The sequence below is a fragment of the Mobula hypostoma genome, chromosome 15, assembly GCF_963921235.1.
Source record: "Mobula hypostoma chromosome 15, sMobHyp1.1, whole genome shotgun sequence".
Lineage (NCBI taxonomy): Eukaryota > Metazoa > Chordata > Chondrichthyes > Myliobatiformes > Myliobatidae > Mobula > Mobula hypostoma.
The window spans coordinates 21,302,261-21,438,671 of record NC_086111.1 but is presented as its reverse complement, the minus strand read 5'-3'; the positions used below and the strand labels follow the sequence as shown (position 1 = coordinate 21,438,671).

The window sequence follows — 136,411 nt, the reverse complement described above, 5'->3', positions numbered from 1 at the left end:
CCTCAGTACCACACACTGACAGTGTATCACTCCCTCAGTACCACACACTGACAGTGTATCACTCCCTCGGTACCACACACTGACAGTGTATCACTCCCTCCGTACCACACACTGACAGTGTATCACTCCCTCAGTACCACACACTGACAGTGTATCACTCCCTCGGTACCACACACTGACAGTGTATCACTCCCTCGGTACCTCACACTGACAGTGTATCACTCCCTCGGTACCACACACTGACAGTGTATCACTCCCTCGGTACCACACACTGACAGTGTATCACTCCCTCGGTACCACACACTGACAGTGTATCACTCCCTCAGTACCACACACTGACAGTGTATCACTCCCTCAGTACCACACACTGACAGTGTATCACTCCCTCGGTACCACACACTGACAGTGTATCACTCCCTCGGTACCACAAACTGACAGTGTATCACTCCCTTGGTACCACACACTGCCAGTGTATCACTCCCTCAGTAACATACACTGACAGTGTATCACTCCCTCGGTACCACACACTGACAGTGTATCACTCCCTCGGTACCACACACTGACAGTGTATCACTCCCTCGGTACCACACACTGACGGTGTTGCACTCCCTCAGTACCACACAGTGACAGTGTATCACTCCCTCAGTACCACACACTGACAGTGTATCACTCCCTCGGTATCACACACTGACGGTGTTGCACTCCCTCGGTACCGCACACTGACGGTGTATCACTCCCTCGATACCACACACTGATAGTATACCACTCCCTCCGTACCACACACTGACAGGGTATCACTCCCTCAATACCACACACTGACAGTGTATCATTCCCTCGGTACCACAAACTGACAGTGTATCACTCCCTCGGTACCACACACTGACAGGCTTGTACTTGGGTGGTGCATTTGACCTTGGCCTCATGTTCGGGGTTACTGGGTCCAGGTTGGATTAATTGTTATTAGCAGTTCAAGGTTTGGCCATGCATTTGGTATGGGGGAGCAGGGACTACCAGCTTTGTGAGGTACCACACATGCTTTTGTGTGTTGGGATTCCGCATGAGCTCCCCTTCTGGTAGGGGTGTGTGTGTGAGAGAGGGATAAGTGGGCCCAATTAGGCAGGTGTCCTGGACAGGCCTTCCCACACTGTAAAGGCATGACAAGTGTCCAGCGTTTACTGTGGTTCAGACAGTGGGTATCATCTGGGCCTTCCTTTGCCCAAATCTTCGGCAGGCTGCACAACTGTGATCGATATCCAGCCATTTGCCAAGTGTCACTGGAGGCAACTGCTCTGAGTTATTAACATAAGGCCCAGAAGGAGGAAGGCAGCCCCTCACTGTCTCAGTTGTCCTTGCATGGCTCTTTATTAAATTATGCAATGCTTGAGAAACAGAGTTCTCATGTACTGTGTGGTGAGAGCTGCCAACACTGATGGGTGAATTTTTACAAGTTTCATCTCATGTCTTCTGGTTGAACAGCCTTTTCTCTCCCTCACATATTTGGGTATTTTTCACTTGCTGTTTATACAGAAAATAAAAATCGCATGATTTGCAGTGTCCTGAAGCCTGCCAGGAGATGAACCTTTAATCCCAGGGAGACTCAGGAGGATCCTGGAGAGTTAAGAACCCCCGTCAGGTCTTTCTGAGAATGGGACTCTTGCAGAAGCCATTCAGACATGGATAGTACCACTAGATGGCGCCATAGCCATATCGTTCCTTCCTACTCGCCACACACCCTGCAGTGCTCATTTCCCCATGGGGCGAGAATTTCATTAATATTCTGGGCAGCTTTCCAATCATGGATTATATAAAAAAATTAAGAAGCTGGAAAGTATCAAAATATTTCACAGTTTTACAAAATGTTGTCTGTGTGTGTATGTATGAAGGTTTGAAATAAAGGTGACAGAGTCTGCATAAGGTACCCTGCCCCATCACCTCATTTTCAACACAGCCCTTGGACTGAAAGTTGAATTATACAATTTCAGTTAACTACTCTTTCCAGTTTGTCTCAGAATTGGCCTGTTTTGATGTAAGCTGTTCCAAATAGAATATAAACTCAGATTCTTGCTTCTGCAGAGATGCTGATGAGTATTTTTGGCATTTTGATACTGAGTTCCAACAACTGGCATACTCTGCTTCTATCAGTCCCAGCCAGTTATTTTTGTCTCTGTCTCTAACTACTCCCATTCATCCCTCGCTACTTACGCCTCCATCAGCCATGTCAGCATCTGTTTCCCCAACACTGAGAACAAATAGACTGACTGGACATGCATGGTCTCTGCCCTACAACCAATAAACCCTCTGCACTCTCCACATTACTCCTTCTCTTGCAATTTAACAACTTCTCTCCTTTCCCATTCAGATATGGAGTTAGACAATAGACAATACACAATAGACAACAGGTGCAGGAGTAGGCCCTTCGGCCCTTCGAGCCAGCACCGCCATTCACTGTGATCATGGCTGATCATCTACAATCAGTACCCTTTTCCTGCCTTCTCCCCTTGATTCATATCCCTTGATTCTGCTCTCTTTAAGAGCTCCAGCTAACTCTTTCTTGAAAGAATCCAGAGAATTGGCCTCCACTGCCTTCTGAGGCAGAGCATTCCACAGATCCACAACCCTCTGTGTGAAAAAGTTTTTCCTCAACTCCGTTCTAAATGGTCTACCCCTTATTCTTAAACTGTGGCCTCTGGTTCTGGACTCCCCCAACATCGGGAACATGTTTCCTGCCTCTAGTGTGTCCAATCCCTTAATAATCTTATATGTTTCAATCAGATTCCTTCTCATCCTTCTAAATTCCAGTGTATACAGCCCCAGTCGCTCCAATCTTCCAACATATGACAGTCCCGCCATCTCTGGAATTAACCCAGTGAACCTACGCTGCACCCTGAAACATTCGTATTTGTCCCTCCATCCGCTGAGTGTCTCCATCACTTTCTGCTTATCTTGCAGAAAGGAGCCATCTGCCCCTTCAGAGGGAGCCTGGTCTCTTCAATGGAAAGACTGTCCTTCCCACCTCTCGGGAGCTGGCAGGGAAGGAGAGCTGGACACAGGTGTGTTGAAGGGATCCTGACCCTGGTGTAGCAATCCCAATGCACAGGAAGGCAGGAGACAATAGGGAGGGGTGGATAGAGCCCAATCCATCATAGACACAGCCCTCCCCACTACTGACAGCATCTACACGAGGCACTGCGGCAGCTACCACCCAGGACCCCCACCATCTGGGTCATGCCCTCTTCCCGCTGATACCAACAGGCAGAGGTGACAGAAGCCTGAAGTCACACATCCACAGCCACTTTTTGACAATCACTGACCTGCGCAACGCTAAATCCACCTCAGCGACAGAGCGGCGCAGACCTCTTGTGCCATGGTGGACTTGTCTCTATTGTGTCCTGTCTTTTTTTTTCTGCACTCATGTGCCTTCAGTCTGAGATTTTAAACTCAAGTTGGAATAAAATCTGTAAATAAAAAGCAGTCATTGGTTAATGTGAACATGAGAGTAGTAGAGCTACTAGGACTTGATGTTTCAATCCCTATGGTAAGTTGGTACTCTGGATGTTGGCAGTGGGCTTGGAGTGGTGACAAGGAGGGAGGGTAGGTATGTCATTGGGGTCATCAGGTGGGCACCCTCCTTCTTTGACGTTTCTTTGACAAGCCCACGACGTCTCCAGAGGGCTCAATGGTGCTGCCTGGTGTCCCAGATACACCCCCCTCAGTTCCATACCCTCTTGCAGCCCAGTTGTTGTCTTCCCTTTTAATCCAAATCCAGTTGCTGCTTTCTTCTGCTGCATTTGACAAGGACTTGATTGCTTGTTGGAGGGAGTGACCTCTCACCCCCATCTTCTTCAATAGACTGGTCGTAGATGTAGCAACGAATCCCCTGCATCCCACTTCTACAGGGAAAATCTTGGTCTTCCAGCCATTCTGGGCAGCTTCAGTTGCCAGCTCAGAGTACTTGGTCTTTTTCCTCTCATAAGCTTCTTCGACACCATCTTCCCATGGTACTGTCAATTCCACAACATATGCCAGCTTGGCTGTTGTGGACCATAGGACCATGTCTGGCCGGAGTGTTGTAGCTGCAATGTCTGGGGGAAACACAAGTTTTTTTTCCAAGTCCACGTCCATTTTCCAATCCTGAGCAACCTGCAGAATGCTTACATCTTTTGATGTTATATGGTGCTCTGGAGGTTGGCCTGCTGGTACAAATCGTGTAACGTGGACATTTCCTGCCGATGTTTGTGGGAGAGTGTTTGTGGTGATTCTCCTCTGTTCCAAGATTGATGCCAGCTGTTTGAGAACTTGGTTGTGCCGCCAACTGTACCGCCCCTGGGTGAGACTCGTGGTGCATCCTGTTAAAATGTGCCTTAGTGATCCGGGTGCTTGACAAAGAAAGCAAGCAACATCACTCCGACATCAGTTCCCAAAGCTGCAGCTTCAGCCGCAAAGGCAGGTGCAGGGGAATATCACCTGGTCAATCACCGTCTTTACTTTGAGGCGAGCCGGGGTTCATTCGCTAATGTTTGGTCTGTTTGCTACGTTCAGTTCATCTACATTCATCAGAAGGACTGCAATAATTCAAGAAGGAAGCCCAGCATCACCTTCTTAGAGGCTGTGAGGGACGGTGACACAGTGTTATTCCTGATCCTGGGTGTTGTCTGTGTGGAGTTTGCATGATCTCCCAATGAATGCTTGGCTCTCCTCTGGATGCTCCAGTTCTCTTCCATATTGAAAGGATGTATTTGTAGTTCAATTAGCAGCTTTAAAGTACGGCTAATATGGGTGAACATACTGCAGAACCTAAAACAAGAAACATTCCCTCCTGCCCAACATGTCTGTGCCAACCATGATGCCAATCTAACTAGTCCCATCTACCTGCACTGGGTCTATATTCCTCCATTCCCTGCCTGTCAACATGCCTGTCTAAATTCTTCTTTAAAATGAAGAATTAATTTCAAATTTGCTTTCAGTGCAACCCTTTCAAGTACCTATCACTGTGTTAATAAAAACTTGCCTTATAACTCTCTTTAAACTTTCCCCCCTCCCAGTTTAAAACTGTGCCCTCTGCCATTTGTCATTTTTGCCCTGTGAGAAAGACTGATACACTGGACAACAAAATTTTTCAAAAGTGTCGCTTCCTCAGAATTTTTATTTGTTTATGATAGACTGCTTGAAGATGAACACAAATATAAATTCAGACTACTTGTGTCACGTAGGAATTTGGGGAAACAACAAATTAACTTTTATTGAATATAATGTGTTTAGTTGCATAATGGTGCTGATGCTTTGCAATAGTTCAATTAAGTTTAAAATATTTTGTTAATGATTTTTATTTGTACTCAGTGTCTGAGGCTTCTTGCTTAAATGTCCAACAATAATTTGTCAGTATTGATGGACTCCAGTTGCCCTGGTATCTTTTCTCCATGGCCGCAATGTCCTGATGAAACCTTTCACTATGCTTGTCACTAACAGCACCAACTTTTGCAGGGAAGAAGTCTAACTGGGAGTGCAGAAAATGAATCTTTAGTGACATGTTGCATTTCATGGTTTTATGCTTTCAACCAGCTTGGTGCTCTGTAGATGCCGAGAAAAATTTCAACAACTTCCTTGAATGCCTTCCATATGATTTTCTCTGGTCCCACTAGAAATTCTTTGAATTGCCTGTCATTGATGACCTGTTTGATTTGTGGACCAACAAAAATGCTTTCCTTAATCTTGGCATCAGTTATTATGGAAGCATCTGTCTCAAATATCAAAATCCCTCATAGAAATTTTTGTGCCTGGTGATAGCAAATTCCATCCTTACCGTCCTGAACCCAATAATTATTACTAAAACCTGTCCTGCCATGCAGCAGCCGTGACGCCTAAGCATGCCCAAGCATGCCTGGACAAGATAGGAAACTTTCCAGCTTACATTGTAGGCAACATTTTAATTGACTTGAATTATGAATTGAAATAATAAACATAAGTTTATTAAAAAAAGGTGCTTGATAGGGAAATTTCATCGTGATTTTCATGATCAGTAGCCCAAAATTCATAAGCTACACCTAAAAGTATTCAGGAAGCAAAATCTTTGTTGTCCAATGTAATCTATGTATACCACTCATAATTTTAAAAACTTCTATCAGGTCACCTCTTAGCCTACAGCACTCCAGGGAAAACAATCCAAGCTCGTCCAATCCCCCCTTTTAGTTAACAATCTCCAGTCCAGGCAACATCCTGGTAGCCTTCACATCCTTCCTGCAGTGTGGTGACTAGAACTGTAAGGAAGGCTCCAAATGTGGCCTCACTAAAGTTTTATACAGTTCCAATGAATCTAGCCAATTTTTATACTGATGAAAGGATCAAGGATCAAGGATCAATTTTATTCTCTATATATATTTACATGCATTGGGAATTTATTGTGGTATGTTGGTTAAGGTGTGACATTTGACAAAAATAAACAACATTCAACTATTATAAAGAACTATATAAAGTTAGAGGTTAAAGGGGAGATCTAGAATATACTGTGCATGAATAATAAATACCAGCTTGTATTTACAAAGTAAAAGGTGTTATAAAAACTGGTTTAAAGTGTCTACGTTGCAGTGACGGGCTAATAAGAATGGTCGATCAGATTAACTGCCTGGGAGATGAAACTTTTAAGATGGCACGTTTAAATAGCCTGAATAAGCTAGAAAACCAGCATGGGTGGGCAATGGAATTGATGAGCAGGCAAGAATTAATAGGTTACTGGAAATAATTGGAAAAATAGGACTGATGGGAATATTTTGAGAGCCATTCTGGATCCAATGGGCTGAATGCTCCCCTTCAGAAACGTCCATATTATATACACAAGAGATGCTGGAAATCCAGAGCAACAAACACAAAATGCTGCAGGAATTCAGCAGGTCAGGCAGCATCTATGGAGGGGAATGAACAGTCGATGTTTTGGACCAAGGCCTTTCATTAGGACTGGAAAGGAAGGAGGAAGATACCAGAATATTCTGTCCACATTTTACAGTGTAATTGCTCCTACACCCGACAACACAATCAAGGAAAATTCTTCCAAATCAAGTGAGAGGAAGCTACAATCAGTAGCACTTAGCTAACATTTTAACTATGGCGATATTAAAGTGACAGATGTAGGAAGTTCTAATGCTGTAAATTCTTGGGAAAGAATGGGTTAGATTTTCAACAAAGAAACAAAGGAAATGAAAATCATTTGGTTTTTGTCAAGTCTGCCTGAGATCAAGCACCAGTACCGTGCTTGGATATTAATTTGAAAATCCTCCCGGGTGAACTGGAGTATGTGGCAGCGTGAATGAGAATAGGGAGAAGATCAGGCAGAGGGCTGAAATAATGAGAACGGCAGAAAATAAGGGATGGGCAGAGTGGATATAATTTATGCTCCTCAGGCAGATAGTGCCAGGCTTCCAGAGTACTGGACAGGGAGAGGACTGTGCAAATGGGACAGCTACAAGGCCTGGTTGTAGAGTGTGTGCTGCTGTTATACCTCAAATCTAACAAAAACCAGGGTTACTTATGTGATACTGTTGCCATAAGAAAAAATCTCTAGTGCCACAAAACAAAAACAGAATTTCCTTTACTTGTTTGCAGATCGTGAGTGCGACTGATAAGGCTAGAATCTACTCCAAAGAATATAATTGCATTAGAGAGGGTGCAGAGGAGATTCACCTGGATACTGTCTGGATTGGAATATTACACATAAGGAGAAATTGGATAGACTGGCTTGTTTTCCCTGGACCGGAGGAGGCTAAGGAGTGACCTGAAAGATGGATATAAAGTTATGAGGGGGTAGTTAAGACGGACAGTACAAATGTTTCCCCCATGGTGGAGATGTCTAAGACAAGAAGACTTAAGCTTGGGAGGCTGATTCAAGATTCAAGTTTATTTTCATGTATACGTTGAAACATACAGTGAAATGTGCCATTTCTATTAACAACCAACACACCAGCCCGCAAGTGTCGCCACACATTCTGCTGTCAACATAGAATGCCCACAATACTCAGCAGAACAACACAGAGCTCAACAAGCAATAAACATTAGCAAAACCATGCCCTGTTCCTCCCTCCCAGTCCTTCAAACCCAGGACAGGGCTCTCAGCCTCCGGCTGACTCAAGAGGATTAGAAGGGAACTGATAGGGCGGATTTTCACACAGAGGGTGGCTGGACTCTTGAAGAGATGGTTACTGCAGAAAGTCTCACAACATTTATGAAGCATTTAAATGAGAACTTAAATCACAAAGGCAGAGGCCAGAGCCCTAATGGAAGTCAATAGAATTTGTGTCAATGTACAATGGGTGGTTAATGCCTACATTCAGTTGCACAATGGATGTGCAGTGGGATCGGTATCATGTACAATAGTTTGGTACAAAGGGCAGCATGGATCTGATGGGCTGAAGGGCCTGTTTCGGTGCTGAGTTTATGACATTTATTGTCCATTCCTTGTTTCCCTTTAGAAAGGGCTGAATCAGCGTCATGAACTGTTGCATTCCATCTGGTGAGGGAGTCCCACAGGGAGATGAGATCCAGAGAACTTGGACACAACAGTGATGAAGGAACAACATGTGGTGGAGTCTAGGACCAGAGGGCACAGCCTCAATACAATGGCATCCCTTCGGAACATGGTTGAGGAGGGATTTACTTAACCAGAGGGTGATGAACCTGTGAAATTCTTTGTCACAGATGGCTGTAAAGGCCAAGTCTTTGGGTATATTTAAAGAGGAAGTTATTGATTATTAAGAGCATCAAAGCTTAAGATGAAAAGACAAACAAAGGGGTTTAAGAGGGATAATGAATCAGCCATGATAGAATGGCGGAGAAGACTCGATATACTAAATGTGCTAATTCTGCTCTTATGTCCTATGGTCGTACGATCTCTGGTCATGATGTTGTGGGGTTTGAAGGGGAATCTGCAGAAGGTGATGTTTACCAGCTCTGTCCTCATGTGGTGCAGTTCACAGTTCTGTGATGGTGAAGATTCACTTGGCAAAACATCCAGTTCAACTTGTTGATGATACACACTGTAACCACAGTGGCAGAGGAGGCCTCAAGCTGGCTCAGGGTGCTACGCTTGAAGAAATTTCAAAGAATGATGATGGTTGTGGAGTGGGGCAGCTGATAAAGGTGCTGCCTTACAGGTCCAGGGAACTAGGTTCATTCCTAACCTCAGATACTGTCTGCGTGGAGTTTGCACATAAGCCAATTTTCTTAGAGCTTAGACAGCTGACAGCATGCAATAAATCCATAAGCTCAGTGCAGTCCAGTTTTCCATCAAAATCTTCGTTAAATGTTTTCAGTGAAGAAGGCTCTTCATTGACATACACCGGATTACCATGCTAGTGCGGACACAGGTGTGATTAGCGTGGACGAGCAAAAACATTAGCATGAATGTGATGGGCCAAGCAGCTCAACTCCCTGATTCCATGACACCTGAAGGTTTCAGATACTTCCTTCTGTCTTGTCGCTTCAGGAGATTGATACGATTGAACCAAAAGAACAGAAAAGAGAGACAAGGCTCTGGCAAGAAAGGAAGAAAGAATTCACATTTAGTGAGTGATTTTGGTTAATAATGGCAAGTTTCTGAGGTATGCAACCAATGACCAACAAGAAAAAATCTGCAGATGTTGGACAACACATGCAAAATGCTGGAGGAACTCAGCTGGTCAGCAGCATCTATGCAAAAGAGTAAACAGTCACCATTTCGAGCTGGGGCCCTTCTTCAGGCTCAGTGATTGTGACCAATGAATCTATTTTGATATAATTCGTTGAGGATGAATGTTGAGCAGCACAATGGGAGCACCTTGTTCTCCACTCACGAGTGCTGTGTGAACACACTCCAGAGTGGAGAGCGAAGACACACATAAAAAACGAGAATGATAACTTACGTTTCAGACCATATCTGAAATACAACATCAGCCACGCAGCAATCATCAGTAAATCTGACTCACATCTAAGGAATGAATCCTGGAACTTGAGAGCTGATCTTCTAACATTGAAGCAATTCTGCTCCTAACTGCATCACAGATGTCAATTGCACAGCTGAGAGCCAAGTGGGACAGTCCACCAACCATTAAACTGTTAAAATCTCAATTACAACATTGAATTGAATCACGTGCAGAGTGTAATAATTATGCAAATTTTAGAGAGCTAATTGGCCTTTGCAGAGTGAGTAGTTGAATAGACTTCCAGTTAATGCGTTTGCACATTTAATGAATGGCACTACTTTTGTTTATCAATGAGGATGCTGCTTGCGAGGGTCGATAATCCTGATGGGTTCAGTTTCAAAGTGATTACTACGGTGTCTTCAAATGAGGAACCAATTGCTATACTGCCCTCTCCAAATTCCAGCCTTGTCAGTCGAGGTCATTGAAGTTCCTAACAGCAGTGTAGCAGTTAGGGTAACGCTATTACAGTGCCATCAACCCAGGTTCAGTTTCCACCACTGTCTGTAAGGAGTTTGTACGTTCTTCCTGTGACTGCGTAGGTGTCCTCTCACAGTCCATAGACCAATGGGTTAGTAGGTAAACTGCTCACATGGGTGGAATTTGGCGGCTCAGGCTCAGAAGGGCCTGTTACCTTGCTGTGTATCTAATTTGAAGATTAATATTCATTTAAAGTGAGTAACTGGGAGCCATGTGACTATGTTTATTCCTGATAATGTTCACAGTTAAAATGTGATACAGGGCCACTTGAAGAAAAATTGGACCAGGTGACTGGAGGCGTGGTCAGGGCCAGGTATTAAAGAGGATCTTAAATGGAAGGGGGAAACAAATGGGATATAGAGACAAAGTTTCAGGAATTAGACAGCAGAGTGAATTAAATTGCTCTGTTTATTATTTTCAACCAATTTAAAGACCTCTCCAGGGTAGCAATTAAACAAGAGCAGTAAACACTCAGCTGGAGGAACTCAACATATCCAGTAGCGTTAATGGGAGGGGGGAGTGGTAAAGGAATTGTTGACGATTCAGGTTGAAGCCCTGCATTGGGACTGAGGGTGCAGAGGGGAAATGGTCAGTACAAAGGGTGGAGAGGAATGGTGAGGCAGGCGGCCTCCAGCAGGTTGATGCTGATAATTAAGATGTAGCAATGGGGAACTGGGTAAGATGTGAATTAGTGGGTGGGGAGGAGAGGTTCGTGATTGAGGGCTTACTACAGTATGTGAGTATATACATTTGTGAGGTTTGAGACCTGCAGTCATCTTTCACATCCCATCTCTGGTGTTAGCATAGAACATAGAACAGTACAACCCAGGAACAGGTCCTTCAGCCACAATGTTGTGCCAAACCAATTAAGTTAGTCATTAGTTGCTGCTACATTCTTGTACTCTTACTTCTATCTCTCTTGGTTGTTCCATTATTGTTACTTCAGCATTTCTTCAAGGATCAACGTCCAACTTTATTTGCCATATATATTTACGTGGATTAGGAATTTGCTGTGGTGTGTTGGTCAGGGTGCGACATACAAGAACAGCAACAACATCTAACAATTCTAAAGAATGAAGTACTAAATCAAAACAAAGTTAGAAGTTAAAGTACAGATATGGAATAAAATGTGCATAAATACATAAATGCCAGCATGTAGAGGCATTATAAAAAGTGGTTCTGTGTGTTTGCTGTGCAGTGCAGGGATGGGGGTAGTACATACAAGGGGGTGGAGTTGTAACTAGAATGGTTGATCAGATTAACTGCCTGGGGGGCAGAAACTTTTAAAATAGTGTGCAGTTTTTCTTTATAGCGCTTTCCACAGGGAGATTTTGGAAAAGACAGTTTGCTGGGTGGGCAGTGTCCTCAATGATTTAACCAGCCCACTTCTTTGTCCTGAATACATACAAGTCCTGCAGTAATGGTAGGCTGCAGTCAATGACCTTTTCTGCTGACCTGACAGTTCACTGTGAGGGGGAGCTGCACCAAACCGACAGTGACGGCTGATGTGAGGAGAATTTTTGCACTACAATCTTTACGAAATTTCTGTGTTTTTTCTTACTATTGTTATTGTTGTATTTATTATCAGCACTGTTTTATCTGTGGGCTACGAGCAAGGATTTTCATTCCATCTTGGTGTATATGACAATAAATCTGACTGGAGGGGCAAGAGGCTAGAGAAGTACACAGAGCATAGTATATACAACAGTACAGTGTTGAAACAGGCCCTCCATCAGAATCAGATTTGATCTCTGGCACATGTCGTGAAATTTGTTAACTTTATGGCAGCAGTACAATGAAATACATGAAAAATAAATATAGAGAACAAAAAAAAAACTTGAGTTACATTAAGCTTAAATATGTTTATTAAATAATTAAGTTAAAATAAGTACTGAAAAAAAAACAAATAAAAAAGTAGTGAGGTAGTGTTCATGGGTTCAATGTCCATTTAGCTATCAGATGGCAGAGGGGAAGAAGCTGTTACTGAATCACGGAGTGTGTACCTTCTGGCTCCTGTACCTCCTTCGCGATGGTAACAATGTCGTGGGTGGTGGGGTCCTTAATGATGGGCACTGCCTTCCGAAGGCACCAATCCTTGAAGATGTCTTGGATACAATGGAGGACATGATATTGTGCCAAGCTGATTAATTTAGTAATTAAACACCTAAATAAGCTAAATCCTTGGTCTACCTAATATCCATATCCCTGTCTGCACATCCATGTGCCTATCTATCAGCCTCTTACATAACTCTACCATATTTGCCTCCTCTATACCCTTGTAAGCTCAATCCAGACACCCCCACCCTCTGTGTATAAACCCTGCCTCGCACATCTTCTTTGAAGTTACTCCCTCTCACTTTAAATCAGGAGTTTCCAACCTGGGGTCCATAGATCCCTTGTTTAATGGCATTGGTCCAGGGCATAAAGAAGGTTGGGAAACCCTGCTGTAAATTCTTGCCTCTAGTTCAAGGTTTCCCAAACTTTTTTGTGCCATGGATCCCTACCATTAACCGAGGGGTCAATGGGCCTCGGGTTGGGGTCCCCTGCTGTTTCAATCTTTGGAAAAAGAAATCAGCTTTCTGCCCCTCATTAACTTCTATCACATCTCCCCCCAGCCTCTGCCACTTGAGAAAAAATTACCCAAGTTTGTCCAACTTTTCTGTACATCACATGACCTCTAATCCAGACATCATCCTGGTAAACCCCTTCTGCATCCTCTCCAAAGCCTCCACATCCTTCCTTTAGTGGGACAATGAGAATTGAATACAACTTCCAAGTGCAGCCTAAGCAGAGTTTTATAAAGGTTCGATTATAGTGAGTCTGATTCTTCACTATAAATGCAAGCTTGTCCTGTGCCTTCTTCACCATTCTATCAACCTGTGCAGCCACGCCCATCTTCAACTGCCAAAGAGTGGGAATCCTGTCAGGCTCAGCTGTTGAGACCAAGGTTCTGACATTTCGGACCGCACGAGAACTGAATACGGTATTATTTCTGCCGCCTTTCCATTCACACATCCCAGTATCTTCACATTCCCAAATGGTCAAAAGTGCTTGTTCTGTTTGGAAAAATGGAGGATGAAAGGGTTAAATTGATCTTAGACATCTACAGTGAGCACTGCCAGAGCATCCATCATTAAGGATCCCCAACATCCAGGCCATGCTCTCTTCTTGGCAAGGAGGTACATCAACCTTAGTTCCCACATATCAGGTTCAGGAACAGTTATTACCCTTCAGCCATCAAGCTCCTGTGCTGGCATGGATAACTTCACTCATCACTCATTTTCGTGGGCACTACAACTCATGTTCCCTATAACATATATAAATATATAGTATGTGTATATGTGTGTATTTATTTATTTATAAATTGCATTTAATTAATTTATTTGTTTCTTCATTTATTTATCCATTTATCCATCTATCTATCTATTTATTTATTTTTATTGATTGATTGGCATTCTCTTCTTGTGTATAGTTTTTCATTGACTCTATTGTAGTTCTATGATCTAAGGTCAATGCCTGAAAGAAAACGAATCTTAGGGTAGCATATAGCTACATAGATGCACTTCAATAATTAATTTACTTTTGAACTTCTGAACTCTTTTTAGAAAAGTTTAAAAAGTCGGCACAATATTGTGGGCCGAAGGGGCTGTACCGTGCTACGTTCTATTTCATTAGAAATCCACATTGCTTCTGTTGATAATAAAAAGCAGGAATATTGGAAGAACATAGCAGGTCAGACAGCATCTATGGAGAGGGGTACAAGCAGAAATCCCATAGGTGGCCTGAGGAGAATATCTTCGTGGTTGGCATTCCTGGAAGAGAAGTGGCAATGAATCAGATAGTATATGAAAATTTAAAAAATGCAAATACTGCATCTGACAATTTTTTTATGATTGTACTTCTATTGATATTGTACGGATCTTGCCAAATATCCATCCTAATTGCAGCTCCTTGCATTGACCTGAAACAAAGCACACATGAACCTGTCTGTTCTGTAGCATCATTCAGAGTGCGAGCACATTCCCTGCAATGAAATGCTTTTGGAATGAAGGGTCTCAGCCCAAAATGTCGGCTGTTTATTCCTATCCATTGATGCTGTGCGACCTCTTGAGTTTCTCCAGTATTTTGCTTTTGTTGCTCAGAGCTTCCAGCATCCGCAAAATCTCTTGTGTTTAAGGTTTTGAATTGTTGTAATTAGAAAGAATGGAAGAAACTACTTCTGCAGTAACCTCCCTCTGGTAAAAATGCAAATGATCAGAAGGTTTTATTGTACAAATTTCTACTTTAAGTAGTTTTGCTAAATCTAACATGCACACTTTCATGCATTTAGCTGGCTGGTATTAATAGCTATAATTCCTTTTCCATATGTTCCTCCTTATTTTCCTTCCTTTTATGACCTTCTTGAATACGTGGTTCCAACCAGATTTCTGTTGCCTTGTCTAACATTTCTTCAAGTGGCTTGCCGTTCTATTTTGTCTAAGAATATAAGGACAGATTTGACAGCTGTACATTAAGGAAGCACCCTGTGTTCACTTAATTAGTTAGTGTGAAGGGGATTACTGTGAATAGCTACTAGTTGCTACACATACCCAACTACCCCACCTTCTTAAATAAAGATATCCCATTTCTCTCTCTTGCTAAATTAATTTTCAGTCCAGTTAGCTAATTTGCGATTAATTTCTCAGGCTGTTATCTTTTTCATGTGCAGAACTGTATCAAATGCTTACTGAAATACCATTTGGATTTCTTCCACAGGATTATATTCCCTGTCCATGAAACCTGCTGATCACAAATTATTGGCTGAGTTTCCTTTACCACAACACTAACAGTGAATGTATTTTAGAAGAATTTCATCCACTGTAGATTGTTTCAGGATCTACATATTCGGAAGTCATGCACCTTTCACATCTCATTTGGGTAAGGATGCTCGTGTTTTCAGATAGCAATCATCTTATGTTATCATACACTGGTCTTTAGGAGTCAGTTGGATTAGTTCCAACAATTGGGACCCAGCCCAGTAAAACATAGTAAGAGAGGAAATTCCATTCTTTTAGTGGTACATATACTGCCCGAAAGCCATTCATGAACCAAATGCCCTCTTCAGTTATCAGTAACTCATTGACTTGTGATTCAGTTTGACATTGATTTTCTGACCAATCTCCCATCGCCTTCAGGCTGACCCCAAAGAACACTAGTTTATCCTGCTCTCCAAAATATTGGGATACTCTTCACTTGGTTCCTTAGTCAAACTTTCAACTTTCCTGCCTTACTTTGGTCCTGTACCTGTCCATTTATGTCAAGCATAATACAAAACAGATTGAATCCTGTGCTATAAGCCTTCCAAGGCCCAGGAGTATAGCAGCAAAAATCCAGATACACTACAGGAGTGCAGACTACCAAATACAATGATGTATTTTTGCCTTAAAGCATTATGATTGGTTGGTATTGCTTAATATAGAACATAGAACATAGAATAGTACAGCACAGTGCAGGCCCTTTGGCCCGCAATGTTGTGTCGACCCTCAAACCCTGCCTCCCATATAACTCCCCCCCCCCCACTTTAAGTTCCTCCATATACCTGCCTAGTAGTCTCTTAAACTTCACCAGTGCACCTGCCTCCACCACTGACTCAGGCAGTACATTCCACGCACCAACCACTCTCTGAGTAAAAAACCTTCCTCTAATATTCCCCCTTGAACTTCCCACCCCTTACCTTAAACCCGTGTCCTCTTGTATTGAGCAGTGGTGCCCTGGGGAAGATGCGCTGGCTATCCACTCTATTTATTCCTCTTATTATCTTGTACACCTCTATCATGTCTCCTCTCATCCTCCTTCTCTCCAAAGAGTAAAGCCCAAGCTCCCTTAATCTCTGATCATAATGCATACTCTTTAAACAGGGCAGCATCCTGGTAAATCTCCTCTGTACCCTTTCCAATGCTTCCACATCCTTCCTATAGTGAGGCGACCAGAACTGGACACAGTACTTACTCCAAGCTTGGCCTAACCAGAGTTTTACAGAGCTGAATCATTATATCGCGACTCTTAAACACTATCCCTCGACTTATGAAAGCTAACACCCTATAAGCTTTCTTAACTACCCTAACCACCTGTGAGGCAACTTTCAGGGATCTGTGAACATGTACCCCCAGATCCCTCTGCTCCTCCACACTGCCAAGTATCCTGCCATTTACTTTGTACTCTGCTTTGGAATTTGTCCTTCCAAAGTGTACCACCTCACACTTCTCCGGGTTGAACTCCATCTGCCACTTCTCAGCCCACTTCTGCATCCTATCAATGTCTCTCTGAAATCTTTGACAATCCTCTACACTATCCACAACACCACCAACCTTTCTGTCATCTGCAAACTTGCCAACCCATCCTTCTACCCCAACATCCAGGTCGTTAATAAAAATCACGAAAAGTAGAGGTCCCAGAACAGATCCTTGTGGGCACCACTAGTCACAATCCTCCAATCTGAATGTACTCCCTCCATCACGACCCTCTGCCTTCTGCAGGCAAGCCAATTCTGAAACCACCTGGCCAAACTTTCCTGGATCCCATGCCTTCTAACTTTCTGAATAAGCCTACCGTGTGGAACCTTGTCAAATGCCTTAGTAAAATCCATATAGATCACATCCACCGCACTACCCTCATCTGTATGCCTGTTCACCTCCTCAAAGAACTCTATCAGGCTTGTCAGTCACGATCTGCCCTTCACAAAGCCATGCTGACTGTCCCTGATCAGACCATGATTCTCTAAATGTCCGTAGATCCTATCTCTAAGAATCTTTTCCAACAGCTTTCCCACCACAGACATAAGGCTCACTGGTCTATAATTACCCAGACTATCCCTACTACCTTTTTTGAACAAGGGGACAACATTCGCCTTCCTCCAATCCTCCGGTACCATTCCCATGGACAACGAGGACATAAAGATCCTAGTCAGAGGCTCAGCAATCTCTTCCCTCGCCTCGTGGAGCAGCCTGGGGAATATTCCGTCAGGACCCGGGGACTTATCTGTCCTAATGTATTTTAACAACTCCAACACCTCCTCTCCCTTAATATCAACATGCTCCAGAACATCAACCTCACTCATATTGTCCTCACCATCATCAAGTTCCCTCTCATTGGTGAATACCGAAGAGAAGTATTCATTGAGGACCTCGCTCACTTCCACAGCCTCCAGGCACATCTTCCCACCTTTATCTCTAATCGGTCCTACCTTCACTCCTGTCATCCTTTTGTTCTTCACATAATTGAAGAATGCCTTGGGGTTTTCCTTTACCCTACTTGCCAAGGCCTTCTCATGCCCCCTTCTTGCTCTTCTCAGCCCCTTCTTAAGCTCCTTTCTTGCTTCCCTATATTCCTCAATAGACCCATCTGATCCTTGCTTCCTAAACCTCATGTATGCTGCTTTCTTCCACCTGACTAGATTTTCCACCTCACTTGTCACCCATGGTTCCTTCACCCTACCATTCTCTATCTTCCTCAGCGGGACAAATTTATCCCTAACATCCTGCAAGAGATCTCTAAACATCGACCACATGTCCATAGTACATTTCCCTGTAAAAACATCATCCTAATTCACACCCGCAAGTTCTAGCCTTATAGCCTCATAATTTGCCCTTCCCCAATTGAAACTTTTCCTGTCCTCTTTGATTCTATCCTTTTCCATGATAATTATAAAGGCCAGGGAACGGTAGTCACTGTCCCCCAGATGCTCACCTGCTGAGAGATCTGTGACCTGACCCGGTTCATTACCTAGTACTAGATCTAGTATGCCATTCCCCCTGGTCGGCCTGTCCACATACTGTGACAGGAATCTGTCCTGGACACACTTAACAAACTCTGCCCCATCTAAACCCTTGGAACTAATCAGGTGCCAATCAATATTAGGGAAGTTAAAGTCACCCATGATAACAACCCTGTTATTTTTGCACCTTTCCAAAATCTGCCTCCCAATCTGCTCCCCTGTATCTCTGCTGCTACCAGGGGCCCTATAGAATACCCCCAGTAGAGTAACTGCTCCCTTCCTGTTCCTGACTTCCACCCATACTGACTCAAAAGAGGATCCTGCTACATTACCCACCCTTTCTGTAGCTGTAATAGTATCCCTGACCAGTAATGCCACCCCTCCTCCCCTTTTTCCACCCTCTCTATCTGTTTTAAAGCACTGAAATCCAGGAATATTGAGAATCCATTCCTGCCCTGGTGCCAGCCAAGTCTCTGTAATGGCCACTACATCATAATTCCATGTATGCATCCAGGCTCTCAGTTCATCACCTTTGTTCCTGATGCTTCTTGCATTGAGGTACACACATTTCAGCCTCTCTACCTTACTGTCTTTACACCGTTTATTCTGCTTCTCTTTCCTCAAAGCCTCTCTGTATGTTAGATCTGGCTTTACTCCATGCACTTCTTTCACTGCTCTATCGCTTTGGGTCCCATCCCCCTTGCAAATTAGTTTAAACTCTCCCGAACCATGCTAGCAAACCCACCTGCAAGGATATTGCTCCCCCTCGAGTTCAGGTGCAACCCATCCAATCTGTACAGGTCCCACCTTCCCCAGAAGAGATCCCAATGATCCAAAAATCTAAATCCCTGCTCCCTGCACCAACTCCTCAGCCATGCATTCAACTGCCATCTCCTCCAATTCTTACCATTGCTGTCACGTAGCACTGGCAGCAATCCTGAGAACGCCACCCTTGAGGTCCTGTTCTTCAGCCTTCTACCTAGTTCCTGAAACTCACACTTCAGGACTTCATCCCTCTTCCTGCCTATGTTGTTGATACCAACATGTATCACGACTTCTGGTTGCTTTCCCTCTCATACCAGAATGTTGTACACCCGGTCAGAGGCAACAAACTATGCAGGTGTCCTTCTCACATCCACAAAATCTCCTGCCTGCTCCCCTGACTATAGAGTCTCCAATGACGACAGCTCTCCTCTTCTCCATCCCACCCTTCTGCACCACCGGGTCAGACCCAGTGCCGGAGGCCCAGCCACCGTGGCTCACACCTGGTCGGTCATCCCCGCCAACAGTATCCAGGACAGTAAACTTATTATTCAGGGGAATGGCTACAGGGGTGCTCTGCACTACCTGTCTGCTCACCTTCGCTTTTCCCCCTCTGACTGTCACCCAACGACCTGCTTCCGACAGCCTAGGTGTGACTACCTCCCTGTAGCTCTCATCTATGACTGCCTCATTCTCCCTTATGAGTCGAAGGTCATCCAGCTGCTGCTCCAGATTCCTTACACGGTCTTCCAGATCGCCCAGCCGTATGCCCTTCTGGCAGATGTGACTCCATGGGAGAGGGGCGTTCCCCCAAGACTGCCACATCTCACATGAGAGGCACATCACCGTCTCTGGAGACATTGTAAAGACTAACTGGGAGCAAGCTTGTCCTCCGCCTCTTCTCGTTGAAGCCTCTCGAGTCAAAGCCTCAAAGCTCCACTCCTTCACTGCCCCACTCACTCACTGGCCGCTTTCCATATCTGGTCTTATTTTGCAGATCATTCACTTTATTACCTATCATGACATGGAACACAGGCCTTCATTCAGCTCATATCCGAAGACATACTTATTGGTAGGTTAGTTGGTTATTGTAAATTGTCCTGTGATTAGGCTAAGATTAAATTGGAGGATTGCTGGATGGTGCAGCTTGAGGGCCAGAAGGACCTACGGTCTGCTGTATCTCAATAAATAAATAAATATTCGTTTGTTAAAGCACCACGGTCCAAATCAGAATCAGGTTTATTATCACTGACGTATGTTATGAATTTTTTTTGTTTTATGGCAGCAATACAGCACTATACATAAAACATACAATAAATTATAATGAAAATATATTAAAAATAAACAGCTAGTGCACAAAGAAAGCAAATTCAGGGGTTCATTGTTTGTTGGCAGAGGGGGAAGAGCTGTTCCCAAAACACTGGGTGTGTGCCTTCAGGTTCCTGCACCTCCTCACTGATGGTAGCAATGAGAAGGGGGCTTGTGGTTAGTGGAGGTTCCTTAATGATAGATGCGATCATTTTGAGGCATCGAGCTCATTGATTAACTCAGACTTGGGTAACATTTGACAAGAGAAGGACCTCCAGCCCTTTGTACCCGCCCAGCATTCAGTCAGATCTCTGTATCTCCACCATGATGCAAGACATGCGATTGGTGTCAGTGGGTGACTGATGATGATCGGCAAGGGCTGAGTGCGTCGAAGGCCCTGTTTCTGTGCTGCGTATCCTTGCATCTCCAGAAGTTGGGAGGGGATGGATAGGACAAAGGGAATTCCTGTTAGGCCAGGGTCGCTGGGATTCTTGTTAATGTTAGGAGGTGACAAAAAAAGATGAGATGTAGCAAATCGAAGGTCACAGGATGGTAAGTAAGAGCAAAATAATCTGATCCAATATCCAATTTCCTTGAACATAATGTTCCTCATTGGTCTATAGCTTTGAAATAGTAATTACCATTAAGAAATGAGGGTGAGGTAGGTGTACAATCCTGGTTGCCCCATTATATGACGAATATGGAGGCTTTGGAAAGAGGTTCACCAGGATGCTGTCTGCATTAGAGGTACTGTATGTGCTATAAGGAGAGACTGGACAAAGTTGAATTGTTTTCTCCAGAGCTCTGGAGGCTGAGAGGAGACCTGATAGAAGGTTATGACATGATGAGAGGCATGGATACAGTAGACGGCCAGAATCTTTATCCCAGGGTAGAAATGGCAGATATTGGAGGACGTGCCCTTAGGCTGAGAGGGGGAAGTTTAAAGGAGATGTGTAGAGGAAATTTTTTACACAGAGAGTGGCAGGTGAAGGAGATACAAAACTGACAATGAAGAGGCTGTGAAACAGGTAGGTGAATGTATGGGAAAGGAGATAAGGAACATGTGCATATAGAAAAGACTTAGTTAAATTTGGCACTCTGTTCAGCACAGACATTTTGGGATGAAGGACCTGTTCCCGTGTTTACTGTGGGCCTCCACGGAGAAGGTCAGAATCAAAAAACTGGGATATCTTTCACAGTTCCCCTCAAGATAGATATAAAACACATTGGTCCAATGCCTGTCCCTTTATGCCGAGCATATTTTATTATGGTTATGACACCATGTCCTTCCCGAATACATTGTTCTTTGAAATATGGCCCACTATAGTGGTGTCATCTGCAGTCTTGTCGACAGAGTTAGAGTAGAACCTGGCCACAGAATTGAGTTGTATAGGATCTACCAGTGGACTGAGGATGCAGCCTTAAGATGAGTTTCCTTGGAGCAGAGAGAGCTTAGAGGAGACTTGATAGCGGTGGTCAAACTCTTTGATAGGAAGCAAATGTTTCCCATGGTGCTGAGGGTGAGGGTCTGTAGAAGCCCTGCACGAGAGTGGTGAGCATTTCATTTAGGATGGGATTGTGTTGCCTGAACAGTGAGATTCAACAGGGTGTTCGAAATGCCTGGGAAATGTCATGGGGTTGATGGGCCCTTGACTTCACAATCAACCTCATTATGATTTTGCATCTTATTATCTACCTGCTGCCACCTTCCCTGTAGCTGTTACACTTCATTCTGCATTCTGTTGTTGTTTTACCGTGTACTACCTCAATGCGCTGTGTAGTGAATTAATCTGTGTGAGCAGCATTGAAGACACGTTTTTCACTGTACCTGGGGAACCTGTGGCAATAATATACCAATTCCAATCTCATCATGACTTTGGCAGAGATGTCAGTCCATTTATAACAAATAGAGTTAAATTAAGAAACAGAACACTATCAAGCATATTTTAATTTATCTGTTCTTTTGCAGCTAGCTGCTGGAATTATTTCCTGGCTGAATTTGATCTCCAGCCACACTGTCATACAGGAAGGACAGTTGGTAGTGATTGATTGTTTGAACAGGGTTGAGTTACACACGATGAGGAAAGTGCCTCGGTGGAAGAAGGGACGGAACAGGCTTGGCTGCAGCGAATGTGTAATTGTGCACCAGAGATTGGGAAGGATGAAGGGAAGAGCTTGCCTTTGTGGTTGGGCGATAAGTCAGAGTATCTGAGTGCTGATCATCAGGCGTGACGGACTGGCACCCGATGAAAGGCATTTGTCTTTATTAATCAAGCGGCCTGGTCTGCGATGGCTGCAGCTTGACCGTAATTGAATGCAAGTTGAACAACTGTAAGCTGTAGATGACAGGGAGCTAAAGCGATCCATTCATTATTTCTCAGGAACCATAAATTATGCTTGTCTTCTGTGGAGTTTGGTTCTGCTTTTACACTCTGACATATTTGAGAATGTAAGGACTTTTATCTTACCTTGAGGTGTTCTGTTAGAACAGACCCTGGAAAATTACGCTGATGGTTCTGTTTAGCAGCACGGTTCCCAGCTCAGTTTCAGAATTTCTCACAAATGTCTGTTTAAAAGTTCAGAGTTCAAAGCAAATTATGTACATAATCAAATTATGTATGTCACCATGCACTACCTTGAAATTCATTTTCTTGCCAGCATTCACAAGAGAACAGAGAAGTGGAATAGAATCGATGAGAAATTGCAAGGTTGTAAAACTTTAAATTAAGCTAATTAAAAACATTTAAAATTAAAATGACAAACAACCAATGTGCAAAAAGAAGACAAACTGTGCAGAAAAAGCATTAAAAGTAAATAAACAAATAATAAATAAATAACGCTGAGAACATGAGTTGTAAAGTCCTCGGAAGTGATTCCCTAGCCTAAGGAATCAGTTCAGTGTCGAGGTGAGTGAAGTTATCCACGCCGGTTCAAGAGCCTGATGGTTAACGGGTAATAATGGTTACTGAACCGATGGTATGGGACCTGAGGCTCCCCTATCTCCTTCTTGATGGAGGCAAGAGAAGAGAGCATGTCCTGGATGGCAGGTATCCTTGATGATAGATGCTTCTTTCCTGTGGGAGTGCTCTTTATAGATGTGCTCAATGGTGGGAAGGACTTTCCTGCGGCAAACTGAGCTGTATCCACCAGTTTCTGTAGACTTCCCATTCCTCGGCATTAGTGTTTCCATACCAGCTGTGATGCAACCTGTCAGGATACTCCCCGCTGTGAATCTATAGAAGTTTGACAGTCTTTTCCCCCTCATTATTAGTTCATTCTTCCTTAAACTTACAAGTCCTGACAGGAACATGTATTCATGTCGTTTGAGGTGGCGGTAGTGGTGGTGGGGGGGCTGGTTGTTGTGAGAAAAATATTTCATATTCTGAAGGCTGCTTCTGATTTGATAAAAATTTGACATTGCATCTTGCTCACAGTTAATTGGGAGGCATCTGTGTTATAAGACACTGTGCTGCTTCATATCGAACTGAAGAATGGTTAATATGACATTCCTATGTTGAAAATCTTTTCATGATCCCTGTAGTATGGTGCCAGCATTTCACATGTACAGTATTCTGCATGTTAATGTTATGAAATGTAGTATTAACATATGGACCTGGTTAGGCAAGAACAGCAGGTTATCTTTAACATCCCTCAGAGGTGTTAGGGAACAATATCGAAACCTTGTAGGTTTCAAATTTCGACCTTCTAGTAATTTCAAATTAGTAAATCTAATTTTTGCTCTAATGTATTTAATTAGCTGAATTTAAAGTTCCTGATGCTTTTGTGGGATTTGAACTCCTCCACGTCAGCAGCTCTGGCTGCTAATCCAGTGACTTCACCCTCATGTTACCACACTCCCCACTTTAATGACAAATAGTATCTCACTTTTAAGGACTCTACAACTCATGTTCCCCGTATTATTTATTTGTTTTTTAAAATTATTTGCACGATTTGACTTTGCACATTGGGTGTTGGTCAGTATTTGTTATGTACAGCTTTTCATAAATACTATTATATTTCTTTTGTGTTGGCGCGTGGCCAAGTGGTTAAGGCATTTGTCTAGTGATTTGAAGGTCGCCAGATCGAGCCTTGGCTGAGGGAGCGTGTGTGTCCTTGAGCAAGGCACTTAACCACACATTGCTCTGTGATGACACCGGAGCCAAGCTGTATGGGTCCTAATGCCCTTCCCTTGCACAACATCGGTGGCGTGGAGAGGGGAGACTTGCAGCATGGGCAGCTGCTGGTCTTCCATACAACCTTGCCCAGGCCTGCGCCCTGGAAACCTTCCAAGGCACAAATCCATGATCTCATGAGACTAACGGATGCCTATATATTATATTTCTTTGTTTTCCTGTAAATGCCTGCAAGAAAATGAATCTCAAGGTAGTAGATGGTGATACTTTGATTTTAAAAAATTGCTTTGAACTTTGAACCTTGAACTTAAAGGAAATGGGGATGTGTTGCATTGCCAATGTTAGACCACTCTCGCTGATGTTTAATCGCCAAAAGGCCTGATTAGTTGTCAGCATTAGGGAAATCCAGTTCTTCCACGTTCACAGTGCCTAACTTCATTTGTTCGGAGCTGTGTTGTGATTGCAGTAAGCAGCCTGCGATGCAGTAATGACCTACATCCCCTCACGCCTCCGTTTCCATGCAATCAGCATGATTTCATGTCTCAGTGGTACAGTAATTCTAAAATGAAATATACATGAAGCTGTCACAGTTCAAAGGAAGTTGGCTCCCGAGGAGCTCTCTCCACCCACCCTACACCCCACCCCCCCCATCCCAACCACAAAGCACCAAATTTGCATTCGCTGCTTCCTCTCTCTTCTTCTGCTATCTGCGCTCCCCCCCCCCCCCACCCCACCAACTCTGGGGAAATTGCTGAGGGGTTGTCCTTGCAAGTATTTCAGTATCTGGTACAAGGAAAGTCTTGATTCAGGTCAATTCTGCTTAATGGGTGAGACAGGGTGTTGAGTCAGTAAAATAACGTAAGAAAACAAACAAGTTGCCTCGAAGGTAACATTTCCTGCTTATTATGTCAGGATCTATGCATAGAATTCAGAGAGTTGCATATTATTGGCATTAATGACTATTCTTTAAATCAAAAATCATAATCTCACTACCTCATAGTCATAGTCATAGTCATACTTTATTGATCCTGGGGGAAATTGGTTTTCGTTACAGTTGTACCATAAATAATTAAATAGTAATAGAATGATAAATAGTTAAATAATAACATGTAAATTATGCCAGTAAATTATGAAATAAGTCCAGGACCAGCCTATTGGCTCAGGGTGTCTGACCCTCCAAGGGAGGAGTTGTAAAGTTTGATGGCCACAGGCAGGAATGACTTCCTATGACGCTCTGTGCTGCATCTCGGTGGAATGAGTCTCTGGCTGAATGTACTCCTGTGCCTACCCAGTACATTATGTAGTGGATGGGAGACATTGACCAAGATGGCATACAACTTAGACAGCATCCTCTTTTCAGTCACCACCGTCAGAGAGTCCAGTTCCATCTCCACAACATCACTGGCCTTACGAATGAGTTTGTTGATTCTGTTGGTGTCTGCTACCCTCAGCATGCTGCCCCAGCACACAACAGCAAACATGATCGCACTGGCCACCACAGACTCGTAGAACATCCTCAGTATTGTCCGGCAGATGTTAAAGGACCTCAGTCTCCTCAGGAAATAGAGACGGCTCTGACCCTTCTTGCAGACAGCCTCAGTGTTCCTTAACCAGTCCAGTTTATTGTCAATTCGTATCCCCAGGTATTTGTAATCCTCCACCATGTCCACACTGACCCCCTGGATGGAAACAGGGGTCACCGGTACCTCAGCTCTCCTCAGGTCTACCACCAGCTCCTTAGTCTTTTTCACATTAAGCTGCAGATAATTCTGCTCACACCATGTGACAAAGTTTCTTACCGTAGCCCTGTACTCGACCTCATCTCCCTTGCTGATGCATCCAACTATGGCAGAGTCATCCGAAAACTTCTGAAGATGACAAGACTCTGTGCAGTAGTTGAAGTCCGAGGTGTAAATGGTGAAGAAAAAGGGAGACAAGGCAGTCCCCTGTGGAGCCCCAGTGCTGCTGATCACTCTGTCGGACACACAGTGTTGCAAGCACACGTACTGTGGTCTGCCTGACACCAGAATTTCATGCTCCCGTTAACTGAGACTCAGGGAGGACGCAAACTGCCTTTCCACTCTTACTCATTCATTTTGCTCACCTTTCTCTGTTCCCCTCTCCACAATTGTATTTTCTGATTGCAGCGTTTGCTGTATTTTGCTTTTGAGAGGATGATTAGCCTGCCTCTCCTTCAAGCCTTGCACCAGGGATGGAGCCATTGGAAAAATCAGACTGTGAATCAGGTTTAACATCACTGACATATGTCGTGAAATGTGCTGTTCTGAGGCAGCATTAAGTAAAGCTTCTAAATCACAACAAGAAATATATTTTAAAAATTAAATTAAACCAGCAGTGCAAAATAGTGAGGTAGAGTTCACTGGGTTCATGGTCCATTAAGAAATCTGATGGCGGAGGGAAAGAAGCTTTTCCTAAAGCATTGAGTGGGTGCCTTCAGTACCTCCTCTCTGATGGTAGTAATGTAAGAGGACATGTCCTGAGGGGTGGCGCTCCTTAATGAGGGATGCCATCATTTTGAGGCCTCGCCTTTTCAAGATGTCCTCAATGCTGGGGAGACCTGTGATGGAGCTGACTGAGTCTGCAGCTTTTTCCAGTCCTGTGCAGTGGCCCCTCTCCGTACCCGACGGTGATGCAACCAGTTAGAATGCTCTGCACAAGACAGTTATAGAAGTCTGCTAGAGACTTCGGTGACATGCCAAATCTCCTCAAACTCTTAATGTAATATAGCCACTGATATGCCGAGGATAGTTCTTCAGAGATGTTGACCCCAAGGAACTGGGTCATCCAGACCCTGCTTAGTACTTGCCAGTCATGCATTTAGTCATGGTGTGATAGAGTCATACAGCACAGAAACAGGCTCTTCAGTCCCACTGCTCCATGCCAACCAAGCTTCTCATCTAAGCCGGTCTCATTTGCCCACGTTAGGCCCGTGATCCTCTAAACCTTCCTATCCATGTACATGCCCAAGTGCCTTTTCAACGTGGTTCATGTACTTGTCTCAACCTCTGGCAGTTTATTCTATGCACTGACCACTTCCTGGGTGAAAAAAATGCTCTTTAGGTTCCTATTAAATCTCAGCCCTTTCACCTTAAACCTATGCCTCCCATTCCCTGATTCACCAACCCTGAGAAGAAGACTGCGTGCATTCACCCTGTCTATGCTTCTTGCAGCACATACGCCTCTATAAGAGCAATCGTCTTTCTGTTGTGCTCCAGTGAGAAATGTCCCATCCTGCTGAGCCTCTCTCCATAGATCAGTCCCTCGAACCTCAGCAGCATCCTCACAAATCTCCTCTGAACTCTCTCTAGATTAATGGCATCTTCCTTGTAGGTGGGCAACTAAACCAGCCCACAATATTCCAAATGCCCTCACTATGTCATCTTCTTGTGGGTCAGGAGGCTTAGAGGGTCGGGCATATTAAAGCTTGTAAGGACTGGATACCTGACCTAAGCATGACAGGCATCAGCTCTATGTGTTGGGTTTGAAGACTTCATGAGTTAGGTTTCATGAAGTCTCCTCAGGACAGACCGTTTTTTTATTATCAAGTTTATTAAGGCTCAGTACTGTGGGATGTGGTACGGATAACTTTCCAATAGCAGCTGATTATTCTTGGTGTTGGTGAGGTCACACCTGGAGTACTATGCACAGCTTTGGTCTCCTTAGTTAAGAAAGAAAACGCGAGCATTGGAGATAGTCCAGAAGAAAGAGGGATGAGAGGGTTGTCTTATCAAATATAGCAAACAAGATAGATTTATATGCGGTTACAATTACAACATTGAGATGACTTTCGGACAGGGGTATGGACTGCAAAGGATCCAAGCGATATTGACCAAAGCAAACAAGTGGGACTAGTTCAAGAAGGCAACATGGTCACCATGGATCAGTAGGGCTGAATAGCCTGTTTCGGTGCTGGATGGCTCTACGACCTCGCTGAGTTCAGAAGAATATAAGATCCCAAGTGGGACTCTTGAGGGCAGATGTTGTGATGCTTCCACGGGTGAGAGTCTCAAAAGAATGACATATTTACAAGATAAGTGGATAGTTGTATAAGACTGAGAGATTTAAGAATTTCTTTATGTGGATGGTGTTGATTCTCTCCCAAAGGATCATGAGAGCTAGATCTCTGGAGGAGACAGGTAAGTTTTGGAAAGATCGAGGGATTGAGGGCTACTGGAATCTGACACAGAGGAACTGAGGTCTGGGGCAGACCTGTACGATTGTATGGAATGGCAGTACAAGCAGGCTTGAGGGGCCTGCTGACCTACTCTGTGTCCTATTTTCTAGTGTTGGGAGAATGCAGGAAGCATTCTCAAAGCATTGGGTCACTGAAGATCATATGTCAGTTAATGATAACCTATTTATCAGCTTCTTACAGCAACACCACCCTACACCCGTTGTTAACCCAGAGGGAGAGAGAGAGAGAGCAAACACACAATTGTTGAAGTATGGTTGAAAGCTGCTCAGAGCATGATGACCAAAAATGAGGCATTGATTTGTGAAACAAAAAATAGACAGTACCTGACATCCACAGATATAACAGGCTGGCATTGAGAAGGGTTTCTGAAACATGGATGTTCTTCAGTAGTTCCAGACAGACCTTAACTTCAGGCAAATGTGCGGCTTCGATAAAATGACTGTGAGTAATTTCAGGAGGGATTTGAGAGAGGTATTTAGTTATATACATCAGCAGAGCGTGGATGATAGGAAACAATGCTCATCCATTTTTCCTGAAACAAATGAACTATTCAGCCCAAGGCCATTTTTGTACTGGGATGGAATGTGAAGAGGCTCTGGATTTCAAACTGAGTCTGTGTGTCAAGATCAAGTTGGTTGTCTTTGGTTTTGAATTTGGATTAGAGTCACTGAGATGCACAGTATGGGAACGGGCCCTTTGGCCCATCTCGTCCGTGACTATAATGCCAATCCATGTTGATCCCATTTGCCTGCATCAGGCCCATATTCCTCTACTCCTTTCCCACTCAAATGCCCTTGAAAAATTGTAATTCTGTCCTCTTGTAGCTTGTTCCAGGTAACTATCATCCTCTGTTGTTACAACACACGCCTGATTGCGCCAGCCGCCGGGGTTTAGATGCTTTAACTCTCTGGAATATGAATAGATGGCATGGCTCCTTTAAAGAATCAGGCTGGCCCCCACTAATTGGCAATCATGTTTTGGCGCCAGAATTGTAGTATTTAAAGCACACCTGAACTGAGGTTTGGTGCTCAGTCGTCAGCTCAATGTTGGATTCTCGCCTAATGTCCAGTTTAGAATTCTGTCTTTGTTTCCGTCTCATATCCTGTCTCGATTCTAATCTCGCATACTCTGGCATTTGGGTCCTAATCATCCTCGCCCAGGTCTCTTGTCATGGTACGGTGGAGGGGACCCAACAGGGGATCAGAGCCTCTCGTCAGCCGTGACCAGCCGCAGCGAGAAAATGTCCAGACAGAGCCTGGAGGTACGTCACCTCCAGGCGCCAACTATCGCATGGAGGAAGGCAGAGTCACTCAGGTGAGGTTGTCGGTTGCATAGTGGGGTCTGTCCATCTGCCGACCCCAGAGAGATTCGGTGGGGACCTGGGCTCTTGCCGTGGTTTTCTCACTCAGATTTCCCTGGTGTTTGAACTCCAGCCGTTCCAGTTTCTCACAGAGCACGGAAAGGTGGCCTTCATGATCTCTGTCCTGACTGGGAGAGCCTTGGTCTGAGCCACTGCCCATTGGGAGTGGAGGCTGGGGATTTGCTCGGATTTGGAGGAATTCATGGATGCCATGAAGAGGGTGTTCCGTCATCCGGCTGGAGCAAATAGAGCCTCGGACTGTTTAGTGAATGTGCACCAGGGTAGTCAGTCAGCAGCTGACTACACTATTGAATTTCGGTCTTTGGCCGAGGAGTGTGGCTGAAATGGGAATGTCTTGGTCACTTTGTAAGGCCATGCACTCCAAAGCAAACTAAAGAATGCCCTTGCCTTGGGATAGCCGGTAGAGAACTTAGAGGCTGTAATCAGCTCGTCCATCCAAGTCGATGATCGCCCGGCGGAGCGAGAGTGGGATTACCTCAAGAGAGCTAGCCCAAGCCTGGCCTCCACTCATTGCAGTTCCACTTCCTGACCTTGGACAATGACCAGCCCATCTCCTGCTCAGGATCCTATCAAGCCCATGCAAACAGGCTGCATGAGACTATCCACTGATGAGGGGTCCCAGTGTCGGAGTCGGAGTCGAGGTTGCTGCTAATACTGCGGGGAAGCAGGTCACCTTTGGGTCAAATGTCCGAAGCTAAAACCAACACTGCTAAGATTGTCCAGTGTCGGGAGGACTGTGATGGTAGCAGACGCTATTTCTAATCCTACCGATTCTGGTGTCACGCTGAAGGCGGAGATCTCCTAGGGCAGAGGTCCCCAACCTCTTTTGCACTGCGGACCGGTTTAATATTGACAATATTATTGACCGGGGGGGGGGGGTGGGGGGGGAAAAGTAGCAGTCAAATCCCGGGACACTTTACCCCAGGAAAGACTACCATGACCATGAAGCCTCACGCGGGCACCTGTTTGCGCATGCACGTACGTGCCGATTTTTTTCCACAAATCGGCTTTGCCTTCATCTTCCCGACTATACTGTACAGGCATTATTTCTACTTTATATAGGCTGTGTATTTATCATATCATTCCCGCTTTCACTATATGTGAGTGTTGCTTTCGGTTTTATGTGTTATTTGGTATGATTTGGTAGGTTATTTTTTGGGTCTGGGAACGCTTAAAAATTTTTCCCATATAAATTAATGGTAATTGCTTCTTCGCTTCACGCCATTTCGGCACGAAAGGTTTCATAGGAACCTTAGTGGGGGAAATATGGGACAAGGGCGGTCCCGTATAGGACAAACCAATTTAGCCCGATATACGGGATGTCCTGGCAAATACGGGACAGTTGGCAACTCTATGTTCAAATTCAACAGTGCGTGACAGGGAATGAGGAAAGATGCAGCTGACTCGTATCGTTTCCTCGCGGCCCAGTAGCACTTGCTCTGTGGCCCGGTGGTTGGGGACCGCTGCCCCAGGGTAAGTACCAACGAGAGGTGAATGCCTGTGTGGACTCTGGGGCAGCCAGTAATTTCCTGGACTTAGAGACCACTCACTGGCTCAACGTACCTCTGCAGGAGTTGCGCTGTCCCATGCCCATAACAGCTCTGGACGGCTGTCCTCCTGGTTCCGAGCAGATCCTGCAGCAGACATCAGATTTGCGGATTGAGGACAGAGGATCATGCAAAGGACATTTGTTCCTATATCATCAATTCTCCTCACATGCCCCTGATTCTTGAACACCCTTGGCTGTCCCAGCATAACCCTTCCATGAACTGGAAGGAATGGAAGATCATTGCATGGTTCTGTCATTGCAAGAGGGTAGGTTTTCGGCTTGGTGTTCTGACCTTCAGACTCTCTGGATTCCCAGGCTGATGAGGAGGCAGACTTGTTCGGGGCAACCTGGAGCCTTGGGGAGACCCAATCCTGCACCCAAGGGAAGACAAGCCAGTTCCAGCCAACAGGGCTGTGCGAGTCCCGGCCCTGTCTAGTCGAGGATGTGCTGGAACTAAAGAGAGGGGGTTTCTAGTTCAGGAACAAGCCAAGGAGGTGCCCAAGCAATCTAGAGTTCTAGTAGCCAGGCCTAAGGGATCCAGTCACCAGGTCCCATCTGAGGAGAAGGCTCCTAAACGTAGACACTTTGAGCCTAGTCCCAGAGCACAATGACCATTTTTAGCACCTCATTGCCGTTGTCTGAGAATACAGACGAGGATTTGGATTCTGATTTGGTCCCTGTTTCAACTAAAGACTCTAGTGAACCTATGGAGGAGACTGTAGGGTCTGCTGAATCACCCCACTACCCAAGGAACCTCAGGAGTCATCCTCGAAGGGAGGTTTGGGGGTAGTTACAACACCCAAGCTGGTTGAAATCTCTTCCATCTACATGGATTTAGAAGAGGTCTTCAGCAAGGGAAAGGTTTCAGCTCCTCCAGCACACCGTCCCTATGACCGAGCTGTAGATCTACTGCCTGGTACTCATCTTCTGTGGGGCCAATTATGCACACTCTCAGGCCTGGAAAGAACTGCTATAGAGGCTCTTGCCATGAAATTCATTCAGCCCTCCACCTCACCAGCCTGTGCAGGTTTCTTCTTCATACAGAAGAAGGATGGGAGCCTATGACCATGCATTGACTATAGAGGGCTGAATCACATAATGGGCAAAAATCGTTACCCCCCCCTTCCACTCGTGAACACTTCCTTGAAGACTTTCTCCAGGGGCAAGAGTATTCTGAAAGCTAGACTTGCGGAGGGCTACAATCTGGCCTGAATAAAGGAGGGCAACAAGCAGAAGACTGCATTCAACACACCGAAAGGGCAGTATGAGTACCTGGACATACCCTTAGGCCTTGTGAATGAGGCAGGAGCTTTCCAGGCATTTATAGATGCGCTGAGATGCTCTCCTTAATTACACAATAATCCATATGGATGATATATTGATCTTCTTGAAATCCAGTGAAGAGCATGTTGCTCACATCAGAGATATCCTAAAGAGGCTTCTAGTTAATGGACTTTATATCAAGCTGGAGAAATCTGAATTTCATATAAACACCGTTTCATTTTTGGGCTTTATCCTCTCTAATGGCAATCTCAAGATGAATCCTACTAAGATAGAGATTGGTCACGATCAAGTCCAACAATTCCTGGGATTTGACAACTTTTACAGAAAGTTCATCAGGAACCTCAGCTCAGTAGCAGCTACGCTATCCACAGTAACTAAGAAATTGATGGGCCTTTTTGTTTGGACTACCAAAATGGGGTTCATGACAGCTCCCATTTTGATTTCACCTAACCCAGACCTTCCCTTCACTGTGGAAGTGGATGCCTCAGACATCAGAGTGGGTGCAGTGTTGTCTCAATGGTCACCTTCGGACAGTGGATTGCACCCGTGTACATTTTTCCAGGTCGCTATCTCCAGCAGAGGTGAGCTGAGACATCAGAAACCCAGTTGCTTTTGATCAAGTTGGCTTTGGAGGAATGGCAGCACCACTTGAAGAGGCCAAGAACCATGTTATTGCATGGACAGGCCACAAGAACCTGGCTTATATTCAGGAGACCAAAAGACTGAATCCCAGGCAGGTCAGGTAGTCTTTTTCCTTTTAACAGCTTCAATTTCGTCCTGACCTATCCAGAGATTAAGGGAGCTAGGGCTTTACTCTTTGGAGAGAAGGAGGATGAGAGGAGACATGATAGAGGTGTACAAGATAATAAGAGGAATAGATAGAGTGGATAGCCAGTGCCTCTTCCCCAGGGCACCACTGCTCAATACAAGAGGACATGGCTTTAAGGTAAGGGGTGGGAAGTTCAAGGGGGATATTAGAAGAAGTTTTTTTACTCAGAGAGTGGTTGGTGCGTGGAATGCACTGCCTGAATCAGTGGTGGAGGCAGATACACTAGTGAAGTTTAAGAGACTACTAGACAGGTATATGGAGGAATCTAAGGTGGGGGCTTATATGGGAGGCAGGGTTTGAGGGTCGGTACAACATTGTGGGCCGAAGGGCCTGTACTGTGCTGTACTATTGTATGTTCTATGTATCGACCAAGGTCAAAGAATCAGAAACCGAATGCCTTCTCTTGTAAGTTCGATGAACTAGAAAGAGAGGAGAAGCCTACCAGCATTTTGCCACCAGCTAAGATGATAGCGCCAATTTGTTGGGGAATTGACACACTTGTTTGTGAGGCCCAGGCGCAAGGGGAAGTTCCCAAGAGCAGTCGACCAGGTCATTCGTTCGTCTCAAGTCTCAGGTACTTCAACGGGGACATGCATCAAGAATGGCTGCACATCCAGGGATTGCCAGGACCTTCGAGTTCATTAAGAGAAGATACAGGTGGCCTGGAATGGTGAGGGAGGTCCGACAACATGTGCAATCATATGTGATGTGTGCGCCTGGAATAAGGAGCCCCGTTTCAACCCCAAGGGCTGCTTTACCCTCTACTTGTTCTAGACAGACCATGGGTTAACATCTCCATGGACTTTGTCACAGTTCTTCTGCCTTCCAAGGGGAAGACCATCATTATAGTAATCGTAGATCATTTTTTGAAGGCCTGCAAATTTATTGCCTTGGAAAAACCACCATATGCAGTGGAGATTGTTGGAATTATCCTGTACCAGGTCTTCAGGATTCACGAATTTCTGATGGACATTGTGTCTGTTTGCTGTCCTCAATTTATTTCACATTTTTGGAGGGTGTTCTTTACGCTGATTGGGGCTACAGCGAGTCTGTCCTCTAGTTTCAACCGCAGTCTAATGACTGCCAGATGGAGCGGGTGAACCAGGGTATGGAAAATGCCCGGCCTCAGAAAAACCAGATGAGTCATGCGACCATTTGATGTGGACAAAGTTCGCCCACAACACTTTACAGAATTCTGTGCATGGGATGTCCATGTTCAAATGCCAGTTTGGGTATCTCCACCACTCTTCCCTGAGGAGCAGGCCGAGGTTGGTGTTCCTGCCGCTGAAGATCTCGTCCGAAGCTGCAAGGAAAAGTGAACTAGGGCAAGGCCTCTGCCTGGAAGGCATAAATAAAGGACAACTACAGGAGAAGGCAGGGACCAGCTTTGCAGCCTGGGTAACAGGTCTGGGTATTAGCCTCTCTGGGTGAAGTCTAGGAAGTTGATACCCAAGTTCATTGAACCCTTCAAGGTTCTTGTAATGTTGAGTCAGGTTTATGGGTCTGGCAAGTGATTCAGGAAGCACTCTCTGCGAATAGGTATATTAATCATTTATTTACAAACAGTAAAAATTCGACCAAACATTCATGTTCACAAGTTACAGACACCACAAAGCTGAATACTCAAAAAACATGCCTACATTCAATAAATATACTTAGTTAAAAGTGCACACAGAGCATACCTTCCCAATCATCATGTGCATCCTTGGCTTAAGTAAAGGAAGAGAGCAAGCCCCTTCCAGTGCTATTTCATCTACCCAGGATATCTGAAACTGGACACCACGCATCTATCCAATGGGAAACAGCAGCTGCAGCATCTGAACTAACCAGTCACAATGGAAGCGACTTTCGACAATCTGAATAAGGCACAGGACGGTTCTCAAGAAAGTAAACCTGGGTGCTTGCAAAGATCCTCAAGATCCCACGTTCCACATTTCCAAATTAAAACCTGCAAACACCAGTCCTTCAGCCCCACCATCATTGGTCCTGCCGCCACCCAGGCTTGTCGATGGGGAACGGGTCTTCACCATGAAAAGAACTCTGGGTTGATGAACTGTTCGAGGTGTTTGGTAACGGTGCTGGGTTCCTGAAATGGACGCCTTGGATTGGCTCTTACCATCTTCGTCTCTCCGAGCAGTTGGGCCATCAGGAGCCAGCCGTAGGGGAGGGTGCCCTGTTACAACACGTATCCGGCTGCACCAGCCGCCGAGGTTTAGACCCTCTAACTCTCTGGAATATGGATAGCTGCTGTGGCCCTTTAGAGATTCAGGCCTGCCCTCACGAATTGGTGGCCATGTTTTGGTGCCAGGATTTCAATATTTAAAGAGCACCTGAGCTGAGGTTTGGTGCTCAAGCATCAGCTCAACTTTGGATCCTCGTCTAGCGTCCAGTTTAGAAACATGTCTTTATTTCAGTCTCATATCCAGACTCGATTCTAGTCTCAGATACCCCAGCACTTAAGACCTAACCATCCTTACCTTGGTTTCTTGTCACTTCTGTGTGAAAAAGCTTGCCCCTGCTTTAAACTTCTCCCTTCACATGTTAAGCCTGTGCCTTCCTGTTCTAGACTGCTTGCCCTGGGAAAAAGACTTGGACCACTTATCCTGTCAATGCCCCCCATAATTTTATAAAACTCTTTAAGGTTGCCCCTCAGGCTCCTGAATTCCAGTGAGATAAAAGCCAGCATATTCGGTCTATCTTTATAAGTACTACCTTGTTATCACTTTTGGTGCGCTCTTTATTTACATATCCTCCGCTGCCTTGCGGCCATACCCGCCATGGGAAAGGCTTCGGCAGTAAACCCCGAGGAAGAAATCCAGAGCCAGGGTCCCTAAGGCAGTTTGATGTTGTTTACGACTTCACTCTGGCAACCTCTGCGACGACACTGGTGCCAAGCTGTATCGGCGCTTGCCCTTCCCTTGGACTACATCAGTGACGTCTAACCCTTCCACTTTACATCAGCCTCCATTTTTCTATCAAGAGTTTCTGAAATTCCCCTAAAATGTGGAACGTGGAGAGCCTGCCTCTACCACCACCCCTAGGAGGATGTTCCATTTACTCACTAGTCTCTTTCTAAATCCTCCCTCTGACATCCTCCCAATACTTTCTTCCAATCACCTTAAAATCATACCCCTCGTATTAGTCATTTCCGTCCAGGGAAATATATAAACATCATATGTTGGTGATAATAAATGTGATTCTGATTGTCTGATAAACATTGAGTTTATTGGCACGGGATGGCACAGGGGCACAGTTGGTGTAGCCACTTCCTCAGTGCACCAGAGGTCAGGATTGAACCTGTGTCACTGGTGCTGTGATGCTGCGGGAAGACAAGATGTGCAGATCTGCAGCCTATTCCTTGGATTATTGCTTTGCTGCTGGTGATTCCACTTCTGCTTCTCCCTAATTGAGAGAATCCCTAGCTGGGATGTTATGTTGAAGTTGGTGAGGCCTCATTTGGAGTACTGTGGGCAGTTCTGGTCTCCTACCTGCAGGAAAGATATCAATGCAATTGAAACAGTACAGAGAAAATTTACAACGATGTTGCTGGGTCCTGAGGACCTGAGTGATAGGGAAAGGCGGAACAGGTTTGGATTTTATTCCATAGACATTGAAGATTGAGAGATTTGATAGAGGTATACAAAATTATGGGGGGTACAGATCGGGTAATTGCAAGCAGGCTTTTTCCATTGAGGTTGGTGAAACTACAACTAGAGGTCATGAGTTAAGGGTGAAAGCTGAAATGTTTAAGAGGAACATGAGGAACAACTTCTTCACTCTGAGGGTGGTGAGAGTGTGGAACAAACTGCCAGCACAAATGGTGGATGGGGGTTTGATTTGAGCATTTAAGAGAAATTTGGACAAGTGCACGAGTGAGAGAGGTATGAAGGGCTATGGTCCAGGTGAGGGTTGATGGGGCTCGTGGGAATGATGGTTTGCAAGGACAATGAGGGCATGTTTCTGTGCTTCAGTGCTCTAGCACTCTAACGTAGGCTGCACGAGATTGACAATTGTGGCAGAGAGTTACGACTGTCAGTCCCAGTGGTGGCAGGATGATGAGAATATATTATCACACAGGGCACGTTCCTGCCAGCATTCAGTGGGAAATTGCTCACAGGGGCATTTCCAGAATCATCAGAAGAATGAAATACAGTTCACCTTGTTACGCTTAGTGAGAATTGAGAATGTTGGTAGATTATTTACGTTTCAGGAGATAGTAAGTTACACAGATATCAAAAAACAGGCAAAAAGACACTGGAACACTTTTTGTAGGCTGGAGCCTCCACACAGGACTGAGGGAAAGTTGGCATTTCCACACAGGACTGAAGGAGGGCTGGCACCTCCACACTGGACTGAGGGAAAGCTGGCACCCTCATACGGGACCAAAGGAGAGCTGGTACCTTCACACAGGACTGAGGGAGAGCTACACTTTCAGAGAATGATCTTTTTCAAATGTGTTACTAAACCAGTGCCCAGTTCACCATTTAGATTCCATGCCATTCCTCAAAGAAGAGATTAGGAATGTTTGTCAGTGCTCTTCCTGCACTGAGAACTCCTCAGTCAAGCTGCAAAATAGATAGTCAGTAGATGTATATAACCGTATAACCATATAGTAATTACAACATGGAAATAAGCCATCTTGGCCCTTCTAGTCCGTGCCGAATGCTTACTCTCACCTAGTCCCTCCGACCTGCACTCAGCCCATAATCCTCCATTCCTTTCCTGTCCATATACCTATCCAAAGGTCACCTTTAAATAACCTCCATTTCTCTATCACATCCTTCCCATAAAACAGATTGTCCCAATCCACTCCTTCTAAATCCTTTCGCATCTTCTCAAAGTTAGCCTTTTGCCAATCAAAAATCTCAACCCTGGGTCCAGACCTATCCTTCTCCATAATTATATTGAAACTAATGGTATTGTGATCACTGGACCCGAAGTGCTCCCCAACACATACCTCCGTCACCTGACCTATCTCATTCCCTAACAGGAGATCCAACACTGCCCCTTCTCCAGTTGGTACCTCTATGTATTGCTGCAAAAAACTATCCTGCACACATTTTCCAAACTCCAAACCATCCAGCCCTTTTACAGAATGGGCTTCCCAGTCCATATGTGGAAAATTAAAATCTCCCATAATCACAACCTTGTGCTTGCTACAAATATCTGCTATCTCCTTACAAATTTGCTCTTCCAATTCTCGCTCCCCATTAGGTGGTCTATAATACACCCCTATAAGTGTTACTACACCTTTCCCATTCCTCAATTCCACCCAAATAGTCTCCCTAGATGAGCCCTCTAATCTATCCTGACATAGCACTGCTGTAATATTTTCTCTGACAAGCAATGCAACACCTCCCCCCTTGTCCCTCCAATTCTATCACACCTGAAGCAACGAAATCCGGGAATATTTAATTGCCAATCACATCCCTCCTGCAACCATGTTTCACTAATAGCTACAACATCATACTTCCAGGAATCAATCCATGCTCTAAGCTCATCCACCTTTCTTATAATGCTCCTAGCATTAAAATGTACTTTCCTAAGCATTTGAAAATCAGTTTGTTCACAGTGATGCTCCCAAGCCCGTATAGATGCACTTTAGAAAGTAATCTGATGATTTGCATCACTGCCTCATATGGCGACTTGTCTGTTTGAACTGATGGAACCTGCAGAGATTCCTAAACACTGCCAGTGACCAACTAGCTAGAGTGTTCAAGGACATCTTCAATACAGTAGGTTGGCTGGTTAAGTGGGTGAATTAATAACAACCTTGACCTCAGGGAATTGATTGCAGACTTAAGGAATTGGAAGCTGGGAGAACTGGTTAATCATTTTGTAGTTGGTTCTGCACACATTCCCACATTATTCCACCTAGTGAGTGTCACTATAGCCAAAGGAGTCCATTGTGTGTTAACTCCTGTGAGGTGTTACTAAGTGTTCGGAAAGGACACTATTTGACTGCATGATGCCATTCACTGATCATTACCATCCTCAAAATGAGTGACAAATCCAAAACATCAACTCTTTATTCCTCTCCATAGATGCTACTCTGACCTGCATTTTCAGTTTGTTCCATGTGACGAGTGGCCCCCTTCTCTCGAAATACGTCTGAGACCATTCATGAATTATACACCTTCCCTTTCTGTGCCCTGGTCTTGATCTGTACTCTATTACCTCGAAATCTCTCTCTAATAGCAAAGCATAAGAAACTCTTAGCTAAGCATATGGATGATAGAAAAGTGGAGGACTATGTAGGAGGGAAAGATTAGACAGCTGTTAGAGTAGGTTAAAATGTTATCACAACAATGGAGGCTGAGGGGCCTGTACTGTGCTGTAAGGTTCTATGTTCTAAGCCTTCAGCATGCCTTGGGTATATTGGTTGTTAATGCAAAGAACACATTTCACTGTACAGTATGTTTCAATGTACACACGACAAATAAACTTGAATCTTTAAGTTCCTCCAGCATTTTGTGTGTAAAACAAATCTTGAACTTGAACTAGGACAAACAACACATCAAGTCAAATGTAACTGGGTTTACTGATAGCCGTGGTCCATATACTCAGCTGGATCACTTTGCCGTTATTGGCTCTGGACTTCGCCTGTCCCTATCAAGAGCCAATGTAGTAGTGAAGTGGGTAGAACATGGAGGCAGGGTTGGGGCTTGCTGTAATATGTTATGAGGAGGACTCAAAAACTAGCTGGTCACTTGTGCATGTTTCTACAAAAAAATGACAGCAGCTTCACCTCTCGAACATCCCTGCACTGAGAATTTATCCCGAACAATGAGCGATGAGATGGTGAAACTGCTCAAGACAGCAGGCAAGTGAGAAGACAGAGAATATGTTGGTTATCCCTCTCCCACCACGGTTTGGCCATATGCCCCTAATACAGCAGCTTCATACAGTAGCCCCCCCACTCTTTTGACAGGCAATAGTCTAACCTCAGGACCACCCACTGCTTGATTCTCAGTCTGGTTTTCTCATCTCTGCTTGTGAAGTGTGGTCTTGCAGCTAATTTGGGTACAGCAGGAACCCTGAAATACAAGTCAGCCCATCCTTTTCAAATGTGGCTTGAGGACTAATGATTGAATAGGTGCAGGGGCCAAATGTCCTGCTCTTTGAAAGACATCCAGGGCATTTGCTTTCCCTGCATATGAGGGAACAAATGGGTTTAATTTCTCATCTGAAACACAGTGGCTCTGGATATTAAAAATTAAACTGCTGTAGGTACTCAGCAGGTCGAGCAGCTCCCGTGGAGCCAAAGGGATGTTCAGTTTTGAAATGGTAATTCGGCCTTCTCTCAGCCCCGCTCTTCATCATCCATACCAGCATATGGTTAAGACTCCCAAGTGATTCAGAACTGACTCATTCAAATGAAAGACCAGAATTCTACCAAAGGCTAGCACTCGATGTAAATAATGAAGTGGCTGCAGGAGTACAGTATATCCTGAGGGACATATTGAAGCTTGGTGTGGCCACCACAAGGGCTCGGTGGGGTCTACCACAGAGTAGGGTTCTTCCGCTACTGGAAAGGGAGAGGCCAGGTTGGGTGAGAAAGTCCCTCAATTACTGTAGTAGTGTACCAACCCAGGGGACCATATGATTGGTTTTAAGGAATGTAATAGAACAGTACTGAAAATATTGACTATGAATATAAGAATGAAACAACATTGCACAATTTATTCTTATAAAGAATTATTATTATGAAAAAAGTTTATTTTGATATAATAAATATAATGAGCTGTGACTTGATTTGAGGAAAGGAAATACCTGACCTATCAATATCAACCAAGCAAGGAAATCTGCCATTCTTACTCAGTCCGGTTACTCTTACTGCAGGGCAGACAGTTCCGCTAGCAAGTGGGATGGGCAATAAATGTAATTGAATGTTTTGAGGAGGTGACCATGATGAATGATGCGGGTAAGGCAGTGGATCTTGTCCACGTGGACTTTAGTAAGACATTTCTCAAGGTCCCTGATGGTAGGTTGATCCAAACGATTAAGATGCATGGCATCCATGGTGACTTGACAGTGTGGATTCAGATCTGGCCTGTAATTAGAAAACAGGGGGTGTTATTCTGGCTGGAGTTCCGTGGCCAGTGTGTTCTGCAGAGATCGGTACTGGAGCTTCTGCTGTGGTGATATATGTATGTAAACGACTTGCATGAATTGGACAGGTGGATGGGCTCATAAGTTTGTAGACTACACTAAGATTAGTGGAGTTGTGGATCGGATAGAGAGCTATCAATGATATAACCATATAACCATATAACAATTACAGAACGGAAACAGGCCATCTCGGCCCTTCTAGTCCATGCCGAACTCTTACCCTATCCTATTCCCACCGACCTGCACTCAGCCCATAACCCTCCATTCCGTTCCTGTCCATATATCTATCCAATTTAACTTTAAATGACAACATCGAACCTGCCTCAACCACTTCTGCTGGAAGCTCGTTCCACACAGCTACCACTCTCTGAGTAAATAAGTTCCCCCTCATGTTACCCCTAAATTTTTGTCCTCTAATTCTCAGCCCATGCCCTCTTGTTTGAATCTTCCCCATTCTCAATGGAAAAAGTCCAACCACGTCAACTCTATCAATCCCCCTCATAATTCTAAACACCTCTATCAATTCTCCCATCAACCTTCTACGCTCCAAAGAATAAAGACCTAACTTGTTCAACCTTTCTCTGTAGCTTAGGAGATGAAACCCAGGCAACATTTTAGTAAACCTCCTCTGTACTCTCTCAATTTTATTGACATCCTTCCTATAATTCAGTGACCAGAACTGTACACAATACTCCAGATTTGGCCTTACCAATGCCTTATACAAATTCAACATTACATCCCAACTCCTATACTCCATGCTCTGATTAATAAAGGCCAGCAAACCAAAAGCTTTCTTCACCACCCTATCCACATGAGATTCCATCTTCAGGGAACTATGCACCATTATTCCTAGATCCCTCTGTTCTAAAGCATTCTTTAATGCCCTACCATTTACCATGTATGTCCTATTTTGATTAGTTCTACCAAAATGTAGCACCTCACATTTTTCAGCATTAAACTCCATCTGCCATCTTTCAGCCCACTCTTCGAACTGTCCTAAATCTCTCTGCAAGTTTTGAAAACCTACCTCATCATCCACAGCACCACCTATCTTAGTATCATCTGCATAATTACTAATCCAATTTACTACCCCATCATCCAGATCATTAATAGATATGACAAACAACATTGGACCCAGTACAGATCCTTGAGGCACACCACTACACACTGTCCTCCAATCTGACACACAGTTATCCATCACTACTCTCTGGCGTCTCCCATCTAGCCACTGCTCAATCCATTTACTACTTCCATATTAATGCCTAACGATTGAACCTTCCTAACTAACCTTCCGTGTGGAACCTTGTCAAAGGCCTTACTGAAGTCTGTATAGACAACATCCACCGTTTTACCCTCATCAACTTTCTTAGTAACCTCATCAAAAAATTCAATAAGATTTGTCAAACATGACCTTCCACGCACAAATCCATGTTGACTGTTCCTAATCAGACTCTGTCTATCCAGAAAATTATATATACCATCTCTAAGAATACTTGCCATCAATTTGCCGATAATTGCCAGGTTTACTCTTAGAACCCTTTTTAAACAATGGAACCACATGAGCAATACACCAATCCTCCGGCACCATTCCTGTTTCTAATGACATTTGAAATATTTCTGTCAGAGTCCCTGTTATTTCTACACTAACTTCCCTCAAAGTCCTAGGGAATATCTTGTCTGGACCCGGAGACTTATCCACTTTTATATTCCTTAAAAGTGTCAGTAAATTCCTCTTCTTTAATTGTCATACTTTCCATAACTACCCTACTTGTTTCCTTTACCTTACACAATTCAATATCCTTCTCCTTAGTGAATACCGAAGAAAAGAAATTGTTCAAAATCTTCCCCATCTCTTTTGGCTCCGCACATAACCGTCCACTCTGATTCTCCAAGGGACCAATTTTATCCCTCTCTATCCTTTTGCCACTAACGTAACTGTAGAAACCCTTTGGATTTATTTTCACCTTACTTTCCAAAGCAGCCTCGTATCTTCTTTTAGCTTTTCTAATTTCTTTCTTAAGATTCCTTTTACATTCTTTATATTCCTCGAGTACCTCATTAACTCCAAGCTGCCTGTATTTATTGAAGATTCCTCTCTTTTTCTGAACCAAGTTTCCAATATCCCTTGAAAACCATGGGTCTCTCAAACTTTTAACCTTTCCTTTCAACCTAACAGGAACATAAGATTCTGAACCCTCAAAATTTCACCTTTAAATGACCTCCATTTCTCTGTTACATCCTTCCCAAAAAACAAATTTTCCCAATCCACTCCTTCTAAATCCTTTTGCATCTCCTCAAAATTAGCCTTTCTCCAATCAAAAATCTCAGTCCTAGGTCCAGTCCTATCCTTCTCCATAATTACACTGAAACTAATTGTATTGTGATCACTGGACCCAAAGTGCTCCCCAACGAATACCTCCATCACCTGCCCTATCTCATTCCCTAACAGGAGATCCAACGCTGCCCCTTCTCTAGTTGGTACCTCTATGCATTGCTTCAAAAAACTATCCTGCACACATTTTACAAACTCCAAACCATCCAGCCCTTTTACAGAATGGGCTTCCCAGTCTATGTGTGGAAAAATATGATTACCACAGGCCATGCAGTAGATCCGTGCAGATATTAGGAGTTTGATCCGAGCTACTGTGCGGTGGTGCACTTTGGGAGGTCAATGTAAGGGGAGAGTATACAGTAAATGGCATGACCTTTAGCAGCAGTGATGTACAAGGGATCTTGGGATCAAATGCCATAGCTCTCTGACAGTGGCTGCGCGGATAAATGGGCTGGTGAAAAAAGGTGTATGGTATGCTTGTCTTCATTGGCCTCGGCAAGCAGAAGAAGGACAGGAAGACATGTTGCAGCAAGGTAAAACTTCACTAAGGTCAGACTTGGGGTATTGTATTTTGTGCAATTCTGGTTGCCCTCATTACAGGAAGAATGTGGAGGTTTTGGAAATAGTGCAGAAGAGGTTTATTAGGATGCTGCCTGGACTAGAGGGGGTGAGCTATAGGGAGAAGTTGGAGGTCACACAGAGTTTGTGTTTGAAATAACGGGCGATTTACTAGAAACTTGTGTGCACAAGGAGCCCAGCCAAAGCTAATCCACCTGAGTGCGAATTTGGTACAGCTTTTTTACATTCTCAGTTGATGAGATTCCTAGTAAAACTACATTTTGATAACTACCTTTTGGTGTCTACAGGAAGACTTAATTAAGTAACAGACTAGGTCTTGATTACAGATTAAAATTATTATCCACAGGTCTAACAGCAAATCCAATTTTCTATTACAACAATGTGTACATTCTGTAACATAATTGGTGAAGTTTCTCAAACGTGGGTGTCATCACTGCTACATTCCACGTCTCTGCTTTTGTCTGTGGTTTCCTGTTACTACATTAGCACAACACCCATCCCTATTTACTGCTTATTAGCTCTCACTATTCCTTCTCCTAGAACGGGAGGGGGAAAGTTTAAAGGAGATGTTTGGGGCAAATATTTTATGCAGGAAGTGGATCGGGCTGCCACGGTAGTGATGGAAACAGATGCAATTGCAGCCTGTAAGAGGCTTTTAGAGGGACAAATGAATATGCAGGACAAGGAGGGATGTGGGTTTTCAGATTCAGATTTACTTATCACATGGACATCAAAGCATACAGTGAAATGCATCATTTGTATTAACAACCAGCACACCCAAGGAAGTGCTGGGGGCAGCCCACAAGTGTCAGACAGAATAGAGTTAGCACGTGACAACATGCAGCATCATTCATGCATGATGTGTCATCAACTTTGGTGCAAATGTTGTGGGCTAAAGGCCCCGTCCCTGTGTTGTACTCTTCCATGTTTGTGCTTGCTTTTTTTATTCTCTCCAGTTCTTACTGTGGAAACATTTTGCTGAGTGTTAAAGATGTATTTCTCTGTTCCTCACATTCAGAATTTTTTACCTATCAGTTTAAAGATCATGGTACTAGAGATTCAGTTTTGCTGGTCACAAAGGAGTGCTTGGTTAGGGGTAACAGAAACAAGATAGTGTAGAAGATACACTAAAGGTTACTGCTTACCACAAGAAAAAGAGAGCACAAGTTAAAACTGATAAGTAGATTGACAAGGGGCAGATTTCAGCAAAACATTTAAGATTGTTTAATGTCATTTGCAGTCACAAGTGCAAAGGAGAAGTAATTGATACTCTTGGTCTGATGCAACATTAAAAAAGCACACAAGATAAAAACTACAATAAATACAAATATGTAAGATACTGTAGCTTATATACATACATGGATTGTATGTACATAAATTGACTCTAGGTACAGGAGCGTCTGTACATAAGGTGACTCTGACAGTAAAGGATAAGGTAGTTGTGGTGGGTGTGTGGAAGGGTGTATTAATGGGTGGAGGTGTTGATCAGCCTTACTGCTTGGACAAAGTAAATGTCTTTGAGTCTGGTGATCCTGGCGTGGATGCTACATAGCCTTCTTCCTGATGGGAGTGGGACAAACTGTCCATGAGCAGGTATTCTTCATCATAATATTGGCCTTCTTCCAGCTGCTTTCTGTATACATGTTCTTGATGGTGGCTAGGGTGATGCTGGTGATGTATTGGGGAGATTTGTCTACCCTTTGTAGAACCTCCCCATTTGCCACAGTGCATTTTCGTACTATGCAGTGATGCAACCTGTTAGGGTCCTCGCTACTGCTGATCTGTAGACATCCATAGAAGGTCATGAGCATTGACGTGCATAGTCCAGATCTTTTCAGTCTCCTCAGAAAGAAGAGGCATTAGTGTGCTTTCATTGTGAAAGATGTGACCTGAGAGCATGAGAGGTTGTGTGAGATGTGCACTCCCAGGAGTTTGAAACTGCTTGCAGTTTCCACTGCTGTGCCACCGATGTAGAGAGGGGTGTGAGTGGTGCGAGCTCCCCTGAAGTCGACAGCCATCTCCTTTGTTTTGTTGACACCGAGGAAATGGCTACGTGCCTGACACCAGGCTTGGGCTCTTTTACCTCCTCTCTGTAAGCCATTCCATTGTTGTTGGTGATGAGCCCACCACTGTCGTGTCATCTGTGAGCTTAACAGCGTGATTACTCAGGTGTTGGGCCATGCTGTCACATGTGAGCAGAGTGTAAGGTAGTGGGCTGAGCACACAGGCCTGGGAGTACCTAATGGTGCTGGGGAGGGAGGAGCGGTCGTGCATCCTGCCTCTCTGAGGTCTGTTGGTTAGGGAGTCTAACACCCAGTGGCACCGAGGTGTAGGAGTTTCTTCAGCAATGTCTGTGGAACAATAGTTTTGAATGCTGAACGAGAATCCAGAAACAGCATTCCACCAAAAATGCCCTTGTTTTCCAGGTGTATCAGAGCCAGGTGCATGACTGAGGCTATGGCATCTGCTGTAGAACGGTTCTGTTGGTAATAAATTGCTGAATGCCCAGTGCGTCACGAATGGAGTTTTTGATGTGTACCATTTCCAGCCATTCAGAACACTTCAGGATGATTGGCATCAGTAGTTGTTTGGTTCAGAGTTCTTTGGTACAGAGATGATGGCAGCTGATTTAAAGCATTTGAGCAGAGCTGCCTGGATAAGTGGAGATGTCAGTGAGCTGGTGAGTGTACTCAGCCTGGGATGTTTTCTGGCCCAGCAGCCTTACGAGGGTTGACTATTTGCAGAGTCCTTCTCGTGTCTGCTGATGTTACAGACAGCCGCTGCTCACCTGGGAGGGGGTGGCTTTCATGGCTGGCATTGCGTTGCATGCCTTGAACTGTGCATAAATGTTGCTTAGAGCCTCAAGGAGGGAAGTGTCACAGGTACAGTCGACACTGCTTGTCCTTGTGTGGTCAAAGTAATGCCCTTGATGTCCAGCCACATATGCTGGAGATCATTATCGGACAGGTATTCCTGTATTTTTTTGTTTAAGCAGTCTTTGCCTTCTTGATATCTGAAATGAGGTTTCTTCTGGCTGCTCTGAGAGATGTTCTGGCTCCAAACTTGATGGCAGCAACCCAGGCTTTTAGTAGGGAGCACTCTCTGCGTTCAGCCCAGGCTTCTAATTGGACCATGAGATGACCATCCTCGAGACACCGACGCTGACTACACACTTACAGATGTAGCTGGTGACAAATGAGGCATATTCCTTGATGTCTGTGCTTCTCCATTTGTGATGGCCACCTTTAACATCTATCATTTCGTCTGTTCAATATAGTCTTGAAGCATAGGGATTGACTCTTTAGGCCATACATTGATGGTCCTTTTGACAGGTCTCTCCATTTTCAGCAGCGGTTGGTACAGATTAACATTATGGAGATGTGGTCAGAGAGGCCAAAATGAGGGCATGGGGTGGCTTTGTAAGTATAAACATGGTCCAGTCTGTTTGGTTTCCGAGTGGCATTTGGTCACAATGTCTCGCAAGTTAACATGATTGAAGTCTCCTGCAATTATGAAGAGACTTGTTTTGTAGAGAGCTGATGATCCTGTAAAGCTCTCCCAGTGCGTCCTTGTTGTTAATGCTCAGGGGATGTAGACAGCGGTGATGAACACAACAGCAAACTCCCTGAGCAGGTACTGTGGCCAGAGACATTCGAATCTGGAGATCAAGAACACTACAGGAGGTGCAGGTATGATCTCCGGAAAGCCATCTCTCGAGCGTAGTGGAGATTCTGGACTAGACTGGAATCAACGAAGGATGTTCGACAGCTGTGGCAGCGTTCGAATGCCATAACCTCCTACAAAGTTAAATATTATGACAGAGGAGCCAGCAGAGCTCAATGACTTCCACACTTGATCACCAAAACAGGAAAGAACCATTGCGCACCCCTGTGTCTCCTGATAATCCTTTGGTCTCAGTAACTGAAGATGAAGTGCCGGCTGCCTTCAAGAGACTGAATCCAAGGAAAGCATCCGGTCTGGATAGAGTACTTGTCCGAGTACTGACGACCTGTGCTGAACAACTGGCTGGTGTATTCATGGATAGCGTCAACCTCTCGCTCTGGCAGTGTGTGGTACCCACCTGCTTCAAGCAGGCTGCTCAAGAAGAGTGTGGTAACCTGTCTAAATGAGTATCACCCAGTGGCACTTATATCCACAGTGATGATGGTGATGATGATGATAACAATAATAATAATAATAATAATTACTTTATTGCTCCTGAGTGGGAAATTTTGTTACAGCAGCAACATTTGAAAACACACAGCAACAATAATAAATAATATTAATAAATATAATAATGATATTAACTAATAATAAAGTACAGAATAATAATATACACAATAATAATTCGCCAATGTGCAATGCTGTACAATAATAATGTATGAAATAACAACAAGCAGAGACTATTATAGCATGATGTGTGTTTTCCTGATGTTATGTTTTGAGAGGCTGGTGTTGAAGCATATCATCTCCTGTCTGAGAGGTGACTTGGATCCGCTCCACTTCACCGATCGAAGCAACAGGTCTACAGTAGATGCTATCTCTTTGGCTTGTCACACAACCCTGGAACATCTAGGCAGCAAAAGTGCATATATCAGGATGTTCTTTAATGATTACAGCTCAGCATTTATCGTTATCATCCTCTCAAAACTAATCAGTAAACTCCAAGACCTGGGCCTCAATACCCCCTTGTGCAATTGGATCCTGAATTTCTCACTTGTAGACCCCAGTCAGTTTGGATTGGCAAAAACATCTCCTCCACAATCTCCACCAGCACAGGAGCACTGCAGAGATGTGTACTACTGCTCTACTCACTTTACGCCTATGTCTGTGTGGCTAAGTACAGCTCCAACACCATATACAAGTTTGGTGATGACACCACTGTTGTGAGCTGTATCAAAGGCGGTGATGAATCAGCGTACAGGAGGGAGATTGAAAACTTGGCTGAGTGGTGTAATAACAACAACCTCTCACTCAATGTCAGTAAGACCAAGGAACTGATCGTAGACTTCAGGAGAGGGAAACTACAGGTCCATGAGCCAGTTTTCATTGGAGGATCAGAGGTGGAAAGGGTCAGTAACTTTAAATTCCTGGGTGTCATTATCTGAGAGGTTGTGTCCTGGGCCATCATATAAATATAATTGTGAAGAAAGCACGACAGTGCCTATACTTTCTTCGGACTCTCCGTATATTCGGCATTTCATCAAAAACCTTGGCAAACTTCTCTAGGTGTGTGGTGGAAAGTGTGCTTGTTGGCTGCATTACGGCCTGGTCTGGGAACACCAGTGCCTTTCAGCAGAAAATCCTACAAGAGATAGTGGATTCAGCCCAGAACATTACAGGTAAAACCACCCAACCATTGAGGACACCTACATGAAATGTTGCTGTAGAAAAGTAGCATCCATCATCAAAGATCCTCACCACCCAGGCCATGCTCTTTTCTTGCTGCTGCCATCAGGTAGAGGGTACAAATACACCAGGGCTCACCCCACCAGGTTCAAGGACAATTACTACCCCTCAGCCGTCAGGCTCTTGAACAAAAGGGGGTAGCTGCACTCATTTAAGGACTCTTTTATCTTGTTATTTCATGCTCGTTATTTATTGCTATTTGTTTATTATCTGCATGTGCACAGATTGTTTAAAGTTTTCAGTTCCTGACGTTTACAGTTTACAGTTACTGTTCTGTAAATTTGCTAAGTATGCTAGCAGAAAAAAGAATCTTAGGGTTGTATGTAGTGACATGTATGTACTCTGAGAGTAAAGTTTACTTTGAACTTTGAACTTTGATTTAACTGTAAGATGTTCAATTGCCCCAGAACAGTGACTGCCAACTACAGATGAGTTTCTAGACACAGATGCCACCTCCTTTGGATTTCCTTGACAGGAAGTTTCTATTCGCACGGAACAGAGTCATCCCGTCGAATTGAAATGCCAGGTCAGGCAGATTGCTGTTTAGCCACGTTTCAGTGAAAACCAGAATGCAGCAATTTCTCATCTCTTCCTGTGTGTTCACTCTCAGTCTCAGTGAGTTTATTTTCTAGTGAGCGGACGCTGGCCAGGAAGAGTGATGGTACTGCCAGCCTAGTCAGATTAGTTCTCATCCCAGTTAGTGCCTCAGCTGTCTTGCCTTGTCTCTGCATCCTCTCACACTGTACATGTCTGCCATTCTGTTGGCTGAGCCACCTAGGTCAGGTTGCTGTTGCCAGGCCTGGTGTCTGTAGAGTGCCTGGTCTGTTGAGCACCGCTGCCAGCCAATGAAAAGCAATTTTGTCTCCGAGTTCAGACCTGCTGTGTTCGCAAAACTTCTCTGACTAGAAACTTTGAAACACTGTCTAAGAATTTAAAATGACAAGGTATACGATCTGAAATCAATTCACATTTACACACAACGGCCACTTTATGAGGTACCTCCTGGACATTACAGGTGCTGGCATAAATAATGTGTACTGGCTGGTAGCAGGGTGTTCTGAAGTCTCACTGCCAAGAGGATAAAGCTGTTACCCAGCTGAACAATCCTTGCTGTTATACTGTGGCACCTTCTGCCTGACAGTAGGAGGTGAAAGAGATTATGGGATGGATCAGGGGTCCTTGAAAATGCTGAGGGCTCTGTGACTCTGGTGTACGTCCTGGATGGAGGGGGGTGAGTGGAAAGACCTTGATGATTCTCTCAGCAGTCCTCACAATCTCTTCACAGGGTCCTCTGGTCTGATGCCTTGTGATTCCCGTACCAGACTGTGACATAGCTGATCAGGAGACTTGCGATTGTGGTCTGGCAGAATATGGTTAGAATGGGGGAGGGGAGACTCGCTCACCTCCATCACCTCAGGAAGTGGAGGCGCTGCTGTGCTCTCTTCACTGAAGAGGTGGTGTTGAGAGATCATCTGTGAAATACTCCAAGAAACTTGGTGCTCCTGAGTGGTCAGCCTGCACCTTCTTGAAGTCCACAATCATCTCGCTGTGTTTGCACCAGTCCACAAGCCACTAGCCCTCCTCTCTGTATGCCGACTCATCATTGCTGCTGACCATCCACTGTTGTGTCATCGATGAACTTCCCGATGTGCTTAGAGCTGGATGTAGCAGCACAGTTATGTGTCAGCAGAGTGGAAAGCAGCGGCTGAACACTCAGCCCTAAGGGGCACTGGCGCTCAGCATGACAATGATGTTGTCAATATAGACATTCTGAGGTCTCTCCACGAAGAAGTCCAAGATCCACTTGCAGAGGGAGGGGTTGAGACCAACAAGGGTTTACCCATTAGCTTCTGAGGAAAGATGGTGTTGAACTCCGAAATGAAATCATTAAACAGCATTCCAGTTCTGTACCATTTTCCAGAGTTAGAGGACTGAATAGAGCACAGAGGTATTGCATGATCGGTGCAGTGTTTTGGGTGATATCCAAACTGGTAGGGGTTCAATGTAATGAGAGAGCAGCATTTATTGCAGTTTGAACAGGTCCACGGACCGTGCTAATGCCTGATCTCATTGGATGCTTAGTATTCTATATAAGCAGCTAAAATTATCTGTTATTTTATGAGTGGATAGCCAGAGACTTTTTCCAGGGAAGAAATACCTATTATGAGGGGACTTAATTTTAAGGTAATTGCAGGAAATTATAGTGGGTATGTCAGAGGTAAGTATTTTACCAGCCAGGGTGGTGGTAAAGGCAGATGCATTAAGGAAACACTTACAACATGCTGGAGGAACTCAGCAGGTCGGGCAGCATCCGTGGAAAAGATCAGTCAATGTTTCGGACTGGAACCCTTCGTCAGGACTGAAGAGGGAGGGGGCAGAGGCCCTATAAGGAAGGTGGGGGGAGGGTGGGAAGGAGAAGGCTGGTAGACTCCAGGTGAAAAACCAGTAAGGGGAAAGATAAAGGGGTGGGGGAGGGGAAGCAGGGAGGTGATAGGCAGGAAAGGTGAAGAAGGAATAGGGGAAAACACAATGGGTAGTAGAAGGAAGTGGAACTATGAGGGAGGTGATAGGCAGCTGGGGGAGGGGCAGAGTGAAATAGGGATAGGGGAAGAGAGGGGGAGGGAATTACCGGAAGTTGGAGAATTCTATGTTCATACCAAGGTCCTGGAGACTACCTAGACGGTATATGAGGTGTTGCGCCTCCAACCTGAGTTTAGCCTCATCATGGCAGTAGAGGAGGCCATGTATGGACATATCCGAATAGGAATGGGAAGCAGAGTTGAAGTGGATGGCAACCAGGAGATCCTGTCTGTTGTGACGGACGGAGCGGAGGTGCTCGACGAAGCGGTCCCCCAATCTGCGTCGGGTTTCACCGATGTAGAGTAGGCCACACAGGGAGCACCGGATGCAATAGGTGACCCCAACAGACTCACAAGTGAAACGTTGTCTCACCTGGAAGGACTGTTTGGGGCCCTGAATGGTGGCAAGAGAGGAGGTATAGGGACAGGTGTAGCACTTGTGCTTACAGGGATAAGTGCCGGGTGGGAGATCCATAGGGAGGGACGTGTGGATCAGGGAGTCACAGAGGGACCGATCCCTGCGGAAAGCGGAGAGGGGTGGAGAGGGAAAGATGTGCTTAGTGGTGGGGTCCTGTTGAAGATGGCGGAAGTTTTCCACCCTCCCCCCACCTTCTTTATAGGGCCTCTGCCCCTTCCCTCTTCAATCCTGACAAAGGGTTCCGGCCCGAAACGTTGACTGATCATTTCCACGGATGCTGCCCGACCTCCTGAGTTCCTCCAGCATGTTTTGAGTGTTGCTTTGACCCCAGCATCTGCAGAGTATTTTGTGTTTAAGATACATTAAGGACATTTAAGAAACTCTTAGATAGGCACATGGATGATAGGTAAATGGAGAACCACATGAAAGCGAAGAGTCAAATTGATCTTGGAGCAGCTTATAAGGTTGGCATAACATCGTGGGCTGGAGGCCTGTACTGTACTGTTCTATGTTCTAATTTTGTGCTTCCATGCTTGAGATTTCCATTGTAGCATAGTCTTACATTCCCTGCAGCTTCAACGATCTCTGCACTGCCCCTGACATTTTCCTACGGTCAGACTGGTATAACAAGCTATAAGACTTCCTACACATTGTCCTTCTGCTCAATTTAATCTTTGCTTTCATTGGTCATTTCACCTTTGAAAGATGGAAGAACATCAATCAGCGTTGGATTGTAGCAAGCAACTATTGAATTAACAGTTGAATACAGTAAAATGCATTGCTGGTGTTGGGCGACTCTCTTCTTGTTACTACTGTTGTGGTGTGGATGAAATTACCGGAGAGACAGAGTCACTGGTAGATACAAAGCAGCTTCTTTATTCGACACAATAAGGTACAGCAGGCATCATACGGACGGAGACGCTTTCGGTAGAAAGGTCTGCTAGCCCAATGTGAGCTCGATATTTATATGCTAAGCACAAAGGCAATCGCTACTTAAAAAGTTATAGGCAATGCATAGACAATGCTTCCTTTTGAAGCTACAAACAAAACATCACAACTCTGAACTTCATCCTTTCCTTCCGACACCAACATGTCTGGGTTGGCATCCACAGCCTTTAGGAATGCAAGTTAAACTCACAGTACATTTATTTGGCATTTTACGCGCTAACATAGAAGACAATTCATATCTATGAAGTATAGATAATACTGTCTTTGAAACTATCTGTAAACTTCACACTTCCATCCGCAGTGTCTGGATAGTATCCCGATATTTACAGCTTTTAGGAAATGCGTTGTTGTGAACTCAATCCACAGTACTTTGTCAAACAGAAGACTGGTGGCCAGAGTCATTTAGGTGGAAATGAATCATCTACCCAAAACTCACTCTAACAGTACCATCAGGCAGGACATACTTAGGTGTCCTAAGGAGTGGCCTTAGGTCCCACCCCACCAGGTTCAGGAACGGTTATTACCCTACAGCCATCAGGCTCCTGAACCAGTGTGGATAACTCCACTCACCTCAATACTGAACTGATTCCACAAACTACAGACAGACTTTCAAGAACTCTCCGGCACATGTTCTCCATGATATTTATTTGCTTGTTCATTTATTTGTACAATTTGTCTTCTTTCGCACAGTGATTGTTTGTCAGTCTTTGTTTATGTATAGTCTTCATAAATTCAATTGTATTTTATTTTTCTGTAAATGCCTACAAGGAACCGAATCTCAAGGTGACATATATGTACTTTGATAATAAATCTACTGTGGCTTTGATTTTTGACTGTGATTCTATTTTCTTTTCTGGCATTTGAACATAGCTAGGGCACTTGAAGTGTGCACATTGGAAGCACATTTGGTATTGTTAGATTAGACATTGCAGGACTTTGAGCTATGGTTAAAGGACAGTGATATAGATCAAGTTAGGATGGTCTGTGGCTTAGAGGTGACACTATCCTCTTTAATATACAGCCCATGTCCTGACAGAAGGTATTATATTAACCAGCTTCCTATAAACAGCACAATTAATGGTTCCACTCAGTACTTTATACCAAGGACCCAAAATTTACTTTATTATGATGATAAATACCACAACTCAGTCAGCTGGGCTGTTAGATCTTCTGGAGGTGAATTGCCATCAAAAATGTGACTGTAATCTGATATAAAAACGGTGTAGGGAGCTGAGCAGGGAAAAAGAAGCAACTGGAGTCAATGCGTTGTACCCGAGGAAGGATGGAGAACTGCAAACCAGGTACACCGTGGCAATCAGAGATCGACTTTATTCTCCACACTCATTTACATGGATTAAGGATGTGTTGTGGTGTGTTGGTCAGGGCGCCACATGCAACGAAAACAGTAGCATTCAACAATTGTAAAGAATAAAGAATTATATAAAAATAATGGTCAAGGCTGGAGTACAGACATGTTGGTAAATACCAAACAGGGGAAAATCTGTAGATGCTGGGAATCTAGATCAACATGCACAAAATGCTGGAGGAACTCAGCATCGGTGGAAAAGAGTAAGCAGTCAACGCTTCAGGCCGAGGTGAGTCCTGAAGAAGGGTCTCAGCCAGAAATGTCGACTGTTTACTCATTTCTATAGATGTAGCCTGACCTGCTGAGTTCCTCCAGCACTTTGTCTGCGATGCTGGTGTGTATGTATTTATGCACATTTTATTCCATATCTGTACTTCTAACTTTATTTTTATATCATTCTTTATTCTGTATAATTGTAGAATTACAGGTGTTCAGGGCAGCTAAGAAGTTCCTCCATCTCTGTGTGTCTTTGGCCATCTTCTCCACTGTGGTCCAGGTGTGGTTCAGAATCCTCATTCCTGCAGCCAGGCAGGTCCCAGGTGGAGACTCAGGAATACCATAGCACACAGATGTAGAAGGATTCTTTGTTGCTGTTTCCATAATAATTTTGTTTGACCTAAGCTGAACCCCCAGGCCTGGAGGACTGGTGGACCACTTTTACTCTGGTCTCTGCCCTTTGATCTATTTGGCATGAGTGACCCTACCAATAGCCAAAGCACAAGGCCATGACTGCAGCCAGCATAGTGGTTTAAAGGTTTTATAGTACAGTGCCGTGACTTGGCTAACAGATAGAGAGGGCTAACTAGAATGATAGATCAGATTAACCAAAGAAAGAAACTTTTAAAATGGCATGAAGTTTTTGTTTTAATAGCAGTGGAGGTACATTCCGCTGTCTATATAACTAGAGTGATGATGTTAACATGAGTTACCAGTGATCTGTGTTGGATACCAAGAGCATAAAAATTAACTAACATACATTTTTAAAATCAAAAAGGAATTCTCTCCAAGAAATGGCCTCCTCTGATTGTTTATCAGAATCTCATTTCTGAAACAGAGTGTGTTTGGAATGTTTAATAAAGAAGCAAGTTTAGTGAGCTAGACGCTTTAAAACTGCTCACAGGTTCCTCTTTAGTTTTACTGTGACCTTCATCAAGGTCCATGGACAGAGCAAATGAACTGATTTATTGAGTCACTTAATCTTCACTGGAAAAGATCATCCTAAAATTTACAGACCGTCCGAAAATTATTAGAGAGCGTTAGTCGGGGAAGTAGTGCGGGTCAAGTGGCACTTCAAGCCTGCTCCACCAACATGACTGATTCACTCAACTCCACTTCCTCACCCTTTACCCAGCTCCCAACATATACCACTGTTTATTATTCTCAAACACAGGAGATTCTGCAGATGCTCTGATTGTTTGCCAGAATCTCATTTACAGATGCTGGAAATCCAGAGCAACACAAAAAGCGCAGGAAGAACTCCACAAGTCAGGTGGCATCTATGAAGGGGAATAATTTATTTTTGGAGGGAATAATCTATGGAGGAGAGTGATTCATTTCACGGAAAGCATCTGGCCCAGACAGTGTACCTGTTCCCATACTAACCTGTGCTGATTAAATGGCTGGCTGGAGTGTTCACTAATATCTTTAATATCTCACTTTGGCACTCTGAGGTACCCACCTGCTTCAACCAGGCTTCAATTATACAAGTGCGAAAGACGAATGTGGCAACCTGGCTCAACGACTATCCTTCAGTACTACTTACATCCACTGTAATGAAGTGCTCTGAAAGGTTGGTGATGAAATATATCAACTCCTGCCTGAGAATCAATTTGAATCTGCTCCAATTTGCCAAGGGTCAACAGCAGGTGCCATTTCACTGACTCTTCACTCAACCCTGGAACATCTGGACAGTGAAGATGCATGCATCAGGAAGCTCTTCATTGATTACAGCTTAGCATTCAATGCGATTATCCCCTCAAATCTAATTAATAAGCTTCAAAGCCTTGGCCCCAATACCTTTGAAGGGTGATTGATAAGTTCATGGCCTAAGGTAGACGGAGTCAATTTTAGAAAACCTAGCACATTTATTTTTCAACATAGTCCCCTCCTACATTTACACACTTAGTCTGGCGGTTGTGGAGCATACGGATCTTGGACCTCCAGAAGGTGTCACAGCTGGGGTGATTGATAAGTTCATGGCCTAAGGTAGAAGGCGATGAGTTATACAGCTCTTGTTACATGCGCATGCAGTTCAACTCCTTAAGTGATTATGCAGAAAGTTTGAAGTTAATAACTCATCTCCTTCTACCTTAGGCCACAAACTTATAAATCACCCCTCATACATGTACAACTAGATCCTTGATTTCCTCACTTAGAGACCCCAGTCATTCTGGATTGGCAACAGCATCTCCTCCACAATCTCCATCAGTGCAGGTGCTCCTGAAGGTGGTGTACTTAGCACCCTGCTCTGCCCTCTTCCTACTTATGACTGTGAGGCTAAGCACAGCTCTGATAACTTATTTAAGTTTGCTTACGGCGCCACAGTTGTTGGCTGAATCAAAGGTGGAGACGAGTGAGCATACAGGAGAGAAATTGAAAACCTGACTCAGTGGTGCCACAACAACAACCTCACGCTCAATGTCAGCAAGACCAGAGAGCTGATTATTGACTTCAGGAGGAGGATAGCAGAGATCCATGAGCTAGTCTTCATCGGGGGATCAGAGATTGAGAGAGTCTATGTCTTTAAATCCCTTGGTGTTATAATTTCAGAAGATCTGTCTCTGGGCCCAGCATGTAAGTGTAATTACAAAGAAAGCTCAAAAATGCCTCTACTTCCTCACGGCTCACACGACCAGGTTCGGGAGCAGTTATTATCCCTAACCATCAGGCTCTTGTACCAGAGGAAATAACTTCACTCAGCGTCACTTGCCCATCACTAAAATGGTCCCACAGCCTATATACTCACTTTCAAGGACTCTTCACTCATGTTTTTAATATTTATTGCTTATTTATTTATTTGTTTTATTTGCACAGTTTGTTGTCTTTTGCACCTTGGTTGTTTGTTTGCCCTGTTAGCTATGGCCTTTTATTGATTCTGTTATGGTTCATGGACTAACTGAATATGCCTACAATAAAACAATTCTGAAGGTTGTACATGATGACATATATGTACTTTGATAATAAATTTTGAACTTTGAAAATAGGTATATTACCAAAGACACACTAATTTCTGCAGTTGTACTGCGGAGAGCATTCTAGCTGGCATCACTGGTATGGAGGGCCCTCTACACAGGATTGGACAAAGCTGCAGAAATACGTAAACTCAGTCAGCTCCAACATGGGCACTAACCTCCCCAGCAACCAGGACACTTTCAACATCCCTCATCCTGTACTCAGTACTTAGATTTATGAAGGCCAATATTGCAAAAGCTTTCTTTTCGACCCTATCTACCTGTGGTGCCACTTTCAATAAATTATAGACCTGTATTCCCAGATCCCTTTGTTCTACAGCACTCCTCAGTGCCCTACCATTTACGGGGTAAGACCTACGCTGGTGGGCCCTACTGAAGTGCAACATCTCGCACTTGTCTGCATTAAATTCCGTCTGCCAATTTTCAGCCCATTTTTCCAGCTGGTCCAGATCCCGCTGCAAGCTCTGATAGTCTTCCTCGCTGTCCACGACATTCCCAATCTTGGTGTCATCTAGTTACTCTCATTATCATCCAGATCATTGATATCGATGGCAAACAACAACAGACCCAGCACTGATCCCTGCGGCCCTCCACTATTCACAGGCCTCCAGTCAAAGAGGTGACCATCGGCTACCACTACCTGGCTTCTCCCAAAAGCCGATGTCTAAACTAATTTACTACCTCACCTTGAGTGTCAAGCAGCTGAACCTTCCTGACCAACCTCCCATCCAGGGCCTTGTCAAATGCCTTGCTAAAGTTCATGTGGATGATATCCACTGTGACGGGGTCCTGAATTACCCCTACGAACTGTGCTTTTGAAAAGAATGAGAGAGAGAGTTGTTTAACACAGACACCTTGCTAAAAAGAGAAAGAAAGAAAGAGAGAGAGAGGTGAAGACTGCTCACAGTTTGTTTACACTTCTACAGGGACACTGGCAGCTTCCAAGTTCTTACAGAGAGAGAAGGGAGGAGCTGCTTGATGGACAGCTAGTATTCAGCATGGTGAGATAAACAGAAGGTCAGCTGTTAGACCTGGTAGGCACATGGTTTTGGACATTGAATGAGCTTCGTTGTGCCCACTGAAAAGGTGGGTTTTGGAGGATCGATCAGTGGCTCTCGCAGTGTGAAAAAGGTGTGACCGGTGGGGAGTTACTCGTGTGTCTGACCCTCGACTGGGTTGATAATTCTACCACAGAAGAACAGTCCCCTTTGTTGTGGTCACAGTCGGTGACTTCTAAAGGTTTTCGGAGGACAACGGGAAGATCGACGGCGTCAGCTCACCTGAAAACTCAAATCTCTCCCTCTCTGTCTCTCTCCATAATTACTCAACTCAATACCACGGACTGAACTGAACTTTACTCATCATCATAAGACTATCTATTTACTCCTAGACTTGAAGAAGCTTGGTTTTCATATATTTTCACACTTACTTACATATATAAAATCGTTGCTAATTGGGGAGGGGGGGGGAGATGGCAGTGCGATGCAACGCATGCAGCTCTCCAGTGAAATGATATTGTATTTGTAAGTAGGATGCTGTGCACAATTCTGATTTGATGGAGACAGATGTGAGAAGGCACAGAAGAACATCTGGAGAAATTTCTGAAATGTCCGGTTCGCTGTCGCTGCTACTGTGCGATCGAGAATCTCCGGAGGGAAGGCCCCAAAATCCCTGGCTTTGCCTGCTGCTGGCGACTGGAGCTGGGGTCGAAGTGTTTGGCAGAAATGGTGCTCGGTACTCGGTGTTGGAGGGCTAATCGGAGCTCGAAGTTTTTGGACGACTCAGAGTTGGACTGTGGTCAGGCATGGCAGGGAGAGTTTTCTTCCTTCTTCCATCTGCGTGAGATGTGGGACTTTCGAGAGACTTTGAGCTTTTTTTACTGTGCTCATGGCCTGTTCTTCATCAAGTTATGGTATTGATGCACTGTTGTAACTATATGTTATAATTATGTGGTTTTTGTTAGTTTTTTAGGCTTGGTCCGTCCTGTGTTTCTGTGATATCACACTGGAAGAATATTGTATCATTTCTTAATGCATGCATTACTAAATGACAATAAAAGAGGACTGTGTGTCCTCATAATCTAATCTAACCTGTTTGATTTATCTGCATTTATATTACTGTATTGCGTAGTTACTGATAAATACCATTGTTAAAAGGGTGAACACATATCTGTGGAGAAATGGCAGGTGAAGTTTAATATAGGTAAGTGTGAGGTATGACACTTTGGGAGGTCAAATGTAAGGGAACAGTATACACTAAACAACGTCGATGTTTATAACGATCTTGGGCTTGAAGTCCATAGTTTCCTCAAAGCAGCTGACAGGTAAATAGTGTGGTAAAATGAGGAGTGTGGCATGCTTGTCTTGATTGGTAAGGGTCTCAAATAAAAACAGCGGAGCTATTTTATGCTTAAGAAAAACCATAACAACTCATTTATTGTACTCCAAAACCTGAACACAACGTGCGGTAAAAATACTTTTATGTAATTATGTCATCACGTCAGACCAGCCTCTAAAAGTGCACCCCAACTCAATGTCAGAGGCTGTCAATTCTGTACGCTTCCACCAATTACATTACCCTACAAGGGATCCCAGAATCCACTAAAACTGGCATCGTGAGCCAGTCTGGAGCTTGGACAAGCTGCCTGGCTCGGGTCCTATGTTCCATGGGTGAAGAAACAGCAGGCGCCTCTGACTCGTCCAGAGGTGTGTTGACATGCTCACGATAATGTCATGATGCCAGGGGCATTGCAACGGAATCCTCCAAAACTTAGTGGACTGGTTTAAGGCGATCTACGGAAATGCAGTCAGGTTTACACCTCTTAGCTATGATAAAAGTCCTTTATCTCCGTTCCAAAACTGGGAACAGGCCATCGTAAGGGGCCCTAAGGGAATGTTGGTGTGCATCATTGGGGACAAAAACAAATGAGGTGGAATGTTGGTCAACAGGAACCCAAGAGTGCTCTACGCCATGATGGGAGGTAGGAATAGGTGTGAAGAAATTGAAATTGAATTTACAGAGGAGGCTGGAATGCCGTTGAGAGGCCGACCAGGCAGACATGGGGTCGTGCATAAAATCCCTTGGCACCTGTAATGGCTGCCCGCATACTAACTGAGCTGTGGACAACTGCAGGCCCTCTTTTGGAGCTGTTGTGAGCTAGAGCAGCTCCCATGGGAAACAAACATGCCAAAACTCATCAGTCAGGGAAGCCCTCAGAGCAGCCTTTAAGGAGTGGTGATTGGACTGTGATACACCGTGGTGTGATGTAGCCTAAAGCTGAGCTTCTGGGCCATTGCAACCCCGAGGTCTGATATGAATTAGGGACCGGGGTTTGAGGAAATATCAGATGGGGTGACAAACTTTCTAACCTTAATGAATTATGTGAAAAAGACACTTTCTAATTGGTCGCCTCACTCTTTATCATTGCTTGGTCAAATTAATTCTATTAAAATGAACATTTTACCTAAATTTGTATAACTTTTTCAAGCCATACCTGTTTTTATTCCCAAGTCTTTTTTTGATTCTTCAGATTCGATTTTTCTTCCTATATATGAAAGAACAGAAAACCCCGATTAAATAAAGCCCACCTTCAAAAAATTAAAAAGAATGGAAGCCTTGCCCTACTCAATTTTAGGTTATATTATTGGGCAATTAACATAGGAAATCTCACGTTCTGGTTATACTATATTAATCGTGAGAATTGTCCAGTATGGGTCTTTTTGGAAGCCAACTCTGTTATGAAATTTTCTATTATTTCTCTTCTCGGATCCTCTCTTCCTGTAACTTTAAATAAATTAACTGACAGTTTGGTGGTTAAACAAACTTTGAAGATCTGGCTACAGTTTAGAAAACATTTCAGTTTATTGAGATTTTCTCTTTCTAGTCCTATTTTTTCTAATTTTTTTTTAAACCATCTACGACCGATCTGTTTTTTAGAGAATGGGATAGATTAGGCATTAAACGATTTCAGGATCTGTTTGTTGGAGGGATTTTTCTTCTTTTGAGCAACTCTCAGTGAAATATAAACTATCAAGTACCAACTTTTATTGATATCTACAGATTAGAAATTTTTAAAGATCTAAACTACATATATTTCCTACCAGCCCGGAAAAGAACATAATAGATGTAATTTTTAATTTGAAACCTTTTGATAATGGCTCAATATCTTATATTTATGGTCTGTTGTTGGGACTGAGAATGGCTCCTTTAGACACAATTAAAAAAGATTGGGAAAAGGATTTACAGACTTCATTATCTGATGAGACCTGGAGGGCTATTTTCAAAATGGTTAATTCTTCATCATTAGTGCTCGTCATTCCCTCCTACAATTTAAAGTGGTACAGAGGGCTCATATGTATAAATACAAGCTCTCTCGTTTTTTTGCAGATATATCTCCTTATTGTGACAGATGTAATAATGGAGAGGCTTCATTAATTCATATGTTTTGGTCATGTTTGAGCCTTGAAAAATATTGCAAAGATGTATTCCAAACTGAAAGATGTATTCTGTACTTTTTAAAGTTAATTTTAAGCCCAATCCTTTGAATGCCTTATTTGGTATTGTTGAGGAAAGAGCTATAATTTTGGAGCCTTCTCATTTGTGGGTATTGGCTTTTATTTCTCTTATGGCTAAGAGGGCGATCTTGCTCAAATGGAAGCAGGTTGACCCCCTACACATGCTCAATGGTTATGCGATGTTATGTCATGTTTAAATTTAGAGAAGATTCGTTGTTCGATTTCTGATTCTAATGAAGATTTTCAAGCGTTATGGGGACCCTTTCTGAACTATTTTGAAAATCTTTGAATTGTTATTGTTACTAAAATATAGATCTGGGCTATTATTATAAAAAACTATATGATAAAGTACTCTTTTTTTTTTACCAACCAGCTAACCAGCTTTGTCTTGGTAGTGGGTGTAGATTTTTTTAATAATATAATTAACCATATTATTGTATTTCATAATTCAATTTATTTTATTTGATTGATCATGAATATGGGATACCGTGATTGTATCAGTGTGATTTATATATAGTGCATTATGTGCTACCTTATTTTGATTTATAATAAGTATCCTTATGAATTTTGTATTTATGTATATGAAACTTAATAAATTTAATAAAAATATTGGAAAAAGAAAGAAAGGAAAGAGCTTTTCGGTATCATCAAATGCTCTGGTCATGTCTGTTGACCAGTCTAGCATGTGATTAGCAGTATTGTCTTTAAGCACACCATACTGGGAAGCACAAGTACAGCAGCTCGCAGAATGAAGCAGTGATAGAAATTCACCATGCCTAAAAGCTCTTGTAGCTTTTTGTAGTACAAGGTGGTGAGAAATCCATAATAGTGGCTGCCTTTGATGGGAGGGGTTTCTCACCTTCTGTAGAGATGCGATGGCTGAGGAACCCGAGATGGCACTTAGCAGGGTTAATAATCAACGCGTGTTGGCTTAAGCTTCGAAAGGAGTGTGGAGATGAGATACGTGTTTGGATTTGGATGTACTAGTGACAAGAGTGGTTGTAGATGGTTCATATTCTTCATGGAGGTCGGTCACCAGTGGTGTGCCTCATGGATGTGTTCTGGGACCCCTACTCTACGTGATTTTTATTAATGACCTGGATGAGGAAGTGGAGGGATGGGTTAGTAAATTTGCTGATGACACAAAGGTTGGAGGTTTGTGGATAGTGTGGAGGGATGTCAGAGGTTACAGTGGGAAATTGATAGGATGCAAAACTGGGCTGAGAAGTGGCAGATGAAGTTCAACCCAGATAAGTGTGAGGTGGTTTATTTTGGTAGGTCAAATATGATGGCAGAATAGAGTATTAATGGTAAGACTCTAGGCAGTGTGGAGGATCAGGGGGATCTTGGAGTCCGAGTCCATAGGACTCTCAAAGCTGCTCTGCAGGTTGACTCTGTGGTTAAGAAGGCATACGGTACATTGGCCTTCATCAGTCGTGGGACTGAGTTTAGGAGCTGAGAGATGATGTTGCAGCTATATAGGATCCTGGTCAGACCTCACTGGGAGTACTGTGCTCAGTTCTGGTTGTCTCACTATAGGAAGGATGTGGAAACCACAGAAAGGGTGCAGAGGAGATTTACAAGGATGTTGCCTGGATTGGGGAGTGTGCCTTATGAGAATAGGTTGAATGAACTCAGTCTTTTTCCCTTGGAGCGATGGAGGATGAGAGGTGACCTGATAAAGGTGTATAAGATGATGAGAGGCATTGATTGTGTGGATAGTCAGAGGCTTTTTCCCAGGGCTGAAATGACTAGCACGAGAGGGCACAGTTTTAAGGTACATGGAAGTAGGTACAGAGGAGATGTCGGGGGTAAGTTTTTTACGCAGAGAGTGGTGAGGGCATGGAATGGGCTGCTGGCGATGGTGGTGGAGGCAGATACGATAGGGTCTTTTAAGAGACTCCTGGATCGGTACATGGAGCTTAGAAAAATAGAGGGCTGTGGGTAAGCCCAGGTAATTTCTAAGGTAGGGACATGTTCAGCACAGCTTTGTGGGCCGGAGGACCTGTATTGCCCCGTAGGTTTTCTATGCTTCTCAGTATGTCATCCAGATAAACAAAAAGAAAATCTAAGTCTTTTAATATAGCGTCCACCAGCTGTTGGATGTTTAAGCCCAAACGACATGTACAGAAACTCAAAAAAGGTCAAAAGAAGTTATCACGGCTGTTTTGGGAATGTTCTCCAAGCACACAGGCACCTGATGGTAGCCCCTAACTAGACCACTTTGGAAAATTTTTTTCTGGTTAAGCATGCCAAAAAGTCTTGGATATGTAGGATTGGGTAATGATTGAGGGTGGTGGCCTCATTAAGGCATTGGAAATCGCCACATGTGCGGCAACTCCCATCAGACTGAGGGACCATATGGAGGGGTGAAGCTTAGGAGATATTCGACCAGCGTACAATGCCAGGTCCTTTGAGTTGGCGAACTCAGCCTCCTCAGTTGCCAGCTTTTCTGGGTTCAGTCTATGCACGCGGGCATGGACTGGTGGGCCAGTTACGGGAATGTGGTGCTTGACCCCATCTCTTGCCACTGTAGGTGAAAATATGGACTTGGCGAGGTCTGGGAATTCACCCAGCAGTCGAGTAAACTCACATGCAGTGGTGTAGGTGCTTGACGAGTCATTTGGGGAACTTACTGGGGGAGCAGCAAAATGACCTAAAGTCCTTGACATACACAAGCCAGCAGTTGTTAAGATCAATTAATTGTCTTTGGGCACACAGGAAATCTGCATGAAGCAGAAGTCTAGCCACTTTAGCCAGTACAAGGTCCCATGTGTAACATCACTCACTGAAACCTGTTGCGTCCCACAGGTCTGGATCCTGCTGCAGTTGGTGGTCTCCAGTGAGGTTTTATTGCTCTTTGCAATCTTATCAATAGGCATTGCTGGCAGCACACCCACTTGAGCACCCTGTCATGCAGGAAGTGCTGCCCTGAAAGGGGTCTGTAATGAACAGTAGATAACCCTGGTAGCTGGAACCCATGGTGTTCACAGACCTCTGATGTCCTGATGCTCTGGTACTGTCAAAGCTGTAAGGTGGTTGGCACTTCCTAGTGTTCGTACCAAAGCGAGCACGGGAACAACAGAGGTCTGGCATCACTTGTTTTGCAGGCACGGGCATCTTACGCTGGGGGTCTTGCTGACCGGGCTTATGGAGGTAGAGAAAGAAGGAGGAATGATGCACCGCTGCCTGGCTAAGAGCAGACTCTCAGCCATTTTAGAAGCTTCCTATAGTCCTTCATAAGTGAGGACTATGCGAACTTGATCAGGCACTTGCTGCATGAGGTGTTCTTTAAAAATAAAACAAGGATGATGATTTCCCAGGAGAGACAGCATGTGGTCCATTAACTCTAAAGGCTTAGCATCACCGAGGATGGACAAGGAGAGCATCTGTTTGGCGCACTCAGACCGTAATAGTCCAAAAGTCTGCTAAAGATGAGTGTTCAGCAATCAGTATTTATAGCAGACTCACCACTCCTGCCACAGTGGAATTGCTAAACAACGCTACCACATGGAAATATTTGGTGTCCACGGTGATTTGTCACAGCGTGAATGGGGCTTCAACTTCTACAAACCACGCAATAGCATTCTGCTGCCAAAACTCCGGCAGTTTCAAAGCCAACATGTTTAATAACTCTAGAATTGTCCTAGAGCACTGGGGTCGCCAATGTTGGTTTTCCCAAATAAATTGGCAGAGGCATTTTATGCTTAAGAAAAACCATAACAACTCATTTATTGTCTCCAAAACCTGAACACAAAAGTGCGGTAAAAAATGCGTAATTATGTCATCACGTCAGACCAGCCTTTTAAAATGAACCCCAACTCAATGCTGGTAGCGGTGAATTATGTGCACTTCCATCAATTATATTGCCCTACAAGGGCACTAGATATGAGAGCCAGGAAGTCATGTTGCAGCTATATAAAACTTTGGTTGGATGCAGAAGTTTTGGCAGGGTATAGAAGAGGTTTACCTGGATGCTGCCTCGATTAGAGGGAATGAGCTAAATAAAAGGATGAAGGAACTTCAGTTGTTTTCTCTGGAGGTTTGGAGGCTGAGGGGAGATCTGATAGAAGTTCACAAAGTTATGATGGATGTAGATCGAGTGAACAGCCAGGGCAGAAATGCAAAGTACTGGAGGTATGCATTTAAGGTGAGAGGGGGAAAGTGTACAGGAGATGTGCAGGGCAAGTTTTTTTAACACAAAGGTGTTTGGAACAGGTTGCCGAGCGTAATAGTGGAAACTGATATATATATATATATATATATATATAAGAGGCTGTTAGATACATAAATATACAGGGAATGGAGGGATATGGATCATCTACAGGCAGAAGAGAGAGGCTGTTTAATTTTTTTTAGATTATGAAGACACGCAGTCCCCTCTTATTGTCATTTAGTAATGCATGCATCAAGAAATGATACATTATTTCCTCCGGTGTGATACCACAAAACACAGGATAAACCAAGGCTGAAAAACCTGACAAAACCACATAACTATACATATAGTTACAACAGTGCACAATACCATAACTTGATGAAGAAAGTCCGTGAGCACAGTAAAGTTCAAAGTTTCTCAAATGTCCCACATCTCACGCAGACGGGAGAAGGAAGAAAAACTCTCCCTGCCATGCCGACTACAATCCGACTCTGAGTCATCCGAAAACTTCGAGATCTGATCAGCTCTCCGACACCGAGTACTGAGCGCCATCTCTGTCCGAGCGATTCGACCTCTTTCTCGGTCGCCAAAAGCAGGCAAGGCCGGGGATTTTGAGGCCTACCCTCCGAAAGATTCCCGACCACACAGTAACAACAGCAGCGGATGGGCGTTTCAGAAATTTCTCCAGATGTTCCTCTGTGATTTCACATCCGTCTCCATCAAATCAGAATTGTCCATGGCCCCTATATAACAGATACAACATCATTTTTCACTGGAGAGCTGCGCACGCGCGGCGCGCTGCCATCTTCTGCTCCTGCCATGAATTTGGTATTGTGTGTGGCACAGACATCTTCCTCTGCCTCTGCTGAACTGTTCCATGTTAATAGCTAGTAATATCTTGAAGCCATGATTATTATCTGCATATTCCATCCACCACCAACACCTGACCTCTAAGTCCTCCCACTGGAAAAATATCAGGTTTTTATTACCTGTGAAGTCTGCTCAAGATCTTATGTTTCTGCGAACCCATCTCTCATTCAGGTACTGTATACTCGTCCTGGTGCGATAGTCCTCTTATCCTAGTAATCAGTCTGGTGAATGTCATCGCACCGAGCCTGCGGTATCTTTAACCAGCTGGCAGGTTTGAATATTCCTTGTGTATTTTGGTTACGTTTATTAAGGACTTTTTTCAGGTAACTGAGCGGTGTTGGGATTTGTTTACAAGTGCAGTTCTGATGGTGGAAAAGAATTTACTCAAATCTTAAACTTTATCAGGTGTTAATCTCTTCACTCCCCCCCCCCCCCCCGTGGCTGGGTTGATTCAGGATTCAGGATTGACAACTCTGAAGGGACTTGTTTCTTCCTCTTTCCCACTCGCTATTCAACACCCATTATCACCCTGCAAGTACCCTTCTTTTCCAAGCAGGAAGCAAATAGATCAATTGTTACCAAACCAAACTGCTCTCATTTACTTTTCGATCAAACCCTTCCAATGGTAAAGCTAATAAAACTAATCAAGGAAAATCTGGCAGCTCTTGGGCTGTATTCCCTGGAGTTCAGGAGAATGGGGAGGGATCTCATAGAAACATTCTGAATGTTAAAAGGCATGACCAGATTAGATATGGCAAAGTTATTTCCCATGGTGGGGGATTCTAAGACAAGAGGGAACGACTTCAGGATTGAAGGACGTCCTTTTAGAACTGAGACGCAAAGAAATTACTTTAGTCAGAGGGTGATAAATCTGTGGAATTTGTTGCCACGAGTGGCTGTGGAGGCCAAGACACTGGGTGTATTTAAGGCAGAGATAGATAGGTTCTTGATTAATCGGGGCATCATAGCGTATGGGGTGAAAGCAGGGGAGTGGGGATGACTGGAAGAATTGGATCAGCCATGATTGAATGGCGGAGCAGACTCGATGGGCTGAATGGCCTACTTCTGCTGCTATATCTTATGGTCTAATATGAATGGAAAACTCATTTTTTTGTTATGAGCTTATAAATTCTCATTGTTATTTTCAGGAGGTCCACATTTAGAGCCTGCAGACCTGGTTAGAACAGGAATGCATATCAAACTTAGAATATTATGGTGATCCAGAGATAGTTCTCAAATCCATGACGAGTGCCGCCAACAGTAAGTGAAAGAAAAGTTTCCAATCCGCAAACTATGTAAAGAGCTTCAAATTTCCTGTATTGGCAATTATGACAAGCCAGAATATCAGGAGACTAGCTTGGGCATGTGTGGAAAATATGGATGAATCAATGATTTGTACCCCAGGGAGGATGACTCCTTCACTTTCTTGGTGGAGGCAGGACTCTGTGACTCTGCTGTGTCGAGGCGACAGTGTTAGTGGGAGAGCAGACAAGCTGACTGGCCTCCTCCTATTTTTACTTATGTTCTTACCATTGATTAGGTGCTGAGGAAATCACTTCAAGTCTAATAGATTCTAAACAAACACTTTTCTGCGGTTTTGGATTCAGCCCAATTCTTTTTGTGATGAGAATTAATAAATTAATTAATTATAATTTAATTAATAAATCTCAATTACACTATCACCTTGACACAGTAGATTTACAGAGTCTTGTCTCCATCAGGAACGTCTCCATCTGTTACACACCTGCTTTGACTGAACCTTGATAAGGACGATTGCATCCCTTTCAAGACTGTCTTTGCATGTACAATACACATGCTACAAAGAGGCTGATGCCTTCCTTGTCTGCATCGTAGCTATCTCTAAAGCAGCATGTATCGGGAATAAGACTTCGACCCTGCAGGAAGGATCTGACAAGGAGGGTCCCTAACACCACCTGCCAAATGAGGTCTTGGTGCTTGTTAATGCGTTTCGGTGGTGGGCCATTTTGCCAAATGGTTTTGACAATCTGCTTGGGGAACCATCCCACAGGATCTAATGCGTCCTTCTCTGGTAGGGCCTGCAGGATGTTCCATGCTGACGCTCCCTGTTAGACGTGCGGTCATAGAAACTGCAGGGCAACAACACAAAGCTCATCCTTTGCAACACTGGGAGCAGGTAGAACCTCAGCGACACTTGATGTTTGCGTGCTTAGGTTCCATTCCCAGCTAAGAAAGTGGTCTTCAACAGATGGGCCATATTGGGTACAATTTCTCCCTTTCTCTTGGGATGTGCATCATGGCTAAATGGATGCAACCCACCCCGATCTCCAGATGAAGCAGAACATGACTTTGGTAACTGCCTGGTGCTGGAGTAGGGTATGGGGACCCCTGCGCCACATACAACAGATCCCCTGATGGCCAGTTTCTATGTGCTGTCACGAGGGAGAAACACTCCCACAGTCCTAATTTCTGTTACTACTCCAGCCAATTCTTGCCACATGTCTCCGCTCCTCCAAAACTGATTCCCAGAAATCTCAGTCATTCTTGTTGGTGAAAGGAACAGAAGGTTGGTCAAGTCAGTTGCTAAAAATCATGGCCTTACTTTTGGTGTAATTAAGTACAGTTTGGTTTGACTGTTTAGACTTGCTAGTCATTCTCCAGATTAATTGTGAGTCTGAGAACAAGGCAGTGATATCATTCATGTATGGGAAGATTCCAATTGGCAGAGTCCACCTTGACTCTCTTCTCCCAGGGCCACTGCAAAGACTCAGTTAGACTTCCCCTGGTCTCCACTCCACAGGCCCTTGGACTCCTGTCTCTGAGTTTAAGATCCTGCACACTCTGTATGGTTGAGTGAAAAAAAAGCAATGAACACAAGGCCCTGGGCAGCAGTGAACAGAGGGACCTTGGACTTCAGGTACATTGTTCCCTGAAGATGAAGTCGCAGGTAGACAGGATGGAGAGGAAGGCTTTTAGAATGCTGTCCTTCATCTATCAGTGCATTGAGTACAAAAGTTAGGAAGTCACTGTGTGGGTGAGGTCATGCTTGAAATCTTGTGTTCAGTTTTGGTCAGCCTGCAATTGGAAAGATAGTATTTAACTTGAAAGAGTGCAAAAAAGATGAACAAAGGTGTTGCCAGGACTTGAGGTACTGGGTTATCGGGAAAGGTTGAACTTTATTCCTTGGCGTGTAGGAGACTAGGTAGTGATCTTATAGCGAAGAATAAGATGATGAGGGGCATAGATATTGTGAATGCACTCAGTCTTTTTTACTAGAGTTGGGGAATGAAGGACTAAAGGGCACCGGTTTAAGGTGAGGAGCAAAAGATGTAATAGGAACTTGAGAGGCAACTACTTTACACAAAGAGTAACCTGTATGTGGAATGATCTGCTAGATGACGTGGTTAGGGCTGGTACAATACAACTTTTAAAAGGCACTTGGACAGAAACACTTTTGACACCATGGACCCTTAACATTAACCGAGGGGTCCATGGACCCCAGGTTGGGAACCCCTGCTTTGGAGGGAAACACTGACAAATGGGACTAAATTGGTTGGGCATCTTGATGAGCATGGACTAGTTGGGCCGAAAAGCCAGTTTCCTTGCTGTCTGGCTCTTTGGCTCTTTGACTCTATGACTTCTGTAAAAGAATATATTACTAAGTTTAGGAAAGGACAGAAATGTTCAATTTTGATCCAATTCTCCTTGCAAGATTTCATGCCGTCTTAAAAATTTATTTCCCCCAGGCAGTTAATTGGATTAGCCATTTTAGTTGGGCTCCCCTCCCCCAACTTCCCTCAATGCATTACCTCACTGCACTGTAAACACTTTAAACCTCTTTTTATAATGCTGTTTACATTGTCATCACATGCTGGTATTTATGTATTTATGCACATTTTATTCTATATCTATACTTTAACCTCTTTTTTATATAATTATTTATTCTTTATTATTGTTAAATGTTGTTTCTTCATTGCATATTGTGCTAATGCACCACAGCAAGTTCCTAATAGATGTAAAAGTATATGGTGTATAGAGTTGATCCTTGATCTTTTCTGATATTGAAATAAACAGAAGTTTAGTGACCTGTGAGAGGATAATAAATCCCCTATCTCACTCCTTCTCGCATGGAAACTGCAGAAAACTAACACCAGAAAGGAGAAAAAGGCTGAGAAATGGATAGCAGAATGCAATAATTGAAGTGCTTTCCCCTCACTGATGATTCAGCATTGGCACATCATTTAAATGCAGATTGCAAAAACTGTTGAAAAAGAAAGCTATGAAAAGGTGTGAAGAAAAGGGCAGGAAAATGGGATTAGAATGAACAACTGCAGAAGAATTGCTGGCACACAGATTCCGTAACTAACATCTGCGCACTGAGGCTGAAGGAATCTGGGCTCAAACCAATTACAACTGGAATGATCTTTGCCTTCACTCCCCTGACTCTAAAACACACGCATTGTACAGATGTAACACACACAAAGTGCTGGAGGAGCTCAGCAGGCAGGCAGAATCTATGAAAGGACATTAAGAGTCAACGTTTCGGGCTGAGACTTGTCATCAGGATTTAAACTTCTTCAAGGCATACTTTGAAGAGGCTTCACAGTGGAGCAGAAATCATAAACAGAGGAGTTTCTGCAGATGCTGGAAATCTACTGAAACGCACAAGATCATTGTCTGGATGGGAGTTATTTACTAACGCAGTCCTGCTGAGGAAGAAGGGCTTTCTCGTAGTCTTAAACCTGTCATTTCTCTCTACGCTGCATGGACACATTTCTATCTCCTTCTCATCTCCCTCAGTTTTTAGCACAATCTCTTGTGTTTATGATTTCCACTCCACTGTGCAGTTTCTTCAAGATATGCCGACCTTGAAGAAGTTTAAATCTTCTCCTGATGAAAGGGAATGATAATGTTTAACTGCAGAAGATATGAATACCACTCTCTGGTGTTCAGCTGCACAATTTTGAGTTTTAAAAAATCACCCACGGTCTTTCTTTCCTATTTATGGATTCAGAGTGGCATGCTGGCACAGTGGTTAGCACAATGATTTACAGTGTCGGTTTTTGCAAATAAAACAAAGTTTAATGAAACCAATAACACATGTTATTGAACTCCAAATCCTATGCACCAAAGCGCACTAAAACTCCTTCGGTAATAATGTCATCACATCAGACCAGCCTCTTAAAGTGAAACCCCCAACTCAATGTCAGTGGTTGTAAATTATGTACATTTCTCCCAGTTACGTTACCTTACACAGGCTTCCCACAGAATTCACTAAAACTGGCATTGTGAGCTTGCCCTGTGGTTAGACAAGCCGCCTGGCTCAGGTCCTGTGTTCTATGGGTACAGGAACCACTGGTCCCTTTGGCTCCTCCAGAGGTGTGTTGACAAGCACATGGTCATGTTGTGACGACAGGGGCATGGCCGCGGAATACTCCAAATCTTGGTGGGCCGGTTTAAGGTGATCTGCGGAAATACTTTCAGGTTAACCATTCTAATCTACGACAAAAGTCTTTTCTGCCTGTTCCAAAATGCGGAACGGGCCATCGTGAGGGGGCCTAAGGGGATGCCGGTGTGCGTCATGGTGGACAAAAACAAATGAGGTGGAATGTAGGTCAACAGGAAGCTAAGAGTGCTTTCTGCCATGCTGGGAGGGAGGAATAGGTGAAAAGGAATTGAATTTACTGAGGAAGGTGGAACACTGTTGAGAAGTAAACCAGGAGGTCCTGGCATCAAGAATGAAATCAACTGGCACTTGTAATGGCTGCCCATATACCAACTCAGCTGCAGATGAGTGCATGTTCTCTTTTGGAGCTGTTCTGAACCGCAACAGGACCCACAGGAGACGATCATGCCAATGCTGGTCTGTCAGGGAAGCACTCAAAGCAGCTTTTAAGGGCTGGTGAAACCGCTCACATGGGCCATTGGACTGCAGGTGATACACTGTGGTGTGAGGTAGCCTAAAGCCAAGGCTCTGGGTCATCACAGCCCAGAGGTCTAATATGAATTGGGGACCACGGTCAGAGGAAATATCAAATGGGGTGCCAAACCGAGCAACCCAGGTGTTGATGAACACCCGAGCCATGCCTGTGGCTGTTGTTGATGCTACAGGGATGACCTCTGACCACTGGTGGTAACGTCCACCATGGTAAGAAGGTGCATGAAACGGTGGGAAGAGGGGAAGAGGGCCAACAAGGTCTACGTTGACCTGGTCAAACCGTTGTTCAGGGACCTGAAAAGTTGCCAATGGTGCCTGAAAATGACGACTAATTTTTGCCCACTGACACTCCACACAGGCTACAGTCCAGTCACACACGTCCTTTCTGAGGCTGCGCCACACAAACTTTAGTGCACCAGTATCTGTGAGGCCTTCCGGCTTTGAAGCGAGAAGCCATGTATGGAGTCAAAAACAGTCCTCCTTCAGTCTGCTATGAGGTGAGGGTGATCGATTGAGACCTCGCACAGGAGAGAAACCTCAGCTTTGCCGAACTTAATGTTAGCCAACCGCAGGCCCGTGATTGCTGTTCAGTAAGCCTTTAGTACCATTGTCACACTGGAAGCGTCACCCTGAAAGGGTGTCCGTAATGAACAGAGAACGACCCTGGCAACTGGAACCCATGGTGTTCACAGATCTCTGAGGTCCTGATGCTCTGGTACTGTCAAACCTGCAAGATGTTCGGCACTTCCTTTCATTCGTACCAAAGTGAGCATGGTAAAAACACAGGCCTGGCTTTGTCTGTTTCGCAGTCGTGGCCATCCTTATGTTGGGGGCCTTGCTGACCAGCCTTACTGAGGTGGAGAAAGGAAGAAGAATGATGCACCGCTGCCTAGCTGAGTGTAGTCTATCAGCCATTTTAGCCGGCCCCCTATAGTCATTCACTGGTGTATTAGCGAGGGCTATGTGAACTTGATCAGGAATTTGCTGCATGAAGAGATCTTTAAAAATAAAGCAAGGTTGTTGATTTCCTAGGAGAGACAGCATGTGGTCCATTAGCTGCAAAGGCCTAGCATCGCTGAGGCTGGGCAAGGGGAGTGACTATTTGGTGCACTCAGACCACGATAGCCCAAAGGTCTGTAAAAGATGAGATTTCCATGATCGGTATTGATCCTGTTCAGGTGGGTGTTCTAGTAGACTCACCACTCTCACAGCCATGGAGTTGCTGAGTGACGCTACCACATAGAGTGTGCCATCGGCGATGATTTCTCGCAGAGTGATCTGGGCCCCAGCTTGTATAAACAAAGCAGTGGCGTTTTGCTTCCAGAACTCTGGCAATTTATGTTTGTTATGTGTTTTACTGAGGCTGCACGAGGATATACCCGATCAAAACTTTTCCATGGATGGCTTCCAGACCGTTTGGGCTGACCGGAAGTGCACTGAGAGCGGTAAGCGTAAAGGAGTTGGGGGCTTGCTGTTCTGGTTAACAACGGATGGTGCAATCCTGGTCATATTACGATCGAGGAACGAGTTTGTAGACCGGATATTGAACTTTTTACTGTTGGACTGCGGCCATATTCCACCGAGATACAACACTGGGCGTTACGGGAGGTTGTTCCTGCCTGTGGCCATCGAACTTTGCAGCTCCTCCCGTGGAGGGTCAGACACCCTGAGCCAACAGGCTGGTCCTGGACTTATTTCCATCTGGCATAGTTTGCATATTGTTGTTTGATTGTTCGTGGTTTTTGTATTGCTATATTTACGCTCTATTCTTGGTTGGTGCGGCTGTAACGAAACCCAATTTCCCTCGGGAGCAGTAAAGTATATCTATCTCTCTATCTATTTCAGAGCAACTGCATTGGCTGACATATTCAATGACTCAGGAATTGTCCTAGGTCATTGGGGTCACCAATGAAGATTTTTGCAAGTAAAACAAAGTGAGGCATTTTATGTTTAATGAAACCCATACCACATTTTATTGAACTCCAAACCTAAACACAAAAGCACACTGAAACTCTTTACGTAACAATGTCATCACATCAGACCAGCTTCCTAAGGCGAAACCCCAACTCAATGTCAGTGGTTGTGAATTATCTACATTTCTCCTAATTACACTACCAGTGATCTGGGTTCAATTCCCACCACTGTCTGTACATTTTCCCCATGACTGCGTGGGTTTCCTCCGGGTGCTCCAGTTTCCTCCCACAGTCCAAATACGTACTGGTTGATAGGTTAGTTGGTCATTATAAATTGCTCTGTGATTAGGCCAGGATTTAAATCAGGGGATTGCTAGGCAGTGTGTCTTGAAGGGCTGGAAGGCCCTACTTTGCAGTGTATCTCAATAAACAGATAGATAGATAGACAGATAGATTAGAGAACCTAGAATAGGTCCTTTGGCCCATGGTCAATATCCCTCAAATCTCTGCCTACCCATGTGCCTGTTTAACACCCCTTAAATGCCTCTGTTGGTCATCTGGTCAATGCCCATCTCTTGCAGCACTTTCCAGACACTGTCTGTGTAAGAAAACCTGCCCTGCACATCTCCTTTGAACAACCCCATCTCACCTTAAATGTGTGCCCTCTAGTATTAGGCATTTCGACCCTGGGAAAATGATACTGGCTGTCTACTCAGTGAGCAAGGTACCGTGAAATGCTTTCTTTTTTCCAGTAAATGACTACAAGAAAATGAATATATGTCAAGGTAGTATACGTGTATGTACTTTGATTAAAAAATACTTTGAACTTTTTAAACTTTGATTTGGCCGATTGACTTTTACAGCCATTCACTGTGCTTCAGTGAAATTGGTAGATAAGAACATAGAACATAGAAGATTACGGAAGGGTAGATGCCCTTTGGGACATGCTGTTGTGCTGACTTTAACTTACTCTAAAATCAGTCTAATCCTTCCCTCCTACATAGCCCTCCGTTTTCTATCATCCATGTGCCTATCTGAGTTTCTTAAATGTTCCTAATATATTTGCCTCTATCACCATCCCTGGCAGTGCATTCCATACACTCGCCATTCTCTGAGTAAAGAACTTACCTCTGACATTCCCCCCCCCCCCCGCCCCCGGGCTATACTTCCCTCCAATCACATCAAAATAATGCCCCCTGGTATCAGCCATTTCTGCCCTGGGAACATGTCTCGATTTATGTCTCTTATCATCAAGTCACCTCTCATCCTCCTTCACTCCAAAGGACAAAGTCCCTGGCTCACTCGACCGCAACCTATCTTCATAAGACAACAAGATAACTTTGTAAATTAAGTTCAGGAGGCTGAGGGGATAATGTGCCAAAGTATACAAAGTTATGTGGGCAATTGACAGAATTATTCTCCAGCAGAGGTGTCTTAAATTGGACGGTTACAGATTTAAAAAGTGTTTAAGAAGTTCAGAAGGGATTTTAGGAAGAATTGCTGGTTGGAATCTGCCTCAGGGGATGTTGGTTGGTACTCTCACAACGTTTAATAACTATTCAGACAAGCGTTTGAATTACCAAGACATAGAAGACTAAGCAGAGATAAATGGGATTAGTAATTGATGGCTGGCATGAATTTGGTGTGCTCAAGGCCTGTTTCTGTGCAGTATCGCACTATGACTCTGCAACGTCAGTGTAATTTAACATTGGCGGTTTCAATCACACATTCTGGTTACACTTCCAGAGGAAGCTCATGGTCTCGGTGGGCTGAATTGCTTCTTTGCCGTGAGCCTGCCCACTCTGAGAATTATACTGATGTATAATAGTAAATAATTTCATTATTGACACACAATTCTCTAGCCTGGTTGCCTGTATGTGAATGCTTTCCTGGATCAATATTTAGTGGGAGGCGAGAGAGGAGTGGACGACAAAAGAAAGAATAATCAGCACCGGGGTATCATTGTCTGCTGCTGGATCCGTTAAGGAGGCAGTACCTTCCTCCTCCCGCCTCTGCCCTTTCCCCTAGTCCTATCCCTCAGTCTACATCACCTGCTTGTGTCGCGGGGCACGGTAGCATAGTGATTAGCACAGTGCTTTACAGTACAGGTGATTGGGGTTTAAATCCCACTACTGCCTGTAAGGAACTTGTACGTTCTCCCTATGACTGCGTGGGTTTCCTCTGGGTGCTCTGGTTTCCACCCACAGTCCAAAGGTGTACTGGTTGATAGGTTAATTGGTCTTTGTAAATTGTCCTGCAATTAGACTAGGATTAAATCAGGGGATTGCTGGGTGATGTGGCTCAAAGGACTGAAAGACCTGGTCTGTGCTGAATCTCTGTAACAATAATAATAATAGTAATAATAATTATCCAAATGCCCTTTGGAATATATTACTGCATCTCCCTCCACTGCCCTTTATGGTCAGATATATCAGGAACAAGAGGGTGAACAGAGAAAGAGTGGGTCTACTTAAGGACCAAAGAGGTCATCTGTGTGTGGAACAAGTAAGGTAGGTGCAGTCCTAAATGAGGTACAATATCAAAGTTCAAAGTAAATTTATTGTCGAGGGATGTATATGTTACCATATACCTTGAGATTTATTTCCTTACAAGTACTTACAGGAAAATAAAGAAATACAATGTAATTTATGAAAAAATATACATAAACAAAGACTGACAAATAGCCAATGTGTAAAAGAAGATAAGGAGGAAACATCAGCTCAGACCATGAGAGGCCTGCATCGGGCATTTTCATGCCTTACAAGGCACAGATTGGAAGTCTGTGTGGGGTGTAGATGCTAGAGCAATGTGTGGTTAAGTGCCTTGCTCAAGGACACAAACACGCTGCCACAGCTGAGGCTCGAACTAGCAAAAAATACTGAGACTATGAGTTGGGGATTCCTTGAAAATGAATCTGTCGATTGTGGAATCAGATCAGAGTTTTGGTGAGTGATGTTACCCAGTCGGTTCAAGAACCTGATGGTTGTAAGGATTAACTGTTCCTGAATCTGGTGGTGCAGGAGCTAAGGCTCCTGTACCTCTTTCCCAAGGGTAGAAGTGAGAAGAGAACATGTTCTAGATGGTGGGAGTCCTTGATGATAGATGCTGTGTCTTTTGCAGCTCTGTGGTGGGAGGGATTTGCCAATGATGGACTGGGCTGTATTCACCACTTCCTGAAGTCTTTTCCATTCCTGGACATTGGTGCTTCCATGAGAGGAAATGTTGCAACCAATTAAGATACTCTACACTGTGCATCTATAGAAGTTTGTCCAAGTTTCAGGCAACGTGCCAAACCTACACAATTATTCCACTAATGGGATTAGATACTCCTTTTTCAAGCGTCATTCTGTGATTTGAAACATTTGATCAAACCTCTCTACTTGACTACAAGTAGAATGATGTCAGTACCTCCACTCCTTCTCCAAACAACTGAAGTTTTTCACCATTGTCACTTCTGTAGTAACCTTCAGAGCATTGTCTGTGGATGTTGACATTATTCAAAGAAGTGTGATGTCTAGAATTGGCCACAGTGCTCCAGATGGAGTCTTATCAGTGAATGACAGAGATATAAAATATAACTTTCTGACTTTTGTACCGTGTGTTTTTGTTATACATAAAGCATCCTCCATTCAGCTTTCTCAACTTCAGACCCTTGTCATACTCTTCAAATAATATAGTGTTGGAGTAATAGAGAGTTACAGCACAGAGGCAGTTCTTACAGCCCACAACTCAATACTGACATCAACCGTGATCTTATATTAATCCCATTTTCGATCCTCATCAAGTCCTCCCAGATTCCAAACGTCAACTGACCATCTCAGTCTCAGTCTGAAACATCGACTGACCATCGTGTTCTTCCAGCCTTTTGTGTGTTGCTCCAGGTTCCAGCATCTGCACTCTCTTGTGTCTCACCAGATTCTACCGCTTACCGATAGACTGGGGGCAATTTGCAGCAGCCAATCAAACCAGATACCTTTGACATGAGGAGACACTGGAGCATCCGGGGGGGGGGGGGAGGGGAGGGGACCCACGCGGTTACGGGCAGGTTCCGCACACACAGCATCCGAGGTCAGGACTGAACCCCGGTCTCCGGCCCTGTGAGGCAGCAGCTCTACTGGCTGTGCCACTGCGTTTCTGTTCATTCTTCTCACTGAATTGTATCACTTCACTCTTCTCTTCATTATCTTTAATCTAAAGAGCAGATCGGCAGCTGGGCACAAATCAGGAATGTGATGGAATTCTTCTGTTTTGCCCAAATGAGTGCAGCTCAGTAGGTTTCAATAGGTACATTTAATGTCAGAGAAACGTATACAATATAAATCCTGAAATTCTTTTTCTTCACAAACATCCATGAAAACAGAGGAGTGCCCCAAAGAAGAAACGACAGTTAAACATTAGAACCCCGAAGTCCTCCCCAGCTCCCCCACCCCACACACAAGCAGCAGCAAGGCAACAAGTTCCCCCCTCTCCTCACCAGCAAAAAAGCATCAAGGCCCTCCACCGAGCACTCAAGCATGCAGCAAAGCATTAATAAAGACTCAGACTTGTAGTGCCCCAAATACTGCTCATTCACCCATTAGTTTGACATACCACAGGCTCTCTCTCTCCCTAATAGTGGAAAAAGAGGTGTCCCCACTTCATCGTGAGAGGCGAGACATAATAAACAACTCGCTGATTTATGATGTTAAAAGTCTGTTGCGTCACTTTTTCTGAGCTCTGTCGGAGAATCCGCCCCGGAAAGGCTCAGGTCTCTGGACTCATGGCTCACAATGTCCCATGTTCTCCCGCGACGCCTCAGACAAGGGCACCGGCCTTGAATCAGCCCGTCTCCAGAGCCACAAAAATCTGGCACCCTGAAGATGCACTTATCTTCCAGGCCGTGTCCTTAGCATAGCAAAAAGTGTCCGGTCGTCAGGCTTGAGAGCAGGTCCCATTCCCACGAAGAACCGAGGTCAGAGAGTAACTCCAAGTCAGGGTCTTCAAAAGAACCTTGAAAAGGGAAAAAAGAGATATCAAAGATAGAAATAGAGTTATTTCTGAAGATACAAGGAAAGGAGTCACCGTTTAGCGGTGTGTTAACTTTGCTCCACCCTCAAAGAACTCTTCAGGATAGAAGAGCTACTTGGCGTCCTGTGCAGGACCCTGCATCACCATTGTTATAAAATGCACTTCAGCTACTCACCATCAAGGAGAACGCCACTACCAGCCAGTTCCTTCCAAGTTGCACCCTATCCTGGTTTGGAAATGTTGTTGAATTGATAGATTTTGTTGCCTGTTCTAAATCCTGGAACTGCCTCCCCACCAGCAACTCTACCAGACAGACCACAATGGTTCACGCAGGTAGCTCCTCAACATCCTTCTGCAGAATAATTAGGGATGGGATTTCATTGCTGGCCTAGGTAGTGATATCCACCTTCTGAATAAATCAGACACTTTCTGCACATTACACCAGCGTTGCTATGTCCTCCTGAATTTAATTACAATTTTCCATCATTTTCACCTTTTTGTGTTATGTTACTATCTGGTGCCTCTTCCAAAAGCTCTCTTCTGGAAAACACTAGAGGGCTACAAAAACAAAACCTTCATGCTAGCTTATATTTTTCTTCCCTCAGGTAGTTAATCCAGGTGAGGAGACACTTCACCTGTGAGTCTGTTGGGGTCACCTGCTGTATCCGGTGCTCCCGGTGTGGCATCCTGGATATCGGTGAGACCCGACGTAGATTTAGAGACTGCTTCGCTGAGTGCCTACACTCGGTCCATCAGAAAAAGCAGGATCTCTCTGTGGCCACCCATTTAAATTCCACTTCCCATTCCCATTCCGAAATGTCAGTCCATGGCCTCCTCTGCTGTTAATGAGGCCACACTCAGGTTGGTGGAGCAACACCTTATATTCCACTTGGGTAGCCTCCAACCTGATGGCATGAACATTGATTTCTTGGACTTCTGGTAATGCCCCACTCCCTTCACCATTCCCCATTCCCAATTCCCTTTCTCACCTTATCTCCTTACCTGTCCATCACTTCCTTCTGGTGCTCCTCCCCCTTTTCTTTCTTCCATGGCCTCTGTCCTCTTCTATTTAGATTCCCCCTTCTCGAGCTCTGTATCTCTCTCACCAATTAACTTCCCAGCTCTTTACTTCAAACCTCCCCCCCTCCCCCCACCTTCTTACTCTGACTCCTCGTCTTTTTATCTTCAGTCCTGATGAAGAGTCTCGGCCCAAAACATCAACTGTACTCTTTTCCATAGATGCTGCCTGGCCTGCTGAGTTCCTCCAGCATTTTGTGTGTGTTGCTTTGATTTCCAGCATTGCAGATTTTCTCTTGTTTATATAATACTGTTTATGGTGTAATTATATGTTGGTATTTATATATTTATGCATATTTTATTCCATATCCATACTTTACTAGAATTCATTCTTTATAATTGTTCAATGTTATTTTTTGTTGAATGTTGTTTTTTGTTGCATGTTGTTTAGAAAGCGACTCTACTTCATTGGGAGTTTGAAGAGATTTGGCATCTCAACAAATACACTCAAAAACTTGTACTGTGGAGAGCATTCTGACAGGCTGTGTGGGGGGTGGGGGGCTTCTGCACAGCACTGAAAGAAGCAGCAGAGGGTTGTAAATTTAATTAGCTCCATCTTGGGTACTAGCCTACAAAGTACCCAGGACATCTTCAAGGAGCGGTGTCTCAGAAATGCAGCGTCCATTATTAAGGACCCGCAGCACCCAGGACATGCCCTTTTCTCACTGTTACCATCAGGTAGGAGGTACAGAAGCCTGAAGGCACACACTCAGCGATTCAGGAACAGCTTCTTCCCCTCTGCCATCCGATTCCTAAATGGACATTGAACCCATGAACACTACCTCACTTGTTCAATATATATTATTTCTGTTTTTGCACGATTTTAATCTTTTCAATATACATATTCTGTAATTTATTTACTCTATATTATGTATTGCCTTGAACTGCTGCTGCTAAGTTAACAAATTCATGACACTTGCCGGTGATAATAAACCTGATTCTGATTCTGATGTTGTGCCCTGACCAACGCACACAGCAAATTCCAAACGCACCACAGCATCCTCAGGCCCCGCTTAACGCTGAGGATGCGTTCCTTGGAGGTGGAGCGCTATGCAAATCTGTGTAAGTGGACATGTGTGCCTGATTGTATAGGAGATACATGATGCATTATTTTATGTGTGCACAGTGATTTGTGCAGTAACAAATATGCAAATAGGCCTGACCTGTACATCAGTGGGGCAGCAACACATCACAGCAGCAGCGGGAAGTGGATGGTGGTTACATCTGGGGGGGGGGGGTGGTGCAGGCTGTGGGTCTTTTAACTTTGGCTTTGTGATTTGACTGCTTTTTCTTAAATTTCCTCCATAAAGCAGTTCTCGGTAGCAGAGAATCATGTCAAGAACACCTCTGTTTACCTTACCGCTTCGCTCCCAGTCAGGGTCATTATCGATTTCTTGCTGGTGTTTTTTTCACCTGTGTCCTCAGATTCACCCAGGATACATTGATCTGCCAATTCTCAAAGCTCTTCGTTATAAAGGCTCTCACCATGAGAATGCAGTAACTTTTCAACAGCATCGTCTAATCCCAGTTCATTGGCTAGTTCAATGACGTTTTGGATGACTGGTTCTGCCTGAAATCCTAGGATGTCATTGCATGCTTCTGGCCATAGCTTCCTCCACACTCCGCTTATGCAGTTTGAAGTTACTTCATTCCAGGCTGCTTTGATATTGTCCACAGCTTTCATGACGTTATAGATGTTCCAAAATTGCCTGATGGATTGTTTGTCTTGACCTTTTGTTTCCTCTGCAGGTTGCTTGAATGTGTGACGAAGGTAGTAGACTTTAAAATTTGATGTTACCCCTTGGTTGGGGTGATGAAGTGGTGTTAGGTGGAAGGTAAACCACTTCTACAGGAATGCAGGCCCAAAGTGTGTCAAGATTCTCAGGGTGGCCTGGGGCATTATTAGGTACCAACAATGTTTTAAGTTCAAGGTCATGCTCCTCACAATATCGCTTCATTGCTGGAAAAATGTGAAACAAACCAACTTTGAAAAACACCAGTTGTCACCCAGGCTTCCTTGTTTGATTTCCATCTCTCTCGTGGTGTTTCAGAGTGATACACTTCCATCATAATCCAGGGTGCTTTCTTCAGTTGCCTGATGCGGTAACCGTAGCTTTTGGCCAGGAGCAGATGTTGTTAGGTGGTGCCCAACCTTCACAGAGTGTTTCGACCCTTAATCACTGCACTCTCCAGTTGGCGGGTCAGCAGTGGTGGCCATATCTTTGGAGTACATCACTGTGCAATAATTCAATAGTTCATTTAATATCAGAGAATGTATTACAACCTGAAATTTTTACTCATCATAGGCAATCTTGAAACCGAAGAATACCCCCAAAAGAATAAACGACAGAAAAAAATGTAAGAACCCCAGAGCCTCCTGCCGCCCTCCGATACACAAGCAGCAGCTAAAGTATCAACCCTCTCCCTTCCCTTCCCCTCCCTCTCTCCCTCCCCTGTCCCCTCTTATTCTAGCATGAAACATCAGCATTCCCACCATCCACCATGCAAGCAACAGCAAAGCACCCAAAGTCAGATCATGCATGGTTAACAGTCCATCAAAAACTATTAAGCCAATTACATTACCTCATCAACTTTCTTCATAACAAAATTCAGGTAAATTGGTCAAACCCAATTGTGATGGCTGTCTGTTGTCTTCAACACTGACAGGAGACGTGTGTGGGAGAGAGTTTAAAGCGGAATAGTCATGGCACTGGGGTAGTTCCACTCTGTTGACCTTGGAAATCCGCTTTCAGTGGTATGAATGGTTATCACAAACTAGGACATCCCAGGTTGCAGAAGGTGACCATGACACCTTCTCTGCGTTGTCATGCTCCTCACTCTCCACAGAGCGTTGGAGACCCTTCTTGGCTGTTGGATCTCACTGCTGATCTCATCCAACCAGTCCGCCAGAGCTGGCTTCACATGCTAGGACGGGCATGTCTCTACCCCTCCGGAGTATGAGATCCTCCTGCTACCTCCACCTGGTCTAGCCTACCTGTCAAAGCGCTGTACCGGGGTGTGGCCGCTGTGCTACTTAGAGCCACAGGTGAGAGCTGAGTGTCTGGCAGGACCCAAAGGTGAGTGAGCTGCCCCAGAATGGACACGACAAGCTCCCTCACCAGAGTTGCTACCCCTCCCTGGACACCTCCGACACACCTAGGCATCTCAGAATAAATAATAAATGTCAAATGTTAGAGGACATGCATTTAAGGTGTGGGGGGCAGAGTTAGGGATATGTGGGACAGGATTTTTACATAGCGAGTGGTAGGTATTGGGAATGGGCTGCTGGGTGGTGGTAGAGGCAGACACAATAGTGATGCTCAGAGATGGTCAGATAGACGCATGCACGTGCAGGGAATATGAGGATATGGATCGTGTAAAGGCAGAAGAAATTTAGTTTCATTTGGCATCATGTTTCGTCGGAGACACAGTGGGCTGATGTTCTACGTTGTGATATTGTCCATTGTACCCCAACTGTAGTCTCGTTAACATACTACATAACCGAAACAAAAGCTCTCTACTTTTCTATCTTTACTATTCAATTTAATTTACAATAAATGATAACATCCTGCTAGCCTTCACAGGTAATAAATTCCGCAAATTCACCACCCTCTGACGAAAGAAATTTCTCCGCATCTCTGTTTTAAATGGACGTCCCTCTATCCTGAGGCTGTGCCCTCTTGTCCTAGACTTCCCCACCATGGGAAACATCCTTTCCACATCTAACACGTCTAGGCAGTTCAACATTCTCCAGGCCGGGTCTTTACGTGCTGCTATTGTGACTCCCGTCTCCCCTTCCCCTACCAATACACTGCAATCCCATCTCCCTCAGGTCCCATCGTCAGCTCCTGGGCACTCAGAGGCTCCATCTTCCTCTCACCCCAACCCTCCCCTCTCCATTGACACCCCCAGCCTCCCCCCTCCCCCCTCTGATCCCAGCTCTCTCCGTGCCGGGTCTTTACCATCCTCTCTGATCTTCAACTGTCGGAGGCAGAACGCTCTGTCCTCAGTAAGGGCCTCAGCTTCGTCCTCCTTCACCCACACCTCAGCGAGTTCCATGTTCGCCATGGTGCGGAACTCTTCTTCCGCCGTCTCTGTCTCCGAGCCTACTTCTTTGGCAAGGACTCTTCCACCCCCATCGATGACCCCTTCTCCCGTCTTCAACCCTCCTCTTCTTCATGGACACCCCGCTCTGGTCTTCTGCCTGCTCTGGATCTCTTTATTGCTAACTGCCGACGGGACATTAACCGTCTCGACTTCACCGCACCTTATCCCCATTCCAACCTCACTCCTTCGGAATGCTCTGCTCTCCACTCCCTCTGCACTAATCTTAACCTAACTATTAAACCCGCCGATAAGGGGAGTGCTGTTGTAGTCTGGCGCAGTGACCTCTACCTTGCCAAGGCACAGCGACAACTCGCGGATACCTCCTCTTATTTACCCCTCGATCATGACCCCACTAAGGAGCACCAGGCCATTGTCTCCCACACCATCACCAACTTTATCTGCTCAGGGGATCTCCCATCCACTGCTACCAACCTTATAGTTCCCACACCTCGCACTTCCCGTTTCTACCTCCTACCCAAGATCCACAAACCTGCCTGTCCTGGCAGACCTATTGTCTCAGCTTGCTCCTGCCCCACCGAACTCGTTTCTGCATACCTCGACACGGTTTTATCCCTCCTTGTTCAATCCCTTCCTACCTATGTTCGTGACACTTCTCACGCTCTTAAACTTTTTGAAGATTTTAAGTTCCCTGGCCCCCACCGCTTTATTTTCACCATGGATGTCCAGTCCCTATATACTTCCATCCCCCATCAGGAAGGTCTCAAAGCTCTCCGCTTCTTTTCGGATTCCAGACCTAATCAGTTCCCCTCTACCACCACTCTGCTCCGTCTAGCGGAATTAGTCCTGACTCTTAATAATTTCTGCTTTGGCTCCTCCCACTTCCTCCAAACTAAAGGTGTAGCTATGGGCACCCGTATGAGTCCTAGCTATGCCTGCCTTTTTGTTGGCTTTGTGGAACAATCTATGTTCCGTACCTATTCTGGTATCTGTCCCCCACTTTTCCTTCTCTACATCGACGACTGCATTGGCGTTGCTTCCTGCACGCATGCTGAGCTCGTTGACTTTATTAACTTTGCCTCCAACTTTCACCCTGCCCTCAAGTTTACCTGGTCCATTTCTGACACCTCCCTCCCCTTTCTAGATCTTTCTGTCTCTATCTCCGGAGACAGCTTATCTACTGATGTCTACTATAAGCCTACTGACTCTCACAGCTATCTGGACTATTCCTCTTCTCACCCTGTCTCTTGCAAAAATGCCATCTCCTTCTCGCAATTCCTCCGTCTCTGCCGCATCTGCTCTCAGGATGAGGCTTTTCATTCCAGGACGAGGGAGATGTCCTCCTTTTTTAAAGAAAGGAGCTTCCCTTCCTCCCCCATCAACTCTGCTCTCAAATGCATCTCCCCCATTTCACGCACATCCGCTCTCACTCCATCCTCCCGCCACCCCACTAGGAATAGGGTTCCCCTTGTCCTCACCTACCACCCCACCAGCCTCCGGGTCCAACATATTATTCTCTGTAACTTCCGCCACCTCCAACGGGATCCACCACTAAACACATCTTTCCCTTCTCCTCCCCCCTGCTTTCCACAGGGATCGCTCCCTACGCGACTCCCTTGTCCATTCGTCCCCCCATCCCCCCATCCCTCCCCACTCATCTCCCTCCTGGCGCTTATCCTTGTAAGTGGAACAAGTGCTACACATGTCTTTACACTTCCTCCCTTACCACCATTTATTGCCCCAGACAGTCCTTTCAGGTGAGGCGACACTTCACCTGTGAGTCGGCTGGGGTGATATACTGGGTCCGGTGCTCCCAATGTGGCTTTCTATATATTGGCGAGACCCGACGCAGACTGGGAGACTGCTTTGCTGAACATCTACGCTCTGTCCGCCAGAGAAAGCGGGATCTCCCAGTGCCACACATTTTAATTCCACATCCCACTCCCATTCTGACATGTCTATCCACGGCCTCCTCTACTGTAAAGATGAAGCCACACCTTATATTCCGTCTGGGTAGCCTCCAACCTGATGGCATGAATGTTGACTTCTCTAATGTCCACTAATGCCGCATCTCCCCCTCGTACCCCATCTGTTATTTATTTATATACTGTTACGTACCCCGTAACTGGGTTGCCAAACCAGCAGAAATGGACCACTTAGTTGGAGTCTGGTTTAACAGAAACTAATAAAGTTTTATTAAAGAAATAAGTAACACAGTACTCTAATCGTAAGGATATAAATGCAACAGGTTAGCAATGATAAAACACACATGTACACAGAACTAGGGTAATAGGAATCAAACAAGCTCTATCGCAGTCTAGGGGTAAAATGATCAGTCTGAAGTGACGCAGAGTTCAGGTCAGCTTAGTACAATTCGCAGTGATCGCTGTTGTGCCGTTGGAGAGAGAGAGAGAGAATGCAAATTTTGATTCAAACAGACCTTTGATGTTCTTCGCAGTTAGCTTTCGGGCGAACCCTTTTATGTCTTTTGTGGTCTCTGACTGTGACCCCTCCGTTCCGGATACAACCGTTCTTCCGCAGTGAACCCGGCACCCAGGCAAGGGCGGACACACACCAGATTCCTGTCAATCGTCCCTTTTCACCCTGTCAGTCTATGGTCGGTTGCCTCGAACCAGACCTCCAACTCCACCAACTTGTGGGGGCACACTGCTCTTCCAGAGTCTCGTTATCTCGTGATCTCGTGGTGTACGTCGTGCCTTAGCGAACCTGTTCTTTTTATCCCCCAGCTGGGGTATCGCCTGTCCATCAAACTTCAAACAGTTCAGGTTCAAAGCAACCGGTCTGTCAATATTCTGAAATGTGTTTCTTTCTTGTTAATCTCTCTCTTCTCACTTATTAGCATTTTGAATGTTTCTCCATTGTCTCACTTATCTCTCTCATCAGCATCAATCTTCTGATAACTTGGTTTGTCATTACACTCCTATCCTTCAAAGGATTTTTACCGGAGTAAAAATTATGAGCATGAATACATTATTGGATACACACTAATATATAGGGTCATCAGCTATTTGGCTAATACAGAGAACTTTAAGTTGTCAACACCTTGACCGACAGCGATCACATTTTCCGTTTCTTTTATATGTGTTGTTTTAATATCCTCTAAGACCAGGCTCCAACTTAGCAACCTTTTGTTTTTATCCTTCATAGCGGCCAAAAACACTAATGGGTTGTGATCAGTGTAAATTATTAGTGGTTTCCATCCCGGACAAATATAGCAAAGGCCGTCCCACACAAACTTCGCATTCTTTGCAAGACCTTAGTAAGAGGGAGGGTAATATCCGCAAAGTTTTTTTTTGCAAAACTTCCCATAGTACCCCACCATCCCCAAGACCCTTCTCAGGGCTCTCTTGTCTGTCGGGGTGGGGACTTCAGAGATAGCCCGCACCTTAGCCTGCATCGGAGCCAGCTGCCCCTGTCCTACCACAAATCCCATATAAGTGACCTTCGCATGGCTGAATTCACTTTTTGCGAGGTTCACTGTCAGGCTGGCTTCAGCCAGCTTTTTAAACAGTTCCTCTACTCCCACAATGTGCTCCTCCCACGTGTCACTCCAGACCACTAAATCATCAATATACACTTCTGCGTTCCTTTGCCCTTTTGTCACTGAGTTAATCATCTTGTAGGGGTGTTGCGTACTAGGCTGACCTGATGTGACAACAACACCATGTACCGGCTGCACATATCAAAGTTGCTGGTGAACGCAGCAGGCCAGGCAGCATCTCTAGGAAGAGGTACAGTTGACGTTTCAGGCCGAGACCCTTCGTCTGGACTAACTGAAGGAAGAGTTAGTAAGAGATTTGAAAGTGGGAGGGGGAGGGGGAGATCCAAAATGATAGGAGAAGACAGGAGGGGGAGGGATAGAGCTGAGAGCTGGACAGGTGATTGGCAAAAGGGATACGAGAGGATCATGGGACAGGAGGCTCGGGGAGAAGGAAAAGGAGGGGGGGAACCAGAGGATGGGCAAGGGGTATAGTCAGAGGAACAGAGGGAGAAAAAGGAGAGTGAGAGAAAGAATGTGTGTATAAAAATAAATAACGGATGGGGTACGAAGGGGAGGTGGGGCATTAGCGGAAGTTAGAGAAGTCGATGTTCATGCCATCAGGTTGGAGGCTACCCAGACGGAATATAAGGTGTTGTTCCTCCAACCTGAGTGTGGCTTCATCTTTACAGTAGAGGAGGCCGTGGATAGACATGTCAGAATGGGAATGGGATGTGGAATTAAAATGTGTGGCCTGGCCTGCTGCGTTCACCAGCAACTTTGATGTGTGTTGCTTGAATTTCCAGCATCTGCAGAATTCCTGTTGTTTACCACATACCGGTTCTTTGCATCGCCTCGGGACATCCAGACATACGTGTGGTACCCTAGCCTCATTAATTTTCGTGATAACACCGACTAGGTCTGCTCTCTTATCGTGGCAAGCTGTTAGCATATCAATAGTCTGTAACGGTGTTAGCTCACGTCTACAACAGTCAATAGCATCCTTCCTCCTGTGCGGCCAGTAAAACTCTTTCATAATTCTATCGACTATTTTCCTTACCCCAAAATGTCCACCGAGGGGTATCTTGGGGGCCAGGTTAAAAATCTCATCCCCATAAATTTTCGGCACCACCCCCCATTCCTCATCTGCGGGCACGGTACTTGGTCTCCATTTCCTCCTTAGTACTCCCTCCTTCACATAATAGCCCACTGGCTCCCTTTTTAATTCTGCATCGGAGAGAGCTGTCTCCACCAAGACCATCAGCTCCTCGTCTCGTTCCTGTGCCTGTATAACTTCCTTCTTTGCTAATGATAAGTCTACCTCAACTTCCGTTTCACTACGCCCCTTCTCACTTTCTAACCCCTCCTGGTACAAGGCTGGTAAAAACGTCTCCGCTAAATCTATATTCACTTTGGCAGCCTTTCTGGACATGCGCCGAGTCACTGCGCAAACGGGATAAACCTGTGAGTCCATGGGCAAGGCCTCAATGCTGGCAGGCTGGCTTGTCAGTTTTACTGCTGAGAACACATTTCCGCCGGCAAGGTCATTACCGAGTAAGACCTCCACGTCTTCCATCGGTAGTTCGGGCCTCACCCCTATCGTGACCGGTCCGGAGACCAAGACGCTTTTTAGGTGTATCTGGTGCAAAGGAACTGCTTCAGTCCCTTTCCCAATGCCTTTTATCACCCTGACCTCTCCAGTCTGGGTCTCAGAACTAAAGTCTAACACCCTCTTTAAGATCAATGACTGACAAGCCCCAGTGTCCATCCAGATCCGTACTGGAACTGGGTTTAACCCCTCCTTCACCAACACCAATCAAGCCGAGATAAACTTCTCGCGCCCTTCCTGAACTTTATCAGACCTCTTCTCCCCTTAGCAGTTTGTTTGCCAGTTCAATACAGCCAGTCAACCATCGTTTTTCCTTTCCCCGTCTCCTTCTTTGGGGCAAAGCACCTGGACACAAAGTGACCGGCTTTCCCACAATTATAGCATACGACCCCAGGAGACTTCCTACCAAACTGCTTCCTGTCTTCCTTATCCTTCTCACTAGTCCCTGGCTTACTTTCTGACTTTTCTGGTGGACTCTCTCCGCCCTCTTGACTACTCTTCTGGTAGCTTTTATTCGAGGTAAACTTCGCTTTGTGTGTTAACGCGTATTCATCCGCTAACTTAGCAGTTGCGGCTAAGGTTTCTGCCTCTCTGTCATCTAGGTAGGGCCTCATACCTTCAGGGACACAACCTTTAAACTGCTCAATCAGTATTAGCTGTAGCAGTCTGTCATAATCCCCATTGACCCCTTTCGAGGCACACCAACGCTCACAGTACATCTGCATCTCATAGGCAAACTCTAAATACGTGCGGCCCCACTGCTTCCTCGCATTCCAGAACCTCTGCCGGTATGCCTCCGGACCAACTCATAAATCCTGAGTATGGCCTCTTTCACCACATCATACCTCTGGGCATCTTCCGTGTTCAAAGCTGAGTAAGCTTGTTGAGCTTTTCCTTTAAGCACGCTCTGAAGCAAAACAGCCCACTTATCCCTCGGCCAGTCCTGACTTGCAGCAACTTTTTCAAAATGTAGAAAGTACCGATCAACATCGGCCTCCTCAAATGGGGGAACCAGCCTAACCTTCTGGGTCGCCCTGAACCCTTCACTTTGGTTCGGCGTGGGCCCCTGTGCTAGCTTCATCCTTAACTTCTCTAGCTCAAATTCCCTTTCCTTCTGCTTCTCTCTCTCTTGTCGCTCTAACTGCCTCTCTATCTCCTGCCGTTCTAACTGTTTCTCTTCTTGTTCTAGCTGCCTTACCCAGAACTCGTGCTCGAGTCTCAATTTTTCTATCTGCAGCTGCACCGCCTCTCCACCAGGTTTGCCCATAGATACCATCTCCAGCTCCCCTTGGGGAAACACACCTTTAGATATATAATGCTCTATGATAGCTCTGTGCATCTCCACTCTCCTCATTGTCGACTTCCCCTTAAAAAGATTCAGCCGTTTGGCCACAGTTGCCAATTCTGATTTCCTGGCATCCTCTAATGCCTCCAAGGTTGGCGCCTTTAGAAATTCCTCAATCTCTAATTCTGCTGTTTGCCCTTTCTTTCTTTCGGGAATTTTAACCCAATCAGTTTACCCAGTTCCAAATTTGGCGTTCAAAATCCCGGACGAGGTCCCACTTATGTTATGTACCCCGTAACTGGGTTGCCAAACCAGCAGAAATGGACCACTTAGTTGGAGTCTGGTTTAACAGAAACTAATAAAGTTTTATTAAGGAAATAAGTAACACAGTACTCTAATCGTAAGGATATAAATGCAACAGGTTAGCAATGATAAAACACACATGTACACAGAACTAGGGTAATAGGAATCAATCAAGCTCTATCGCAGTCTAGGGGTAAAATGATCAGTCTGAAGTTACGCAGAGTACAGTTCGCAGTAATCGCTGTTGTGCTGTTGGAGAGAGAGAGAAAATGCAAATTTTGATTCAAACAGACCTTTGATGTTCTTCGCAGTTAGCTTTCGGGTGAACCCTTTTATGTTTTCTGTGGTCACCAACTGTGACCCCTCCGTTCCGGATACGACCGTTCTTCCACGGTGAACCCAGCACCCATGCAAGGGTGGAAACACGCACCAGGTTCCCGCCGATTGTCCCTTTTCACCCTGTCAGTCTATGGTCAGTTGCCTCGAACCAGACCTCCAACTCCACCAACTTGTGGGGGCACACCGCTCTTCCAGGGTCTCGTTATCTCGTGATCTTGTGGTGTGTGTCGTACCTTAGCGAACCTGTTCTTTTTATCCCCCTGCTGGGGTATCGTCTGTCCATCAAACTTCAAACAGTTCAGGTTCAAAGCAACCGGTCTGTCAATATTCTGAAATGTGTTTCTTTCTTGTTAATCTCTCTCTTCTCTCTTATTAGCATTTTGAATGTTTCTCCATTGTCTCACTTATCTGTCTCATCAGCATCAATCTTCTGATAACTTGGTTTGTCGTCACAATACAGACATTCTTTCTCTCACTCTCCTTTTTCTCCCTCTGTTCCTCTGACTATACCCCTTGCCCATCCTCTGGGTTCCCCCTCCTTGTCTTTCTCCCTGGGCCTCCTGTCCCATGATCCTCTCATATCCCTTTTGCCTATCACCTGTCCAGCTCTTGGCTCCATCCCTCCCCCTCCTGTCTTCTCCTATCATTTTGGATCTCCCCCTCCCCCTCCCACTTTCAAATCTCTTACTAACTCTTCCTTCAGTTAGTCCTGACGAAGGGTCTCAGCCTGAAACGTCGACTGTACCTCTTCCTAGAGATGCTGCCTGGCCTGCTGCGTTCACCAGCAACTTTGATGTGTGTTGCTTGAATTTCCAGCATCTGCAGAATTCCTGTTGTTTGCCTTTCAACATTCGGAAGGTTTTAATGAGATCCCCCCTCAACCTTCTAAATTCCAGCGAGTACAGACACAGAGCTATCAAACGTTCCTTGTATAACACTTTCATCCCCCGAATCATCCTTGTGGTCCTTGGAGTTCCTCCAGTATTTTGTGTGTGTTGCTCTGGATTTCCAGCAACTGCAGGAACTCTTGTGTTTATATCCAGCACTGGTGCCTTTCACCCTGGGATGGAAACATCCAGATCGCATCCACATGTTACTGATTCCTTCCCCTCTTTATGCTATTACTCTTCACAACTTTGACAGGACACAGACTCTTCTTACTGCTACCACTCCTGTCATGCTGTTGCATCTCCCTGCAGTTTGCTTTCTGCCTTCTGTTTAAATATCTGTGAAATACACTCAGGAATGAAACAGCTCCCCTTTTGTTGCCTGATCTATTTAAATAGCTTCTGCTTTTGACTCATAAACCACATGATGCCCTTACAGTGAAGCAACAGTATATCTGATCAAAAATGTCTTTGCACAGTTTATTTGGATGTCCAGCTGTTAATGTATTGTAGTCAGGATTGTTGGTGTCCGTCTGTCCTCTTGTTTGCCTGAACTCTGCTGTTGGGCATCACAGTGACACCCAAGTCAGTGCTGCTCCCTCACAGGATTGATCCTGACCGTGGTTACTGTCTGTGTGGAGTCTGCATGTTCTCCCTGAAAATATGTGAGGTTCCTCTGGGTGCTCCAGTTTCTTCCCAAGTCCTGAAGGTATGCAGATTGGTAGCCTAATTAGAACATAGAACAGAACAGGTCCCTATGCCATCGTTGTTGTGCCACCCTTTTAACCTACTCTAAGATCAACCTAACCCTTCCCTCCTACATAGCCCTCCATTTTTCTATTATCATGTGCCTGTCTAAGAGTTTCTGAAATTTCTCTATCATACCTGCCTCTACCACCTCCCCTGGTAGGGTGTTCCATTCACTCACCACTCTCTGTGTAAAAAACGTACCTTTGACATCCTCCCTATACTTTCCTCCAATCACCTTAAAATTATGCCCCCTGGTATTATCCGTTTACTCCCCGGGATTACTATAAATTGCCGCTAGTGCAAGTGAATATTAGGGGTTTTGAGGGGGGGGGATTGGGGGGAGGGGTTGGAAGAAAGTTTGTGGGCATGTGAGGGAGAATGGGTATAGGGAAAATGAGGAATGAGACCAACGCAGATGTTCTGCTGGGAACAGGAATAGATTCAATAGGCAAAATGTTCTCTTACAGCATCATAAGTGAATGTGAAATAGCTGCTATACTGTAACCCTACCGATTATCCTACTGATTATCCAGTATGCCAACCATTCTCAGTGGATCTTACACCGTGCACTTTGAACTCAGTTTTGTCTGCTTCCCTTGACTCTGCCTGTCCCTTTCATTTCAATTCAGTCCATCTCTCCTAAGGTGGAGGTGATGGATAGGAAGTGTAAGGATGAAATAGGAAAAGTGAAGTTTAATCGTGTTGAGAGGCTTTTCAATTTGGTGAAAGATTGCTTACTATGGAACAAGCCCTAGTGCATTAATAGGGTGAAGCGCTGAGCTGGGATGGGGCAGATGGAAAAGTATGAAGTGATACACTTTGGAAGGTCGAACCCGAAGGCAGGTTACAGGGTTAATGGCAGGATTCCTTCAGTGTGGAGAAATGAGAGAGATCTTGGAATTCATATCCATAGATCCTACAAAGTTGCCACGTATGTTGATGGGGTGGTTAAGAAGGCGCATGGTGTGTGACCTTCGTTGGTCAGAGGATTGAGTTCAAGAGCCGTGAGGTATTATTGCAGCTCTATAAAATATTCTGCTCAGACCACACTTGGAGTATTGTGTTCAGTTCTGGTCATTTCATTATAGGAAGGATGTGGAAGTTTTAGAGAAGGTGCAAAGTAAATTTACCAGAATGCTGCCTGGATTGAACGAACTAGGGCTTTTCACTTTGGAGTGAAGGAGGATGAGAGGTGACTTGATAGAGGTGTATAAAGTGATAAGAGGCATAGATAGAATGTACCTTTTTCTCAGAGTGCAAATGGCTAATACAAGGGGGCATGAGTTTAAAGTGATGGAGGAAAGTATAGAAGCAGATGCTTTCTGCACTGAGGGTGGTGGGTGTGTGGAACATCCTGCCAGGGGTGGTGGTCAAGGCAGATATACTAGGGACATTTAAGACATTTAGATAGGCACATGCGACATCTCTACTCTATTCCTGCATCCTGCCACTTGCTGACACGTCCGCAGCTGAACTTTCTTTATGTTCCATCACTATTCCTTTGGCCCCAAACTTTAAGAAAATAACACAGCACTTCATACTATCAGCAAATATATAATAAGAACTGGGGCCAATGTTTTACATGACTGTTTGACTGCTTAAATAATGCTATTCAAAAATTATTGCTGATGCTCTCATAACACAGCCTAATAAAATGCTGTTTCAATTATTTAATCATCATAAATCTGTAGCTGTGGTAACGCAGATAAAAGAATATTCTCCAATGTACCTTAGGGTGAGCCAAAAGAGCCCTCCAGTAAACTTAAATCTTAAGGTTTATTTATTCAACACTAATTCTTGCCATTGGTTGGTTAATGTGTAAATTGCCTTTCTTTTATTTTAAAAAAGAGAGTGTTCAAGTAAGTTAGTACACCCAGTGGTCCTCCTGTACCTAATAAAGTGGCCACAGTGTACGTAAACAGTCTTCTGTGGCTATAACCCATCCACTTCAAGGTTTGAAGTGCTGTGTATTCAGAGATGCCTTTCTGCACACCACGTGATTATTTGAGTTACTGCCACTTTTCTTTTAGTTTGAACCAGCCTGGCCATTCTCCTCTGACCTCTCTCATTAACAAGGTGTTTTTGCCAATAGAACTTCCACTCACTCAATCTTCTTTGGTTTTCATTGCAACCTCTATAAACTCTAAGGTCTCCTGTATGTGAAAATCCCAGGAGATCAGCAGTTTCTGAGATACTCAAACCACCCCATCTGGCACCAACAATCATTCTAAGGTCAAAGTCATTTAGATCACATTTCTTCCCCATTCTCATGTTTGGTTTGAACAACAACAGAACGTCTTGTGCTTTTATGCATTGAATTGCTGCTGCATGATTGGCTGATTAGATACTTGCATTAATGAGCAGGTGTACAGGTGTACCTAATAAAGCGGCCACTGAGTGTAGTATGGCCTTCTGTGAAGTTTAGGGAAGATTCTTAGATCCTTATCCATATCATGTCTGCCATCTTACTTTTCTGTATTATATTATCTATGCTATTAAGCTCCCTAGTAATGCACACATCGGTTATTAGGATACGAGTGCATCTTATTTTTACAGTCACAGAGGGAAATTCCAGAATTTTATAGACAAAGTGAGCAGGGAGCATGCGGAGGTAGAATGGAATATAAAACTAACAAACACCATTACAAAATGAAGGGCACTTTATGAAATAATGGACCAAATACTCTTGCCTGTGATGCATGGAGATAACATCAAAGGCAGCAGAGAGTTCCGTGGCACTTACAGATTCACAGAATGGAAACATGAGGAACCATTGATGAGACACTGGTTAAAGACAGTGCATGGGTAAATTGGCATCACTCCACTTCATCAAAGATGCATAGCTCGAAATCTCATGGACCAGTGTTGGCCCATGTCTTCATATCGTACTTTAAGAGGTGTTTACTCCCCACAATAAATGGTGGACATCGTCCAAGTAGATGCTAGATGCACCAGGTACCGATCAGCCAGCATCACCAGTGGTAATTTCTGGTGCGGAGAACTGAGTGGATTGCAGACTGCATATTGCTGAGCCATGAAGCAAAGTCAAGTCAGACGTAAGCTCTGAAGCCGTGAGGTAATAGGGCAGCTCTATAAAACCTGGGTTAGGTCACACTTGGAGTATTGTGCTCAAATCTGGTCACCTCATTATAGGAAGGATGTGGAAGCTTTAGAGTGGGTACAAAGTAAATTTGCCAGGATGCTGCCTGGATTAGAGAGCATGGAGAGATTGAGCGAGCTAGGGCTTTTCTCTTTGGAGTGAAAAAGGATGAGAGGTGACTCAATAGAAGTGTATAAAATGATAAGAGGAATAGATAGAATGGACAACCAGTGCCTTTTTCCCAGAGTGGAAATGGCTAATACAAGGGGTCGTAATTTTAAAGTGATTGGAGGAAAGTGTAGGGAGATATCAGAGGTAAGTTTTCTCACACAGAGTGTTAAGTACGTGGGACACCCCGCCAGGGGTGCTGGTAGAGGCAGATATACATGAGCGACATTTAAGAAACTTGTAGATTGGCACTTAGTAAAATAGAGGGCTGTGTAGAATGCAAGGCTTAGATTGATCTTAGAGTAGGTTAAAATGCTGGCACAACATCGTGGGCCAAAGGGCCTGTATTCTGCTGTTGTGTTCTCTGTTCTGTGTTCCAAGACAAACAGCAGGCGGGGAAAGGACTGAGTATTTTCAGTGGTAGCACCCCCTCCCTCTGAGCTGAATGGTTTTGGTTTCCAGAGATTGGAGCACATAAGCGTGAGGGGTAAGGGAGCCAGCATACTGTCAATTGGATTGTGTTTCCTGCAGCTTCTTGGAAGAAGTTCAAAGTTGCGCTCAGCCTGACTGAATTGACCACACACTGCTTCCTTGCTGCCTGGTGAAGTGATATCCCTGGACGATGCAGCATCCACAAGGAAAACATAAGTTAAGCATTGACTATACCATTCCTTTACAACAAAGAACATAATTAGAATGAGAAAAAAAACAAAGTCCTGAACACAGGAGATTCTGCAGATGCTGGGAATCCAGAGTTAACACACTCAAAATGCTGAAGGAACTCAGCAAGTCAGGCAACATCTTGGAGAGGAATAGACAGTCAATATTTTGTCGACATTAGGAACAAAGTCCATTTTAGTGCAAAGTGATCAATGTAGTCATGGTGCAGCTGTGATTGAGGTTGTGCAGGTTGGCTCAAGAAAAAGATGAGTAAAAGAAAGTAGCTGTTCTTGAACCTAGTGGTTCAGAACTTGAGGTTTCTGTATCTCCTGCCTGACAGTGGCTGCAAGAAGATAGAATAATCAGGATGCTGGGGATGTTGCCTTTTTGAGGCAGTAATTCCTGTTGATAGTACTATTAATGGGGAGGGATGTGCCTGTGATGTATTGGGTTGAGCCCACCACATTCTGAAGTCTCTTATCTTCCTGTGCATTCAAAAAGCTGCACTAAATCATGATGCATTCAGCTAGTGTACTACCTGGGGGGATCACTTCTGGTGTAAGTTCATCCTCCTCAATTTCCTGCTCTGCATCCTGGCTGGAGCACTTTGAGCTGGCTTCGCAAAATGAAGTATGGCAGGAAGATTATATGGAAAGAAAATACTCTGTGATCTTCCTCTCTGTCTCCCCTCCACTCCATAAAGAGACAAACTCGAAGATCACAAGTATATTAACTATTGATTCACTTTCCACGTATGTAATGTAATCTAAGTACAGCACAGAAACAGGCCCTTCGGCCCACTGAGCAAATACTGACCATTCATCACCCATTTAGAGAAATCCCATTTCATTCCTCTGTCATTCCCATCAACTCTCCTTAGATTCTATCGCTCACCTACGCACTGGGAGAATTTGCAGCAGCTAACTAACCACAAGACTTTGGGATGTGGATGAAAACCCAAGCCCCCTGGGGGAAACCCTTGGAGAACAAGCAAACTCCACACAGCACCCGAGGTCAGGATTGAATCTTAATCATTGAAAGTGTGAGGCAGAAGATTCACCAGTGTGTCACTCCTCACTCCCTTGTAAAAGCATATAGGATGGCACAGTGTAGCGTAGCTGTTGGTACAATGCTATTACTGCGTATACTGTAGGATCGCGGATTGATTCCCACTGCTGTCTGTAAGAGGTTTGTACGTTCCCCTGTGATTTTATGGGTTTCCTCCAGGTGCTCCGGTTTCCTCCCACATTTCAAAGACATAGAGGTTAGGATTACACAGTTATGTACGTGCGACGTTGGTGGCAGAAGTGTGGTGACACTTGTGGGCTGCCTGGCACAACCTTCACTGATTTGATTTGAGGCTAATATTTCCTAAGCGTTTTACTCATCACCAACTTCTTGATCAGGATTATTGCACGGGGCACCTTTCCCAAAGGTAAGAGGTCACACCTCCCTAAATCCCCGTAAGGACCACCGAGGTGAAGCAGAGTAATGATCCTATTCCCACATCTGTTCTCCAAACACCTGAACGAGTTTAATGGAAAATGCCAGAAAGACAGTCTGAGCTTGAATATTAAGTTAAAAAAATTAGGTGTCAGAGAAAGCGTAAGGTGAGACATGATAGAGAATGAGACAGCGACTGAGACCATTACCTCTTTCATTGCAATATTACAGAATCATTTGAATCCGAGATAGTTACAGAATTATACAGGAAATGTTGACAGTGGAATCAAGGTTGTATTTCTGTAGAGTCACAATGTATTGATGTAATTTCTTCCGATGATGAGTATTATTTTTACAACAGTAACGCTCCATTAATCAGGGTTTAAGAGCAGCATTTAGGAGGCACTTGTATGGGTGAATAAGGAGGCTCATTGGCTGAACAAGGAGCAACTGGGACCAGCAGGGAGAACGTTTTGATCGGCTTGGAAGAGTTAGGCCGAAGGGCCTGTTTCTGTATTATGTTACATAATGGGGTAATATTTTTTACAACAAACCCAGTAAATTGCGAGGGAGGACATGGTGAGTGAAAGGGGGTACCGGAAACGGTGTCCAGTGAGCTCGATGTCTGACCACTGGGATTTCAAAATGATCATTGAATTATAGGAGTTTTACGCTAATCGTTGCACAGCACTTCTCCTTTCTCTGTTCCATCCATCTATCTTATCCATTCCTCTCATATTCCAGGGAATAAACACATAGTCTATCTCTGTAGCTCAGGCCTTTCAGTCCTGGCAATATCTTTATAAATCTGACTGCGCACTTTCCAATTTCAACACCTTTACTACAGCAGGGTGACCAAAGCTGTACACAGTACTCCAAATACATTTCACCAGCAACTTGGACAACTGCAACATAGTGTTCCAGTTCCTATACTCAATCTTGCTGAACATACATCGCAAAACTGATGAACAGTTTCATAATCTTAAAATTAAATTTCTTTAAGAAGGGTGAAAATACCAGAGCAATGCAGAAAATGCGAGAGGAATTCAGCAGGTCAGGCAGCATCTATAAAGAGGAATGAACAGCATTTCAGGCTGAGACCCTTCATTAGGACCTGATGAAAGTCAGGACCTTTCCAGTCTTGATGAATGCTCTTAGTCCAAAACATTGATTGTTTATTCCCCTCCATAGATGCTGCCTGACCTGCTGAGTTTCTCCAGCATTTTTTGCGTTGTTCTGGATTTCCAGCATCTCCAATATCTCTTGAATTTATGAAAATACTTGAAGCATTTTCTGTTTTTATTACAGATTACCAGTATCCATATTTCTTTTATTTAAAAAAAACATCGACTGGTCTGGGCCACTGAACAAGTTAAAATTCCCTTTGCGTTAAATTTTAGGATGGCATTTTCAAATTGTTTTACTTATCTGTGTTTTCTGAAAACTCATTGACGTCATGTCTATCACAGGGAAAGAAATGGTGAAATTCGAATTGCAGAGGTCATGTATTCTGAACTCAACAGCATTTACACTGAATATTACATCAGGTGTATTGTAAGGGAAATTGAACTTGGGTGATGCAGTCTTTTTCTTAGGTAAATATGGTTTCACAGGAAATTATTCTTCAAAAAATCTTGATTTTTGATGCTGTTTAGAGTATGTTAATCATTTTGAAGTGCTCAGTGAGTCCTTTAATGGCCTGTATAGATTTGAAAAACGAAATAGAATTTAATTATGAAAAATCAAATGACTGCTAGTGTATCTTGAAAATCACTGTATGCCTTTAGCTAAATCATATTTACAGACTGAGGATAGCACACTGTATGAGCAATTTTTAAAATTGAAGTTCATGACCTTATCTCTTATTGCTCTATAAAAAAGCAAGAGGCCATTCAGCCCGCTGTCTATGCTAGATGGAAGGTGTTTATGAATGGAAAGTGGTTGTCGATGGACGGTGATTGTGGGTGCCTGCCAGCTGTAAATGGTGATAGAGGAAGTTTGACAGAGGTTATGAATGGGAGATGGTGTAAATTAACTATCAAAGTATGTGTACAGTATCTCACCATATACTACTCCAAGGCTCATTTCGTAGAAGACATCTGCAGGAAAATAAAGAAATGCAATAAAATTTATGAAAAACTATATACAAAAGACGAAGAAGAAAATAATAAATAAAAAGGTGAATAAATAAGATTGAGATTATAAATTGTCGAGTAGTTGAAAGTGGGTCCATAGGTTGTGGAATCAGTTCAACATTGAGGTGAGTGAAGTTACTCACATTGGTTCTGGAACCTAATGGTTAAAGGATGATAACTGTTTCTGAACCTGGTTGTGTGGGACCTAAGGCTCCTGTACCTCCTGTCCAATGGTAGTAACGAGATGAGAGCATTGCCTAGATGACGGGGGCCCTTAATGATGAATGGTGCAATTGAACATGTTTGTAGGTGCAATGTGGTGTGGGCAGACGGAGAGTGTGAAGGGAGGGTGGTTGTGCACGGACAATCATTATACAAGGAAGGGGATGAGAATTGAAAGTGCTGTAGATAGAGGGTGTTTGTCAGTGGAGGGATTAAAGATTAGTTTTGTTTGTCGAAAGTACCTTGAAGCACACGGTGAAAAGCTATGTTTGCATCAGATCAATTCTTTAAAGGAGGTGGTGAATGGAGGGTGTTGAGAGTTGAGGGTGTTTCTAGATGGAGGATGTTGGTATGTAGATGGAGGGTTATTGAGGCTTGAGGGTGTTTGTACATAGAAGATGTGTGTGGGTGGATGGAGGGTGATGAGGGTTGAGGGTGTTTGTTGATGGAGGATGTGTGTGACTGGGTGGGTGGAGGGTGATGAGGGTTGAGGGTGTTTGTAGATGGAGGATGTGTGTGGGTAGATAGAGGGTGATGTGAGTTGAGGGTGTTTGTAGATGGAGAATGTGTGTGGCTGGCTGGAGGGTGATGAGGGTTGTGGGTGTTTGCAAACGGAGGATGTGTGTGGGTGGATGGAGGGTGATGAGGGCTGAGGGTGTTTATAGACGGAGGATGTGTGTGGGTGGATGGAGGGTGATGAGGGTTGAGGGTGTTTGTAGATGGAGGATATGTGTGGGTGGATGGAGGGTGATGAGAGTTGAGGGTGTTTGTAGATGGAGAATGTGTGTGGGTGGGTGGAGGGTGATGAGGGTTGAGGGTGTGTGTAGATGGAGGATGTGTGTGGGTAGATAGAGTGTGATGAGGGTTGAGGGTATTTGTAGATGGAGGATGTGTGTAGGTAGATGGAGGGTGATGACAGTTGAGGGTGTTTGTAGGCGGAGGATGTGTGCAGGTAGATGAAGGATGTTGAGGGTTGAGGGTGTTTGTAGATGGAGGATATGTGTGCGTGGATGGAGGGTGTTTGTTCATGGAGGCTGTGTGTGACTGGGTGGATGGAGGGTGATGAGGGATGAGGGTGTTTGTAGACGGAGGATGTGTGTAGGCAGATGGAGGGTATTGAGGATTGAGGGTGTTTGTAGACAGAGGATATGTGTGGGTAGATAGAGGGTGATGTGAGTTGAGGGTGTTTGTAGACGGAGAATGTGTGTGGCTGGCTGGAGGGTGATGAGGGTTGTGGGTGTTTGTAGATGGAGGATGTGTGTGGATGGATGGAGGGTGATGAGAGCTGAGGGTGTTTGTAGATGGAGGATCTGTGAGGGTGGATGGCGTATGATGAGGGCTGAGGGTGGTTGTAGATGGAAGATGTGTGTGGGTGGATGGAGGGTGATGAGAGTTGAGGGTGTTTGTAGATGTAGGATGCGTGTGGGTGGATGGAAGGTGATGAGGGTTGAGGGTGTTTATAGACGGACGATGTGTGTGGGTGGATGGAGGGTGGTGAGGGTTGAGGGTGTTTGTAGATGGAGGATATGTGTGGGTGGATGGAAGGTGATGAGGGTTGAGGGTGTTTGTAAATGGAGGATGTGTGTGGGTGTGTGCAAGGTGATGAGGGTTGAGGGTGTTTATAGACGGAGGATGTGTGTGGGTGGATGGAGGGTGATGAGAGTTGAGGGTGTTTGTAGACAGAGGTTATGTGTGGGTGGATGGAGGGTGATGAGGGTTGAGGGTGTTTGTAGACGGAGGATGTGTGTGAGTAGATGGAGGGTAATGACAGTTGAGGGTGTTTGTGGACGGAGGATGTATGTAGGTAGATGGAGGGTATTGAGGGTTGAGGGTATTTGTAGACAGAGGATATGTGTGGCTGGCTGGAGGGTGATGAGGGTTGAGGGTGTTTGTAGATGGAGGATGTGTGTGAGTGGATGGAGAGTGATGAGGGCTGAGGGTGTTTGTAGATGGAGGATGTGTGTGGGTGGATGGAGGGTGATGAGGGCTGAGGGTGTTTGTAGACGGAGGATGTGTGTGGCTGGATGGAGGGTGATGAGGGTTGAGGGTGTTTGTAGATGGAGAATGTGTGTGGGTGGGTGGAGGGTGATGAGGGTTGAGGGTGTGTGTAGATGGAGGATGTGTGTGGGTAGATGGAGTGTGATGAGGGTTGAGGGTATTTGTAGACGAAGGATGTGTGTGGGTGGATGGAGGGTGATCACAGTTGAGGGTGTTTGTAGACGGAGGATGTGTGCAGGTAGATGAAGGGTGTTGAGGGTTGAGGGTGTTTGTAGACAGAGGATATGTGTGGGTAGATAGAGGGTGATGTGAGTTGAGGGTGTTTGCAGACGGAGAATGTGTGTGGATGGATGGATGGTGATGAGGGTTGAGGGTGTTTGTAGATGGAGGATGTGTGTGGGTGGATGGAGGGTGATGTGAGTTGAGGGTGTTTGTAGATGGAGGATGTGTGTCGGTGGATGGAAGGTGATGAGGGTTGAGGGTGTTTGTAGATGGAGGATGTGTGTGGATGTGTGGAGGGTGATGAGGGATGAGGGTGTTTATAGACGGAGGATGTGTGTGGGTGGATGGAGGGTGTTGAGGGTTGAGAGTGTTTGTTGATGGAGGATGTGTGTGACTGGGTGGATGGAGGGTGATGAGGGTTGAGGGTGTTTGTTGATGGAGGATGTGTGTGACTGGGTAGATGGAGGGTGATGAGGGTTGAGGGTGTTTGTAGACGGAGGATGTGTGTGGGTGGATGGAGGGTGATGAGAGTTGAGGGTGTTTGTAGACAGAGGATATGTGTGGGTGGATGGTGGGTGATGAGGGTTGAGGGTGTTTGTAGATGGAGGATATGTGTGGGTGGATGGAGGGTGATGAGGGTTGAGGGTGTTTGTTGATGGAGGATGTGTGTGACTGGGTGCATGGAGGGTGATGAGGGTTGAGGTTGTTTGTAGATGGAGAATGTGTGTGGCTGGCTTGAGGGTGATGAGGGTTGAAGGTGTTTGTAGATGGAGAATGTGTGTGGGTGGATGGAGGGTGATGAGGGTTGATGTTGTTTGCAGATGGAGGATGTGTGTGCGTGTGTGGAGGGTGATGAGGGTTGCGGGTGTTTGTAGATGGAGGATGTGTGTGGGTGGATGGAGGGTGATGAGGGTTGAGGGTGTTTGTAGATGGAGGATGTGTGTGGGTGGATGGAGGGTGATGAGAGTTGATGTTGTTTGCAGATGGAGGATGTGTGTGGAGGGTGATGAGGGTTGCGGGTGTTTATAGACGGGCGATGTGTGTGGGTGGATGGAGGGTGATGAGGGTTGAGGGTGTTTGTAGATGGAGGATGTGTGTGGGTGGATGGATGGTGAATTGAGTTGAGGGTGTTTGTAGATGGAGGATGTGTGTGGGTGGATGGAGGGTGATGAGGGTTGAGGGTGTTTGTAGATGGAGGATGTGTGTGGCTGGCTGGAGGGTGATGAGGGTTGAGGGTGTTTGTAGACGGAGGATGTGTGTGGGTGGATGGAGGGTGATGAGGGCTGAGGGTGTTTGTAAATGAAGGATGTGTGTGGGTGGATGGAGGGTGATGTCAGTTGAGGGTGTTTGTAGACGGAGAATGTGTGTGGGTGGATGGAGGGTGATGAGAGTTGAGGGTGTTTGTAGATGGAGGCTGTGTGTGGCTGGATGGAGGGTGATGAGTGTTGAGGGTGTTTATAGACGGAGGATGTGTGTGGGTGGATGAAGGGTGATGAGGGTTGAGGGTGTTTGTAGATGGAGGATGTGTGTGGCTGGATGGAGGGTGATGAGGGTTGAGGGTGTTTGTAGATGGAGGATGTGTGTGGCTGGATGGAGGGTGATGAGGGTTGAGGGTGTTTGTAGATGGTTGATGTGTGTGGGTGGATGCAGGGTGATGAGATTTGAGGGAGTTTGTAGATGGAGGATGTGTGTGGGTGGATGCAGGGTGATGAGAGTTGAGGGAGTTTGTAGATGGAGGATGTGTGTGGGTAGATGGAAGGAGATGAGGGTTGTGGGTGTTTGTAGATGGAGGATGTGTGTGGGTGTGTGGAGGGTGATGAGGGTTGAGGGTGTTTATAAACAGAGGATGTGTGTGGGTGGATGGAGGGTGATGAGGGTTGAAGGTGTTTGTAGATGGGGGATGTGTGTGGGTGGATGGAGGGTGATGTGAGTTGAGGGTGTTTGTAGACGGAGAATGTGTGTGTGTGGATGGAGGGTAATGAGTGTTGAGGGTGTTTATAGACGGAGGATGTGTGTGGGTGGATGGAGGGTGATGAGGGTTGAGGGTGTTTGTAGATGGAGGATGTGTGTGGGTGGATGGAGGGTGATGAGAGTTGATGTTGTTTGCAGATGGAGGATGTGTGTGGAGGGTGATGAGGGTTGCGGGTGTTTATAGACGGGGGATGTGTGTGGGTGGATGGAGGGTGATGAGGGTTGAGGGTGTTTGCAGATGGAGGATGTGTTTGGGTGGATGGATGGTGAATTGAGTTGAGGGTGTTTGTAGATGGAGGATGTGTGTGGGTGGATGGAGGGTGATGAGGGTTGAGGGTGTTTGTAGATGGAGGATGTGTGTGGGTGGATAGAGGGTGATGTGAGTTGAGGGTGTTTGTAGACGGAGGATGTGTGTGGGTGGATGGAGGGTGATGAGGGTTGAGGGTGTTTGTAGATGGTGGATGTGTGTGGGTGGATGGATGGTGAATTGAGTTGAGGATGTTTGTAGATGGAGGATGTGTGTGGGTGGATGGAGGGTGATGAGGGTTGAGGGTGTTTGTAGATGGAGGATGTGTGTGGGTGGATAGAGGGTGATGTGAGTTGAGGGTGTTTGTAGACAGAGGATATGTGTGGGTGGATGGAGGGTGATGAGGGTTGAGGGTGTTTGTTGATGGAGGATGTGTGTGACTGGGTGCATGGAGGGTGATGAGGGTTGAGGTTGTTTGTAGATGGAGAATGTGTGTGGCTGGCTGGAGGGTGATGAGGGTTGAGGGTGTCTGTAGATGGAGGATGTGTGTGGGTGGATGGAGGGTGGTGAGGGTTGATGTTGTTTGCAGATGGAGGATGTGTGTGCGTGTGTGGAGGGTGATGAGAGTTGCGGGTGTTTATAGACGGGCGATGTGTGTGGGTGGATGGAGGGTGATGAGGGTTGAGGGTGTTTGTAGATGGAGGATGTGTGTGGGTGGATGGATGGTGAAATGAGTTGAGGGTGTTTGTAGATGGAGAATGTGTGTGGGTGGGTGGAGGGTGGTGAAGGTTGAGGGTATTTGTAGACGAAGGATGTGTGTAGGTAGATGGAGGGTGATCACAGTTGAGGGTGTTTGTAGACGGAGGATGTGTGCAGGTAGATGAAGGGTGTTGAGGGTTGAGGGTGTTTGTAGACAGAGGATATGTGTGGGTAGATAGAGGGTGATGTGAGTTGAGGGTGTTTGCAGACGGAGAATGTGTTTTTAATGGATGGAAGGTGATGAGGGTTGAGGGTGTTTGTAAATGGAGGATGTGTGTGGGTGGCTGGAGGGTGATGAGAGTTGAGGGTGTTTGTAGATGGAGGATGTGTGTCGGTGGATGGAAGGTGATGAGGGTTGAGGGTGTTTGTAGATGGAGGATGTGTGTGGATGTGTGGAGGGTGATGAGGGATGAGGGTGTTTATAGACGGAGGATGTGTGTGGGTGGATGGAGGGTGTTGAGGGTTGAGGGTGTTTGTTGATGGAGGATGTGTGTAGATAGATGGATGGTGATCACAGTTAAGGGTGTTTGTAGACGGAGGATGTGTGCAGGTAGATGAAGGGTGTTGAGGGTTGAGGGTGTTTGTAGACAGAGGATATGTGTGGGTAGATAGAGGGTGATGTGAGTTGAGGGTGTTTGCAGATGGAGAATGTGTGTGGATGGATGGATGGTGATGAGGGTTGAGGGTGTTTGTAGATGGAGGATGTGTGTGGGTGGCTGGAGGGTGATGAGAGTTGAGGGTGTTTGTAGATGGAGGATGTGTGTCGGTGGATGGAAGGTGATGAGGGTTGAGGGTGTTTGTAGATGGAGGATGTGTGTGGATGTGTGGAGGGTGATGAGGGATGAGGGTGTTTATAGACGGAGGATGTGTGTGGGTGGATGGAGGGTGTTGAGGGTTGAGAGTGTTTGTTGATGGAGGATGTGTGTGACTGGGTGGATGGAGGGTGATGAGGGTTGAGGGTGTTTGTTGATGGAGGATGTGTGTGACTGGGTAGATGGAGGGTGATAAGGGTTGAGGGTGTTTGTAGACGGAGGATGTGTGTGGGTGGATGGAGGGTGATGAGAGTTGATGGTGTTTTTAGACAGAGGATATGTGTGGGTGGATGGAGGGTGATGAGGGTTGAGGGTGTTTGTTGATGGAGGATGTGTGTGACTGGGTGCATGGAGGGTGATGAGGGTTGAGGTTGTTTGTAGATGGAGAATGTGTGTGGCTGGCTTGAGGGTGATGAGGGTTGAAGGTGTTTGTAGATGGAGAATGTGTGTGGGTGGATGGAGGGTGATGAGGGTTGATGTTGTTTGCAGATGGAGGATGTGTGTGCGTGTGTGGAGGGTGATGAGGGTTGAGGGTGTTTGTAGATGGAGGATGTGTGTGGGTGGATGGAGGGTGATGAGGGTTGAGGGTGTTTGTAGATGGAGGATGTGTGTGGGTGGATGGAGGGTGATGAGGGTTGAGGGTGTTTGTAGATGGAGGATGTGTGTGGGTGGATGGAGGGTGAATTGAGTTGAGGGTGTTTGTAGATGGAGGATGTGTGTGGGTGGATGGAGGGTGATGAGGGTTGAGGGTGTTTGTAAATGAAGGATGTGTGTGGGTGGATGGAGGGTGATGAGGGTTGAGGGTGTTTGTAGATGGAGGATGTGTGTGGCTGGATGGAGGGTGATGAGGGTTGAGGGTGTTTGTAGATGGTTGATGTGTGTGGGTGGATGCAGGGTGATGAGATTTGAGGGTGTTTGTAGATGGAGGATGTGTGTGGGTGGATGCAGGGTGATGAGATTTGAGGGTGTTTGCAGATGGAGGATGTGTGTGGAGGGTGATGAGGGTTGCGGGTGTTTATAGACGGGGGATGTGTGTGGGTGGATGGAGGGTGATGAGGGTTGAGGGTGTTTGCAGATGGAGGATGTGTTTGGGTGGATGGATGGTGAATTGAGTTGAGGGTGTTTGTAGATGGAGGATGTGTGTGGGTGGATGGAGGGTGATGAGGGTTGAGGGTGTTTGTAGATGGAGGATGTGTGTGGGTGGATGGAGGGTGATGAGGGTTGAGGGTGTTTGTAGATGGAGGATGTGTGTGGGTGGATGGAGGGTGATGAGGGTTGAGGGTGTTTGTAGATGGTGGATGTGTGTGGGTGGATGGATGGTGAATTGAGTTGAGGGTGTTTGTGGATGGAGGATGTGTGTGGGTGGATGGAGGGTGATGAGGGTTGAGGGTGTTTGTAGATGGAGGATGTGTGTGGGTGGATGGAGGGTGATGAGGGTTGATGTTGTTTGCAGATGGAGGATGTGTGTGCGTGTGTGGAGGGTGATGAGAGTTGCGGGTATTTATAGACGGGCGATGTGTGTGGGTGGATGGAGGGTGATGAGGGTTGAGGGTGTTTGTAGATGGAGGATGTGTGTGGGTGGATGGATGGTGAAATGAGTTGAGGGTGTTTGTAGATGGAGGATGTGTGTGGGTTGATGGAGGGTGATGACGGTTGAGGGTGTTTGTAGATGGAGGATGTGTGTGGCTGGCTGGAGGGTGATGAGGGTTGAGGGTGTTTGTAGATGGAGGATGTGTGTGGGTGGATGGAGGGTGATGAGGGCTGAGGGTGTTTGTAAATGAAGGATGTGTGTGGGTGGATGGAGGGTGATGATAGTTCAGAGTGTTTGTAAATGGAGGATGTGTGTGACTGGTTGGATGGAGGGTGATGAGGGTTGAGATTGTTTGTAGATGGAGGATGTGTGTGGGCGGATGGAGGGTGATGAGGGTTGAGGGTGTTTGTAGATGGAGGATGTGTGTCGGTGGATGGAGGGTGATGAGAGTTGAGTGTGTTTGTAGATGGAGGATGTGTGTGGCTGGATGGAGGGTGATGAGGGTTGAGGGTGTTTGTAGATGGAGGATGTGTGTGGCTGGATGGAGGGTGATGAGGGTTGAGGGTGTTTGTAGATGGAGGATGTGTGTGGGTGGATGGAGGGTGATGAGGGTTGAGGGTGTTTGTAGATGGAGGATGTGTGTGGGTGGATGCAGGGTGATGAGAGTTGAGGGTGTTTGTAGATGGAGGATGTGTGTGGGTGGATGGAGGGTGATGAGGGTTGAGGGTGTTTGTAGATGGAGGATGTGTGTGGGTGTGTGGAGGGTGATGAGGGTTGAGGGTGTTTATAAACAGAGGATGTGTGTGGGTGGATGGAGGGTGATGAGGGTTGAGGGTGTTTGTAGATGGGGGATGTGTGTGGGTGGATGGAGGGTGATGTGAGTTGAGGGTGTTTGTAGACGGAGAATGTGTGTGGGTGGATGGAGGGTGATGAGAGTTGATGTTGTTTGCAGATGGAGGATGTGTGTGGAGGGTGATGAGGGTTGCGGGTGTTTATAGACGGGGATGTGTGTGGGTGGATGGAGGGTGATGAGGGTTGAGGGTGTTTGCAGATGGAGGATGTGTTTGGGTGGATGGATGGTGAATTGAGTTGAGGGTGTTTGTAGATGGAGGATGTGTGTGGGTGGATGGAGGGTGATGAGGGTTGAGGGTGTTTGTAGATGGAGGATGTGTGTGGGTGGATAGAGGGTGATGTGAGTTGAGGGTGTTTGTAGACGGAGGATGTGTGTGGGTGGATGGAGGGTGATGAGGGTTGAGGGTGTTTGTAGATGGTGGATGTGTGTGGGTGGATGGATGGTGAATTGAGTTGAGGGTGTTTGTAGATGGAGGATGTGTGTGGGTGGATGGAGGGTGATGAGGGTTGATGTTGTTTGCAGATGGAGGATGTGTGTGCGTGTGTGGAGGGTGATGAGAGTTGCGGGTGTTTATAGACGGGCGATGTGTGTGGGTGGATGGAGGGTGATGAGGGTTGAGGGTGTTTGTAGATGGAGGATGTGTGTGGGTGGATGGAGGGTGATGAGGGTTGAGGGTGTTTGTAGATGGAGGATGTGTGTGGGTGGATGGAGGGTGATGAGGGTTGAGGGTGTTTGTAGATGGAGGATGTGTGTGGGTGGATGGAGGGTGATGAGGGTTGAGGGTGTTTGTAGATGGAGGATGTGTGTGGGTGGATGGAGGGTGATGAGGGCTGAGGGTGTTTGTAAATGAAGGATGTGTGTGGGTGGATGGAGGGTGATGAGAGTTCAGAGTGTTTGTAAATGGAGGATGTGTGTGACTGGTTGGATGGAGGGTGATGAGGGTTGAGGGTGTTTGTAGATGGAGGATGTGTGTGGGTGGATGGAGGGTGATGAGGGTTGAGGGTGTTTGTAGATGGAGGATGTGTGTGGGTGGATGGAGGGTGATGAGAGTTGAGGGTGTTTGTAGATGGAGGATGTGTGTGGGTGGATGGAGGGTGATGAGGGCTGAGGGTGTTTGTAAATGAAGGATGTGTGTGGGTGGATGGAGGGTGATGAGGGTTGAGTGTGTTTGTAGATGGAGGATGTGTGTGGCTGGATGGAGGGTGATGAGGGTTGAGGGTGTTTGTAGATGGAGGATGTGTGTGGCTGGATGGAGGGTGATGAGGGTTGAGGGTGTTTGTAGATGGAGGATGTGTGTGGGTGGATGCAGGGTGATGAGATTTGAGGGTGTTTGTAGATGGAGGATGTGTGTGGGTGGATGCAGGGTGATGAGGGTTGAGGGTGTTTGTAGATGGAGGATGTGTGTGGGTGGATGGAGGGTGATGAGGGTTGAGGGTGTTTGTAGATGGAGGATGTGTGTGGGTGGATGGAGGGTGATGAGGGTTGAGGGTGTTTGTAGATGGAGGATGTGTGTGGGTGGATGGATGGTGAATTGAGTTGAGGGTGTTTGTAGATGGAGGATGTGTGTGGGTGGATGGAGGGTGATGAGGGTTGAGGGTGTTTGTAGATGGAGGATGTGTGTGGGTGGATAGAGGGTGATGTGAGTTGAGGGTGTTTGTAGACGGAGGATGTGTGTGGGTGGATGGAGGGTGATGAGGGTTGAGGGTGTTTGTAGATGGAGGATGTGTGTGGGTGGATGGATGGTGAATTGAGTTGAGGGTGTTTGTGGATGGAGGATGTGTGTGGGTGGATGGAGGGTGATGAGGGTTGAGGGTGTTTGTTGATGGAGGATGTGTGTGACTGGGTGCATGGAGGGTGATGAGGGTTGAGGTTGTTTGTAGATGGAGAATGTGTGTGGCTGGCTGGAGGGTGATGAGGGTTGAGGGTGTTTGTAGATGGAGGATGTGTGTGGGTGGATGGAGGGTGATGAGGGTTGATGTTGTTTGCAGATGGAGGATGTGTGTGCGTATGTGGAGGGTGTTGAGAGTTGCGGGTATTTATAGACGGGCGATGTGTGTGGGTGGATGGAGGGTGATGAGGGTTGAGGGTGTTTGTAGATGGAGGATGTGTGTGGGTGGATGGAGGGTGATGAGAGTTGAGGGTGTTTGTAGATGGAGGATGTGTGTGGGTTGATGGAGGGTGATGACGGTTGAGGGTGTTTGTAGATGGAGGATGTGTGTGGCTGGCTGGAGGGTGATGAGGGTTGAGGGTGTTTGTAGATGGAGGATGTGTGTGGGTGGATGGAGGGTGATGAGGGCTGAGGGTGTTTGTAAATGAAGGATGTGTGTGGGTGGATGGAGGGTGATGAGAGTTCAGAGTGTTTGTAAATGGAGGATGTGTGTGACTGGTTGGATGGAGGGTGATGAGGGTTGAGGTTGTTTGTAGATGGAGGATGTGTGTGGGCGGATGGAGGGTGATGAGGGTTGAGGGTGTTTGTAGATGGAGGATGAGTGTCGGTGCATGGAGGGTGATGAGAGTTGAGTGTGTTTGTAGATGGAGGATGTGTGTGGCTGGATGGAGGGTGATGAGGGTTGAGGGTGTTTGTAGATGGAGGATGTGTGTGGCTGGATGGAGGGTGATGAGGGTTGAGGGTGTTTGTAGATGGTTGATGTGTGTGGGTGGATGCAGGGTGATGAGATTTGAAGGTGTTTGTAGATGGAGGATGTGAGTGGGTGGATGCAGGGTGATGAGAGTTGAGGGAGTTTGTAGATGGAGGATGTGTGTGGGTAGATGGAAGGAGATGAGGGTTGAGGGTGTTTGTAGATGGAGGATGTGTGTGGGTGTGTGGAGGGTGATGAGGGTTGAGGGTGTTTATAAACAGAGGATGTGTGTGGGTGGATGGAGGGTGATGAGGGTTGAGGGTGTTTGTAGATGGAGGATGTGTGTGGGTGGATGGAGGGTGATGAGAGTTGAGGGTGTTTGTAGATGGAGGATGTGTGTGGGTGTGTGGAGGGTGATGAGGGTTGAGGGTGTTTATAAACAGAGGATGTGTGTGGGTGGATGGAGGGTGATGAGGGTTGAGGGTGTTTGTAGATGGGGGATGTGTGTGGGTGGATGGAGGGTGATGTGAGTTGAGGGTGTTTGTAGACGGAGAATGTGTGTGGGTGGATGGAGGGTGATGAGGGTTGATGTTGTTTGTAGATGGAGGATGTGTGTGGGTGGTGGAGGGTGATGAGGGTTGCGGGTGTTTATAGACGGGGATGTGTGTGGGTGGATGGAGGGTGATGAGGGTTGAGGGTGTTTGTAGATGGGGATGTGTGTGGATGGATGGATGGTGTGAGTTGATGGTGTTTTTAGACAGAGGATATGTGTGGGTGGATGGAGGGTGATGAGGGTTGAGGGTGTTTGTTGATGGAGGATGTGTGTGACTGGGTGCATGGAGGGTGATGAGGGTTGAGGTTGTTTGTAGATGGAGAATGTGTGTGGCTGGCTTGAGGGTGATGAGGGTTGAAGGTGTTTGTAGATGGAGAATGTGTGTGGGTGGATGGAGGGTGATGAGGGTTGATGTTGTTTGCAGATGGAGGATGTGTGTGCGTGTGTGGAGGGTGATGAGGGTTGCGGGTGTTTGTAGATGGAGGATGTGTGTGGGTGGATGGAGGGTGATGAGGGTTGAGGGTGTTTATAGAGGGGCGATGTGTGTGGGTGGATGGAGGGTGATGAGGGTTGAGGGTGTTTGTAGATGGAGGATGTGTGTGGGTGGATGGAGGGTGAATTGAGTTGAGGGTGTTTGTAGATGGAGGATGTGTGTGGGTGGATGGAGGGTGATGAGGGCTGAGGGTGTTTGTAGATGGAGGATGTGTGTGGGTGGATGGAGGGTGATGAGGGTTGAGGGTGTTTGTAGATGGAGGATGTGTGTGGGTGGATGGAGGGTGATGAGGGTTGAGGGTGTTTGTAGACGGAGTATGTGTGTGGGTGGATGGAGGGTGATGAGAGTTGAGGGTGTTTGTAGATGGAGGCTGTGTGTGGCTGGATGGAGGGTGATGAGTGTTGAGGGTGTTTATCGATGGAGGATGTGTGTGGGTGGATGAAGGGTGATGAGGGTTGAAGGTGTTTGTAGATGGAGGATGTGTGTAGCTGGATGGAGGGTGATGAGGGTTGAGGGTGTTTGTAGATGGAGGATGTGTGTGGCTGGATGGAGGGTGATGAGGGTTGAGGGTGTTTGTAGATGGTTGATGTGTGTGGGTGGATGCAGGGTGATGAGATTTGAGGGTGTTTGTAGATGGAGGATGTGTGTGGGTGGATGCAGGGTGATGAGATTTGAGGGTGTTTGCAGATGGAGGATGTGTGTGGAGGGTGATGAGGGTTGCGGGTGTTTATAGACGGGGGATGTGTGTGGGTGGATGGAGGGTGATGAGGGTTGAGGGTGTTTGCAGATGGAGGATGTGTTTGGGTGGATGGATGGTGAATTGAGTTGAGGGTGTTTGTAGATGGAGGATGTGTGTGGGTGGATGGAGGGTGATGAGGGTTGAGGGTGTTTGTAGATGGAGGATGTGTGTGGGTGGATAGAGGGTGATGTGAGTTGAGGGTGTTTGTAGACGGAGGATGTGTGTGGGTGGATGGAGGGAGATGAGGGTTGAGGGTGTTTGTAGATGGTGGATGTGTGTGGGTGGATGGATGGTGAATTGAGTTGAGGGGGTTTGTGGATGGAGGATGTGTGTGGGTGGATGGAGGGTGATGAGGGTTGAGGGTGTTTGTAGATGGAGGATGTGTGTGGGTGGATGGAGGGTGATGAGGGTTGATGTTGTTTGCAGATGGAGGATGTGTGTGCGTGTGTGGAGGGTGATGAGAGTTGCGGGTGTTTATAGACGGGCGATGTGTGTGGGTGGATGGAGGGTGATGAGGGTTGAGGGTGTTTGTAGATGGAGGATGTGTGTGGGTGGATGGATGGTGAAATGAGTTGAGGGTGTTTGTAGATGGAGGATGTGTGTGGGTTGATGGAGGGTGATGACGGTTGAGGGTGTTTGTAGATGGAGGATGTGTGTGGCTGGCTGGAGGGTGATGAGGGTTGAGGGTGTTTGTAGATGGAGGATGTGTGTGGGTGGATGGAGGGTGATGAGGGCTGAGGGTGTTTGTAAATGAAGGATGTGTGTGGGTGGATGGAGGGTGATGATAGTTCAGAGTGTTTGTAAATGGAGGATGTGTGTGACTGGTTGGATGGAGGGTGATGAGGGTTGAGATTGTTTGTAGATGGAGGATGTGTGTGGGCGGATGGAGGGTGATGAGGGTTGAGGGTGTTTGTAGATGGAGGATGAGTGTCGGTGCATGGAGGGTGATGAGAGTTGAGTGTGTTTGTAGATGGAGGATGTGTGTGGGTGGATGGAGGGTGATGAGGGTTGAGGGTGTTTGTAGATGGAGGATGTGTGTGGCTGGATGGAGGGTGATGAGGGTTGAGGGTGTTTGTAGATGGTTGATGTGTGTGGGTGGATGCAGGGTGATGAGATTTGAAGGTGTTTGTAGATGGAGGATGTGTGTGGGTGGATGCAGGGTGATGAGAGTTGAGGGAGTTTGTAGATGGAGGATGTGTGTGGGTAGATGGAAGGAGATGAGGGTTGAGGGTGTTTGTAGATGGAGGATGTGTGTGGGTGTGTGGAGGGTGATGAGGGTTGAGGGTGTTTATAAACAGAGGATGTGTGTGGGTGGATGGAGGGTGATGAGGGCTGAGGGTGTTTGTAGATGGGGGATGTGTGTGGGTGGATGGAGGGTGATGTGAGTTGAGGGTGTTTGTAGACGGAGAATGTGTGTGGGTGGATGGAGGGTGATGAGAGTTGATGTTGTTTGCAGATGGAGGATGTGTGTGGAGGGTGATGAGGGTTGCGGGTGTTTATAGACGGGGATGTGTGTGGGTGGATGGAGGGTGATGAGGGTTGAGAGTGTTTGCAGATGGAGGATGTGTTTGGGTGGATGGATGGTGAATTGAGTTGAGGGTGTTTGTAGATGGAGGATGTGTGTGGGTGGATGGAGGGTGATGAGGGTTGAGGGTGTTTGTAGATGGAGGATGTGTGTGGGTGGATAGAGGGTGATGTGAGTTGAGGGTGTTTGTAGACGGAGGATGTGTGTGGGTGGATGGAGGGTGATGAGGGTTGAGGGTGTTTGTAGATGGTGGATGTGTGTGGGTGGATGGATGGTGAATTGAGTTGAGGGTGTTTGTAGATGGAGGATGTGTGTGGGTGGATGGAGGGTGATGAGGGTTGATGTTGTTTGCAGATGGAGGATGTGTGTGCGTGTGTGGAGGGTGATGAGAGTTGCGGGTGTTTATAGACGGGCGATGTGTGTGGGTGGATGGAGGGTGATGAGGGTTGAGGGTGTTTGTAGATGGAGGATGTGTGTGGGTGGATGGATGGTGAAATGAGTTGAGGGTGTTTGTAGATGGAGGATGTGTGTGGGTTGATGGAGGGTGATGACGGTTGAGGGTGTTTGTAGATGGAGGATGTGTGTGGCTGGCTGGAGGGTGATGAGGGTTGAGGGTGTTTGTAGATGGAGGATGTGTGTGGGTGGATGGAGGGTGATGAGGGCTGAGGGTGTTTGTAAATGAAGGATGTGTGTGGGTGGATGGAGGGTGATGAGAGTTCAGAGTGTTTGTAAATGGAGGATGTGTGTGACTGGTTGGATGGAGGGTGATGAGGGTTGAGGTTGTTTGTAGATGGAGGATGTGTGTGGGCGGATGGAGGGTGATGAGGGTTGAGGGTGTTTGTAGATGGAGGATGTGTGTGGGTGGATGGATGGTGAATTGAGTTGAGGGTGTTTGTAGATGGAGGATGTGTGTGGGTGGATGGAGGGTGATGAGGGCTGAGGGTGTTTGTAAATGAAGGATGTGTGTGGGTGGATGGAGGGTGATGAGGGTTGAGTGTGTTTGTAGATGGAGGATGTGTGTGGGTGGATGGAGGGTGATGAGGGTTGAGGGTGTTTGTAGATGGAGGATGTGTGTGGGTGGATGGAGGGTGATGAGGGTTGAGGGTGTTTGTAGATGGAGGCTGTGTGTGGCTGGATGGAGGGTGATGAGTGTTGAGGGTGTTTATCGATGGAGGATGTGTGTGGGTGGATGAAGGGTGATGAGGGTTGAAGGTGTTTGTAGATGGAGGATGTGTGTTAGCTGGATGGAGGGTGATGAGGGTTGAGGGTGTTTGTAGATGGAGGATGTGTGTGGCTGGATGGAGGGTGATGAGGGTTGAGGGTGTTTGTAGATGGTTGATGTGTGTGGGTGGATGCAGGGTGATGAGATTTGAGGGTGTTTGTAGATGGAGGATGTGTGTGGGTGGATGCAGGGTGATGAGATTTGAGGGTGTTTGCAGATGGAGGATGTGTGTGGAGGGTGATGAGGGTTGCGGGTGTTTATAGACGGGGGATGTGTGTGGGTGGATGGAGGGTGATGAGGGTTGAGGGTGTTTGCAGATGGAGGATGTGTTTGGGTGGATGGATGGTGAATTGAGTTGAGGGTGTTTGTAGATGGAGGATGTGTGTGGGTGGATGGAGGGTGATGAGGGTTGAGGGTGTTTGTAGATGGAGGATGTGTGTGGGTGGATAGAGGGTGATGTGAGTTGAGGGTGTTTGTAGACGGAGGATGTGTGTGGGTGGATGGAGGGAGATGAGGGTTGAGGGTGTTTGTAGATGGTGGATGTGTGTGGGTGGATGGATGGTGAATTGAGTTGAGGGTGTTTGTGGATGGAGGATGTGTGTGGGTGGATGGAGGGTGATGAGGGTTGAGGGTGTTTGTTGATGGAGGATGTGTGTGACTGGGTGCATGGAGGGTGATGAGGGTTGAGGTTGTTTGTAGATGGAGAATGTGTGTGGCTGGCTGGAGGGTGATGAGGGTTGAGGGTGTTTGTAGATGGAGGATGTGTGTGGGTGGATGGAGGGTGATGAGGGTTGATGTTGTTTGCAGATGGAGGATGTGTGTGCGTATGTGGAGGGTGTTGAGAGTTGCGGGTATTTATAGACGGGCGATGTGTGTGGGTGGATGGAGGGTGATGAGGGTTGAGGGTGTTTGTAGATGGAGGATGTGTGTGGGTGGATGGATGGTGAAATGAGTTCAGGGTGTTTGTAGATGGAGGATGTGTGTGGGTTGATGGAGGGTGATGACGGTTGAGGGTGTTTGTAGATGGAGGATGTGTGTGGCTGGCTGGAGGGTGATGAGGGTTGAGGGTGTTTGTAGATGGAGGATGTGTGTGGGTGGATGGAGGGTGATGAGGGCTGAGGGTGTTTGTAAATGAAGGATGTGTGATGGGTTGAGGGTGATGACGTGTGGAGGTGATGTGGGTTTAGGGTGTGGGGGAGGAGGGGTGAGGGTTTGTGGAGATGGTGGGGAGGGATGGTGAGGTGTTTGTAGATGGAGGATGGTGTGATGGAGGTTGAGGGTGTTTGTAGATGGAGGATGTGTGTGGCTGGCTGGAGGGTGATGAGGGTTGAGGGTGTTTGTAGATGGAGGATGTGTGTGGGTGGATGGAGGGTGATGAGGGCTGAGGGTGTTTGTAAATGAAGGATGTGTGTGGGTGGATGGAGGGTGATGAGAGTTCAGAGTGTTTGTAAATGGAGGATGTGTGTGACTGGTTGGATGGAGGGTGATGAGGGTTGAGGTTGTTTGTAGATGGAGGATGTGTGTGGGCGGATGGAGGGTGATGAGGGTTGAGGGTGTTTGTAGATGGAGGATGTGTGTGGGTGGATGGATGGTGAATTGAGTTGAGGGTGTTTGTAGATGGAGGATGTGTGTGGGTGGATGGAGGGTGATGAGGGCTGAGGGTGTTTGTAAATGAAGGATGTGTGTGGGTGGATGGAGGGTGATGAGGGTTGAGTGTGTTTGTAGATGGAGGATGTGTGTGGCTGGCTGGAGGGTGATGAGGGTTGAGGGTGTTTGTAGACGGAGAATGTGTGTGGGTGGATGGAGGGTGATGAGAGTTGAGGGTGTTTGTAGATGGAGGCTGTGTGTGGCTGGATGGAGGGTGATGAGTGTTGAGGGTGTTTATCGATGGAGGATGTGTGTGGGTGGATGAAGGGTGATGAGGGTTGAAGGTGTTTGTAGATGGAGGATGTGTGTAGCTGGATGGAGGGTGATGAGGGTTGAGGGTGTTTGTAGATGGAGGATGTGTGTGGCTGGATGGAGGGTGATGAGGGTTGAGGGTGTTTGTAGATGGTTGATGTGTGTGGGTGGATGCAGGGTGATGAGATTTGAGGGTGTTTGTAGATGGAGGATGTGTGTGGGTGGATGCAGGGTGATGAGATTTGAGGGTGTTTGCAGATGGAGGATGTGTGTGGAGGGTGATGAGGGTTGCGGGTGTTTATAGACGGGGGATGTGTGTGGGTGGATGGAGGGTGATGAGGGTTGAGGGTGTTTGTAGATGGAGGATGTGTGTGGGTGGATGGAGGGTGAATTGAGTTGAGGGTGTTTGTAGATGGAGGATGTGTGTGGGTGGATGGAGGGTGATGAGGGTTGAGGGTGTTTGTAGATGGAGGATGTGTGTGGGTGGATGGAGGGTGATGTGAGTTGAGGGTGTTTGTAGACGGAGGATGTGTGTGGGTGGATGGAGGGTGATGAGGGTTGAGGGTGTTTGTAGATGGAGGATGTGTGTGGGTGGATGGAGGGTGATGAGTTGAGGGTGTTTGTGGATGGAGGATGTGTGTGGGTGGATGGAGGGTGATGAGGGTTGAGGGTGTTTGTTGATGGAGGATGTGTGTGACTGGGTGGATGGAGGGTGATGAGGGTTGAGGTTGTTTGTAGATGGAGGATGTGTGTGGCTGGATGGAGGGTGATGAGGGTTGAGGGTGTTTGTAGATGGAGGATGTGTGTGGGTGGATGGAGGGTGATGAGGGTTGATGTTGTTTGCAGATGGAGGATGTGTGTGCGTGGTGGAGGGTGATGAGAGTTGGGTATTTATAGACGGGGATGTGTGTGGGTGGATGGAGGGTGATGAGGGTTGAGGGTGTTTGTAGATGGAGGATGTGTGTGGGTGGATGGATGGTGAAATGAGTTCAGGGTGTTTGTAGATGGAGGATGTGTGTGGGTTGATGGAGGGTGATGACGGTTGAGGGTGTTTGTAGATGGAGGATGTGTGTGGCTGGATGGAGGGTGATGAGGGTTGAGGGTGTTTGTAGATGGAGGATGTGTGTGGGTGGATGGAGGGTGATGAGGGTTGAGGGTGTTTGTAGATGGAGGATGTGTGTGGGTGGATGGAGGGTGATGAGAGTTGAGGGTGTTTGTAAATGGAGGATGTGTGTGGGTGGATGGAGGGTGATGAGGGTTGAGGGTGTTTGTAGATGGAGGATGTGTGTGGGTGGATGGAGGGTGATGAGGGTTGAGGGTGTTTGTAGATGGAGGATGAGTGTCGGTGCATGGAGGGTGATGAGAGTTGAGGGTGTTTGTAGATGGAGGATGTGTGTGGCTGGATGGAGGGTGATGAGGGTTGAGGGTGTTTGTAGATGGAGGATGTGTGTGGCTGGATGGAGGGTGATGAGGGTTGAGGGTGTTTGTAGATGGTTGATGTGTGTGGGTGGATGCAGGGTGATGAGATTTGAAGGTGTTTGTAGATGGAGGATGTGTGTGGGTGGATGCAGGGTGATGAGAGTTGAGGGAGTTTGTAGATGGAGGATGTGTGTGGGTAGATGGAAGGAGATGAGGGTTGAGGGTGTTTGTAGATGGAGGATGTGTGTGGGTGTGTGGAGGGTGATGAGGGTTGAGGGTGTTTATAAACAGAGGATGTGTGTGGGTGGATGGAGGGTGATGAGGGTTGAGGGTGTTTGTAGATGGAGGATGTGTGTGGGTGGATGGAGGGTGATGTGAGTTGAGGGTGTTTGTAGATGGAGGATGTGTGTGGGTGGATGGAGGGTGATGAGAGTTGATTTTGTTTGCAGATGGAGGATGTGTGTGGAGGGTGATGAGGGTTGCGGGTGTTTATAGACGGGGATGTGTGTGGGTGGATGGAGGGTGATGAGGGTTGAGGGTGTTTGCAGATGGAGGATGTGTTTGGGTGGATGGATGGTGAATTGAGTTGAGGGTGTTTGTAGATGGAGGATGTGTGTGGGTGGATGGAGGGTGATGAGAGGGTGGTTGATGGGGTGTTGTGTAGAGGGTGATGGAGTTGAGGTGTTTGTAGACGGGTGTGTGTGGGTGGATGGAGGGTGATGAGAGTTGAGGGTGTTTGTAGATGGAGGATGTGTGTGGGTGGATGGAGGGTGATGAGGGTTGAGGGTGTTTGTAGATGGAGGATGTGTGTGGGTGGATGGAGGGTGATGAGGGTTGAGGGTGTTTGTAGATGGAGGATGTGTGTGGTGGATGGAGGGTGATGAGGGTTGATGTTGTTTGCAGATGGAGGATGTGTGTGCGTGTGTGGAGGGTGATGAGGGTTGCGGGTGTTTGTAGATGGAGGATGTGTGTGGGTGGATGGAGGGTGATGAGGGTTGAGGGTGTTTGTAGATGGAGGATGTGTGTGGGTGGATGGATGTGTGAGAGTTGAGGGTGTTTGTAGATGGAGGATGTGTGTGGGTGGATGGAGGGTGATGACGGTTGAGGGTGTTTGTAGATGGAGGATGTGTGTGGGTGGATGGAGGGTGATGAGGGTTGAGGGTGTTTGTAGATGGAGGATGTGTGTGGGTGGATGGAGGGTGATGAGGGATGAGGGTGTTTGTAAATGAAGGATGTGTGTGGGTGGATGGAGGGTGATGAGAGTTCAGAGTGTTTGTAAATGGAGGATGTGTGTGACTGGTTGGATGGAGGGTGATGAGGGTTGAGGTTGTTTGTAGATGGAGGATGTGTGTGGGCAGATGGAGGGTGATGAGGGTTGAGGGTGTTTGTAGATGGAGGATGAGTGTCGGTGCATGGAGGGTGATGAGAGTTGAGTGTGTTTGTAGATGGAGGATGTGTGTGGCTGGATGGAGGGTGATGAGGGTTGAGGGTGTTTGTAGATGGAGGATGTGTGTGGCTGGATGGAGGGTGATGAGTGTTGAGGGTGTTTGTAGATGGTTGATGTGTGTGGGTGGATGCAGGGTGATGAGATTTGAAGGTGTTTGTAGATGGAGGATGTGTGTGGGTGGATGCAGGGTGATGAGAGTTGAGGGAGTTTGTAGATGGAGGATGTGTGTGGGTAGATGGAAGGAGATGAGGGTTGAGGGTGTTTGTAGATGGAGGATGTGTGTGGGTGGATAGAGGGTGATGAGAGTTGCGGGTGTTTATAGACGGGCGATGTGTGTGGGTGGATGGAGGGTGATGAGGGTTGAGGGTGTTTGTAGATGGAGGATGTGTGTGGGTGGATGGATGGTGAAATGAGTTGAGGGTGTTTGTAGATGGAGGATGTGTGTGGGTGGATGGAGGGTGATGACGGTTGAGGGTGTTTGTAGATGGAGGATGTGTGTGGGTGGATGGAGGGTGATGAGGGTTGAGGGTGTTTGTAGATGGAGGATGTGTGTGGGTGGATGGAGGGTGATGAGATTTGGATGGATGGAGTGTGTTTGTGGATGGAGGATGTGTGTGGGTGGATGGAGGGTGATGAGGGTTGAGGGTGTTTGTAGATGGAGGATGTGTGTGGGTGGATGGAGGGTGATGAGGGTTGATGTTGTTTGCAGATGGAGGATGTGTGTGCGTGTGTGGAGGGTGATGAGGGTTGCGGGTGTTTGTAGATGGAGGATGTGTGTGGGTGGATGGAGGGTGATGAGGGTTGAGGGTGTTTGTAGATGGAGGATGTGTGTGGGTGGATGGATGGTGATGAGGGTTGAGGGTGTTTGTAGATGGAGGATGTGTGTGGGTTGATGGAGGGTGATGACGGTTGAGGGTGTTTGTAGATGGAGGATGTGTGTGGCTGGCTGGAGGGTGATGAGGGTTGAGGGTGTTTGTAGATGGAGGATGTGTGTGGGTGGATGGAGGGTGATGAGGGCTGAGGGTGTTTGTAAATGAAGGATGTGTGTGGGTGGATGGAGGGTGATGAGAGTTCAGAGTGTTTGTAAATGGAGGATGTGTGTGACTGGTTGGATGGAGGGTGATGAGGGTTGAGGTTGTTTGTAGATGGAGGATGTGTGTGGGCGGATGGAGGGTGATGAGGGTTGAGGGTGTTTGTAGATGGAGGATGTGTGTGGGTGGATGGAGGGTGATGAGGGTTGAGGGTGTTTGTAGATGGAGGATGTGTGTGGGTGGATGGAGGGTGATGAGGGTTGAGGGTGTTTGTAGATGGAGGATGTGTGTGGCTGGATGGAGGGTGATGAGGGTTGAGGGTGTTTGTAGATGGAGGATGTGTGTGGGTGGATGGAGGGTGATGAGGGTTGAGGGTGTTTGTAGATGGAGGATGTGTGTGGGTGGATGGAGGGTGATGAGAGTTGAGGGTGTTTGTAGATGGAGGATGTGTGTGGGTGGATGGAGGGTGATGAGGGTTGAGGGTGTTTGTAGATGGAGGATGTGTGTGGGTGTGTGGAGGGTGATGAGGGTTGAGGGTGTTTATAAACAGAGGATGTGTGTGGGTGGATGGAGGGTGATGAGGGTTGAGGGTGTTTGTAGATGGGGGATGTGTGTGGGTGGATGGAGGGTGATGTGAGTTGAGGGTGTTTGTAGACGGAGAATGTGTGTGGGTGGATGGAGGGTGATGAGAGTTGATGTTGTTTGCAGATGGAGGATGTGTGTGGAGGGTGATGAGGGTTGCGGGTGTTTATAGACGGGGATGTGTGTGGGTGGATGGAGGGTGATGAGGGTTGAGAGTGTTTGCAGATGGAGGATGTGTTTGGGTGGATGGATGGTGAATTGAGTTGAGGGTGTTTGTAGATGGAGGATGTGTGTGGGTGGATGGAGGGTGATGAGGGTTGAGGGTGTTTGTAGATGGAGGATGTGTGTGGGTGGATAGAGGGTGATGTGAGTTGAGGGTGTTTGTAGACGGAGGATGTGTGTGGGTGGATGGAGGGTGATGAGGGTTGAGGGTGTTTGTAGATGGTGGATGTGTGTGGGTGGATGGATGGTGAATTGAGTTGAGGGTGTTTGTAGATGGAGGATGTGTGTGGGTGGATGGAGGGTGATGAGGGTTGATGTTGTTTGCAGATGGAGGATGTGTGTGCGTGTGTGGAGGGTGATGAGAGTTGCGGGTGTTTATAGACGGGCGATGTGTGTGGGTGGATGGAGGGTGATGAGGGTTGAGGGTGTTTGTAGATGGAGGATGTGTGTGGGTGGATAGATGGTGAAATGAGTTGAGGGTGTTTGTAGATGGAGGATGTGTGTGGGGATGGAGGGTGATGACGGTTGAGGGTGTTTGTAGATGGAGGATGTGTGTGGTGGATGGAGGGTGATGAGGGTTGAGGGTGTTTGTAGATGGAGGATGTGTGTGGGTGGATGGAGGGTGATGAGGGTTGAGGGTGTTTGTAGATGGAGGATGTGTGTGGGTGGATGGAGGGTGATGAGTTGAGGGTGTTTGTAAATGGAGGATGTGTGTGGGTGGATGGAGGGTGATGAGGGTTGAGGGTGTTTGTAGATGGAGGATGTGTGTGGGTGGATGGAGGGTGATGAGGGTTGAGGGTGTTTGTAGATGGAGGATGTGTGTTGGTGGATGGAGGGTGATGAGGTTGAGGGTGTTTGTAGATGGAGGATGTGTGTGGGTGGATGGAGGGTGATGAGGGTTGAGGGTGTTTGTAGATGGAGGATGTGTGTGGGTGGATGGAGGGTGATGAGGGTTGAGGTGTTTGTAGATGGAGGATGTGTGTGGCTGGTGGAGGGTGATGAGGGTTAGGGTGTTTGTAGACGGAGGATGTGTGTGGGTGGATGGAGGGTGATGAGAGTTGAGGGTGTTTGTAGATGGAGGCTGTGTGTGGCTGGATGGAGGGTGATGAGGGTTGAGGGTGTTTGTAGATGGAGGATGTGTGTGGGTGGATGGAGGGTGATGAGGGTTGAGGGTGTTTGTAGATGGAGGATGTGTGAGCTGGATGGAGGGTGATGAGGGTTGAGGGTGTTTGTAGATGGAGGATGTGTGTGGGTGGATGGAGGGTGATGAGGGTTGAGGGTGTTTGTAGATGGAGGATGTGTGTGGGTGGATGGAGGGTGATGAGATTTGAGGGTGTTTGTAGATGGAGGATGTGTGTGGGTGGATGCAGGGTGATGAGATTTGAGGGTGTTTGCAGTGAGGATGTGTGTGGAGGGTGATGAGGGTTGCGGGAGTAGACGGGGGATGTGTGTGGGTGGATGGAGGGTGATGAGGGTTGAGGGTGTTTGCAGATGGAGGATGTGTTTGGGTGGATGGATGGTGAATTGAGTTGAGGGTGTTTGTAGATGGAGGATGTGTGTGGGTGGATGGAGGGTGATGAGGGTTGAGGGTGTTTGTAGATGGAGGATGTGTGTGGGTGGATAGAGGGTGATGTGAGTTGAGGGTGTTTGTAGACGGAGGATGTGTGTGGGTGGATGGAGGGAGATGAGGGTTGAGGGTGTTTGTAGATGGTGGATGTGTGTGGGTGGATGGATGGTGAATTGAGTTGAGGGTGTTTGTGGATGGAGGATGTGTGTGGGTGGATGGAGGGTGATGAGGGTTGAGGGTGTTTGTTGATGGAGGATGTGTGTGACTGGGTGCATGGAGGGTGATGAGGGTTGAGGTTGTTTGTAGATGGAGAATGTGTGTGGCTGGCTGGAGGGTGATGAGGGTTGAGGGTGTTTGTAGATGGAGGATGTGTGTGGGTGGATGGAGGGTGATGAGGGTTGATGTTGTTTGCAGATGGAGGATGTGTGTGCGTGTGTGGAGGGTGTTGAGAGTTGCGGGTATTTATAGACGGGCGATTTGTGTGGGTGGATGGAGGGTGATGAGGGTTGAGGGTGTTTGTAGATGGAGGATGTGTGTGGGTGGATGGATGGTGAAATGAGTTCAGGGTGTTTGTAGATGGAGGATGTGTGTGGGTTGATGGAGGGTGATGACGGTTGAGGGTGTTTGTAGATGGAGGATGTGTGTGGCTGGCTGGAGGGTGATGAGGGTTGAGGGTGTTTGTAGATGGAGGATGTGTGTGGGTGGATGGAGGGTGATGAGGGCTGAGGGTGTTTGTAAATGAAGGATGTGTGTGGGTGGATGGAGGGTGATGAGAGTTCAGAGTGTTTGTAAATGGAGGATGTGTGTGACTATTTGGATGGAGGGTGATGAGGGTTGAGGTTGTTTGTAGATGGAGGATGTGTGTGGGCGGATGGAGGGTGATGAGGGTTGAGGGTGTTTGTAGATGGAGGATGAGTGTCGGTGCATGGAGGGTGATGAGAGTTGAATGTGTTTGTAGATGGAGGATGTGTGTGGCTGGATGGAGGGTGATGAGGGTTGAGGGTGTTTGTAGATGGAGGATGTGTGTGGCTGGATGGAGGGTGATGAGGGTTGAGGGTGTTTGTAGATGGTTGATGTGTGTGGGTGGATGCAGGGTGATGAGATTTGAAGGTGTTTGTAGATGGAGGATGTGTGTGGGTGGATGCAGGGTGATGAGAGTTGAGGGAGTTTGTAGATGGAGGATGTGTGTGGGTAGATGGAAGGAGATGAGGGTTGAGGGTGTTTGTAGATGGAGGATGTGTGTGGGTGTGTGGAGGGTGATGAGGGTTGAGGGTGTTTATAAACAGAGGATGTGTGTGGGTGGATGGAGGGTGATGAGGGTTGAGGGTGTTTGTAGATGGAGGATGTGTGTGGGTGGATGGAGGGTGATGTGAGTTGAGGGTGTTTGTAGACGGAGAATGTGTGTGGGTGGATGGAGGGTGATGAGAGTTGATTTTGTTTGCAGATGGAGGATGTGTGTGGAGGGTGATGAGGGTTGCGGGTGTTTATAGACGGGGATGTGTGTGGGTGGATGGAGGGTGATGAGGGTTGAGGGTGTTTGCAGATGGAGGATGTGTTTGGGTGGATGGATGGTGAATTGAGTTGAGGGTGTTTGTAGATGGAGGATGTGTGTGGGTGGATGGAGGGTGATGAGGGTTGAGGGTGTTTGTAGATGGAGGATGTGTGTGGGTGGATAGAGGGTGATGTGAGTTGAGGGTGTTTGTAGATGGAGGATGTGTGTGGGTGGATGGAGGGTGATGAGGGTTGAGGGTGTTTGTAGATGGAGGATGTGTGTGGGTGGATGGATGGTGAATTGAGTTGAGGGTGTTTGTAGATGGAGGATGTGTGTGGATGGATGGAGAGTGATGAGGGTTGATGTTGTTTGCAGATGGAGGATGTGTGTGCGTGTGTGGAGGGTGATGAGAGTTGCGGGTGTTTATAGACGGGCGATGTGTGTGGGTGGATGGAGGACGTGTTTGTAGATGGATGTGGTGATGAGGGTTGAGGGTGTTTGTAGATGGAGGATGTGTGTGGGTGGATGGATGGTGAAATGAGTTGAGGGTGTTTGTAGATGGAGGATGTGTGTGGGTTGATGGAGGGTGATGACGGTTGAGGGTGTTTGTAGATGGAGGATGTGTGTGGCTGGCTGGAGGGTGATGAGGGTTGAGGGTGTTTGTAGATGGAGGATGTGTGTGGGTGGATGGAGGGTGATGAGGGCTGAGGGTGTTTGTAAATGAAGGATGTGTGTGGGTGGATGGAGGGTGATGAGGGTTGAGGGTGTTTGTAGATGGTGGATGTGTGTGGGTGGATGGAGGGTGATGAGGGGGTGTGGACGTGGGTGTAGATGGATGTGTGGGGGTGTGGACGTGCGTGTAGATGGATTGTGGCGGTGTGGGTTGAGGTTGTTTGTAGATGGAGGATGTGTGTGGGTGTGGACGTGCGTGTAGATGGATGTGTGGGGGTGTGGACGTGCGTGTAGATGGAGGATGTGTGGGGGTGGATGGATGTGTGTGGGTGTGGACGTGTGGGGGTGTGGACGTGTGAGTAGATGCATCTGCGGGCGTGTGGACAGATGGAGGGTGATGAGGGTTGAGGGTGTTTGTAGATGGAGGATGAGTGTCGGTGCATGGAGGGTGATGAGAGTTGAGTGTGTTTGTAGATGGAGGATGTGTGTGGCTGGATGGAGGGTGATGAGGGTTGAGGGTGTTTGTAGATGGAGGATGTGTGTGGCTGGATGGAGGGTGATGAGTGTTGAGGGTGTTTGTAGATGGTTGATGTGTGTGGGTGGATGCAGGGTGATGAGATTTGAAGGTGTTTGTAGATGGAGGATGTGTGTGGGTGGATGCAGGGTGATGAGAGTTGAGGGAGTTTGTAGATGGAGGATGTGTGTGGGTAGATGGAAGGAGATGAGGGTTGAGGGTGTTTGTAGATGGAGGATGTGTGTGGGTGGATAGAGGGTGTGTGATGAGGGGTGTGGACGTGTTTGTAGATGGATGTGTGGGGGTGTGGACGTGTGTGGGTGTGGACGTGTGGGGGTGTGGAAGTGCGTGTAGACGGATGTGTGGGGGTGTGGACGTGCGTGTAGACGGATGAGAGTTGCGGGTGTTTATAGACGGGCGATGTGTGTGATGTATGTAGATGGATGTGTGTGGGTGTGGACGTGCGTGTAGATGGATTGGGGTGATGAGGGTTGAGGGTGTTTGTAGATGGAGGATGTGTGTGGGTGGATGGAGGGTGATGAGGGTTGAGGGTGTTTGTAGATGGAGGATGTGTGTGGGTGGATGGATGGTGAAATGAGTTGAGGGTGTTTGTAGATGGAGGATGTGTGTGGGTTGATGGAGGGTGATGACGGTTGAGGGTGTTTGTAGATGGAGGATGTGTGTGGCTGGATGGAGGGTGATGAGGGTTGAGGGTGTTTGTAGATGGAGGATGTGTGTGGCTGGCTGGAGGGTGATGAGGGTTGAGGTGTTTGTAGATGGAGGATGTGTGTGGGTGGATGGAGGGTGATGAGGGTTGAGGGTGTTTGTAGATGGAGGATGTGTGTGGGTGGATGGAGGGTGATGAGGGTTGAAGGGTGTTTGTAGATGGAGGATGTGTGTGGGTGGATGGAGGGTGATGAGGGTTGAGGGTGTTTGTAGATGGAGGATGTGTGTGGGTGGATGCAGGGTGATGAGAGTTGAGGGAGTTTAGATAGATGTGTGTGGGTAGATGGAAGGGCGATGTGTGTGGGTAGATGGAGGATGTGTGTGGGTGGAGGAGGGTGATGAGGGTTGAGGGTGTTTGTAGATGGAGGATGTGTGTGGGTGGATGGAGGGTGATGACGGTTGAGGGTGTTTGTAGATGGAGGATGTGTGTGGGTGGCTGGAGGGTGATGAGGGTTGAGGGTGTTTGTAGATGGAGGATGTGTGTGGGTGGATGGAGGGTGATGACGGTTGAGGGTGTTTGTAGATGGAGGATGTGTGTGGGTGGATGGAGGGTGATGAGGGTTGAGGGTGTTTGTAGATGGAGGATGTGTGTGGGTGGATGGAGGGTGATGAGGGTTGAGGTTGTTTGTAGATGGAGGATGTGTGTGGGCGGATGGAGGGTGATGAGGGTTGAGGGTGTTTGTAGATGGAGGATGTGTGTGGGTGGATGGAGGGTGATGAGAGTTGAGTGTGTTTGTAGATGGAGGATGTGTGTGGCTGGATGGAGGGTGATGAGGGTTGAGGGTGTTTGTAGATGGAGGATGTGTGTGGGCTGGATGGAGGGTGATGAGGGTTGAGGGTGTTTGTAGATGGAGGATGTGTGTGGGTGGATGGAGGGTGATGAGAGTTGAGTGTGTTTGTAGATGGAGGATGTGTGTGACTGGGTTGTGATGGAGGGTGATGAGGGTTGAGGGTGTTTGTAGATGGAGGATGTGTGTGGCTGGATGGAGGGTGATGAGTGTTGAGGGTGTTTGTAGATGGTTGATGTGTGTGGGTGGATGCAGGGTGATGAGATTTGAAGGTGTTTGTAGATGGAGGATGTGTGTGGGTGGATGCAGGGTGATGAGAGTTGAGGGAGTTTGTAGATGGAGGATGTGTGTGGGTAGATGGAAGGAGATGAGGGTTGAGGGTGTTTGTAGATGGAGGATGTGTGTGGGTGTGTGGAGGGTGATGAGGGTTGAGGGTGTTTATAAACAGAGGATGTGTGTGGGTGGATGGAGGGTGATGAGGGTTGAGGGTGTTTGTAGATGGGGGATGTGTGTGGGTGGATGGAGGGTGATGTGAGTTGAGGGTGTTTGTAGACGGAGAGTGTTTGTAGATGGGGATGTGTGTGGGTGGATGGAGGGTGATGTTGAGTTGATGGAGGATGTGTGTGGGTGGATGGAGGGTGATGAGAGTTGATTTTGTTTGATGGAGGATGTGTGTGGAGGGTGATGAGGGTAGTGGTGGATGGTGATGCGGGTGATGAGGGTTGATAGACGGAGGATGTGTGTGGGTGGATGGAGGGTGATGAGGGTTGAGGGTGTTTGTAGATGGAGGATGTGTGTGGGTGGATGGAGGGTGATGAGAGTTGCGGGTGTTTGTAGATGGAGGATGTGTGTGGGTGGATGGAGGGTGATGAGGGTTGAGGGTGTTTGTAGATGGAGGATGTGTGTGGGTGGATGGAGGGTGATGAGGGTTGAGGGTGTTTGTAGATGGAGGATGTGTGTGGGTAGATGGAGGGTGATGAGGGTTGAGGGTGTTTGTAGATGGAGGATGTGTGTGGGTGGATGGAGGGTGATGAGAGTTGAGGGTGTTTGTAGATGGAGGATGTGTGTGGTGGACGGGCGATGTGTGTTGGGTGTAGATGTGGTGTGGAGGGTGATGAGGGTTGAGGGTGTTTGTAGATGGAGGATGTGTGTGGGTGGATGGATGGTGAAATGAGTTGAGGGTGTTTGTAGATGGAGGATGTGTGTGGGTTGATGGAGGGTGATGACGGTTGAGGGTGTTTGTAGATGGAGGATGTGTGTGGCTGGCTGGAGGGTGATGAGGGTTGAGGGTGTTTGTAGATGGAGGATGTGTGTGGGTGGATGGAGGGTGATGAGATTTGAGTGTGTTTGTAGATGGAGGATGTGTGTGGCTGGCTGGAGGGTGATGAGGGTTGAAGGTGTTTGTAGATGGAGGATGTGTGTGGGTGGATGGAGGGTGATGAGGGTTGAGGGTGTTTGTAGATGGAGGATGTGTGTGGGTGGATGCAGGGTGATGAGAGTTGAGGGAGTTTGTAGATGGAGGATGTGTGTGGGTAGATGGAAGGAGATGAGGGTTGAGGGTGTTTGTAGATGGAGGATGTGTGTGGGTGGATAGAGGGTGATGAGAGTTGCGGGTGTTTATAGACGGGCGATGTGTGTGGGTGGATGGAGGGTGATGAGGGTTGAGGGTGTTTGTAGATGGAGGATGTGTGTGGGTTGATGGATGTGATGAGGGTTGAGGGTGTTTGTAGATGGAGGATGTGTGTGGGTGGATGGAGGGTGATGAGGGTTGAGGGTGTTTGTAGATGGAGGATGTGTGTGGGTGGATGGAGGGTGATGAGGGTTGAGGGTGTTTGTAAATGAAGGATGTGTGTGGGTGGATGGAGGGTGATGAGAGTTCAGAGTGTTTGTAAATGGAGGATGTGTGTGACTGGTTGGATGGAGGGTGATGAGGGTTGAGGTTGTTTGTAGATGGAGGATGTGTGTGGGCGGATGGAGGGTGATGAGGGTTGAGGGTGTTTGTAGATGGAGGATGAGTGTCGGTGCATGGAGGGTGATGAGAGTTGAGTGTGTTTGTAGATGGAGGATGTGTGTGGCTGGATGGAGGGTGATGAGGGTTGAGGGTGTTTGTAGATGGAGGATGTGTGTGGCTGGATGGAGGGTGATGAGTGTTGAGGGTGTTTGTAGATGGTTGATGTGTGTGGGTGGATGCAGGGTGATGAGATTTGAAGGTGTTTGTAGATGGAGGATGTGTGTGGGTGGATGCAGGGTGATGAGAGTTGAGGGAGTTTGTAGATGGAGGATGTGTGTGGGTAGATGGAAGGAGATGAGGGTTGAGGGTGTTTGTAGATGGAGGATGTGTGTGGGTGTGTGGAGGGTGATGAGGGTTGAGGGTGTTTATAAACAGAGGATGTGTGTGGGTGGATGGAGGGTGATGAGGGTTGAGGGTGTTTGTAGATGGGGGATGTGTGTGGGTGGATGGAGGGTGATGTGAGTTGAGGGTGTTTGTAGACGGAGAATGTGTGTGGGTGGATGGAGGGTGATGAGAGTTGATTTTGTTTGCAGATGGAGGATGTGTGTGGAGGGTGATGAGGGTTGCGGGTGTTTATAGACGGGGATGTGTGTGGGTGGATGGAGGGTGATGAGGGTTGAGGGTGTTTGCAGATGGAGGATGTGTTTGGGTGGATGGATGGTGAATTGAGTTGAGGGTGTTTGTAGATGGAGGATGTGTGTGGGTGGATGGAGGGTGATGAGGGTTGAGGGTGTTTGTAGATGGAGGATGTGTGTGGGTGGATAGAGGGTGATGTGAGTTGAGGGTGTTTGTAGACGGAGGATGTGTGTGGGTGGATGGAGGGTGATGAGGGTTGAGGGTGTTTGTAGATGGTGGATGTGTGTGGGTGGATGGATGGTGAATTGAGTTGAGGGTGTTTGTAGATGGAGGATGTGTGTGGGTGGATGGAGGGTGATGAGGGTTGATGTTGTTTGCAGATGGAGGATGTGTGTGCGTGTGTGGAGGGTGATGAGAGTTGCGGGTGTTTATAGACGGGCGATGTGTGTGGGTGGATGGAGGGTGATGAGGGTTGAGGGTGTTTGTAGATGGAGGATGTGTGTGGGTGGATGGATGGTGAAATGAGTTGAGGGTGTTTGTAGATGGAGGATGTGTGTGGGTTGATGGAGGGTGATGACGGTTGAGGGTGTTTGTAGATGGAGGATGTGTGTGGCTGGCTGGAGGGTGATGAGGGTTGAGGGTGTTTGTAGATGGAGGATGTGTGTGGGTGGATGGAGGGTGATGAGGGCTGAGGGTGTTTGTAAATGAAGGATGTGTGTGGGTGGATGGAGGGTGATGAGAGTTCAGAGTGTTTGTAAATGGAGGATGTGTGTGACTGGTTGGATGGAGGGTGATGAGGGTTGAGGTTGTTTGTAGATGGAGGATGTGTGTGGGCGGATGGAGGGTGATGAGAGTTGAGGGTGTTTGTAGATGGAGGATGAGTGTCGGTGCATGGAGGGTGATGAGAGTTGAGGGTGTTTGTAGATGGAGGATGTGTGTGGCTGGATGGAGGGTGATGAGGGTTGAGGGTGTTTGTAGATGGAGGATGTGTGTGGCTGGATGGAGGGTGATGAGTGTTGAGGGTGTTTGTAGATGGTTGATGTGTGTGGGTGGATGCAGGGTGATGAGATTTGAAGGTGTTTGTAGATGGAGGATGTGTGTGGGTGGATGCAGGGTGATGAGAGTTGAGGGAGTTTGTAGATGGAGGATGTGTGTGGGTAGATGGAAGGAGATGAGGGTTGAGGGTGTTTGTAGATGGAGGATGTGTGTGGGTGTGTGGAGGGTGATGAGGGTTGAGGGTGTTTATAAACAGAGGATGTGTGTGGGTGGATGGAGGGTGATGAGGGTTGAGGGTGTTTGTAGACGGAGAATGTGTGTGGGTGGATGGAGGGTGATGTGAGTCGGTGTGGACGTGCGTGTAGACGGATGTGTGTGGGTGTGGACGTGCGTGTAGACGGATGTGTGGGGGTGTGGACGTGCGTGTAGACGGATGTGATGAGGGTTGCGGGTGTTTATAGACGGGGATGTGTGTGGGTGGATGGAGGGTGATGAGGGTTGAGAGTGTTTGCAGATGGAGGATGTGTTTGGGTGGATGGATGGTGAATTGAGTTGAGGGTGTTTGTAGATGGAGGATGTGTGTGGGTGGATGGAGGGTGATGAGGGTTGAGGGTGTTTGTAGATGGAGGATGTGTGTGGGTGGATAGAGGGTGATGTGAGTTGAGGGTGTTTGTAGACGGAGGATGTGTGTGGGTGGATGGAGGGTGATGAGGGTTGAGGGTGTTTGTAGATGGTGGATGTGTGTGGGTGGATGGATGGTGAATTGAGTTGAGGGTGTTTGTAGATGGAGGATGTGTGTGGGTGGATGGAGGGTGATGAGGGTTGATGTTGTTTGCAGATGGAGGATGTGTGTGCGTGTGTGGAGGGTGATGAGAGTTGCGGGTGTTTATAGACGGGCGATGTGTGTGGGTGGATGGAGGGTGATGAGGGTTGAGGGTGTTTGTAGATGGAGGATGTGTGTGGGTGGATGGATGGTGAAATGAGTTTAGGGTGTTTGTAGATGGAGGATGTGTGTGGGTTGATGGAGGGTGATGACGGTTGAGGGTGGTTGTAGATGGAGGATGTGTGTGGCTGGCTGGAGGGTGATGAGGGTTGAGGGTGTTTGTAGATGGAGGATGTGTGTGGGTGGATGGAGGGTGATGAGGGCTGAGGGTGTTTGTAAATGAAGGATGTGTGTGGGTGGATGGAGGGTGATGAGAGTTCAGAGTGTTTGTAAATGGAGGATGTGTGTGACTGGTTGGATGGAGGGTGATGAGGGTTGAGGTTGTTTGTAGATGGAGGATGTGTGTGGGCGGATGGAGGGTGATGAGGGTTGAGGGTGTTTGTAGATGGAGGATGTGTGTGGGTGGATGGATGGTGAATTGAGTTGAGGGTGTTTGTAGATGGAGGATGTGTGTGGGTGGATGGAGGGTGATGAGGGCTGAGGGTGTTTGTAAATGAAGGATGTGTGTGGGTGGATGGAGGGTGATGAGGGTTGAGTGTGTTTGTAGATGGAGGATGTGTGTGGCTGGCTGGAGGGTGATGAGGGTTGAGGGTGTTTGTAGACGGAGAATGTGTGTGGCTGGATGGAGGGTGATGAGTGTTGAGGGTGTTTATCGATGGAGGATGTGTGTGGGTGGATGAAGGGTGATGAGGGTTGAAGGTGTTTGTAGATGGAGGATGTGTGTAGCTGGATGGAGGGTGATGAGGGTTGAGGGTGTTTGTAGATGGAGGATGTGTGTGGCTGGATGGAGGGTGATGAGGGTTGAGGGTGTTTGTAGATGGTTGATGTGTGTGGGTGGATGCAGGGTGATGAGATTTGAGGGTGTTTGTAGATGGAGGATGTGTGTGGGTGGATGCAGGGTGATGAGATTTGAGGGTGTTTGCAGATGGAGGATGTGTGTGGAGGGTGATGAGGGTTGCGGGTGTTTATAGACGGGGGATGTGTGTGGGTGGATGGAGGGTGATGAGGGTTGAGGGTGTTTGTAGATGGAGGATGTGTGTGGGTGGATAGAGGGTGATGTGAGTTGAGGGTGTTTGTAGACGGAGGATGTGTGTGGGTGGATGGAGGGAGATGAGGGTTGAGGGTGTTTGTAGATGGTGGATGTGTGTGGGTGGATGGATGGTGAATTGAGTTGAGGGTGTTTGTGGATGGAGGATGTGTGTGGGTGGATGGAGGGTGATGAGGGTTGAGGGTGTTTGTTGATGGAGGATGTGTGTGACTGGGTGCATGGAGGGTGATGAGGGTTGAGGTTGTTTGTAGATGGAGAATGTGTGTGGCTGGCTGGAGGGTGATGAGGGTTGAGGGTGTTTGTAGATGGAGGATGTGTGTGGGTGGATGGAGGGTGATGAGGGTTGATTTTGTTTGCAGATGGAGGATGTGTGTGCGTGTGTGGAGGGTGATGAGAGTTGCGGGTATTTATAGACGGGCGATGTGTGTGGGTGGATGGAGGGTGATGAGGGTTGAGGGTGTTTGTAGATGGAGGATGTGTGTGGG

The 136,411-nt window shown here is 46.3% G+C and overlaps 1 long non-coding RNA gene across 1 annotated transcript; it reads left to right on the top strand.

Moving 5' to 3' along the window:
• Positions 1–15,248: 15,248 nt before the first annotated feature.
• On the top strand, positions 15,249–83,795 carry LOC134357171 (uncharacterized). The gene is made up of 3 exons (XR_010020529.1): positions 15,249–15,338; positions 19,934–20,012; positions 83,774–83,795. It is a non-coding gene; the product is annotated as an uncharacterized LOC134357171 (long non-coding RNA).
• Positions 83,796–136,411: the final 52,616 nt, after the last annotated feature.